The sequence below is a fragment of the Adiantum capillus-veneris genome, chromosome 27 (genome assembly GCF_014529385.1).
Source record: "Adiantum capillus-veneris isolate H3 chromosome 27, ASM1452938v2, whole genome shotgun sequence".
Lineage (NCBI taxonomy): Eukaryota > Viridiplantae > Streptophyta > Polypodiopsida > Polypodiales > Pteridaceae > Adiantum > Adiantum capillus-veneris.
Window position 1 is genome coordinate 105,647,586 of NC_140957.1, and position 144,179 is coordinate 105,791,764.

Here is a 144,179-nt window from a genome sequence, read left to right on the forward strand (position 1 = left end):
AAATTACCATAGATGGTCGTACTAGGCCTTGAGTGTTCAGTTTCTATACTTGGTTCACTCGATGTTTCTTCAGGTTCTGAATCCATTTCTCCCTGAGATTCCGTTTCTGATGTGTATTGGCCTGAAGCCTTTGAGGAATCATCGGTTTCACTCTCAGGTAGGTGTGCCTCTTTCCTATCATCGGATGTTACATGCACTACACCTAACATGTTTACTGGTGCAATGTGTGGTATCTCTTCCCCATATGGTGTTACCCAAGTTGTTCCTCTAGCTCCCCATGTATCTATAGTTGCCGCTAGGTGCACCCAGTCGACATTGTCTGACTCAGCCATTCCAGGTAGGATATCCATATGTGTAACAATACTGTAATGGAACTGAGTGAATTGTTGTGTCTGATCGATTATCAATGATGAATTTATTTCCTAGAGGATGCGTTCGACCACTTAAAAGATCAAATCGAATGACAAAGTCTTGGAACTGTAAGTAGACGTGGTTTTTGGACCAGTCATGGACCATTTTTGCTTCCCTCATGAATGGACGCCCTAAGATCATCTCAAATGACATAGGATGCTTGGAAAAATCCATAACAATGAAAGTCTTCCTTACCTTGTGTCCCAAGACCTTGATTCTGAGATCCTTTAGCATTCCAATAGGCGTAACAATAGATCCATTAGCCATTTTTACCACTACGCTTGTGGCTTTAAGGTGAGGTCGCCCCATAGACTCCCAACAACTCTTTGTCACCATGCTGACTCCCGCACCATCGTCAAGGACCCCCTTTACAGTTAATCCTTTAGTAGTGATTGGTAGAGTAGCATTAGATTCATCACCTTCAAAGTATTGCCCCAACTTGTTAACGGGTACTTCAATTACAGATTCATGTCCTGCTAGGTCAGATGGTGGTGCTAAATGTTACTCATCATTCATTACCGAGTCAGGTTTGTTCATATGTGCAAACTGTGGTAATCGGGCCTGTAATTCTCCATTGAGGAAGGCTCAAAGAGCTGAGACTAGCTCGGGGTCTTTATATAGTTTGGACATGATGGTGGTTCTAACTTCTGAAGACATGAAATCCATCAATTTGGCAACATTTAATGGCATCTTGTGGGGCGTAGGACCTTGACAAGAGAATGGTGAAGATGGAATCTCCACTTCCTCAAGGGGGTCGGGCATTCCCTCACCAAACATTCTCTCTAGTAGGAAAGGTGTGTGTCCACTTTCAGATGTCCTACCCTCACTCTCTTCCCGAATGATACTGGGTATAGCTAACGGCCTATAGTTCTTGTGAGGTTGAACTTGTGTGGGAAACACTGTGTCCGACATCTGGATATGTTTGGGTTCAGGTTCTAATGTTCGTTGAGTTTCTTCCACCAAACCCCTCAGTTGTTGGACTCGTTCAATTTCCACTGTTGGGTTTGGATAGGTTCCAATCTTTCTCTTGCAATCCTCATTTTTTGTCTCTCGTGGCTTATCTTGGGGGTTCGCAACTGGGTGGTTTACCTTTGAATACTCTTTTGGTGTTCGTCGTAATTCCCTCTCGTGATCCTCCTCACTGGCTTTTTCCTTTGTAGTAATAGTTTTGGTCTCCATGGTCTCTATCGAATCTGAGTCATCCTCAGGGTCATTCATATACACGGGATCCTCTCTTGTCCCTATGTTAGTCTTTGAACTAGGTTTTGAGCTAGAAGCATTAAGGGATTTCTTTCTTCGTGTTTTCTTCTTTCTCGCTCGACCAATGGATGCAGCATCTCTCTCTTCGAGGATAAAATTTTGATTTTGGAGCATCGACCGTGTGAGTGCATTCACTGGTGCTATGTTTATAGTTGGTGGTGTCCCATCAACAATCTCTATTATGTTCAATGGTGTGATTTTCGGTGCGTTTGGATTGTTAGGACACTGTGCGATCAAATGATCTATGCCACAACGATTGCAAGTGAGTATTGGCATTGCCAATGCACTCCCTTGACTTGTTTGCATTAGTGCAGCATTCTTTTACATTCTAATGGGGCACTCAGCTACTCGATGTGGTCCACCACATTCGTAGCACTGAAGAGGTGGTCTCCTGGCAAAACTATTAATGTTTTGGCCTCTTGCTGCTAGCGCAGTAGCTTGATATACCGGTTTGATTTGTCCCCAATGGTCTTCCATATAGTACATGGGACACTCCTCAAGCATGTCGACTCCATAGGTGATACTAGAGTCTATGTCCTCTTCGCAATCTACATAAGTACTAGATGACTCGCAACCTATTTGGTTCGTAGGTGTAACTCTTGGATGAGGGGGTTGCGGTCCTAGCACTGGAGGTGGCAACGGTGTGGTTTGGACCATATTTTGGATTCTAGGGACCATGTGTTGTAATGGCAACTGTTGCTCCATGGGTGGGGTAGGCATCAATGCAGGAACTCGAGGTGAGTCTGCCCAAGCTATAGGCGGTCTATTTTCCATGATGCTTTTAAGCATTAGGCAATCCTTCGCTTGATGGCCATACCTACCACACGCGTTACCGTTAAACTTTACTCTAAAAGTAGGGCATTCACTTGTAGTATGTGGGCCCAAGAAAATTGAGCACCATTGTTGCTCCCTTCTTGGATACATATGAGTGTTTTGTGGAGCACGATTACCCCTAAGGCTTTCTTGGATGGCCTTGGTGAGATCTGCCAAAGTCATCTCAGATATCGTTTGCTCTTTCACGATTGGCTTTATCTTCATTGGCTCATGCCCTGACGCTTGCGAGCTACTAGACTTCGGCTCGGTGGACACTCTTTCTCCTGCAATCATTAAATTATCCTCCAATTGGATTGCATTCATGGTGACTGCTTCCCAAGTAGTGATACCTCTAATGACTAGGCCATTATAGATACTTTCATGTCGTAGTCCCCTAATGAATCTATCGAGCAATTGGTTGTTGTTGAATCGCTCGTTTGGATTGCATCGAGAATTCAAATTCTTTAGGCGACTAATGAAGTCTCTCACGGATTCACCTTCTTCTCGTTGGGATTTCTAGAGCTGAGAGGCTACACCCCAAAGTACTCCCTCTCGTATGTATTCTTTTAAGAACAGTCTCCTAAGAGTAGAGTAGATCGTTTTCTCTTCTACTCTTAAGGTTCTATACCAATCTGCAGCCTTTCCGCTTAGGGTCAAACTCAAAGCCTTACACTTATGTAGCTCATTGTGCTCTTCCAAGGAATCGCACACATGTTCAAAGACTTCCATACGCTTTCTAGCATCTCCGTCTCCACTGAATTTCTGTGTGAGCTTAGCTACTTGAACTGCCTTGCTCCTAGGCTCTCTACCAGGTGCACTACGCATGTTTTCCGCAATAGAGCGACCGATAGTTTGAGCAAATGCTGCCAAATCTCCTATTTGAGCAGGTATAATGGGTGTATGTGCTCCTGGAACCACATGTGAGATGGGAGTTGGCCTTGGCTTTGGCATACGCGCGGCTCTTGGGTCCCATATTTCGTATGGTGGTGTACCAGACGGTGGTCCAAAGTTTACAGGCGTGGCCCTAGGCATAGGAAGTGCCTGATATGGCATGTTATTATTAAATGGCATGGCTCCACTTGTATAAGAGCTTGGATAATGCCATTGTGGATTGTAAGCTCTTGGAATAATCGGAGGTGTAGGAGCTATATGAGGCTGAGGTACGACAGGTGCACATGATTGATACATACATGTAGGTATAGTTGGGGGCACTGTGCTACCAGGCATCGGCGCAGTGTTAACAAATGAACTCCATGGTGTACTTCTTGTCATGCTCACCACTGGGATATGCATGGTAGCCGTAGTGTCATTAAGAGAAAGATGAGCTAGATCTGGGAAGGTAAAGCTGCCACTTGTGGTTTCAGATTGTACCGAGGCTCTTGGCGAAACAACATATGGAGGATCAAGGGGGCTCACTGAGGGAGTCTCCATTTGTGATAGGGTTGGTTGGTTGGCCTTTCCCGTATCCAAGAATCTCATTAGGCCTGTTGAAGGCATGTTGATCCCTGTGCTCTGTCTTTCTAACTCGACAATCCTATGGAGGACATCACAGACTTTCTGTTGTTGCTCATCTATGCTAGTAGCACCCGATGTGGATTGTAGAACATCTAACCAACCCACATGATAGGTGTGTCCTGTGTACCGATCAGTTAAAGCTTCTGCTTGTAGGTCATACTCCCAATTTTCGTTTAGGAATATCCCATCTAGGCATGGCGTGCTGGAGGTTTCCCTCGAAGTGGAAGCATTATTGCTCCCCATCGCTTGCCCCTCCGTGATTGCTACCTTGGGAGCACTCGGTTGCTCGGTTGGCATGATTGTTGTCATAGGAGCCTTTGCTTTCAGGGCTCGACTTTGTTCTAGCCTTCGTAGGTTCTCAATTTCCCTCTCCCTTGTTGCTTGCATATAGCGTTCGATCTCTTGTACTTTGGCAAGACTCCTACCATCGGGTAGTAAAACCTCAGAGGGAGATAGTCCTAAAGGATCAGGAGGTGCAGTGGATGGAACATTCACATGCACACTCTCAAGAAGCATAGGGTCTATTTTAGGCATGAATGACGAATTGACTTCCCCACTCCCTTCATTTATTTCATTAATCGCATGTTCAGAGCGAGTAGCTCTACTAAGGGTCTCTTTTAAGTGGCTAAACACGCTGGACCCAGGCCGTGGGCCCATGGCATGCATGTCTTGACTTTAACTATCAGGGTTTGGTGTAGGATACCCCTCCATGACTTCGTAGTCAGAGGAAGAATCACTAGACGCGATATGAGGATCTTGGGTCGCGCTACCTTGAGTCCCGGCCGAAGGTCGAGAACCTAGGGTGGAGGAATAATGGGTGCCCGTGTAAATGGAGGCACTACCAATATGCTCATGCTCTAACACTCGTCCAGAGCGTAGGTTCATATGACTTGGATCCCCTAGAAGTGTCAGTGAGTGCCCGTGAAGGCTGCTCACCTAGTATTTTTGGGTGTTTTGCAACCCAAGTCTTTTCTTTTTTTTTTTTTTTTTGATTTTTTGGTCCTTTTTTTTCTGACCCAGCTATAGAATAGAACGTATGATAGCTCAAAACGAGCGTCTCGGTCAAAGGGACGTGCCGTGCTTTACAACCCTCCGTTTGGTCACTTTATGCCCTCGGAATCCCTAAAACCGTCAATTTCTAGTAGGGAACTAGGCCCAAATTAGAAAGTCTAAGGGTGCAAGTGGGAAGAGAAGGGAGGAGAGTGGAGGACTTGCCCCACGTGCTCTCATTCCCTCTTGAGGGGTAGGGTATATATATAAGAGTGAGTCTAGTATATATCATAAGATTGAGGACTGAGGCCTGGGCCTGGGCTTGGGGAAATGATCCCGATCAAAATTTTAGTGTAGCCCCCCAGTCCCTCACGCTTAAATATTTTCGGTTTTTTTTTTAATTTTTTTTATTTTATTTTTTTGAGGCGAAGACCGCGCGCGGTTTAGGTGACCCTTTCTTGGCCACTCACACTGTCAACACCTACCTAACCTCTCTGTCAACAGCTCATAGCTCACAGATAGCTCACTACCTTATCTACTTACTAACAGTGCTGCTAACCACTAACTAATCTACTAACTAATCTGTTAACTGCTTACTGACAGTGAGCTAACTGTCCACCTACTTCCTCTCTCACTACCTTACTGTGCAAAGACTGTGTGCAGGCAAACCTTGACAGAAAACTCTGTTAGGAAATAAGACGTAGCTAAATAGATAATTGAGTAGATTACTTAATGGAGAGAGACAGATTTACATACACGAGATTATAGAGTAGAGAGAGAGAGAGAGAGTACACACGATATACGTGGTTCACCCAATGTGGGCTACGTCCACGGGAAAGCAGCCACTCAATGGCTTTAGTACTTCAAAACAAGAAGTAATTTACAAAGGGATTATACCCTTAATGGAGCTCCCGCCTTGCTTCACTCTCACCACCTCACACTCACCTTGTTGCATCAACTTCACACTATTAAAATGTATGTAGAAATGGCCTCCTTTTATAGGCCAAAAGGGTTGCCCTCTCTTATGAGAGACAGCCATGTGTAGCCGCCCTTGTGCGAATAAGTCCAAATCGGACCCTCCAATCCGCCCATGTGTGGCCGCCCTTGAGAAGACAAGTCCGCTTTTGAATTCGGCCACCGACCATTGACTTCCGACCACCGGCCAACCGATCGGTTGTTTTTCGACCACTTTCCGGCCGCCGTCCGGCCATAATATTCCGGCGAAAAAGAATATTCCGGCGGAAAAAAAAGTCTCGGGGGCCTCCGCCCCCGAGGCCTTTAAAGTTGCCCCTGATTCTTGTCCGTGAAAATTTTGGTTTCCGGTGAGTGATTTTCCTTCACGCACAATGGCTTCTCCTCATAGTGGGGGCTATACAAATGTGCGCTTTTACCACAAAAAATTACAAGGGTAAATCAGGCTCCATACTTAACAATCTCCCACTTGGAGACTGATCTCCAAACCAAACCTGTGACTGCTTTCCATTCTGGCTTCTTATCCTTGAATGCCGATTGAAGATGAACAAAAGCTCAACTTCTCCTTGTTGACCACCTTTGTAAACATGTCTGCAGGATTTTCACTTGTATGCACCTTTCCTAGCTTTAGTTGTCCCTCTTCCAAAAGAGTGCGTATGAAGTGATATCTCACCTCAATGTGCTTTGTCCTTGAATGAAAGGCTGAGTTCTTTGCAAGATGGATAGCGCTTTGGCTATCACTGTACAAGACACAATTGTCTTGTTTGAATCCAAGCTCTTCTAAGAATCTGTGAAGCCACAGAATTTCTTTGCTTGCCTCCGTCATTGCTACATACTCTGCTTCCGTGGTAGAAAGTGAAACCACTTTCTGCAGCTTTGAAGCCCAGCTTACTGCTGTGCCTCCAACCGTGAACACATAGCCAGTAGTGCTCCTTCGAGTATCTTTGTCACCTGCCATATCTGCATCAGCATACCCTTCTAGAAAAATATCAGTTCCTCCAAAATACAAAGCATTTGTTGTTGTCCCTTTTAGATACCTAAGTATCCACTTCACAGCTTGCCAGTGCTCTTTACCTGGGTTGTCCATGAACCTACTCACAACTCCCACTGCATGTGCAATGTCTGGCCTTGTCCAGACCATAGCATACATTAGAGAACCTACCGCTGCAGCATATGGAACTTTAGACATATAGGCTATCTCCTCTTGTGTCTTTGGACACATATCCTTTGTTAGTTTAAAATGACCAGCCAAAGGTGTAGAAATTGGTTTTGCATTTTGCATTGCAAACCTTTCTAGTACCTTCTTGATGTAATCTTCTTGAGATAGCTTTATTGTTTTCTTCGTCCTGTCCCTTGATATTTTCATACCAAGTATCCTCTTTGAAGCACCTAAATCTTTCATTGAAAAAGATTTGGACAGCTCCTCTTTTAGGTCTTTGATGTCCTGCATGTTAGCACTTGCAATCAACATGTCATCAACATACAACATTAGGATGATGAATTTCCCATCTCCCAAATTCTTCGTGTAGACGCAGTGATCCGAGTTGCATCTTGTGAATCCATGATCCAACATCCATCGATCAAACTTCAAGTACCATTGTCTTGATGCTTGCTTTAAACCATACAAGCTCTTCTTTAATCTGCAAACCATTTTCTCCTTACCTTTTACTTCATACCCCTTTGGTTGAAGCATGTAGATTTCCTCCTCTAAGTCACCGTGAGGGAATGCCGTATTTACATCCATTTGCTCGAGATTTAGATCATGAGCAGCCACAAGGCTTAAGACAAGCCTAATTGAGTTCATTTTTACAACAGGAGAAAATATTTCATTGAAGTCAATACCTTTCTTTTGAGAAAAACCTTTTACCACAAGCCTAGACTTGTACCTTTTCTTCCCACCTTCTTCTTCCTTTATCTTGTACACCCATTTGTTTTGAAGTGCCCGCTTACCTTTAGGCAACTCAACCAACTCCCATGTTTGGTTGTGATATAGTGAGTCCATCTCCACTTGCATGCTCTTCGTCCATTCTTCTTTGGATTCATGTTGCATAGCTTCTTCATATGATTCCGGCTCTCCAGAATCTGAGATCAAGAGATGGTTGAAGGAAGGAACAAACCTTTGTGGAGGTCTACTTGCTCTTGTAGATCTTCGGGGAATAGGTTGAGGCTCCTCATTTGGTTGACGTTGTTGCACATTGTTACCGTTTGCAGTCCTTGAGTCTTCACCGTCCTCAAGCTCCATGTACTCATCACCTGTTTCTTTTGTTTGTTTTCTTTCCAAGTAATCTTTGTACATATTTTGTTCGTTAAAAATTACATCCCTACTCCTTAAGATTTTACCATCTTCAGGATTCCATAGGCGATACCCAAAGTCTCCTTCTCCATATCCAATGAAGAAACACTTTTTGGACTTTGCATCTAACTTTGATCTTAGGCTTCTATCTATGTGCATGAAAGCCTCACACCCAAACACTTTGAGAAATGCATAATTCACCGGTTTACCTGTCCATGCCTCTTCTGGAACTCCCCCATCCAATGCCGTTGAGGGTGACCGATTGATTAAGTACACAGACGTACTTACAGCTTCTGCCCAAAGCTCAAGCGGTAGGCCTGCATGTAGCCGCATGCTTCGTGCTCGTTCCATGATTGTCCTGTTCATCCTTTCCGAAATCCCATTTTGTTGAGGTGTCCTTGGGGTTGTCCTTTGCCTCCGAATGCCATTGCTAGCACAAAAGCTTTCAAAAGCTTGGCTGCAATATTCGCCTCCATTGTCGGATCTGAGGCATTTAACCTTGGTACCTGTTTCATTCTCCACAAAGGCTTTCCACCTTTGAAATATGGAAAATACATCGGATTTATTCTTCATGACATAAACCCATGTTTTTCTAGTCGCATCGTCTATGAATGTTACATAGTACAATGAGCCACCAAGTGATGGTGTACTTGCAGGACCCCAAACATCAGAATGAACCAACTCAAGTTTTTTATTTTTTCTTTCATTTCCTGATTTTTGAAATTTTACCCTCTTTTGTTTACCATAAACACAAGCTTCACAGAACTCTAAGTCCACTTCTTTCAAACCTGGTAGAAGCTTCTTTGTTTGAAGGATTTGCATTCCTTTGGCACTCATATGCCCAAGTCGGTAGTGCCACACCGCACTGTCAACTTCTATAGTTGCTGCACAAGCTGAAGGTTGCGTGCTAACAGCACACAAGTAAAGTGTACCGACTTTTTCACCCTTGGCAACCACCAAAGATCCCTTTGAGATCTTCCACCGTTTGTTTCCGAATGCAATTTTGTGACCTTCATCGTCCAATTGTCCTGTAGAGATTAAATTTTTGCAAAGAGAAGGAACATGCCTAACATCTTTAAGCTTCCATTCATTTCCGTTAGCAGTTTTGACAGAAACTGTACCTTTGCCGACAATCTCACAAGCTTCATCATCTCCCAAGTATACATACCCAAAATTACCTTTAGTGTAGTCTTGGAAATGTTGCTTGTGTGGTGTCGCATGGAATGAAGCCCCGGAATCTACTATCCAGGAATTAGACACATTGTCTAATGAGAGAATTAGAGCATCTTGCTCTACTTTACCTGCCACATTGGCCTCCGATGTTGGCTTGTTGTCTTGAGACTCTATCTCCTTCTTCTTCTTGGACCAGCAATCCTTCTTGACGTGGCCTTTCTTGCCGCAGTTCCAACATTCAAGAACTGACTTTGTGCGTGACTTGCTCCGCCTTGAGCGATCACGACCCTTTTGGTTTTTGAACCTCTCCTTAGGCCTTCCTCTTGTTTCCACTGATAGTGCAGCACTTGATGATTCTCCTGTGCTTCTCCTTCGCATTTCCTCGCTTAGGAGAACACCCACAACATCATCAAACTTAAGAGTATTTGTGCCAGAGATAGAATTACTTACAGCCATCACAAGGCTGTCCCAACTATCCGGTAGAGATGATAGTATAAGGAGAGCTCGTACTTCGTCATCGAAATTGATTTTCACTGATCGAAGTTGACTTATGTTTGTGTTAAAGTCATTTAGGTGTTCTGCAACTGAACCATTCTCTGCCATCTTTAGATTGAACAAGCGCTTCATAAGAAATACCTTATTGGATGCCGATGGTTTCTCGTAGAAGTCGTCAAGTGACTTCATCAAGTCCTCCGTGGTCTTCATCTCCGAAACATTGAAGGCCACCGTTGACGCCAAGCTTAACCGGATTGTTCCTAGTGCCTTTCGATCAAGGACAATCCATGCTTCATCTGCCATTGTTGCGGGCTTCTTCGCAAGACCGCCTAGTGGCAAATAGAGGTCCTTCTGGTAGAGATAGTCTTCAATCTGCATCTTCCAATGTTGGTAGTTTTTGCCGTTGAACTTCTCAATCTTGAGCTTCCCTTCCTCCGCCATAACTCCCACTCAATTCAAGGAATCCTTTCCTTGAGATAATTTAGCTACGAGCAAACCTTGCTCTGATACCAGTTGTTAGGAAATAAGACGTAGCTAAATAGATAATTGAGTAGATTACTTAATGGAGAGAGACAGATTTACATACACGAGATTATAGAGTAGAGAGAGAGAGAGAGTACACACGATATACGTGGTTCACCCAATGTGGGCTACGTCCACGGGAAAGCAGCCACTCAATGGCTTTAGTACTTCAAAACAAGAAGTAATTTACAAAGGGATTATACCCTTAATGGAGCTCCCGCCTTGCTTCACTCTCACCACCTCACACTCACCTTGTTGCATCAACTTCACACTATAAAATGTGTGTAGAAATGGCCTCCTTTTATAGGCCAAAAGGGCTGCCCTCTCTTATGAGAGACAGCCATGTGTAGCCGCCCTTGTGCGAATAAGTCCAAATCGGACCCTCCAATCCGCCCATGTGTGGCCGCCCTTGAGAAGACAAGTCCGCTTTTGAATTCGGCCACCGACCATTGACTTCCGACCACCGGCCATTGACTACCGGCCACCGGCCAACCGATCGGTTGTTTTTCGACCACTTTCCGGCCGCCGTCCGGCCATAATATTCCGGCGAAAAAGAATATTCCGGCGGAAAAAAAAGTCTCGGGGGCCTCCGCCCCCGAGGCCTTTAAAGTTGCCCCTGATTCTTGTCCGTGAAAATTTTGGTTTCCGGTGAGTGATTTTCCTTCACGCACAATGGCTTCTCCTCATAGTGGGGGCTTTACAAATGTGCGCTTTTACCACAAAAAATTACAAGGGTAAATCAGGCTCCATACTTAACAAACTCTGTACAGACTGTGTGCAAACAGAAATTGCTAGCTGCCTTCCTACTTATTCATTCACTGCAAACAAGCTAACGACTACTAATTGTGCAAAGACTGTGTGCAAACAGAAAACACAACATTATGCAGAAATCACAGAACTTGCAGACAATACAGAAATTAACAACTTGCAGAAAAACAGCTCATTCCTCTTTCTCTTCCTCTTCTTTCCTACTACAAACAACTCATAGGAGAAGCACAAAGTGCCTCTTGGGCTTAGTGCAGGGCGATTTCCCGGCAGCGGCGACAAAATTGTGCGCTCCTTGCCGCACTCTCGAAGCAAGGGCCTTGCCTAACACTGTGTGCGAGCCATAGACGGCTCCAAGCACACAACTAGCTTAACTAGTAAGATCAAAAGAGGGCAATGGTGTGTCACTCACCGCTCTATTCTCTTGCCGTGGAGGATTCCTCGCCGCGAAGAAGAAGGAGACGCCGCTACGTCGTGCTCAACCGCTTCACCGCCGTCGTGCCGCCGCAATGCTCGATCGCACTCTCTCTCTCTCTCACACACACACACACATACACACACACACAAGGAGGTGAAGAAGAAGAAGATGGAGATGGAGATGGAGCAAGAGCACTCTTCTATTGCACAAATGAGAGAATGAGTGAATTTTAGGTTTAGTTGGCTTTTATATGAGCTCACCCCATTCACACTTGGGCGCCCATGCTTAGCCAGCTAATCCCTTGAATGTCCCAGTTAGAGTGCGCCTCTCATCGATGATCACTCTTACCCTTTTCCTATTGGTCCGACAAGCCCGGTACCTGACTCTACCAAATACATAATACATGTCCGTCGTAGGTGATGGGGTGTCCGTGAGCCGTGAGGGTTAATAGGATTCTATCTGTATGGCGTAATGGTACCATGGCTCGATTTGAGCATGCAAGTGTTCTGATTTTTCCTCACGATCTGTGAGTTTTGCAAAAAATAAAAATAAAAATAAAAATACTAGTGTCACTTTCTATTTTTCTCACTGACCAAAAAAGCCTCTTATTATGAAATTTTTCTCAATAGTCAATAGCCTTAAAAGAAGCCTTAGAGGAGAGTTGAGTCAGACATACTTTCAATGTTTTCGGTGATGATTGAGGCTCACCTTAAATGTTATTTTGGTTTTAAAATATTAAGTGGATCTTTTTATTTCACCTCCTTTCATTGCACATCCTCACATGGCTTGACTTCTCTTGCATTCTATTATTTTAGAATGCTAAAGTGCAGCTTCATCTTGCATGATTCTAGTAAATTATGTACACACACAAAACACACACACACATTTATATATATACATGCACATCGTGCGCACACACACACACACAAACACACACATATATATTAATGAGTTCTTTATATATATATATATATATATATATATATATATATATATATATATATATATATATATATATATATATATATATATATATATATATATATATATATATATATATATATATGTGAGAGCAAACCATAGAAAGGGGAAGAAAAATCGATGAAATATGTGAGAACTTAGTTCAAAAATCCACAAATTTTAATATTTATGCTAGTATTTCCGGTTTGCTTCTTTGCAAGGAGGAAACTTGATCGCTTAACAAAAGAGACATTCGTGAACAATGTTTCACCTTATATAATTGTAGTTAAACTTAACAAAATGATTTTATCACTTCTTTATTGTTTTGGAAAGCCATCGTGACCCTTTCACTTGTTTTTTTCAAAAGTCACAATAGTGAGTGGAATTAAAGTAAGGGAAAAAAAAATTAACATTGGAAGCCCTGCTCGCAAGCAGAGCTAGGGCATCATCAAAAGCAACCAATTCACGATATTCAACAAACATAGTTGAACAGGGGCAACCGTCCTTGGCCAGAATAAATTAACAATCGCCAAACCATACAGTAAGCAGGACCATACATACCCAATAGATCAAAAGATATTATGTAAGCAAAACCATACAACTTACTGCCATTGGGTAAAGCCCCCCCCCCCCCCCCCCCCCCCCCCAGCCGGGGCTAGATCCGAAAGAAACTAACATACCGCAAGATGAAATGAGCCAAGATCTCCATCACCGGCTGCTTGGGAGTCTCCACTAAAAAGAAACACAAGCCGAAACTGACGCAATCCAGCAAGAAGTCACCAAGAAGATAGACTTTTAGGGAGAGCCACACACCCTCTAAAGGAAAGGCGGAGCCTCCAAAGGGCGCCACCAGACAGACCAAGCTGCCGCCACATGCCTGCCCACCCTACGGCAGTTGACCGAGAGCACCAAGTATCTCGAACTTTGTAGGCTGCCATTTCAACGGAAAACTACCTTGGAGGAGCGGCCTCCAGCAGACCCAAAAAGAAGGGGATGGCATGAGAAGCGTAGACAAAGCTAGACCAAAGTTGCAGGGCCCTCCTCTAGAGAGACACCTAACTTCGCGTGGGTAGCGGCCACCGAGCACGTCCATGTCTCCAACATTACATAACTCCCTCCTGCCCTGCCGTAGGTCGAGCTCTGGCCTCCCTTCCCCTCGCACCTCGCATGCTGTAATAGTGAGCCAGCGAGCTCTCTCAACCATTTTATTAGAGGGTGTCTTATAAGCATCATACACAAATCACAAAACATGTTCTACTCACATGGAAAAGGATAGGCCACTAAGTCGTCTAAGTGGCCTAAAATATCAAAAGGAACGTGTATCCATCGTTGTCCTTCACATGCATTTCAAAAGACTTCAAAGGTCGTTTGAGAAAAAGATTTGAATAATAAGTTGGAAAGGGAGAACCAACTTGCATGATTCTTTGGCCTACCTCAGGTCTTCAAGACCCTTGGATTAAGCTTGTTGTGAGCCAATATGGACCGCTGAATAAAGTTGCAAAAATTAAAAAAAATTCTCTCTCTTTATGGAGTGTTCGAGATAGCATCGATTAGGAGGCCACACGCTCTCTCTACTCATCCTAGGTGGTGGTCATGAGAGGCTTAATTAGCAGTTATTTGAAGTGATAACTAAGCCTCATTCTTAGTCATGCGCAAAAAGGAGCATTAAATGAATAATCGTGCCTACCCTTTGTAACTATGCGGATTTTGGCATAGTTGCAAAGTTCAAAGCATAGTTGGGAGGTTGAATGAATAATGAAGCCTTGTGTGACCATGCAACACGCTTAGTTATTCATTTAATGATCTGTTTGGGCATAGTTGGCATAGCTATCTATAAGTGATAACTTAGCCTGATGTGATCATATTTTATCTTATTTGGGGATGAAGAGGGCAAATTAACTTGGGGTTTGCGCCGTCTTAAGTTTTTGTTCTGGATTCAAAGTTGGAAGAAAGGGTTAGATTGCGAGATGGTTTGGAAAAATCTAGGAGGAAGCATGGTGAGAATGCATGTGTGTGTGCATGTGTCGCCTCCATGGACTAAGCAAAAAGAACAAACAATTCAGTAACAAGGCAAAGACTCACTGTGCATTCTAAACAAAGTGAAACTCACATTGCCCATCGAACACTAAAAGGAAGTTTTGCAAGCTAAAATTATATGCATAAAAACAGGTAAGCCTATCTCTCTTCTACTCTAAGGATGGATTCAGACGAAGGTGGAGGAAATCAACCTCTCCCTCAAAGTCCTCCATCCCCTCGTTCACAAGAGGCGGTACCTAATTTGTATGTGCATGTAAAAGCAACCAATTGAGTTAAAGCTCATCACTTCCCGATCTGTCATCATCTCTCCCGTCTACACTTCAAGCTAACCACAAGGTGCCCAAACTGTTCTCCGAGGGGAGTCACCCATTTTGAGGGTGGGTCTGAAGAAAGAAGCTCTTCACTTCGCAATGCTTGCATGCCACATGAGTGGCACACCTTTGCTCCTTTTTCTGATGCAATTCCATTTGAACCCAGCGTAAGGCATGTTTTAGCATGCCAACAAAGTGAATAATCACAATGGGATTTATAAGCATTTCGATTATTCTCACAGGACATTAAAAAAATAACACCTCTCTCTCTCTCTCTCTCTCTCTCTCTCTCTCTCTCTCTCTCGCGCGCGCGCGTTCATCTCTCGTCAGTGTAAGAACAAGCACTCACATCCATACTCACTCAGAAAATTTGCATGAACCAATGTAAAAGGGGGGTTTGTTTTCCATCTATTCTACTTCTTTATGCAGCTTGGAAAAATAACGAGTAGGGAGTTGCACCACGTGCTGTGCAGTTTCCCCCCAAACTCGATCCTGCATGCACATGCTCTTTGGTTGAGCATGATGACACTTTGGCACCATGCATGCAAAGATGCAGCAAAGATAGATAACATAACTCTCTTTTTAACCCGTGGAAGCATGCTTGTAGGTTAGGTTGTGTTGATATGCACATCTAATGTATCTTGTAGACAAGAGTTATGGCAAGACATAAGTAGAGATGTATCATGTAAGTGAGGAAGCATCAAGCTACAAGGGACAAACACATTCCCATTGTCACAACAACTCCCATTTGTGAGACTTGAACCTCCATGAGCTCAACTCTCCTTGAAAAAAGTTTTTAAAGTTCTATTGATTGTTGGCAATGCAATAGTTGATGCAATCTAAATATGTGCATCTCTTTCCCCTTGCTAATGTGCACAATGTGTGTTATCAGTATTGGTGACATTCCTAACCAAAGGTAGACCTAAGGAAGAACAACCGAATCTACTATTGTAACCTAGGCGATGATGACCACAGCTATTGTATCTTGATCACAAGTTAGAGACAAAGATGCTATGTAGCTAGAAGGACCAATCACATTTACATCGTTGAAGCCAACGTCAAAGAAAACTCCACCTCATGCACTCACATTATGGACAACTCCTGTCTCACTCAGAGAAAGCTCTATTATTACATCGGTGCTTATGGGCCCTGATCTTTTGACACCTTGCTGATGTGCTAGGTTGTACCACCAAGATTGGTAGCATTGTAAGCCCAAGGTAGACCAAGGAGAGGACAACCTCTTTATATGAATTAGGTGGTGGTGTGCATTGCTACAATATCTTGCTCACATGAAAGAGACACAACTACATGGAATGAATAGAGACTAGCAACGATGTTGTGAACAATTCCATTCTCAGTGTGAATCCCCTGTCATAGCATCTCCACTTTAAAGCAAAATTCTATTGGTTACATTGATGTTTATCAACCTTTATCTTTTCACATCATGTGGTGAATTAATCCGATGAATCTTTTTATCAAAGATTATGTGATGTTTTGCATTGTCTCATGCATATTTATCAAAGATTATGTGATGTTTTGCATTGTCTCATGCATAATATTGCTTCTTGCTCACCACATAGAGCTAGAAATGTAAGTAGGATAGAGTAATGGAGATGTTAATGCCAATTGCAATCCTGAAGCTTATGTCAAAGCCAAAGTCAAGAATCTAGAAGCATGGAGAGAGAGAGAGAGTCTTCTATTAAGTGATCGAGTTTCATTCTTGCAAAGAAGCAAACCAGAAATACTATCAATAAACTTGAAATTTGCAAGATTTTTGAACTAAGTTCTCACATATTTCACAGGTTTTTCTTTCCTTTACCATGGTTTGCTCATTAATGCAAATAAATAAATAAATAAAAAAATATATACATACATACACACACATATTTTATTTATTTATATTTTATACACACATACATAATAAATCTCTCTCTCTCTTATATATATATATATATATATATATATAAGAGAGAGAGAGAGAGAGAGAGAGAGAACTAACTAGAATTATGCAAGGTGAAGCTTCACTCTTATCATTCTAAAAGAATAAAATGCAGGATGTGAAATGAAAGGTGAAATAAAAAGATCCATTTAGTATTTTAAAACGAAAATAACATTGAAGGCAAGTATGGGTCATCACTCAAAACATTGAAAGTATAACTAACTCAACTCTCCTCTAAGGCTTCTTTTAGAAAGCCAAAGATGGATCCATTGGTTTCTTTGGAAAGTATGGCTAACTCAACTGTCCTCTAAGGCTTCTTTTAAAAAGCCAAAAATGGATGCGTTGCTTTTTTTTATCACAATAACAAGGGGGGCCATGTTTCACCAATCAAAACTCGAAACTACTCCTCATAACCATTCCACCTCCCGAACCTTGTTGTCCTAGATTCCAAACCTTGGCAACTTACTTTTATGAGCAAGTGCATCTCATTAAAGGGGGCCATCCCATTATTGGTCCCCCTACCCTACCAATTTTTGCACTAAAATGTGTCAAATTTTCGAGTTCCCTCAAGGTTTGAATTGTCAAGCCTTGTTTGTTTTTCATGAACATCACCGATTCAACCCACACAAGGTAGTTTTCTCTCTATCTCTCTCTCCAACCCCCCAAAAAACAAGTGAAAGAGTCACGGTGGCTTTCTAAAACAATAAGAAAATGATAAAATCATTATGTTGAGTTTAACTAGAATTATATAAGGTAAAGCATTGTTATGAATATCTCTTTTATTAAGGGACTGAGTTTCCTCCTTAGAAAGAAGCAAACTACAAATAATAGTCGAATTTTGAATTTGCAAGATTTTTGAAGTAAGTTCTCACATATTTCACCATTTTTCTTCCCTTTACCATGGTTTGCTTATTTAGTATATGTATGTATGTGTGTGTGTATGTGTAAAATAAATAAATATATATATGTATATGTATCAAATTTACTAGAATTTGCTTATTTAGTATATGTATGTATGTGTGTGTGTATGTGTAAAATAAATAAATATATGTATGTATATGTATCAAATTTACTAGAATTACTGCAAGGTGAAGCTTCACTTTAGCATTCTAAAAGAATAGAATGGAAGTGATGTCAAGCTGTGTGTAAGGATGTTAAATGAAATATGAAATAAAAAGATTCATTTAATATTTTAAAATAGAAATAACATTTAAAATAAGTCTCCATCATGGCACTGAAAACAATGAAAATATGCTTAACCAACTTAACAGTAAGGCCCATGTCACATTGGGGCAGACAAATGTTAGCCATGTTGAGGTGTCGAGCTGTCATTGGCGAAGGGAAAAGAAAAAGTTGGCCAGCAACTTTTGCCAAAGGGACGGGCAACGGAGGCCGGCCAACTTGTGAGTGAAGCCGCCATCTCCAAAAAGTGAGCGCGCGAAAGAAGAGCATAAGTCTTGAACTTTGTCCGTCAGCATGGAACATGATCGTTCGACCACTTGGCTAAATGCAATTCGTTATCATATGTGGGCATTGTATAAGTAATGGCCCAGTGTGACTGCAATTGCCTGGCCACCTTCAAAAAAGTGATGTGGCCGCCTGTCCCAGTGTGACAGGGGTCTAAAGCTTCTAAAAACTAAGGCTTCTTTTAGAAAGCCAACAACACAAAAAGGACCAATCGAGAGTCTCTTTCAACTTTTTGAAATTTTAACAGGCAAATTCAAACACAGACTCGCTCACATTTCGATCACATGCACAAATGTTTGGTCTCTCTCTCTCTCTCACTCACTCACACACACACACACACACACACACAGGCGCGTCAACTCATTTTATCTACAGTCTGAAAGCTGAATCGAACATGCACTTCTGAAGAGAACATGCGCATCAAGTATTTGCTGCTCTTGCCATTGTTCCTTGAAGCAGCTGTGAGGTATATTGGTGCTGCCCAAGGACAGTGCCCCGCCGCCCTTGATGTCAACTGTGATGATGAAGCTCCTCGCTCTGTGAAGCAGCTCAGCGCAGCCGCACACAAACAGGGCTTCCTTGACTGGCTCAAGGTGATACGCCACACGATTCATGAGAACCCAGAACTGAAATATGAAGAGTTCGAGACAAGCAAGCTCATTCGCAGGGAGCTTCAAGCCCTTGGCATCTCTTTCAAATGGCCCTTAGCCACGACAGGCGTCCTTGCAACAATTGGCACCGGATTGCCTCCCTTTGTAGCCCTTCGTGCAGACATGGATGCCTTGCCCATCAATGTAATGCTTCTTACTTGGTCTCCGCTCAATTCAATGTTTCCATCATGCACTTGCACGTGTATGTGTGTGTGTGTGTGTGAGAGAGAGAGAGAGAGAGAGAGAGAGAGAGAGAGAGAGAGAGCATGCCCTCAGCCTTGCCGAGAGTGGGTGGCCGTCACAATTGTGCCCAGCCTTGCCCCTTTGCGCTGGGGATTTGTGTTGCAACTGCACCTCCCCCTCTTGATGTTGCTGCCCAACCGTCTATGGTTCTCATAGATAGCAATATGGTGCCATTGCAGTGCTCAGGGGAACACCCCGACCCCTACCTCCCTCTCTCCCTCCCTACCCTTGTCCTTGCCCTATTTAGAGTTTCGCCCTTCTCCTTGCCCTTTTTAGATTTCTCAGAACTAGTGAGAGAGCTCTTTTGGCTGTGCGTAGCCTTCTAGGCATTTGTGGGATTATTTTGGCTGTGCGCCTTATTTATTTTGTAATGACTCTTGATATTGCCACATTTTTGGGTCGTGGGTGTTTGGGGGAGTCGGGCATATTGTTTCTACCTCTATATAGGAGAGAGAGGACGCCGCCATTTCAGAAACATATATGGAGAGGTTGCCCTGCTGGAGTTGTCCCTTAGGACTAAGTAACACACAAATTTAATGAGGGGTGGTGAGGGGATCCACGACTCACAAGTTGACACACGACTACTGAGGCTGCCGTGCGAGGTGTCTCCAGGACAGTCCCAATCGCTCGGCCTATCCTGGACAAAAGTGGTAGGTACTCCCTCCTCAAACCAGGAAAGCAGACGGAGATGGGTAGGTTTGCCTCCTCTACCAGAACATCTGAAGCTGGGTCAAAACCGTGTCTCCATTGTCGAAAGTCGGCTCGAACTGCTCGGATGGTCAAGGGACTCATGGATATGACCTTGGACGCCATCTCGGAGGTCTCAAACTCGATCTGATAGTAGCCTCGTCTGAGGAACTGAATGTCAAGATCTTGCTCACCTCTGCGAGAAGGCGGGCCTGGAGAAGATCACGCAGCTCTCCTCTGCTAGGTCTGGTGCCGAGAATCTTGCAGATGACGGAATTCACTTGCAAGGCGTTCTACCTCTGCGGCTAGGCTCGCTTGCTCTGTCGGTGAGAGAGCAAGTTGAATGGTGGGCTCAACGGGGCCGGGCGAGGGGGCTTCATTGGAGTCCCTCTGCGGTGGAGCATGAGCCTCCATCTGTGTCTGCTGCTGTGGAGAAGCGAAGTAGCGTTGATGAAAGGGAGACTCTTGCTAGACCGAGCACGTCGATGGTGCTGGCGAAGCCCGTCAAGCAAGAAGGGAGAGGGAGAGGGCTAAAGGCAGAGTGTAGGCGCGGGGTGGACAGCGGAGAGGGCGACGGACGAGGATGGACAGCGGGCAGCTGGCTGTGGGTTGGCTGGGAAGAAGGCAGCGGCGGGGGCAGTGGCGGGGGGGCTGATGCGGGCTGGGTAGTGAGAGTGGAAGCGGGCGAGGCTGAGCGCACTGGAGGCGGGCAAGGTGGGCTGCGCGAGGAGGAGAGGGCGAGGGAGCAGCACGAGGGGAGGGTGGCCCGGGGGGAGGGAGCGATGGCGAAAGGGGGTAGAGGGGGGGGGGTGCGGGCAGCAGCAGTGAGCACGCTAGTGTCAGCTATGCATGTTTATCTCGTTCGTATTCTTGTGTGAGCCATGAAGAAATGCAGTCTTAAGGCTTACACGCGATTGCGCTTACAAAAATGGAGAGGTTGCGGCGTGGATCTTGAAACTTGAGCCTTGAGCAAAAGAGGGAGAGTGAGGGAGAAATGCCAAATGGAGCTTGAACTTTGAATCTTGAGACCTTAGCCTTGAGGCTTGGGGCCCAAGAGAGAGAAAGAGACTCGAGAGAGATGGAGAGAGGGAGAACGAGGGGAAAAGACTCCAGAAAGCTCCGAGCCTCAAGCTTCAAGCTTGAGCCTTGAGGCCCAAGGGAGAAGGAGAGACGCGAGAGAGCCTTGAGGCTTGAGGGAGAGGCTAGAGCATGTGAGAGGTTGAGAGCTTGAGGGAGGGATGAGCTTTCAAGGAGGCATAGTGGTATTATATAGGGGAGAGCACCCCCCCCCTCCCCCCCCTCCAAAACATTCACAAGCACTGTCCCTAAACAGCCAGGTTTTTAAAAAAACGTTGGGTTCTTTAAAAAAACGTTTTAAAAAAGCGTTCAGTTTTTTTAAATTTTGAATTTGCCGTTCCGTCCGGTCGTTCCGCGATCTGAACTGCGTTCCGGTTACACATCGGGACGGAACGTGTTTCCGTTCCTGTTTCCGTTCCGGCTGCCTGACTGTGCTGGAAACACATTCCGGGAACGGGAGGGGGCTGTTCCACCCGTTCCTTGTTACTCTGACTTGGGATCAAGAAGAATCTTTTGTTTGTATCTGCACTTGCTAGACTTGGCCTTGTAGTCAAATTTGTGGATGACAGATGTACCTTACATGATCTCAGTTTTGGTGATGAAATTGTTGCATCTAGCATTCTATGCCGTGCGCTGTTTATGCTCACTTTGTATGACAAGTGCGGACAGAATTTTGCAAATGCAATTGTGGATTCTAAGGCTATTTTAGATGAAAAACTTCGGCATGCACATTTTGGGCATCTCAATTTTGCTAGTTTTTTGCGTTTGCAGAAATATGATATGGTTGCTTCTTTGCCGCCTCTTGAAGCACCTGTCAATTACGTTTGCGAAGGCTGTATTTTGGGTAAGATGTAGCGTTCGAAGTTTCCAAAGGATGGTTCAATAAAGGCTATATGCAGGTTACAGCTTCTGCATAGTGATGTTTGTGGACCCATGCAAACTCCGTCCTTGCGCAATTACCTTGACTTCGTGACTTTCATTGATGATTACTGTAACAAACTACTGACGTGTCAAAGCCTAAAGAATGGAGCCAACTTACAGATGCTGGCTTAGGGGCCTAAACCCTAAGAAGAACAAGTAACAGAAGAAGTGTCACAAAGTGATGACGTGGTTGCCTGAGAGCAGAAAACCGTAACCCTAATTTTTGCCAGAAATCCTAACTGCTGAAACCCTAATTTTGGAAACCCTAACCCTAAAACCTGCAAACCCTAATTATGGAAACCCTAACCCTAAAACTTGCAAACCCTAATTCTGGAAATCCTAACCTTGAAACTGCAGAAACCTAACCCTAATCCTAGCCCTAAGGGCAGTGTGGTAGATTTTTGAAAATTACGCTGTCATGATGACGTGACAGACTGGATTTTCGCGTTTTGTGCTGACTGATGACGTGGCAGGCTGTACGGATTTCCGTGATTTACGTTGACAACTTTTTGGCTTTGCTTTTGGACCAGAAGCTTTTGAGTTTTAGAGGCTTTTTACTTCAACTGCTTTTCAGGCCAAGGGCCTTTAAATATGAGGCTAGGGCTCATTCTCTGGCATGCTTCCTAGCAAAGGTGCAGAGTTTGGAGTACCGGCTTGTACTGTGTTGATGCAATATAAAGAAATACCGAAAGGGGCGCCAAGGTTTGGGGCCAATACTCTCTGGGGTGGAATTCCGCTACTCCGTGTCACATGTCGTCTCTCTTTCAGTTCAATTGTTATTGAAGTGTTAAAAGTCTGTTCAGTCTGTTCATTTCTATTGGCACGTGGTGCCCGTCTTGTGACAGTGGTATTAGAGCATCAGGCGTGTGTTTTTCTGAAAGCATACCGGTCCTACAAAAGAGCAGACAAAGCTATTGGAATTTTATTTGAGGGATCTTCGCCCTCCAACCCGGACTTATTAGCCACTCCCACCCTTACTTCATCGTGCATCGGGCGCGCTCCCGTCTTCACCGCTCATGTCTTACAGGGCATAAGCCAACTAAGATCACTTGCAAGAGAAGGATCCAGAATTGTTTCAAGTCACTGTTTTTCTCAGAAGCAGTGCCATGCAGATGTTGATGTCTACAGCTACCAAGCAACATACTCCAAGTACTTGGCAATCTTTCAAGAAAAAAAAAAATTGCCCGAAGTTATATGGGTTCTGACATCTTCCTTCGGAGTGCAACTTCTGGCAGAGTGCGGTATCCTGAAATGCTTGCCATGGAAACCCTAGCAGATTATATCCTGAAATTTCTCGACATCTCTCAGTAGATGTCTCTTCTCGAGTTGATAACCTTGGAGGTTCGGTGTGATTGCTATCTCTTGGGACTACCATCGTCGCCAAAGAAACACTGTCTGTCCAAGAGCTGATGGACCATGCTGTGCTCGGCTACGACCTTATGGAATGAACCTAACCCTGATTTTGGTGCAGGTTTAAGGATGGAAAGTAAGTCGATTTTTCGAGCTCGATTGATGTCGAGATTGCTTTTTAAGTTTGAATCTGTTTGAGAACTTGTTTAGTGATCCTGTTTGGAATTTATTTGAAATGGATGCTATCTGTTTTGAACCTGTTTTGGTGCCGATTTGAATTGTTTGACTCTGGTTTGATACTAGTTTCAATGATTGGTGATTTTACTCTCGGGTGGAGAAGTGAGAAATACAGTTTTGGTATTGTTTGAACCTTGAAACGACGTAGGTTGATGCTTGGGGAGCGTTTCGTTGTATGTTTGAAAACCTCCGAACGACGCAGGCCGATGCCTGGGGAGCGTTTGGTTGTATGCTTGTAAAATAATTGTTGTTGTGACTCCCGGCCCGGACTTGGATGGTTATGCGGGAGGAGTATTAAGAAGTCTGAGCAGTGGTTACTCTCAACACCTCCAAATGACGCAGGCTGCGGTCTGGTGGGCGTTTGGTTGTAAAAGGCCTCTATATCTCCCGGTCCGGACCTTTTTAGGTTATGCGGGAGGAGTGATGAGGGAGTCGTTGAATCTCCCGGCCCGGACCTTGTTAGGTTATGCGGGAGGAGTGTTCATCGGCGGCTTTATGTTTCTATGTCTTGTAACATGCATATGTGAGCATTTGTGTTGTATTGTGATGTGCCAACCACTGGATATTCCTAATTGGATGAGATTGCCTGGGTATGTAATTTTAGTGTATCAATACACACGTGGAAGATCAGTACGGTCCGGGTGTGATGGCTAATTTTACTACGCCCGAATATCAAGAGTTCCGATCTGGACTAAAGGAGAAGCTAACTCCTTGATCAAAACAGCCGAAAGGAGAAGCTAACTCCTTAATAAAAAGAGCAAATTGATTGTCCCTCGGAATGTCCCTCGGAATGACCCTCGGAAATTTTTGAGCTAACTTGAGTTGTTTTGCAGATATGCTGTAATCGCGGACGATTACTCTCTTTCAAGAAGGGGAGATGTAACAAACTGTTGACGTGTCAAAGCCTAAAGAATGGAGCCAACTTACAGATGCCGACCGAGGGGCCTAAACCCTAAGAAGAACAAGTAACAGAAGAAGTGTCACAAAGTGATGACGTGGTTGCCCGAGAACAGAAAACCCTAACTGCTGAAACCCTAATTCTGGAAACCCTAACCCTAAAATCTTGCAAACCCTAATTTTGGAAATCCTAACCCCAAAACTTGCAAACCCTAAGTTTGGAAACCCTACCCTAAAACTGCAAAAACCCTAACCCTAACCCTAAGGGCAGCGTGGCAGATTTCCGAGAATTATGCTGGCATGATGACGTGGCAGGCTGGATTTCCGCGTTTTGCGTTGGCTGATGACGTGGCAGACTGTACGGATTTCCGTTATTTACGCTGACAGCTTTTTGGCTTTGCTTTTGAACCAGAAGCTTTCGAGTTTTAAAGGCTTTTTACTTTAACTGCTGTATAGAAGCAGGAAGAAATCCCCTCTACAGGAGTTCACCAACCTTCATCATCAACACCATTTGCTTCTCCAACCAGAACAAAGCTCTCCTCTGTGTCTAGCGAACTCCCTTCACGAAGCTTCCTTAAGACGGGATACAACAAAAACAATAATACTGTTCTCTGGTCGGCCAATATTACTGTGAAGGGGGCAGGTTGAGTAGGCTGTAGGCCTAAAGCCATCATAGTGAACTCATGCATCATATTGATGCCAGATCCACCATCCACAATTACTCTTGAAAATTGCTGCCCCAAGACGGACACTTTCAGGCGAGGGCTTCTATAATACGTGAGGGGAGCAGCGGGATTGGATATCATATAGGACTGATGGTCGCACTGGGAGGTGCCCGCCACTAGGACTTGCTCCGGGGTAAAGTGATTGAATAACAGCAAGGGTGTGTCACAAATGGGAGCGCATAACAATATAAAATACATTCGGATAAATAGGATTTATCACTTATTACTGAAGCCAAAGGATACAGAGAGAAATAGAGAGAGAGAGAGAAGATAAAGTGAGAAGATGGACACAGTACTGGGGACCAGAAGATGGGCTGGTCCCCCCCCCCCCCCCCGTAATAGTATCTTTATTACTGAGGAGAAGTCTATACAAGCACTTGAACCGAACGTATTACCACGTTCGTTCTAGAATAAGACTTGATGGTTCCCGGAAGCCTCAGCTTCCGATTCCTAGGGCAAAACCCTATTCCAAGGAACTTCCGTTCCTTATTCCAATTCCTCGAGAATCAAGGTTCTCGCCTCTGGATCTCACCTTCCAGACTCAGGGCATGGCATCCCTGCAACTCTTTTCCAACTCTCTTTCCAGAGTCCTCTTCCCGCAGAACAACTCTGCTTTCCCGGACACGAAGTCCTTACTTGGGAATCCCAACTTCCGGATCACAACTTGAGAGACTACCTCTCTCCGATCCGTGGATCTAATTCCCAAACTCGGGTACAAAACCCTTGGGCTGATCTGGCTCTAGTTCCTCAGAGCGCTTTTCTCCTGCAGAGGCTCATACCTTCCTCTGCTCCTACTCCCTCACGGAGAGGAAGTACACCTGCAATCAAATACTCAAAGATCATAACATGAAAATCGCTACCTTCAAAGTCTCGACGCTCGAAACGCAACTCGATTCTCGAAAAGCAATTCCCCGGAAGAGATCTCTACATAGAAAATTTCCTCTCTTCCAATCCTACACACAAAAGAGGTGTGTTCTCGGGTTCCTTCTCGTAAATTAGACCCGTCTACGACGTTTATGGGCTGAAAACAGAGAAAAACAGCAGCTTGTCGCGATGGAAACATGCTCCGTAGGCACTTCTTCGCGAGGGAACTCGCGCACTGGGTCTTGGCGACATCGGGTACACTTGGAACAGCCATGGGCATCACCGGCAAACGTCTTCTTTGCGGGTGAACTCTGCAGCAGCATCTCCTTCTTGCAAAGATTGGTCCTCCTCTCTGAGTGAGGACATGTGATGCTTTTATAGCTCCTAGCCACGGGCACGAATAGCTGCTCGCGTAGAGATTGCGGCCGTTTTTTTTTTTTTTGCTATTCTGCCAGAAAAAGAGAGAGAGAAAACGCTGGCTGATCTGTTGCCTTATTTATCAGAGGGCAGCCGGCGTATTTTAAAAATAGTCTGAACCTGCCCAAAAACTCAATAAAACCTTATAAGTTAAAAACAATGCTTTCACAGCACTTTCCAGGCGTCCCTGGATGCAATCACATGCACAGTTGCAATGCAGACATAGACTTCCTTGCGGGAAAGCATCTGCTTTCCCGAAAAGCATCTATTTTTCCTCAAAGTTTTCTCTAAACCCATCTTCATTCAAGTGCTTGTTTTTTCCTTGTGCACAATTCTAACACAGTTCGGAATTTCCTCCCGACTGTGGATATTCCCTTTCCGATGCACCCATCGCCCACCTTGTGACGCATTAGGAATACCCATCACCTAGTCTATTCCTACCGAACTTACGGTACAATCTTCTTCACGATGCTCTATGTCACCCATCCTATGACGCATCAGAGATGTCCGTTCTCGGATGGTCGGATACTTCTTTCCGATGCGGAAATAGCCAGAACCAACGGTTTCCGAGACAAAGCATCTGCCACCACATTCTTCTGTCCCTGCACATGGACAATCTCGAAGTGGAACTGTGACAAGATGTTCACCCACCGCATCTGCTTTTCCGAAAGGTGCTTCTGTGATAAGAAGTAGCGCAAACTCTGATGGTCTGTAAAGACAGTAAAATCCGCTTCGAGTAGGTAATGTTGCCACTGAGTAAGAGCATGGATAACCGCCAATAGCTCTTTCTCATAAATCTGTGCTGTCATCTCCGGCTTAGAGAACAAACGGCTCTCGTAAGCTATGACATGACCTTCTTGCATCAAGACCGTACCCAGACTACGACCACAAGCATCACAATACACTTCAAATGACTTCTGTAAGTCCGGCAAAGTCAACATAGGTCCTGTAGTCGATTTCTCTTTCAATGTCCGAAAGGCAATCACCTCTGTGGGTCTCCACGAGAAAGGTACTCCTTTCTGTGTCAAGGTATGCAAAGGGGAAGCAACCTCTGCAAACTTTCGTACGAACCGCCTGTAGTACGAACACAGTCCCAACAAGCTTCTAACTTCATGGACATTCCTCAAATCGGGCCAGTCACGTATAGTCTCTATCTTGGCCGAGTCCATTTGCACTCCTGCTGCTGACACAATGTGTCCCAAAAAGTGTATCTCTGGTAGGAAAAATTCACTTTTCTTTGCATTAATTACTAACGTGTGATCTCGTAATGCTTGAAAGACTTGAAGCAGATGATCTCTGTGTTCTGCCTCATTCTTGGAGAAACAATGATGTCGTCAAAGAAAGTGCCAACAAATAGCTTGTACTCTCGAAAAATCCAATCCATCATCCGGTTAAAAGTCGCAGGAGCATTGGTTAAGCCAAAAGGCATCACCAAAAACTCAAATAACCCAAAAGTCGTCCGAAAAGCTGTCTTGTAGACATCTCCTGGTGCTATCCTGATATGATGATATCCACTCTTCAAGTCAATCCTGCTAAAGCACGAGGATCCCTGTAACTTGTCGAGTATATCATCGATCCTAGGAATCGGAAATCTGTTCTTGATGGTGATTTCGTTGAGAGTGCTATAATCGATGCACATTCTCCAAGATCCGTCTTTCTTCAAAAACCAACAACACTGGAGAGCAATACGGTGAAGTACTAGGCTGGACAAGACCCTTTTCCAAGAGGTCTTTCACTGGGTTCATAATCTTTTCATTCTGTACTCGGCTCACACGGTAAGGTGGCCGATTCGGTGGCGTGCTTCCAGGTATCAGATCAATGGTCTGACCTTCAGGCCCTCTGGAAAGCAATTGGCATGAGTGTGGAGAAAAATCTTGGCGTTCTTTTGATCAGGTCAAAACATATTCAACCTTTATCCATCGTTCAATTCTCTCCCAAAAGAATGAGTAAGAAACTGAAGTTCATCGAGTAAAATCTCTAAGCCCTTCATTTATCAAAGTCGCTTTCTCGGCCCGGTAGTCAACCACGGCGTAGTTCTTGTGGTACCAAGGGATCCTGAGTAGAACGTCACTCGCGTGCCCTGAACACCCCTGTCATTGCAAACGAAGTTTGCCAATGCTCGGTGTAATGGCAACATCCATCCGGGTGCCAGTCGAACTACCTCCGCCTGTGGCGTCAGTTGGGCGTAGTTCCAAATCGAGCCGCCAATTCCAAGTGAAAAGAAGTTGGCCTTGGCTCCTTCAAAAGAGCTTCCTGATCCTTCACTTTGCCCCAAAAGCGGCAAAGTTTGTACTTTCATTTATTAGATTCGGTGTAGGTCCCACGCCATGTGGTACCAGTTCTGCTTTTCTATCTGCCTTTTCTGCCACATTCCTCAGCTGCTCTCGAACTCTCAGACCTGTCGTCGTCTTTATCATTCTGTTCTTTCTGTGCCTTATTAGGGCACTTCGCGGAGATATGTCCATGTTCCCCGCATCCAAAGCACTTCCCCTCTCTGATGAAGCGAGCTCTCTCCTCAGGAGTAAGCTTGGGTTGTGCATCCTTTTTCTCTGGGTTGCTCTTTTTCTTTCTACTTTCATTCCCAGAAGTCTGTTCGGCTCGTTGTGTCATGGCCTCATCTGTGGGGTAGGTCAGACTGCCAGAGTGAATGGCAAAGCCCCGCTTCGCATGACTCATCAACTCCTGAATTGAAGTTGACTTTTGTTCCAAGCAGTGATCTCGGATCTCTGTAGGTAGACCCAATTTAAACCGCTCAATCTATTCTCTGAACAGGATCTTCTTGAATGAAGAGGCGGGTAGAAAAGAGCTCCAGAATCTTTCACAATAAGCATTGATTGTATCTTTCTTGGTCATCCGAAGATGGTTCCAAGCAGCTCGTACATCTCGTTCATATTCTTGCGTCAACCAAGAAGAAATAAAAAGCTTCTTAAATTTCAGCCATTTAACTGGCGTATTCTTGTTAAAAGAAGCGTGGACCACCAAGTACGAGCATTCCCCTTAAGGTAAGAGGTAGCTCTCTGAATCTTGGAGTGCTTTGAATAGCGTCCTCCCACGAAAGCGATGTCAAGCTGCTGTATAAAAGACAAAGCCTTCGAAGCATCTGATTTTTTTCTGAAAAGTATCAAACTTGATCGAGTGGCCACCTTCCTTAAACTCTCGGACTTTCTTGCTTTTATCTTCGAGAAAGTCATACTGGTTGGCTTTGTAAAAATTCTTCTTGTTCGCATAAAACTTTCCGTCATCGGAATCTGAGCTGTCTGTAGACGAGTCCTCAGTAGAACTGTCAGTCTCTGGGCGAGATGTAGCCTTCTTTGCCTTTTTCTTGCCCTTTCCGAAGCTTTGTTTCTTGCTTCGCTTTTTACCTTTTCTGTCTTCTTCGCTCGAATCCGAGGAGCTAGAAGAACTATCAGAAGAAGAAGAAGAAGAACTGGGTACTCCTTCAAATCGAACACGCTTCTTCTGTTTCTTTGCCTTGTCAAAAGTCGAATGACGACCCAATAAACTGGAAAGTCAGTGCTTTTCTTTTGCTTTTTGCCGTGCTTTTTGGCTTTCTTTTGCGCGTCAAAAAGTTGAGCAATCCGTGCATCAACCACGTTCTCCAGCTCCTTCTCCGTATATTTCTTGGAGGCAGAAGGTTTCTTGAGAGCGGGTTTCGGGAGTGGTGTTGTGGTTCTTTGCCACTCCATCTGTACCTCTTCCAAAGAGGTCTGGTTCATATATTTTGCCATCTTCGGGTCCTTGGCAAAATTGAGCATCATCTTTGTTGCATCGCCGATCAACTAGCGACGCTCCATCTCTCGCCGTTCCGCCTAAGTAGGCCAAGGCGGGCCATACTCTTTGCCGGAATCTTCGTTGTGATCCCTGCACGCATCTCCAGATGCAGAGGGAGTCAACTGATCATTGCCTGAACCCATAGGTGCCGCGGAAAAAAATTTCGGGGATCCGATTTCCCGTAGAAGAGAAATCGGCCGTGCTCTGATACCACTGTAACAGACTTGGACACTCCAAGTCAAGAATCAACCGCGACAGCACCAAATAACCACTTCAAAACAATTCACAGATCACAATAAATTTGCACTGGCCCGGCAGAGTTCCGTGCCTAGAGATATTGGCCCCAAAGACTGGCGCCCCTTTCGGTATTTCTTTTTGTATTAATCAATCATCAAAGTACAAGAGAGCGGTTAGGGTTTCACTCTCAGACTCTGCGTCCAGATGCTCTGAGAAGTGAAGCCCTCACCACTTATTTAAAGATACAAGGGATGCCCAAAAGTAGAGCCCCAAAAGCTCTTAAAATAAAAAGCATCAGTTCTCTCTCTCTCTTAGAGAGTCTTCTCTCTTTTTTTATAAAAAAAAGCAAAATTCGCGTCGCTCATCATTTTTCATTTTTTTTAAAAAATTAATTAATTTATTTTTAATAGCCTCCGCGGTTTCCGGAAATTAGGGTTTCTGGCAGAAATTAGGGTTTGCAGAAATTTTAGGGTTTCTGGCAGAAATTAGGGTTTTTGCTGTCCGCCACGTCATCACTTTGTGACACCCACCCTTACTTCATCGCGCATCGGGTGCGCTCCCCTCTTCACCGCTCATGTCTTACAGGGCATAAGCCATTAAGAACCCAAGACTTGGAATTCATGGATTCAACAGAATATTTGCAGTTTTTGCTCAACGAACTCCACGACATTCTTTCGCGGCATCCTCAGCAGAATCTTCCGATGCTGCGAAGTTTTCAACAATTTTTGAACTACATGTTACCCCCTCTGATGCCCCAAGTGGTACCTCCTTCTCCGGCACCAGAAAGTACGAGAGCTTCCAACCGGCAACCTTCTCAGCCGCCTGTTCCGATCGGGGGAGTCTTCACGAATATGGTGCAGCTATCTGACCCTGATCCAGTGCAACCGCCTTTTCCACCGCCATTGCTCCCACCTCCACCACCACTGCCACCAGGCTACAAGGGTTGGAGCCCATATGGATATCCTTATTATCCATACCTGGGATATGCGCCTAACCAACCCAAAGATTTCAAAGGTGGTGGCACGACAGTCAAATTTTTTACTTTTTCCGGGATGAAAGATCGCAAGAAAGCAATGCAGTTTCTACAGCAATTCGACAACATCTATGCTTTACGGAACTATACAGAAGAATCCAAGATTTCTTGAGCAGTGGGATTTCTTAAAGATAATGCTATGCAATGGTGGAGTTCAATCGCGACACAACCGCATGCTCCAAGGACTTGGCAAGCTTTCAAGATAGTTTTTACACGTAGTTACATGACTTCTATGTTTGAAGTTTGGATTTTGGCAGAGTGGGGCAACTTGAAAATGCTTGCCATTGAAACCATGGACAAATATAGCCAAAGGTTTCTCGATGTGTACCTTCCGGTGTCCTTTAGATCTGTTCCCTTGGAGGCCCAATGCGAGCGATACACCATTGGACTACCATCACCATTGCAGGAATATTGTCTATCCAAGCAAGTCTCTACCATGCAAGAACTTATGGACCATGCCGCGGTCGGCTACAAACTGATGAAGGGAAAGCTAGAGTTTACCACAGAAGAATCTCCGGCCACTAACCACAACTCTCGGCAACAACGAACAAATTCTCGAGAGTCTCGTGAAAATCAACCGCAAAGGCCTTGTTTGATGCCTCAACAACGAGGCACCTCACTACAAGAAGGCCGATGCTTTGGATGCTTTCAAACAGAGCATAATCATTCTAATTGTCCCAAGCGCACTGATAGACCAAAGGAGCCGACGCCCGCACCAACGGTCGACAGAATCCCATCACCACCTCCTGCTAAGAGAGCTAGACCCGCTATTGGACTAGTTCCTGATATTTATGGCATACGCCTTGAGAGTACAAATGAATTGTGTCGAGCATATGGCAAAGTCAATGGCTTCAAAGCCCTTATTTTCTTTGACCTCGGAGCTACAGAGAACTTCATCCATCCAAAATCCTTAAAGCAGATGCACTTTGATTATGATGCAGAGGGTTGAGAAATTGAAGCTGAGCTAGCCACAGGGCAAACTCAGAAAGTAGTACCGCTCATTGGTGCTCTTCCAGTGACTATTCAAGATTATCATGGAAAAGCTGATTTCCACATCATGAAGTTGGGCAATTGTGACGTTCTATTAAGCATGCCTTGGCATGACAAGAATGATGCGACTCTCCAGGTCCGGAACCGAACCATCACCGTGATGCAGAAGGGCAAGCCAGTCGTCCTCAAAGTTCAGTTGTCCGAACAAAACCCTGAATGAACTCTCTAGTTGTTTTATAGTTAGATACTTTTGAACTTTGTTTGAGAAAGTACTGTTTGAAATTTGTTTGAAATGGATAATATCTGTTTTGAACCTGTCTTGGTGCCAATTTGAAATGTTTGACTCTGGTTTCAATGATTGGTGATTTTACTCCCGAGTGGAGTAGTGAGAAATGATGTTTGAGAATGCTTGTTCACCCTTAAAAATAGAGAAAATAAGCTTCGGAACTTTAAAAAACAGCAAAACACATATTTAAAACCCTAAAAAACAGCAAAAAACAGTGGCAAAACCCTAAAAAACGGCAAAAAACAGTTTCAAAACCCTGAAAAACAATAAAAGAACAATAAAAAACAATGACGAAACTCTAAAAAATAGTGGCAAAACCCTAAAAAGCAGTAAAAGAACAGTTTCGAAACCCTAAAAACAGCAAAAAAACAATGACGAAACCCTAAAAACTGCAAAAAAGAGGTGACGAGACCCTAAAAACAGAGAGAGAGAGAGAGAGAGAGAGAGAGAGAGAGAGAGAGAGAGAGAGAGTGATTATGCAAGATTTCTGTTTTGCATTGTTGTTTAGGAACTAGTTGATTGGGAGCACAAAAGCAAGCACCCAGGAAAGATGCATGCATGTGGGCATGATGCTCATGTTACAATGCTATTAGGAGCAGCAAGACTCTTGCAGGAGAGACGAGATCAGTTTCAGGTTTGCCGTTCTTCTAGCTACAAAGATAATTTGTCTCAAAACACATCTGTCCATTAACATTTTTTGTTCTCGTTAGTTCTCTAATATTAATTATCTCTTGTATGTAGTCTTTGGTGGCATTCCCTGCTATTTATACTTAAAAGAGTATTTCTGAACACGTTGCTGTTACTTTCTCCCCAAAATTCCTCAGCGGAGAGACTAACAAGGGATTTTGGGTGCATTGTCTTCATTTTCAAAGTCCTAACCTCCCCACAAAGAGGTTTTGGTACTCTCTGCTACACATAAGCGCATTTATCGATTTCCCTAAACTTTTTATAGAAGGGGTGGTTCAAGGGGTTTTGGTCTCATTCTTTACTGGTTTCCCTAAACTTTTTATAGAAGGGATGGGTCAAGGGGTTTTGGTCTCATTCTCTTCATTTTGACCTTTAGAGCAATACAAAATACATATGATTAACATCTTTTGTTGTTAATGGTTATCCTACCATGCTCATACATAAAACTTGCAGTATCTGTTTCTTGTTGTTTGTGTCGAAAACAAAAAATATTGTTCGTCTGATGTTACCTTTTACGACTTGGTCATGGAGTGCATTGATTATTTAGGAAATTTTTCTTTTGGAGCATGTTTTTATGGGCAATAAACTTCTCTGTTAAGTTCTTGCTGATCAAGTCAATGAGTGGGCTATTCAAGAGGACTTTCTAATTGAAAATCAAAAGATGGATTTTGGAGGTTTGTATCCTGCACCGGGCCAACACCTTTATCATTTGATAAGGGAAGATGGACCGCGTGTCATGTATTGATATTAAATGGAGCCTTTAGTGTCAGACCTCAGTTGCAAAAGGATCTGACAGACTGGAAAGGCGTGAGCATAACAAGCCTGCTGAATAATGAGGTTATCAGCCTGCCTATCAATGCTCATAATTTGATTGTTTTTGTATGTGATTTGAGGCTGGCACCTTTAAGGTTTGCTATCTTTTGGCTGGCATGAGTAGTATAACTAGCTTACGTCCAGTAGCAAGGCTACATTGTCAGTGTCAGTTGCAGGACACTCGACTCATGACCGATGGACCAGGACTGTGTTGGTGGTCTAGTGGACTAGAAGCGTGTGGTGGGGCACTGAGGAGTAGTAGTCGAGTGGACACCGTGGCCAGCTTACCATCACCACCACTATTACCCCACAGATATGTGCAGCTGTCTTTTCAGAGATATTTGCTAGAGTTATGGGTGATGGTTAGTCTTTGAAAATGAAGACAATGCACCCAAAATCTTTGATATATGATGAGTTGGGCATGAGTTTGATACAAGTCTTTGGTCTGAAGTCTAGTCTATGCACTCAGCACTCTCCCTGCAGAGTTTGAGCCTGGACACCCTCATTGTACTTTGTGAGCACTTGGTCTAGCGCTGTGTGTTGTTAGCGAGAGTCTGTAGCCGATACATTTAGATTTCATTGAGCTTGGAGTATATCTTGTCTTGCTATTTTTTTAGTACATTTCTGTTTTTTTATGTTTCATTGTGGTTGTATAGTTTCTGCCAATGAGTGAGATTTCTTGCGCACCGCACTGAGGAGCACCCACACTAGAGAGCACAAAATTATTTTCCTACCACTGTCCACAGGCGCTCTCATTTTTTGCACACCCAGTGGGACCTCATTTGAAGTCTCACTCAATTGCTCATTGCAGCTAATGGAACAGCTAGCCATGGTGGAAAAGCTGGGTTGGCTTGGGCTAGTTGGGCGAGAGATCTAGCAGTCGACTTGGTCTAGCTAGTCGACTTGGGCTAGTTGGGCGAGTGGTCTAGTAGTCGACTTGGTCGACTTGGAGCAGTGTTAAGAGTTATGGCATCTCTCTCTATTCGTCGAGTCGGTCCTGGTTTCATCCAGGGGCACCGATATTAGGGAGTGAGGGCTGTTTTGTTGGCTGTGCCTGACCAGAGTGAGGATGTTTTCTTATGTCAGGATGTGTCTAGCCATGTTTAGCTCAGGGTTTTGGCTTGGTTCCATGGCCTTGTTGTCTCCTCTAGGCCTTGTATTTTTTCCCCCTACCTCTTGGGCGTGCCATTTGTTGGTTTCCTTCCCTTGTTTTCATTTAATTTTTGGGACCCTCTTTTTGAAATCACAAATGCCCGGATATTGCCTGGCCAGTGTGAAACCACCATTGGCTCAGAGTTTCACCTGCAAGAGTCAAGGACAAGCGACCGAGAGATGGTTGGGCCTATCGGCACTAAAATCTGACAATAAAGAAGTGGCTATACCGAGTTAAAGTCTCTTAAACACCTCGACAATACTTTTTAAGTTGGAGGGGGTTAGGAATTAAACGAGCAATCCCAATCTCCGAGCGATCATATCGGAGCAAGAACTAAACCGAGCAAACTAGTTCAAATAAAATGAAAACAAACAATTGTTGATCTTCAATAGTTTACGAAAAATATTGTCAACCGTATATTGAATACTTCGTAAGTTAATGTGTTGCTTATGAGGCAAAGCCAAAAGAATCAAGACTCCGTCCTATATAGTCCTAGGATGGAAGTTTCATCAAATCTAAATAAAGGAAAATATACTCAACCATATCATAAATACTTTGCAAATTAATGTGTTTCTTACAAGACAAAGCCAAAAGATTCAAAACTCCATCGTACAAAGTCCTTGAATAAAAGTTTCTTATAAATCTAATTGATAAATGGTTGCAGTGGTGTCTAGCACATAATCCGAACATTGTTTGCTTCTTTGATTCTCTTTTTTGGAAGTCTTCACATATCCACTGTGGGGAATCTAAGATTGTGATCAAGTATGTGATCCCCTTTGTCATCAACCCCTTTGTGCTGATATAGAAAACATGGGTTGCGCACATAAAAATCAACTCTTTCATCAATTGTGCTGCAAGGTTGCTCTGCAAATTGATCCTTGTTTGAAAATCTTGGTAAGCTTTGATCTCAATTTAACAAGCTTCCCATCCCTATACTTAGACCAAAGGGCACTAGAAACTCTATTTCCTGCTCTCAAACCATCACTCAAATTTTCAGCTTGGGACCCTAATTGAAAGACAAATCCATTTTTCTGCAAGTGTTCTCCCTCACTTGCCAATAGTTGTGATCCTTGCGTTGTAGCCCAAACCCCTATAGCTTGCGGACCAAGTGGACCCACAATCATGTCATGTATTTGTTGCCATGTATGCATGTTATGAGCATGCTACTCAAGTTGTAAAAGCACATAAAACCCTCAACCAAACCACCTAGATTTGTAGTGGATGTAGGACACAATCCATGTCCCCAAAAGCATGGATCTGCAACCCCACATGTTACATCAACATTCCCCTCATTGATGATTCTACCACATCTAACACTCTGGTCAGCAGCCATCCCAAAACAAGTCATCTAGGCTACAAGGCTCAGTTTTTGCTCAAACCGTCTCTTGAACATTCTCCCCATGCCAAAACTCACCAACCCCAAAAGGGACGTCACCTGCACTCGTGAGTGCAATGTGTATTCTCTAGTCTCGGTTTGAGCTCTAGTAGCATGGCACTGCAGCCTCCACTAGTTACCCCCAACACACTAGCACGATAGGCCTCTCTCAGTACTCTTCTAGGGGTGTTGGTGTGGCCTTGCCCGGACATCTGCTCCGTTTTGCATTCATCTAGACAAGTTTCATCTTGTTTCCAAGTCCCAGCCACGCTACAATGTGTATGGACCAAGAAAAAGTGCACACTTTCCTAGAGTGGTGCTGAAACATTCAACATAGACATCGTTTGCTACCCTTGAAGAAGTGGAAATTGCAGGTTGAAGTGATGTTTTGAGAAAATCATTTCCTACTGAAGCCTAAAAAAATGAACTGCTGGCTGTGATTGACTAGCATCTGATAATGAAGCACCTTCTTTACCGGAATCAATTGTAATTAAAGGTTTGTTTGAAGTTCTGCATATAAATAAGGCATGCTTTAGAGGTTCCAATGTACATGAGGTGTTCTGAGGATCAAGAACTACCTCAACTATGGGCAAAAGCAGGCTGATTAACTCGCAAGGCCCATGGCAATGCTAAGACATCTTCACTTGCCTTTCAAAGTGGCAGACACAAAAATGGGCACCGAGGGCGATACATCATCATTCTGGACATTGAAGGAGCATCCCTGATCACCACTCACTGCACGAGGCAGGCCATCGCTTTGTACAACTCCGCTCGGCCATGCACTACTCTCTCTATCTCTCTCTCACACACACACACACATACTGTTGAGTGTCACGCACACTCTCAATCTCAAAACTTAAAAGGCAGCTCAAATCGGTCCACCGTCTGCCACGATGGTCCATCCTTTGAGCCCCTGTGAGTGACAAGCGCCACTCTTGCACCATTTCCTACAGCTAGGCTATATAGTGTACACCATTCCCGAAAGTTCCTCGGGCACATTCATTATATGTGTGCACACAGCAATGTCCATGGGACGCATCAAGTCTACCCATATATGTAACATGCAAGCATTGGCATGTCATGGGGCCGAGAGAGGGCCATGGATACTAGTGCTGTATAAATGCATTGTCATTGCCCATCTTGGCCGCACCCAAACAAAATTAGCCTTCAAATTAATTCCAGGAATCTTCGCTGGGAAACGAAACGTATGAAACACGAATCACGGTCCATGCATAACGAACTGTAGCAATTAAGATGTGTGTGCTAAAAGCGAACATTTTGTGTGCTGAAGAGACAATGACCGCTGCTGCCTGTAGCAATTGCTACTAGTGCTGCTTCTGAGAGTTCTACTCAAGAGTCCCCGAACTCGATCTGTAACGGATGACCAGTGTTCGGTACAAATTCGGAACGTAAGGTACGTAGTACAGAATGAATTGAGTTTTTAGGTACGTAAAAAATCGTCCTTTTTTTCAAAAAGCCTGAAACTGAGCGTACTTCATACCTTTCATACCTTTACTTATGCATTCACCAAGACTTCAAATAAAGATTAGAGTCCACGATCTAACCGAACAGTAAAAACACAAAGCTGATCAATGTCTATAGCCAAACAGTTTCAAATGTCTCTTGTCATGGTCATATAAAACTAAGAGCATAAAAAAAAATACATAATAATAATCCAAGACTGGAGTATGAAGTCCCGACTCTAATAAGTTCTGCAAACCTCACAATGCACGATTTTATTTCTTTGAAAAAAAAACATCTGTACGGATCCCTATCCATACGTACATATCTGTACTGCACAGCTATATTGTACAAACCTATCAGTACGTTGTACGGATGCAACCTTGTCGTTCACGGATTTCCTAAACGCAGATGAATCTTAAGAGACTAAGTCTGCTATTCTAAAGGGATTTACAAATCTGCGGCTATGCTAGCTGGCTGCCAACACCATGAACAGAGTATAAAGAGATCCTGATCTTCATCGCGAGGTTATTCAGGGATGAAGGCAACTTTAACATTCTTGTTACTCAAACAAACAAACTGTAGCTTGACTGAGTATGAGAAGATCCTCACATCTCAGCAGTAGAGTCTGGTGTCCAACGATGCAAGAGAAGGCAGCAAAGAATAGATATGTTTGCATTGGCCCACTCAAAGTGCTCTATGCTCCTGCAGTTGATGAAAGCCACGCTCTTCAGTATATTCACATGGCCTCTGGTCCTTGAAAAGAAAGTGAAAGACCTTAATTATAAGGGTTTCTCTGCTGTCCTGCAAACCTGCAAGCCTTGACAGAAACCACAATATCAATGCTTCCACCAATAGCAGATAACTCGCGAAGGTTTGTTGTCTGTTTCATAGCAGCAGCACCAATTATGCGCTCATAATTCTCCCAACATGATGAACAACAAGTGCAGCTACGAGCGCCTTGGGAATCACTGCACGTCGGCGTGCGGTATGCAGGACCTCTGATTTGTGACGCAGGAGCTGAACGTGAACCTTTGAATGAGCGCACGCCGGCGTGTGGTAGTTGAAGAGGCAACGGGCGGGGTATGAACCTCTAGAATGAGCGCATGAAATGCTAATTAAAGGGATAATCTCATGATCGGTTTTTGGACAGTTTTTAAGAGGCGCTCGGCAGAAGCTCTAGTCTCTAGCAACCTCGTTGATCCTAATCAATCGACCATCAACTATGGATAGTGCAACGACTAGAACTTAGTAGCTTCCTCGGAACCATGGAAGCCCTCAAGGAAGATGTGGATCCATTTGTCTTATGACTAAAATACCAAAGGCAAAAAAGATGTTATATAATGGCCATCTCGCAAGGGATTGCACTAGGGAATGATGAGAAAAGATAGACTAGTCATAATAGATCCATTGCTTCTCATCTACGGTAGAGATGTTGTACTTGCAAAGGATTGTGGTTACGAGCAGACCAAACCAGTGGCTTAGGTGTCATATGATGAAGGGATTTCCCTGGAGGATGACAATAGAGACACAGTGGAACATAGGAGAGCAAGTTCTTCTCAGCCACAATAGACCAAGCAAATTTTTTCCAAGTAGTAGGATGCTTTCAAACATCGTTATAAATATTAGAGAAGTCTGAGTCAACAAAGGAAAGTAGCCAGAGTGAGCAATACTAGAGGTAGAGGCAGATAGGTTTTGGTCAACGTGTCTTTGTTGACACTTCTATAGTGAGACAAAGGGTTGATCAATGAGGCAAAGGAGCCTCCAGATAGACCTTTTGATGAGATGACGATAGAGAGGTTCATTTAGACTAGTTAGACATGCAAGTAGAGCACAAAGATCAATAGTCAGAGGCATTTGAGGATGAGCTTGAGGTGATGGAGGAGAAGTTAGTTCAGCAATTGGTCGATTCTTTGATGATGCGGTCACATGTGCTCTCACAATAGGCACTACTATGAGACTCCACTCCTCTTATGACTTTGGCATTTTTTTCATGTTTTTTGTCCTCCTTTTTTGTGCCACATATATATATATATATATATATATATAGCACAGCCGTGTGGCAAAATACGCACACCATATAGTTGCAAGCGGAAGCTGTGTAGTATGAAGCGAAAAGATTACAAAGGTAACAAAGAAAATACACTATGTGTGCATGGGATCGATATACAAGGCTAAGCTCGACTAAGGAGAGGAAACTACTAAGGGTTATGTGCTTTGTAAGAGCTAGGCTCAACCGAAGATGATTACAATGAGGCGTGGCTTCCTTTTTATAGGAAAGGCTTGGTTTGAAGTTGAAGGTAACGCCTTGGTGGGGAAGGTAGTGGATGTCACTTTACATGAGTGGATATCACTTTACACTAGTGGGTGTCACTGTCCAAGGTGGTTTATTGCTTTACAAAGTGGACAAGTCGAAAGGTAGAGAGAGGTGGGGGATAAGGAGTGGTAAGTAGAGAATTTTATCGCACACGCTTTTTTCTAGACACTAAGTGCTAGCACAGCCGTGTGGATTATGACATAAGTGATTATGTCATCGGTAAGATTCCTTTTGCTTGGGTAAGCGATGATGTTATCCTGGTGAGTGACATCATCACTAGAGGCGGGATGGGATGACATCATCGCTTACCCAAGCAAAAGGAATCTTACATATGATATAATCACTTATGTCATAATCCACACGGCTGTGCTAGCACTCAGTGCTTAGAAAAAAGCGTGTACGAAAAGATTCTCCACTTACCACTCCTTATCCTTCACCTCTCTCCACCTTTTGACTTGTCCACTTTGTAAAGCAATAAACCACCTTGGACAGTGACACCCACTAGTGCAAAGTGATATCCACTCATGTAAAGTGACATCCACTACCTTACCCACCAAAGCGTTACCTTCATCGTCAAGCCAAGCCTTTCCTATAAAAAGGAGGCCATGCCTCATTGTAAATCATCTTCGGTTGAGCCTAGCTCTTACAGAGCACATAACCCTTAGTAGTCTCCTCTCCTTAGTCGAGCTTAGCCTTGTATATTGAACCCCTGCACACAAAGTGTATTTTCTTTGTAATCTTTTCGCTTCATAATACACAGCTTCTGCCTGCAACTATATGGTGTGCATATTTTGATATTAGAGCCATAGCCATATCAATTTGTGTTTCACATTTGCGAATTAAGTTAGCTTATAACTTACACTCTCACTCTGTGAGTATCGCTTTTGTCTGTGTATCACCATTGTGTGAAAATACCACTTTTGATTTTCATCTTAATGCTCAAAGTCTTTAAGACTCTTTATAAGAGTGATTACCAGAAACCGTTCTCTTTCAACACTGTCTGCTCCAAGAAACAATTGCCGTTTTTTCTAGTACTGTGTCGGAAGACAAGGTTGCATGGTCGCGTCGTCCGATAGTCGCCACAGGCATTTGGGTTATAGCCACAGGCAACAAATCCTCGATAAACTCCCATAGTAAAATTCCCGCAGAAATTCTTGCAGTAAACTCCTACCGGTCGACCCATTACCAGGTAAAATTTCAATGGCATTCTTGAACAGATCATTGTCAAAAGTGATCCAGTCTCTTGCATATCTCTCCATACCTGTAGAAGAAGCAGAACCTTCTGCCCAATGGCAAATACCAGACTTAAAGCCTGATCAAGTATATAAACATAGAAATCTATTTAAATTTAAAGCCTCTACAGTTTATTTAGATAATAGATTATTAGCATCTATCCCAACAGATAATCAAATGCATTTCATAAAGCTCACTAAGATCGTGCAACATGATAAAGGTGAAGCCATTAAAAAAGGCTATCACTTTGTTCATGTTGGCTGTGTACAGATAGGAGTAAACTCTCTAGTCAGTAGAGTTTTGAGTATTGATAATATAGATTCATCTAATTATGTTATTAGTTCCCAAAGACCTATTTCCTCTCCTATTATGCATAAAGCCCCTGCTAAGTCTCGAGCAATGAGAATTAAAGATTGTCAAACATTCTGAAACTTTTGAGAATGAGGACAAAACCTTTTGCAGACATTGCTTAAGATTAATGAGTCATACTGCCTCATCATCCTCTATACAGTTTTGTATGATCGAAGTGCTGCAAAGTAATTATCAGACTGTGAAGTTGCATATGCTTGAGAAACAGTTACAGGAGTTACATAAGCTTGTTTTTGAGTCAAGCAAGAACCTTACTCAATTGCATACTCAACTTCAAAGCATGCATACAACATCTTTCCCCTCATGGCATATTGATTTAATTGTACCATTCTCTAAAGAGTTGCCATACTTCTTATTCACTAAACCCTCCCTGCATCGTCCGGGTCACCTAGACAAGCGTCTGCTCTTAAATGTCTTGAAGTTTGAAGAAGAACAGAGTTATTCTTTCGACATTGAACCGGGGAGAGAAGATTGGGAAGCTGCAGAGCGGCTTTTCTACAAGTTGCAAAGCAGCTTGTCGGAGAATGAAAGAGATCTATACACTATTGCTTGTTGTCATAAAAGTTGCAACAAATTAATTGACAACACAGGTAAGCCTCCATCACAAAACTTTAAAGGAGTAGTCATTGAATCAATCGACTACAGTTGGGAAGAAGATCAGATTGAACCAATCTAAGATATGTCCAATGCAGAACACAGGTCAGGAATCAAAAATTATGGAGATGTATTCTTCCAAGGAGATTGGGATCTTTTATGAGGAAACTTTCTACAATGGTCTTCAAGCAGAAATCATTCCAGATAGTCTTCCATCTCCTCCCAATACATATAAAAGTCCTTTCGACCTTGAAGAAGAATAAAAAATTGATGATTCTCAAACAGAGACTTCTCTGGTTCCATTATATGTGGAAAAGGACGAGCCAATGGAAGAAGCATCTACTAGTGTTGCCCAAACTTAGAAGACTCCCCAATTTGTGCAAGGTATAAAAAAGCTATGAGATGTTACCTTCTACAACATTGATAATCTAGAACATGATGATATCATCTTAGTTCTAAAATACATGCTTAATTGGATCTATCAATAAATGCTATTTGGGCACATGAGACAGCAAACTGCAGTAGAAGCTGCAGTAAATGATTTTACAGGCATCCTCAAGCGATGGTGGGAAATGCTTCCCCCGAAAGTAAAAAGTTCTATTATGCGACCTGAAGGAAATGCCTCTCCTCTCCTGCTCTTAATTGAAAGTATTTACAAAGAATTTATTGGGCATCGAGAAGATCAAGCATCTTTGGCATTACAGGCTTTTCATGAAGCTCAAATCTGTAATCTCTTCTCCATTTGGGATTTCTGTATCTATTGCAGAAATTTAATATATAAAGAAGGAAAATATTATTCTGAAGAAATCAAAGCAGGGTTTGTGCACAAACTGTCAGAAGCCATTACCAAGCTGCTTATTGAGAAATTGGACAACCAAAATCTAGATCTCCAATCTGCAGTAATTGGAGATATAATCCAAGCATTACAGGTAGTAATACAAGAACTATGTATTCAAAAGCAGACACAAAAAGAATTGAAGGACTCAAAACCTTCAAACAAGCTCTGCAAGAAAAATTACTACTCTAGAGATTTTGGACGTGTCAACAAAAAGAAGTAATGCTCATGCAAGCATCCCAAGAAGGGCAAAAAGGAGAAGAAGATCAAACAAAGACCCAAGCATCAATTCTTTCGAAAGCGTAAGTCCATACCTTTAAAGAATGATAATAAATGTTTTATCTGTGGCAAAACAAGTCATTGGGCTTCTGAATGTCCCAAAAAGAAAAAATAAGTGGCGTTCAAAAGTATAATCCTTGAAGATGGGTATAGCTACTTAGAGCTATCCTCTTCGGATCTCTCAGAGTTCGAATTCAGTATTGCTCAGTTTGCAAGCAAAAGTTCTTCATCAACAAACAACAACTACAATTCTGACGCAAGTTTTGAGGACTGCCCCATAGCTCTTAATATAATGAGCCTGGAAAGACTTCATGCTTATTCCTTTTAATCCTCAACGATGAAAAAAGTCCTCTAAAGGAAAACAACCATACAGGTCTGAAGACTCAGAGTCTAACAATTCCGAATTCTCCATCGACTCTGAAAAATTAGGTAAGAAGACCTTTTCAAAGAAAAGTTACGATGAAGTAACTACATTTCAGAAGCAACTAAAAGCTGCTATGAAAGAAGTTGATAAACCTAAGCCACCAGCTATAGAAAGAATGCTTATTCTAGCTTTAGCAAAGAAAATAAAAATGAACCAAATTCAGGAGAATAGGTCTCTCTCTTTGATCATCACTTTATCAACAATCTAGTCTTTGGCAAAATTAAAGCTCGGACCAACCCATTAGCTACCACCAGGAAGAGCTACCACCAGGAAGAGAACCCTCACCTCCTTCCAGTTCTCATGATGAAACCATAGAATATCCAAGGATTTTTCCTCGACATCTCATAAACTCCCTCGTCTATCCTACAAAGAGTTTCTCCAAAAGAAAACAACATTACGACAAAGGGAAGAGTTGCTTGAAAATATAAATCTTGAAGATAGGTATAGCTATTCAGAGCTATCCTCCTCGGATCTCTCAGAGTTTGAGTATTGCTTAGTTTGCAAGCAAAAGCTTTTCATCAGCAAACAACAACTACAATTCAGACTCAAGCTTTGAGGAATGTCCCATAGCTCTTAATGTAATGAGCTTGGAAGACTTCATGCCTATTCTTTTAAATCCTCAACGATGGAAAAAGTCCTCTAAAGCAAAACAACCATATAGATTTGAAGATTTAGAGTCCAACAATTCAGATTTCTCTCTCAACTCTGAAAAATCAGGTAAGAAGACCTTTTCAAAGAAAAGTTACGATGAAGTAACTACATTTCAGAAGGTATAAAAAAGGTAGGATATATTACCTTCTACAACATTGATAATTTAGAGCATGATGATATCATCTTAGTTCTAGAATATATGAATAATTGGATCTATCAACAAATGCTATTTGGACGCATGAGACAACAAACTGCAATAGAAGCTACAGTAAATGGTTTTACATGTATCCTCAAGAGATGGTGGGAAATGCTTCCACCTGAAGTAAAAAATTCTATTATGCGACCTGAAGGAAATGCCTCTCCTAACCTGCTCTTAATTGAAAGTATCTACAATTGGGCATTGAGAAGATCAAGCATCATTGGCATTACAAGCTTTTCATGAAGCTCAAATCTGTAATTTCTCCTCCATTTGGGATTTCTGTATTTATTGCAGAAATTTAATATATAAATAAGGAAAATACCATTCTGAAGAAATCAAAGCAGAATTTGTGCACAAACTGCCTAAAGCCATTACCAAACTGCTTATTAAAAAATTGGACAACCAAAATCTGGATCTCTAATCTACAACACTTGGAGATATAATCCAAGCCTTATAGGTAGTAATATAGGAACTATGTATTCAAAAGCAGGCACAAAAAGAATTGAAGGACTCAAAACCTTCAAACAAGTTCTGCAAGAAAAATTACTACTCCAAAGATTTTGGGTGCGCCAACAAAAAGAAGGAATGCTCATGCAAGCATCCCAAGAAGGGCAAAAAGGAGAAGAAGTTTAAACGAAGACCTAAGCATCGATTCTTTCGAAAGCGTAAGTCCACATCTTGAAAGAATGATAATAAATGTTTTATCTGTGGTAAAACAGGTCATTGGGCCTTTGAATGTCCCAAAAAGAAAAAATTAGTGGCATTCAAAAATATAAATCTTGACATAGCTATTCAGAGCTATCCTCCTCAGATCTCTCAGAGTTTGAATTCGGTATTGCTCAATTTGCAAGCAAAAGTTCTTCATCAGCAAACAACAACTAGCAAACAACAACTACCATTGAAACTCAAGCTTTGAGGATTGTCCCATAGCTCTTAATGTATTGAGCCTTGAAGACTTCATGCCTATTTCTTTAAATCCTCAATGATGGAAAAAGTCCTCTAAAGCAAAACAATCATACAGGTCTGAAGATTTAGAGTCCAACAATTCAGATTTCTCTCTCAACTCTGAAAAATCAAGTAAGAAGACCTTTTCAAAGAAAAGTTATGATGAAGTAACTACATTTCAGAAGCAACTAAAAGCTGCTCTGAAAGAAGCTAATAAACCTAAGCCACCAGCTATAGAAAGAATGCTTATTCCAGCTGTAGCAAAGAAAATAAAAATGAAACAAATTCAGGAGAATAAGCCTCTCTTTGATCATCACTTTATCAACAATCTAGTCTTTGGAAAAATTAAAGCTCAGACCACTACCACCAGGAAGAGAATCCCCATCTCCTTCCAGTTCTGATGATGAAACCATAGAATATCCCAGGATTTTCCCTCGACATCTCATAAACTCCCTGGTCTATCCTACAAAGAGTTTCTTCAAAAGAAAACAGCATTATGACAAAGGGAAGAGTTGCTTGAAAAGCAACAAGCTCTACTTCAATGGGAAACCGATCTGAGAGAACGGGAGAAAACTCTTCTCTGGAGGGCGGGGTAAGAAATATCCATCATATCCACACCTCACCAATTCCAGCAACAACCTCTCCAGTTCCATTTTATGGTCATATCCACAAACCTCACCAATTCCATAACCAACCTCTCTAGCTCCAGCTCCATGGAATATTTTGCTCCCAAAAGATCAATCACCAAAAACAGCTGAAGAACCAGCACCAAAAGGTAATCTACTCTCCAAAGAAGGTATACAAAATCTTGAGGAGTTGATAACCTCATTCAAGCAGCAAAAAACTCAGCCACATATAGAAGAATCTACAGATATGAATATGGCTGATGAAACAAAAATTGGTAATAAAGATATCCTACCACTAAAAGAAGATATCATGATAATTAGCAAAGCCCCTTTCAAAAGAAAATTACCCCCAGCTTCCTCATCTAGAGAGACATGATCAAGCTCTTCATCAACTAAAGGTAAAGAGTCTACAACTAAAGACGATGTCTCTATTACAGTTAAAAAAATTAATGAAGCATAGAGACAAGATATCTTGGAATCTCCAGCAATCAGTATTGATGGTATTCCGGCAAAGATCTACCATTTCTAACTCATGCCAAGAAGGTAGACTCATTCATCTTTTATTCCCATAAGAAAAAAGAAACTATTCTAGATCCAGAATACCCTCTCGGCCCTCACACTGATAAAGATAAGGCCATATGTATCAATACCAAGGTGTCAATACTCAGATCATCATGGTACAGAGACTGGAGAAAGTTTTATGTTGACTATACAGACTCTGATTCAAAACCAGAAATCTCTGAAGAAGCTGACCCTCCGAAGCAATTGGATGCTGAACAAATCAAGCCAATTAACCTTGAAGCCATAAAGAAAGCATGAATCAATTCAATCAACGGATAGATTCAGCAATGGATTGATGATCCTACAGCGCTTCATGTATTTTATCAAATAATAGATGATAAGCATACCCATGAAAAGATCTCCAAAGAATCATCTATACAAGGCAATGGAAAAGATAAGCAACCACTAGAAGAAGGGTTCTACCCAACAAACGCCCAATCAAAAACCTCTAGCCACTCAAGTCTAGTTCTCTCTAAACTTGACAAACTTCTAGAAGACATTGATGACATCCGAACCAGCATATGTCGCAATACAAGGTTGATTATCAATAATCATCAATGCCTTACAAAGATCGTGAAACATGTAAAGGAGTTCATCTTCTCATAGCAAGAGGAAATTCAGGAACCATTAAATGGAGATAACAATCTTTCATCCCTAAAAGAAGTCTCCATTACAATAATTCTGAATACAAAATTGCAGAATTCTCTCAATGCTATAGTAGATATAGGAGCTAGCATGACTCTTCTAAACGAAAGGTTTATTCCTGGAAACTATTGGGAGAAACTAGATGAACCATTTCTAATTAATGTGCTAACAAATTGAAATAGCCAATAAAAACTCGGCAAATTATGGTTATTGCTTGGAAAAGCCAGAATACCTATCTTTGCCTATCTCTGTTCGTAGCCAAGTTATGATATGATCATTGGCAATGATATTCTAGATAGATTGCAGTCTATCACCTTCAGCAACAAGTATTTCGAATTTTGATAGAAAGAAAAGGGTCATCATACAACTATCTTGCATCACATTCAGTATACCAATCCTTTACACGAATGGCCAAATGTATATCTAAATGAGTAACATAACTAAAGCGGCCATCCAAACTAAAGTTGCAACTTTAACACAAGCAGCTCTCTATCTGGCTAAAGGATACACATTCTTCCAAACAACGACAAATAGGTGTTTCGACAGGTCGTTGGGTTTGCTCAATAGGACTATAAGTATGAACACGTCAAAGGTTCTAAAAATGTCTTTGCTGACATCTTAAGTCTACTCATTCCATAGGCAGGGTGGAGTGACATCATCACTAGACGTGGGGTGGGATGACATCATCGCTTATCCAAGCAAAAGGGATCTTACCAATGACATAATCGCTTATGTAAGAGTCCACATGACTGTGCTAGCACTCAGTATTTAGAAAAAAACGTGTGCGATAAGATTCTCCACTTACCACTTCTTATCCTCCACCTCTCTCTACCTTTTGATTTGTCCACTTTGTAAAGCAATAAACCACCTTGGATTGTGACACCCACTAGTGTAAAGTGATACCCACTCATGTAAAGTGACATCCACTACCTTACCCACCAAGGCGTTACCTTCAGCCTCAAGTCAACAGCCTCAAGCCAAGGATTTCCTTTAAAAAGGAGGCCACGTCTTATTGTAAATCATCTTCGATTGAGCTTAGCTCTTACAGAGCACATTACCCTTAGTAATCTCCTCTCCTTATTCGAGCTTAGCCTTGTATATCGATCCTCTGCACACAGTGTTTTTTCTTTGCTACTTTTGTAATCTTTTCGCTTCATAATACATAGCCTCCGTCTGCAACTATACACGCACACCATATAGTTGCAGGCGGAAGTTGTGTGGTATGAAATGAAAAGATTACGAAGGTAACAAAGAAAATACACTATGTGTGCAGGCGATCGATATACAAAGCTAAGCTCGACGAAGAAGAGGGGACTACTAAGGGTTATGTGCTCTGTAAGAGCTAGGCTCAACCGAAGATGATTAACAATGAGGGTGGCCTCCTTTTTATAGGAAAGGCTTGGCATGAGGCTGAAGTTAACGCCTTGATGGGTAAGGTAGTGGATGTCACTTTACATGAGTGGGTATTACTTTACACTAGTGGGTGTCACTGTCCAAGGTGGTTTATTGCTGTACAAAGTGGACAGGTCAAAAGGGAGAGGGAGGTGGAGGATAAGGAGTGGTAAGCGGAGAATCTTATCGCACACGCTTTTTTCTAAACATTGAGTGCTAGCATAATCGTGTGGATTATGACATAAGTGATTATGTTATTGATAAGATTCCTTTTGCTTGGATAAGCGATGATGTCATCCCATCCCGCCTCTAGTGATGATGTCACTCCATCTTGCCTATGGAATGAGTCGACTTAAGATGTTAGCAAGGAAATTTTTAGAACCTTTGACGTGTTCATACTTGTAGTCCTAGTGAGCAAACCCGGAGGCCTGTCAGAACAGCCGTTTGTCATTGTTGGGAAGAATGTGCATCCTTTAGCTAGATAGAGAGCTGCTTGTGTTAAAGTTGCAACTTTAGTTTGAATGGCCGTTTGAGTTATGTTAAATTCATTTAGATATACATTTGGCCATTCGTATGCAGGATTGGTATACTGAATCTGATGCAGGATAGTTGTATGATGACTCTTTTTCTTCTATCGAAATTTGAAATACTTTTTGCTGAAGGTGATAGGCTGCAATCTATCCAGAATATCATTGCCAATGATCATATTATAACTTGGCTGCGAACACAGATATGCAAAGATAGGTATTCTGGCTTTTTCAAGCAGTAGTTTTCAGGAACAAACCTTTCGTTCAGGAGGGTCAATCTGACTCCTGTATCTGACTCCACCTCTCGACGCTCCGCCTGAGTAGGCCGAGGCGAGCCATACTCCTTGCCAGAATCTTCGTTGTGATCCCTTCCCTCATCTCCGGATGCAGAGGGAGTCGACTGATGTTTGCCTAAAGCCATAGGTGTCGTAGAAAAAAATAATTGGGATCGGATTTCCCGTAGAAGAGAAATCGGCCGTGCTCTGATACCACTGTAACAGACTTTGGACACTCCAAGTCAAGAATCTACCACGACAACACCAAATAACCACTTCAAAACAATTCACAGTTCACAATTTTATTCGACACTGGCCCGGCGGAGTTCCGTGCCTAGAGATATTGGCCCCAAAGATTAGCACCCCTTTCGATATTTATTTTTTTATTAATTTGTGTTCAAAGTACAAGAGTGCGGGCAGGCGCTCACACTCAGACTCTGCGTCCAGATGCTCTGAGTTCTGAGAGGCCTGCTCACATATTTAAAGTTACAAGGGTTGCTAAAAAGCAGAGCCCCAAAAGCTGAAATCAAAAGCTTCAAGTAAACGCTTTGAAAATAAAGAAAAAGTTCTTCCTCTCTCTTTCTTTTAATAAATAAAGCAGAGAGGCTTTCTCTTTCTCTCTCTCTTGCTAAAATAAAGCAAAGAGGGTTCTCTCTCTCTTTCTCAACAATTTGCGTAAAACAGACAATGCCAAAAAGCTGCCCAGCTTTCCGTAAATCACGCTGATGTCCGTACAACAGGCCACGTGTCAGCCTGCCACGTCAGCAAATCAGGGTTAGGTTAGGGTTAGGGCAGAATTAGGGTTTTTGATTTTAGGGTTAGGCTTTCAGCAGAATTAGGGTTTTTGGCAACCACGTCATCACTTTGTGACAACCGCTCTCGCCATAGAGAGTGGAGCCTTGGGAGGAGGGTTTGACAACATTTTGGTGTCGTATTCTTCTCTCTCTATCTCTCAGTCTCAGCACCTTCATTCACAGTGTTTACCACTTGTTTGTGATCATTTGCACTCTCTCACTAAAGGAATGGAAGGCTCTCCCTTCCGTAAGTAAAAGGAACCCCTGAGCACAGTTCGGAGCACTCATCTTGAGCAAAGTTCAAAGTTCACTTCCGCTGCACCTTACAATTTCTTTAAGACATGCGGTACATTTTCAGAGCATGTATTGTTTTGGTCTCACAAGCCACGTTGGTGGCTGGCCTCTATGAGCGTAAATATAGTTTTTCATTATCTTTTCTCTTTGTTGCTATCCTTATGCTCTCTTACACCCTAGTTTCAAATTGGCCAAACTAGGTGCTCATTTTCTACTTTGATTAGGGTTACTCTGATTTGAACCAAGATGAGACAGGTGAGACCAGGTCGAGGTCTCATAGTGGCAGTTTGGGCACTAGATCTTTTGTGGAGTGATGAGGAATTGCTTGCTTCCTGCTTCTTTGAGGGGATTGTCTAGAGTCTTGGGTAGGAAATCCTTTTTATGATTTGGCGGCTCGTCTTTAATGATATTTTGCAATTGGTGAATCATAAGTAAACACTGAAAGTGGTGACGCGTTCCAATTTTATGTGCCAATTTTTTTTCCGAGAAAAAGATCCTTCTATTAGTTACTGAAACTGCCCATAGGGCTACAACCACCTCTTCAAGAGAGGGCTACAACAAACATGATGGGAGACTCTCCCAATGAAAAAACCAGCATATGTACAATGGGGCTAAATCAAGAAATGGGGGGTGGGAAAAAGCCACACAGGTGGTCGGTACTGCCATCGGAGTACACCGTGGACCATGGTGTAAAAAGGCCCAGGACGCCAGAGTCGAAGGAAGGCCTCTCTGTGCTCCCGCATGCGGTCGGAGCTGCCCTGTAGTCCCTCAAGCTGTCCTCTGAGGGTATGGATCAGCTCTAGCCAAAGATCGCGAACAGTCTCTGCCGGTGGTACACGGCGAGCCTCAAAGATGCGGAAGCAATGGGCCCGCCAGATGCACCAGAGTGTCAAGCCACTGATGAGCTCCCAACACTGTTTTCTCTCACTGCGCCACTCTTGTGGAGTAAGCTCTGTAGCGGGCTGGAGTGTAGGTCGCCCCTCCTGCATCACTATTATCCTGCTGGTGGAAGATAGCTCAAATTGAAGTGTCGGGCCTGTGAGGGTGGACCAAGCCGCTGCTCCCCTAGTGTACTGTCGAGCTGTGGAGAGAGCAGGCATCAGCCGAAGAACTTGTAGCCACACCTGCTGGGCCGAGGGACAGTCCTAGAGACAGTGACGCTTACTCTCCACAAGATGGTCACAAGCTGCACATGCGGCCGAGAGACCACTATGCACTAGCCAGCTCCCAATTGCTGTAGTTCTGTGTGCGACCAGCCACTGAAACAAGGTGACTCGCCTCGGCTGTCTGGAGTCCCACAACCTCTCCCAGAAGGCTGCCAAGAACTCAACTGTGAGACCCTCCTCCTGCCAATGAGGTGCTGCAGCGGGGTGGGCCTCTCTTTGTGCTGCTAGTATATGACGTCCCAGTCGAACAGTGTACTGAAAGAACGGGACTCTTGGGTGGTTTGCAGAAGAGAAAGGGTCTCTCCAGAGCCACTCAGCAGGATCCCACTGTACTCGTGCCAATGGACAACACTCCCAAGCCCACAGCCTCCAATGTTGAGTCTCAAGAGCTGTTGGGTCAGGATCTATGACACAAGTCCTCCCATAGATGCCCACTACTCGGATCCTCTGAAAACAACACTTTGCCACCTGTGGGGCCTCTACTGCAACTCGCTATAGGCGTCCCCCATCCTGAAGCTCGAAGAAGAGGGATGGAACAGTCTCTGAGCAGGCTCTGACTGAGATGAGGACCTCCAGTCGTGTGAAGGCTCCCATCCACCCGGGTGCTACTTGCTCAAGAGGCGTGAGCCACTCAGCTGGAACTCCTCTGAGATGTCTTGGCACATGCTCTGCACCCCTCTCATGCCTTGCAGCTGGAAACCCTGCACCTCCTCAGACAAGCCTGTGACTCTAACCTGTCATCTAAAGAGCGCGCTGGACCCGCTGCCATGGGACCCCAGGAAACATGAGGCCGACTACCAACCAAGTGGCCTCTCTGAGTGCTAACCATGGGGTTCCAGACAAGGGGCTTCGTAGGCGCTCCTCCGTGCAAGTAGGCTGTCTTTGCTCCAGGCCTCGCCGCAAGAGCTCCCAAGAGCGAAGCAAACTTACAGCGAAGCGGTCCTCCAATCTCCTGCTCAAACCTACTCTGCACATCTCTGTGAAGATCCATCTGGTCGAAGGTTGCCAGGGGCCTCCTGCCTGAGGCACCCTAGCACGAAGCCGCTGTAGCAAGAACTCCTTCCAGGGCTCCTCACCTGGGAGAAGTCCTCTGACGATGAACTTCCCAAGAAGGGATCTGCTCTGCTGTGCTGGGTCAATGATCGCAAGCCCTTCCTGTGAACAAGGAAGAGTGATGGCCTGCCAAGCCACTTTGGCTCGAGCTATCTAAGTGTCACGTCCTGACCAAAGGAAGTTCCTGATCAGCCTCTCTACCTGGCTGATACAAGAACTCGAGAAGATCCAGCAAGAAGTGATGTACCACATAGTCGCCAACAACACCTGGTTGGCCACTACTACTCTGCCAGCCTCCAATGTAACAACTTTCTCTTGATAGACAGGAGGAGGGGAGCAATCTGCTGCTCGGGAGACAAGTCCAAACCAACCTGACAACCCAAGTACCGAACTGCAGTCCCTGGGGGAATCCACCTAAAGCCCTCTCCTGGCATCCAATCGGGTAGAGGAGCACTACCAACCAAGAAAGCCACTTTCTTTCTCCAGTTGATTAGTGCGTCCAATGCACAACAGAAGGTCTCTAGAGCCTGCTCACACCTATGAAGGTTGGCCTCCTAGCCATCTAAGTACAAGGCTGAGTCGGCAAACTTAGTGTCCAGTAGCTCATCTCCCCGAATAGGGAGTGCTAACCTCCGTAGATCAACCTGCTGCGACACCAAAAACCTTCTCATCGCCTCCGCATAGAACAGAAAGAGGAAAGGGGGCAAGAGGAAAGCCCTGTCTGACCAAACGTGTGAGCATGAAGCGATCACCTCTACCTCCTGCCAAAAGTACCTGACTGTGAGCCTGTCTGTACAAAGCTGACACCCCTCTGATCCAAGCATCTGAGAAGCCCATCCTGCGTAGAGTGCCCTCTAGAAAGTCCCAGTCAACTCTGTCGTATGCCTTCTCAAAATCGAGAAGAAGAATCACTAAGTCCTCACCACGAAGCCGTGCCAGGGTAGAAGCCTTCCAAAAAGTAAAGATGTTGTCAAGGATACTGCGTTCCTTGACAAAACCTGTCTGAGTCACATGTATAAGGCTATCTAGAAGTGGCTGAATCCTCAAACTCAGAGCCTTGGCAAGAATTTTGTAGGCTGAGTTGAGGATGGTGGTGGGCGCCACTGTCGAATCTCATCCAAGGAGCCACCCTCCATGCTGTCAGGCATCACTCCTGTGTGCAAAATATACTGAAAAGCACTGTAGAGATCTGGGCCAAGCAGGTCCCAGTACTCCAAGAAGAAACTGGGAGTCAACCCATCCTCACCTAGACAGCTACCACGGGGGAGGGCCCTAAGAGCCGTGTGCAGCTCCTCAAGGTGAAGTGGCAGCTCAAGCCTCTGATGTATCTCCTCAGTCACAAGACAAAGCATGTGTGCCCAAACCTCCTCCCTGCATGCATCTTGACGCTCTGACTGGGACTGTGCAGACAGTAACTCACGGTAGAAGTCAGTAGCAACTGACCCGTCGGGCCTCCTCAACTGACTGACCTTGGCATGCGAATGCCAAGGTCCCACTGTCTCAAAGAAAGCACCATTCACTCTGTCGCCCACCTGGGTCCACTGAGCTGCCTGTCAGTGGAAAGCAAACTCATGGTCGCCTCTCCTCTGTGCTAACAAGCTCTTGTAGAGCCTGCTGTAGCTGCTCCTCCAACCAAGGACTGTCTAGATGCTGCTCCTGCATCCTCTGTAACGAAGCAATGCCCCGTTTGAGACGTTGCTCCTCCTCTCTCGCTATAGCCCGGCGAGCCAGGGACTCCTGGAGAAAAAAATGGCTAATCTGAGCAAGGCCTGAGGCCACTCTGTCAGCAGGAGGATCCTGCCTGTCCAAGCTCTTTGTCCAAAGAGCGTCTACCCGCTCGCTGAGTGCTGAGTCCAACAAGACCCTCTCTGGGATGCGAAGCATCGTGCTCCCACTCCTCTGCCTATCTGCCACTGTGAGGATCACTGGTGCATGGTCCGAGAAGGAGGTCCCTGCCAGAATGCCCACTGTCCCTCCCAAGTCACTGAAATGGTCACTAGTGTAGAAACGATCTATCCGCGATAGATTCATTCCTCCCACTCTGTGGTCCGAACGAGAGAAGGCAAGGCTGTCTGGGGGCCTCACAAAACCAGAGTGCTGCCAAACATCCGAGACCCTCAGAGTCATACAAAACCTCTCCCAAGCTGCCAACTCAACTCCATGCACAGTAGCATGGTTACCACCAATCCTGTCAGAAGGGTCCTCCAACATGTTGAAGTTCCCTCTTATGCACCAGTGTTCTGCCTGCGGCAGAGACTCAACTATCTGTGACCAAAACTCTGCTCGAGCACTCGCCACATTGGACGCATAGATGTTCAGGAAGCCCACCATGCAACCTTGAACCTGCATAGTAATCCACTGAGCCCTGCCTGGCACAATAATCCCTCTGCCCACAATGTCCTGCTGCAAAGAGTCCGCAATAGTCATACATACCCCACCCTGGATGCCTCCAGGTCCAAAAGCAGCTGACCAAAAAGTATCATATCGTCCACGCAAGAGCTGACCACAACGTCTAATGCGGCTCTCACACAGATGGTGCTCTTGAAGCATGAGGAGATCAATCTCTCCTCCCACAAGGCAGGGCTGAAGCTCCTGACGCAGTCGGCCCCGCTGACGTTGAAACTGGGGCCCACCTAGTCCCTGCACGTTCCATGAGATGATCCTCATGGGGAGCGAGAGAGAACAGATGCTGCCGCAGCAGCTAGACGGGCTATCTTCGAGGCTGGCTTGGATGGGAAGTAATCCGCATCCGAGCGTCCTCTAGATAGGCGTGACTGCAACGAGTGCCTGGCCCAAGCCCAAGCAGAGCGAGCCGTGCGTAAAGCAACCTCCTCTGTCCAAGAATCCTCATGAATGAATACATAGCATGGCAAGCACTGTGTATCGGCAAAGAAGTAAACCACAATGTGTCTACATCCTGCTGAATCCGGAGGTGTCACCAGAAACTTGGCCAATGGCCACAAAGTCTGAAGCATGTCTGTAACTCCTAGTTCTCCCATGTGGTGAGAGAACTCTAGGACCTGTGTGTGCAACCATCCCAACATTGAGTCGAGAGTCCACTCTGTCTGGTCCCCGCCCGCAGAGGGGAAAGGAGAAGCCAACTGGCAAGTCCAAGGCCTCTGTCCCCCTAGTTGCAAGGAACAGAACATGGACCCTAAAGCAGGTTGCCTCGTGGTCTGCTGAGGGGTCGCCGAGAAAACGAGTGAAGTCATAGTCGAAGAAGTCCCATCGGCGCTGGATGTCAATGCTCGTCTCTACCTGTAGAGGGGGCCGCAAGAAAGGCTATCCCTCTCTCGCCAAGCGACTCGTGGCAAAGGCGTTGCCAAGAGATCTCCTAGGAGCCGGAGAAGGCCCTGCCCCTTGGGACGACTGTGGAACTGAAACGAGAGGGGGAGGAGGAGGAGTATGGGGTAGCGGTGGAGAAGAGGGGCGGGGGGAAGAGGCGGCAGGAGCAGGAGGCGGGGGGGAGGATGAGGAGGAGGGGGGGAACTCTGGGGGGGGGGGAGGGGCTATCGAGGGTGAAGCTGGGGTGGGGATTGGAGCAGGGACCTCATCCTGCTCAAGAGGACCAAACAGGTTCCCCGTGGGAACCCACTGCTACTGAGTAGGCGCTTGAGGACCACTCTGAGTGCCAGGCTGTCGTTGTGGCCCCTATCGTCGTCAACCACGGACCTGCTGCCATTCCTCCTCCGCTGGAGCCCCAAGCTCAGAGGGTGGCTCTGCATGTGTGCGCTGTGTCTCTGTCTGTGTCTGCTGGCCAGTCCTTGTAGGCTGGGGCTGAGGCTGTGGTGTAGATCGAGGCCTCCTCCGTGGACAGGCCTTCGCTAGATGGCCCATCTGTCGACAAATGAAGCACTGTTTCGGGAGGCCTGAATACTCCACACTCTGTCTAAACCAACCCCCACTCACCCGAGGCAGAAGAATAACCTTCGGGAGCGTGTGAGTATCTCTGACCAAAACGTGAACTGAGGGAATGCCAGCCGCCTTGGCAGCTACTGAGGTTGCCGTGCGAGGTGTCTCCAGGACAGTCCCAATGGCTGAGCCGATCCTGGACAAAAGTGGTAAGTACTCCCTCCGCAAACCCGGAAAGCAGACGGAGATGGGAATGTCTGCCTCCTCTACTAGAACATCCGAAGCAGGGTCAAAACCATGTCTCCACTGTCGAAAGTGGGCTCGTGCTGCTCGGACGGTCAATGGACTCATGGAGATGACCTTGGACGCCATCTCGGAGGTCTCAAACTCGATTTGATAGTAACCTCGTCCGAGTATCTGTACGTCCAAGATCTTGCCCACCTCTGCGAGAAGGTGGGCCTGGAGAAGGTCACGCAGCTCTCCTCTGCTAGGTCGGGTGTCGAGAATCTTGTAGATGACAGAAGTCGCCTGCAAGCGCTCTATCTCTGCGGCTAGGCTCGCTTGCTCTGTCGGCGAAAGAGCAAGTCGAATGGCGGGCTCGGCGGGGTCGGGCGAGGGGGACTTCGGATGAGTCCCTCTGTGGCGGAGCTGGAGCCTCCATTTGTGTCTATTGTTGTGGCGAAGAAGCGGACGGTGAAGAGACTCTGCAACCGAGCACGCCGAGCAATGTCCGAAGAAACAGCACTGCAGAGCCAAGTGCAGGAACCTTCGGGAATGACGAAGACGGGGGGGGGGGGGGGGGGGGAATGGGGGCGCAAGAAGGGGGCAGATGACGGGTTGGGGGGCAGCGTGAGGTGAGGGCAGCGGGCTGATGCGCGCAAGGGGGGCGGGCGGCCTGGGCTGGGCGGATGCGCGCAAGGGCAGGCGGGGCGGGCTGGGCTGATGCGCGCAAGGGCAGGCGGGGGCGGGAGGCAGCGCGAGGGAGGGAGGGAGGGAGGGGGGGGGGGCAGCAGTAGCGAGCAGCGGGTCTTCAAATGTCTAAAATGCTGGTCTTTATGTGCCAAACTTGTGTTGGTTTCTCTATGGAGGAGCATTCTTAGCTCCCTTTTCCTCTAGGGCCATTATAACATTAATCTGCAAGGGAATGCAATAATATGTTTCATGTTTTACCGTTCTTTGGTGGTCCCTCAGGCCGGTTTCGCATGCCCGCACTCAAAAGTAGTCAAATCGCCTTGAAGGGAAACATGGCAATATGTCAAATGTGCTCCCCATTTTTGCAAGTACTACGGTGCATCAACAACCTCAAGAGGTTCCTTATTCGTCCAAAGTTTGGTAGTGTCTCATGCCTTCAAATTTTGTTAAAATTGGTGTATGATTATCATAAGGGAAAACAGGTTAAACTCTTGCTAAATCTTTTGAAACACAAGGCGTTGTAGTATACGTGCTGTTCTCAGACAATCACATGGCCTTGTTAAGTTGTTGTCCACAAGTACCATGACCGCAAATATAATTTGGGGCATTTACCTTTCTAAAATACTCTACATCAGCATCTAATGAGGAGATAATGAGCTGATGAGTTGTGCATATATTGCCACACTTTTCTATTAACCTACTTTTTGTTTTGTAGTATAGGGGTTTTACTGTTGTTGTATTCCATGTAAGACACATACCACAGTTGTCTTATGTTCTGGGTGTCAGATATGATTGTATGGTAGGACGGTCAGTCCACTTATTCTCTTGTTTTGCATGATTGTAGGGTACAGTCAAGCTACTTTTCCAACCAGCTGAAGAAGGCGGTGCAGGTGCCCAGAGAATGATGAGAGATGGTGCCCTCAAGGATGTTGAAGCTATTTTTGGGCTACATGTCCACCCAATGGTTCCATCTGGAAGTATTGCTTCAAAGTCTGGTGCTCTTTGTGCGGCAACAGGTTTTTTCCACGCGACAATAAAAGGTAAAGGTGGGCATGCTGCCTCACCTCATCTTGTTGCAGATCCCATTGTGGCAACAGCATCAATTATTTCAAGCCTACAGCAGCTGATTTCCCGTGAAACAAACCCCCTTGAAAGCCAGGTTAGCATCAGAGCCATTCTGTTTGAAAAATGTATTGATTTGCTAAGTAGATTAAGTGTACTGTGGAAATTTCAGAGAAAAACTACAAAAGCCATGATTTGGACACCCTTACGTCTGCATTTGGTGATCCAACCTAACCTTGCTGTGCCATCTAAGTCAATGACTACGTCTTGGTTGCACTCCTCACTTGCCATAAAAGAGAAGATGCAATGTATAGGGGCCACTTGAAACATACAAGAAGTTTCAAGAAACTGTTCCAACTGATCTCATGTTTTTCTAGGATTCTGAGGCCCTAGAAAATGCGAGACTGTAGAACCCAAGGTTGCAAAAAACTTCAATATTGAAACTTTTTGGAGAAAAGCTCAAGAGATCTTGAAACATGCTATGTGTATGATTGCAACGATGCTATGTTAGATGGCTGACACATTGTTAGTGGTTATCACAAGCTAGGGCAAAGACTAGGACTCTTTGCTGAAGGCTTCGAAAAGTAGTGAAGATAACCTTGTTGATACTGGGAGAATGCAAGGAGTTATACAAGCTGGTCATCTTCTTTAAGCCATGTTATGGAAAGCTGCTGGAGGATTGTCCATGCTTTTCAGCCTAAATCATCAATACTGCAGTTTCAACAGGTTCACTTAAAGAGTTTAATCTATTCTTTGCCAAAATTGGCACCCAGCATTTGGTCCCAAAGTTTCGTTTTGAACACATTCAAAATAAATAAAAAAATGTCTTCCAAAAAAGACTTTTTGAAGTGTTTTTTGGTTGACAGTATTTCTTTTTCATGTTTCTACTGTCATTTTAATGTTTTTTTTTTCTATTTTATTTTTTTGGCCATGTAGTGTTTTTTGTATGGAAGATGATGGATTGCATGGTTGTAAAGTCACATGCGCTTCATCTACATGAACAGAAGTAACCACCTAGAAATTTATACCTCTCCTTTTTTAAACGTTGATTATAAAAAGCTCTATGATCCAAACATTGGTGTTGACCCCAGGTGCAACCATTTTCATGGTGGCACACAAGTGCTATTGCAGTTTTGAAACATTGGTGTTGACCCCAGGTGCAACCATTTTCACGGTGGCACACAAGTGCGATTGCAGTTTTGAAACCATGAAAGTGAAGTAGAATATATGTTTGGGAGTTATTGATTTTGATAATTGTACTCTATAGAGAAGAGACGGTAAAAAAGAAAAGAACAAAAAGGCTAAAACGTTTCCTATGTTCAGCCACCAGCTTCCCTTTTAGATCAGCATAAAGGGCTGTATGTGTTGAAACGTAGCTGTTACTGATGCGGTAAAATTGAGCCAGAGGCCATGTGAAACCGTGGTACCTGTGAATGTCCCTCCGATGACTGAGTGAGAGCCTGTTCTGCATCCATGATCTGCTTGAAGTGTATATACATATATATGTACACACACACACACACACACACACACACACACACACACATATTTTTTTAATAGTAAGTGCATTTGATTAATTTACAAGTGGGAAACCTCCAAAGAGGGAAAACCCACAACAAGAAGTCAATACATCAGGGTGAACACCAATGTGTTCAAGTATGAAAAGGCTCTAAAAGCAAACATAAGAAAGCTGATAAAGGTCAGGCGATATATCCCCAGCAGCGAGGGCAAAGCGCAAGGATTGCCGAAGAGACATCTTGAAGTAGGGGAAAGGGTCCAGGTCAATGCGGTCAAACATGCAGGAGTTGCGTTGGCGCCAAATACTCCGGAAGGTCCAATATCTGACCCATGTGAAGAAAGTAGCAAAAGGCTTTAACGCCGGTGACATGAATCCAAAAAGCCAGAATTTCTTCTGAAAGACCGCGGCGGGAAAACGGAGACGCATGAGTGTAGAAACCCGAGCAATAAAGACTCTAGTACATCGACAATCCCACATCAAGTGTTGAACAGATTCTTCGGAAGCAGAGCAACGAACGCAGCGTAAGGAGCTGATCCGACGCTTTTGCAAAAAAGAACCAACCGGCAGCACACCCATCAAGCAAGGCCTCAGAAATAGACGTTCCTTAAGAGGCAAATGGCTCTTCCAAATGGCAGTAAGGGGTTTCTGCCACCACCGGGTGGAACGCGGTAGTGACCATAGGGCATTGCAGTGGTCTGCAAGCCACGAATCGGGCAACAAAATGTTCTAAACCTGGCGAGCAGAAACTATATTGAAGTTGAATTGACGTAGTCGCCAATCCATGATACGGCCTCCAGCAGCCAGAGGTGGAATGGGGAGTAGGTCAGCCAGCATGAGGTGCAATTGCCGCCAGAGAGGTCGATAATGCATGCCTAAACCAAAATTGCGTGCCATCTCGTCAAAACGAAGCACATTCCCTTCCGCATTCACGACATCAGCAACCATACGCAGCCCACGACGAGAAAGAAAGTAAGCCTGGCGTGGGGAGCTGTCCACAAAGTCAGCGGGAATGCCCTGCTCCAATGAATGCTTTTCAACCTCAAAGAGTTACCTTCATGCTCGGTGCGACCAGCCCATGTCAAATGTAAGGTGAGCTTTTTCCAATCCGATATGAAAGCAGAGATGAGAGGACAGCCAGGAATATGTCCATCAAGTTTCCCAAACACAAACTCCCAAAGAGATGAATGCCAATGGCCAAATGAGGAGGTAACCACATGCTCACATAAGAAAGCAACCATCACTGTCCATGGTTGACGTTGCTCAACAAGCGTGGGCAAAAGTGATGCTTTTCGAGCAAGAGCATGTCTGTGCAAATCCAAGATGTTAAGGCCACCAAAGCGCTTTGAACTGCAAATCTTGCCCATGGACATCAAGCGCAAACCATATTTGTTAGACTTTGTATGCCATAAATGCGACAATATAGACGATTGAAGAGAGGTAAGACGGTGTTGCGGCCAAGGCAACAAGGGCAAATAGAACTAAACATATGCCATCATGATGCTATGTACAATGCGGAGCCTGACATGTAGTGGCCAAGTAGACAATTTCCAATATTGGAGTTTAATATTGAGACGATGCATAACCCATTCAATCTGCTGAGTGCCAGTAACATGCCAGCCAATAGGATATCCCAAATGTCGGGTAATTTCATGTGGAGGCACAATCTTTCTAGGCCAGAAAAGCTAATGCCAAGCTTGTGCGTGAAGAGGCAAGAGATTTGACTTGAAGAAGTTAACTTTAAGACCAGCAGCAAGACCAAACAAGTCCAGCGCATGCATAATTTCGCGCATGTCCTCTAGAGTATTCTTGGGCGTGAAAAAGGAGTCATCCGCATAGGCCTGCCCAATGAAATTCTGGCCTGAAGGCAAATGTAATCCATGAAGGCGGCCTTGGGAGATCAAGTGATCCAAGTGTAAAAGCAGGGGGTGGGTAGCAATGGCAAATAACAAGGTACTAAGCGGGCAGCCTTGTCGAACCGAGCATCCAAGAGACCAAGAATCTGTCACTTCGCTTGCAAGGATCCCTGAGGTCATACTGCGAGCGTATAAAAAATACACAATATGCGCTAACTTTGGGCCAAATCCGAGACATTGCATGACATCCGCAGTATAATCTCAGTGGACAGTGTCAAAAGCCTTATCTATGTCAACTTGCATCACAAGAACATCTTGTCGTGTATACTTAGCAAATTCCATACCCACTAGGATATTGGCCAAATTGTCCATTATTTGGCGACGAGGGATAAATCCGTACTGTGCCTGATGAAGACCTGTAAAAAGATAATCTTTGATGTGAAGTACTATCATTTTGGCCAAAATCTTATAAATGACGGGCATAAGGGTAATAGACCGCCAGTGGGAAAAATGCTCGCAGAGTTTGCGTTTAGGTAGCAATACAAGAAGACCCTCTTTCCAAGATTCTACAGATGCTGAGTGTCCCATGCAGCATTCATCATGAGAAGCAGAGGCTCTTTGAGAGAATCCCAGAACGAGATGAAGAATTCAACTGTGAGACCATCCCAGCGAGGTGAACGCCATCTACCAAGAGTAAGCAAGGCCAAGTGTAACTCATCTAGTGTAAATTCTGCCTCAAGGCAATTAGCAGCCTCTAGTGAAAGGATTGGCTGCACTCGAGATAACAATAATTGCCGCGCTCGATGAGCCTTAGTAGAGGCGGAGGGAGGAGCAACAAACACAGAACTGTAGTGAGAAACCATAGCAGCAATAAGCTCTTTTTTTGTAGAAGTCCAAGAGCCTGAGGAGAGCATAACCCGCTTAATACTTTGGGTTTTTCTAGTATGATGCAGGTGTTTGAAGGATTGTTCAGAGGCACACCCTTTATCCATGAGAGCCCATTTGCGAACACGAGTTTTCCATTTATCAATTTTGTGCTGATCATTCTGACGTAGGCACAGACGAACTTGACAAAGAGCGGCCTCTTGTGAAGCTGATAAGGGTCTAGAGTCAGCCAACTCTTGAAGACTTTGACAAACCAACTTTGCCTCATGAACATCCCCGCGCAGGTGGCGCATGTACTGCTTACCATAATCCCGGATAACGCATTGGATACGTATGACAAAATGATACCATGCAGTATCCGGGTCATACTGCATGTGATCACAGAGTGGAGGAATGACCTCATTAACCATATCCCGAAAGCGGTCATGAGAAAGATAAGCATTAATCATATGCAGTAGACGCTTCCGAGGAAGAGGTTGATCACACGCCGGTGGGCCGAAATGCAAGGTCAAAATAATTGGAGCATGATCAGATAACGTCAATGTATGATCAATGCTCATCTCATAGACAAAGTCATCATATTGTTGCGAATTCATTAAATACTAGCGGTCCAATCGTGCACGGTAAGAAGTGCGCGCATTATGCTGAAAAGTGAAGCCCGAAACATCAGGATGTAAACACGTCCAGAGATCTTGCATGTACATAGAAGCACTAAGATTATCCCAAGCTTGCCTCTCAGCTTGTAGCATATGAGAATGACCAGTAGTATTGTCAGAGATATTCGGTGCATTATTGAAATCCCCACAAAGCAATGCATTCGAAGTCCATGAGTAAGAGCTAATATCTTGCAACAAGACAGCCGTGTGCCCAGATGCCGTATGTGCATAAACGCCACCACCTCATACACTTGATCATGCAACATACATTGTATCACCATCCATCGCCAGCATAAGCTATCCAATAACCCGCAAAATAAGAGCATTGTCCGGCAAAATCGTGCTGATTATGTTCCTGTAAAACCACTACATCTGCCTTACATGGATGTATAAAGTGCCAAGTTAGCCTCCACTTGTCGGGGTTGCATAAGCCTTGCACATTATATGAGATGCATACTATACTGCTATTCATCACACCACATATGTACAAAGGGCAAAGAAAGTATCGGCTAGGTCGACATGCCCATGGACACGTCTTCATCCAATCTGTGCAAAGGGGAAGTTAATGGCTGACTTGTCCCAGGATGCGGGTCCGAGCCAGAAGCTTCACCTGTAACCACATCCTTATAGGAGCGAACTACTTTATCCCATGCTGCTACCAAAGATTTGTTGTCATTACAAGGGAGTTTGTGTTGACCCACAGTCTTTGGCTGCGGTACATAATTACGTGAAGAAACCGGAGTTCAAAGCTTAACAGGTTTCTTAGGGACCGTCCATGCATCTATGTTTATAGCTTTCCCTTTATCTTTTTCTTTTGATATAGTGGCGATAGTGGTAGATTGCTTCCCCTTCCCTTTATCTGCCGATGAAGGTGATGTAGAAACCGCTGTTTCAAGAGATCTATGCACATGCAGCAACTTTGCAAGCGGGATGGATTGCGAGGTTGGAACCGCTGAAGAAGGAGGCTGTAAATTCGGCTTAGGGCATTCGGATTGCATATGTCCGAACTTACCACAACGAAAGCATGAATTGGCAAATTTACCCCATTTCAGTTTAAAAGGTCGTTTGCCCACCAAAGGATCCCCTGAATTTACATAAATACAAGTAGGCGTGGGAATATCTGTATCTCATAGGATGCAGAAACGATTTGTATTTGCATCTAATTTCGGGGGAGAAATGACCTTTCCCAGCTGCGAGGCTAACAACGGGAGAAAATGGCGCCATGTTCGAGGGAAATCCTCCACCTCAACCCACACCGGGCATTTATGATGAATCAAACTCTGATAATCTCTGGTGAGGGCCCAAGGCAAAACATGAGTCATCTGGGTATTAAAAAACAAAGGGGACATTTCAAGAAGTGTATCTCTAGCTTTAGAGTCGATCAACAAAATTTTGTAGAATCTGCGCGCTCCAAAGTAAACACCTCTGGTTGCTTCACGTTTGAGAAGAAAATCCACCCACTATCCCACATCTTGAGCAGTGGGCATCTTGCCGGGAAAAAAAAGGATTAGTGCATTAAGAGCATATTGGGCGACAGGATCCATCAGCTCCTGTACGGGAATAAGCACTTCTTTATCAGGAGTCTGACCATCCCAAGCTTTGGGAGCATAGTCAAAATCCTCACTCAAACATTCTTTGATGATGGACATGGCATCCCCCGTAGATGTCTCCATCTCTTTCCGACGCTTGTAAGTGTAGATGTCTGCTGTCATGAGGCCGAACACACACACACACACACACACACACACACACACACACACACACACACACACACACACACACACACACACACACACACACACACACACACACACACACGGATAATCTAAGCCGGCTGCTGAAAGTGTTGGACGTGAGGACTTCAGAGAGTCTGCACTGGCGTCGAAAATGAAGGTCTGATCAAGGACTGCACATGGGCAGCTCGTCGCTTTGCACAGGGAGCAATTTCTGAGCACGTTGGACAGCCCACCAGATTGCACAGGTGCAGGTTGTCACTTTGCACCAAAGCAGCAGATGGGTTGTAGCGCGGATAATGTGTCGTGCTCTCTACAGTGGGTGGTCCTCAGTGCAATGTGCGTGACAATCTCACTCAAACAAAGTGAACAGAAAGGAAACAATAGACATCAACAGAGCTCACAAAGACAACAGCAGACCAGAACATATGACTCGACTATCTCCAAGACTGATACATACTCTAGCGTGGCAGCACACTCAGCTCCAGCCCAGGACTCACAGGTACAATGGGGGTGTCGAGGCTCAGATGTGCAGGGATGGTGAAGAAGTGCTCTGTGCATAGACTCACTCTAGATGACTACGTACAAGATAATGTCACTGGCCCAAAACGACTACTCATATCTACAATCATCAAGAGCCACCAACGGCTCATAGAGAACATCACCTAAGTCTATCCCCACTGGGTGGCGGTGGTGACCTGGCCACGATGTCTACTAGACCACCCTGCCACGTGTCTCTGCCCAACGAGTCCGTCTAGTGTGAACCGCCCAGACCAAAGACCAACTGACCAAAGCCCAACTGTAAACTAACTGTCCTGTGAAAGTAAAAGTGACACTGTAGCAGGCTACAGGTTGCCCGCCACAAGACCGCTGCCTGTCCCGGAGAGCGGAACTGAAGAACTGAAATATTGGCGGTCTACTATTGGTGGTCGGATGATGGAGGAGGAGGAGGAGGTTGACAGTAAGGTGGGTAAGGAGATGGAGGCCAAGTGTATGGTGAGGGGTAGTGGCCATGAGGAGGGTACATCGGGTATGGAGTAGCCACCCCATGAGCAGCAGGCTGCGTCGGGTGAGACGGGTGAGGGTGAGTAGGTGGAGCTGGTGGAAACCCAGGAAAAGATTGGGCAGGCTGCGAGGGTGGAACAGGTTGTTGGAATCCAGGGAAGCCGTAGAAGTGCTGAGGAAAGGATGGGGACTGGGAGGGGGAGGCCATAGAGGGACCATGAAATTGTGATGAGACCGATCCTGCTGCCTTAGACTCCATATTGGTAGGATTTGCTTTCTCTACTGTTTGAGAATCCCTTGAATGTGCTTTGGAAACATCTGTCTGGGTCTGTATCTGCGTTGCCATAGCAGGAACTTGCGGAGAAACCGGGGTTGTAGTTGTAGTTGTAGCTGTAGCTGTAGCTGGAGCTGCCTGTGAAATGGCTACAGCTTGGTATTTTGCACAAGAGGGACACAGTGTATGTACCACATGAGAGAGGTCCTGAACTGCTGCGGTCATATCATTTGCCTCTTTTAACTGTTTTTGCTGAGTGTGGACAATATGTTTGAGGTCCACTATCTGTTGAGTTAAGATGCTTATGCGATCTTGAGCTGTAGCAATGAAATTGTCCCTATCCATCTCTCGTTGAAGATGAGCCTGCACTTCCCTTGTCATACCGTCATAGCAAGCGTGATGCAGACCGTTGGTACCTTGCAATGAGAGGGCTACATTGATAATCGTCGAAATGGCCCTTCTGTCCGCCTCTAAAAGTCTGTCGGCCTGAGGCACAAAAGTATCATATATGTCATGCTTGTCAGATGTAGGTGTCCCAGAGCTAGATGCCCCTTCAGTATCCTTCGGTGCCCCTGCATTATCCCTAGGTGCCCCTGCACTAAGAGTAGTACGTGGTGCTGGCGACACAACTGGAGTTTGTGTTTTAGTGGCTGCAACACTACTCACAAGAGGTGGTGTGAAAGTTGAGGTGGCCACAAAAGTAGACATACGCACTGTTGGTGTTGTAGTATGGACGTCAGAGATTTTGACCTATGTTTCTGAGAAGGGTAGTGTTGCTAGCTGCTCATATGAATCTTTTTGTACCTTTGCCCTCTTGCGCAAGATGCCTTTCCCTTTGGCCATTTTGGAACGGTCTTGCTCTTTTGGATCATCTTGAAGGGTGAGAACTGCTTTTGCATCTGTCTTTTGCTGCATAATCTGCACTACCCAATACATGATAGGGGTTGCATAGCAATTGAACCTTTCCGCTGAGTCCGAAAACGCTTTGCCCTGTCCGGTAGCGCTTTAGACAGCAGATGGTGAAATGGATACGGCAGGCAGTGGTAGAGACAAAAAAAAGCATCGCATATTGCTGGAGAACCCGGAGAAGATGGAACCCCGTTCTTTCCGGTGCGCGCAGTAAAAAATAATTCTGTAACACTAAATACAGCTGCTGACTCCTGTGATAGTCTGGATGGAGTCCAACAAAAGTTCCTGACAAGCATTTGCAGTTTCTTCTGGTGAGAGACTAGAGAAGGTTAGGGCGAGGCTAGGGGCGAGGGCGAATGGGAAGGGGAGGGTTAGGGCGAGGGGCGAGGGGGAAGGGGAGGGTTAGGGCGAGGGGCGAGGGGGTGGGAAAGGGCGAGGGCGAGGGGGAAGGGGAGGCTAGGGCGAGGGCGAGGGGTGAGGGGATGGGAGGGTTAGGGCGAGGGCGAGGGAAAGGGGGAAGGGGAGGCTTAGGGCGAGGCTAGGGGCGAGGGCGAGGGATGGGTAAGGGCGAGGAAGGGTATGGCTAGGGTGAGCATTAGGGCTAGGGGAGGGGGTTGAGAGGAGAGACAAAGCGGAGGGTAGGGAAAAAAAAAAACAAAACAGGTAGTTTAACAAGTAGGAAACTATTCCAGAGACCTTAAAGATTTAGCTACGACCAAAATAATAGAAAGCATTGATAAATCCGAGGTACTCAGAAAGAATAAATTCGAGGTACTCAGAAAGAATCAGCAATTTCAGATAAAACACGAAGTATCATCATACATAAATACCCCACTCAAAGATACAAAGGCATTTATGCATATCCAAGAACTGAGTTTCACTTGAGAGGCAAAAGCTAAGAAAAAGACTTGAATCGAGATTGAGGAGATCGGTTATGTTCAAGGAAGACAGAGATTGAAGGCAGAGAGTGAAGGATAGAGGTGATCCAATTCCAGATTCAAACTTATTGAGCTTATCAGTGTGCAGAATGAGAGCTGTCTAAGGAGAGGGTCTAAGAGATAAGATAAAACAGAAAGAGAGATGTCTAAGAGATAAGATAAACGGAACAGCAAGATGCCGAAGATAGTGATTCCGAAGTTATTTAAAGGTTCAGGAGTCGGCGAAGCTCAACACTTGATTGTCGCGCATTAGACCCTTGAGCGACAGCTTAAGCATGATAGCATTTGATCCGAGATCCATTGACTAAAGGCAGCGGAACTCCTTCGAGAGTGGCTAATTGTACAGCGCCGTGGGGTAGAATCTCCATCACCTTATACGGTCCTTGCCATGCTGGGACCAACTTCTTTGCTTTTTTCAGAAATTTGACCGGATAAAGTAGCACCAGTGCTCCTTGCTTTATTTGCGGCTTTCTGAGATGGCGATCATGCCAGGCTTTACGACGAAGCTGCTCTGCCCCTAGAGCCAGTGAAGCCAAACCTCGGCTTTCCTCCAAAAGGAAAAGACGAGATACAGATGCTGACCCCAAATTTTCATTAGCACGAAGACTGCCCACTCGCGGGGATCTTGAGTTGAATTCGAAAGGTGCTATCGCTTCCAAACCGAAAGCCAATTGAAATGGGGTGTGATTGGTTGTGGCTTTGAAAGAAGTTCGATATGCCCAAAGTATACCGTGGACAGCTTGAGCCCAAGTCGAGGGATGAAGATGACATGCTTTCCGCAGGAGTGCTATCAGAACCTTATTAATGCTCTCTGCCTGCTCGTTTGCTCTAGGGTAATAGGAACAAGATTTTCGGTGAAAAATCTTGTAGTTGGCCAGCAAGGTAGAAATTGTTTCATTCACAAAGTGACTACCCCTGTCACTGGTGATTTCCAAGGGACATCCAAACCTGCACAAAATATTTTCGTATAGAAACTTGGCTACTGTAGTGCCAGTGCAGTCCGTTGTTGCAAGAACCTGTGCCCACTTTGTTGCGTAGTCTGTAGCCACCAAAAGATACTTTCGATTGCCGGGTTCGGCAGAGGGAGTAATTGGACCTACAAAATCTATGCCCCATCTCTCAAAGGGTTGCCATGCCATAGAGACCTGCAGAGGATGGTTTGACTGTTTGCTTGGTTTAGGGCCACAGAGCTGACATACATCGCATACCTTTACATAGGCAATTGCATCGCGAAAAATATAGGGCCACCATAAGCCACACTGGAGAATCTTCTGTGCAGTAATATGACCAGGGTAATGGCCACCAGTGGGACCACTATGGGCATCCTCTAAAATATACTCGACTTCATGAGGGGAGACACACCGTCTCATAACAACATCCTGCCCTGATTTATATAGCTGGCCCCCAATCAGAGTGAAAGGCCTAGACTTCAGCAACAGGCGTCTCTTCTGCAGGGGAGAAGCATTCTTTGGGTAGAGGCCAGTAGAAAGCAGATGCAAAACATCGCCGTACCATTCCGGAGTGGTATCCACCTTAAAGAGACTGTTATCAGGAAATTCGTCAGCAACCCCTGTTGCTTCTTCACCAGTGTGAACGCAAGAAAGGTGGTCGGCAAGGACATGATGTTTGCCGGACCTGAGTACCACTTCGAAATCGAACTCTTGAAATAAGAGTAGCCATCGCCATACTCTACCTGCAACCTGCGGCTTGTTGAGCAGATATCGCAGGGCATGGTGATCAGTAATAACTGTGAAGTGGACCCCTAATAAGTAGTGCCGAAATTTTTGCAGAGCATACACAATAGCTAAACCTTCCCTTTCTGTGGTGCTGTAGTTGCACTCTACCTTGGTGAGTAAGCGACTCGCATAGTGAACAGGGCGATCTAGGTTGTACTCCTTACTAGGTTGAGTCAGCACCGCACCCACAACCAGTTGACTGGCATCTGTATGCACATGAAAGGTGAGAGACCAATCGGGAGCTACTAAGATAGGCGCTTCAGTGAGGCGTTTTTTAAGGTATGCAAAAGCTTCAGCCTCTGCCTTTAACCATTGAAAAGGAACAGCAGCATTGGTTAGGCGGGTTAGGGGTTGAGCCACCTGTGCATACATGCGTATAAACCTGTGTGGCCTACAAAGCTTTGTACCCCTTTTGGGTTGATGGGAGGTGGTAACTTTAAGATTGCCACAATCTTCTCTGGGTCAGGCGCTAAACCTTTAGCAAACACCACATGGTCTAGAAGTGTGCCTTCAGTAACCAAAAAATGACATTTGTTAGGATTTAACTTTAGGCGTGCCTCTCTTCACCTGAGGAAGACAGCAGAGAGCTGAGCAAGGTGTTCCTCTAGGTTTTTGTTAGGAAATACGACGTAGCTAAATAGATAATTGAGTAGATTACTTAATGGAGAGAAACAGATTTACATACACGAGATTATAGAGTAGAGAGAGAGAGAGAGAGTACACACGATATACGTGGTTCACCCAATGTGGGCTACGTCCACGGGAAAGCAGCCACTCAATGGCTTTAGTACTTCAAAACAAGAAGTAATTTACAAAGGGATTATACCCTTAATGGAGCTCCCGCCTTGCTTCACTCTCACCACCTCACACTCACCTTGTTGCATCAACTTCACAGTATGAAATGTGTGTAGAAATGGCCTCCTTTTATAGGCCAAAAGGGCTGCCCTCTCTTATGAGAGACAGCCATGTGTAGCCGCCCTTGTGCGAATAAGTCCAAATCGGACCCTCCAATCCGCCCATGTGTGGCCGCCCTTGAGAAGACAAGTCCGCTTTTGAATTCGGCCACCGGCCATCGGCCATTGACTTCCGACCACCGGCCACCGGCCATTGACTTCCGACCACCGGCCACCGACCATTGACTTCCGACCACCGACCATTGACTACCGGCCACCGGCCAACCGACCGGTTGTTTTCCGACCACTTTCCGGCCGCCGTCCGGCCATAATATTCCGGCGAAAAAAAAGTCTCAGGGGCCTCCGCCCCCGAGGCCTTTAAAGTTGCCCCTGATTCTTGTCCGTGAAAATTTTGGTTTCCGGTGAGTGATTTTCCTTCACGCACGATGGCTTCTCCTCATAATGGGGGCCTTACAAATGTGCGCTTTTACCACAGAAAATTACAAGGGTAAATCAGGCTCCATACTTAACAATCTCCCACTTGGAGACTGATCTCCAAACCAAACCTGTGACTGCTTTCCATTCTGGCTTCTTATCCTTGAATGCCGATTGAAGATGAGCAAAAGCTCAACTTCTCCTTGTTGACCACCTTTGTAAACATGTCTGCAGGATTTTCACTTGTATGCACCTTTCCTAGCTTTAGTTGTCCCTCTTCCAAAAGAGTGCGTATGAAGTGATATCTCACCTCAATGTGCTTTGTCCTTGAATGAAAGGCTGAGTTCCTTGCAAGATGGATAGCGCTTTGGCTATCACTGTACAAGACACAATTGTCTTGTTTGAATCCAAGCTCTTCTAAGAATCTGTGAAGCCACAGAATTTCTTTGCTTGCCTCCGTCATTGCTACATACTCTGCTTCCGTGGTAGAAAGTGAAACCACTTTCTGCAGCTTTGAAGCCCAGCTTACTGCTGTGCCTCCAACCGTGAACACATAGCCAGTAGTGCTCCTTCGAGTATCTTTGTCACCTGCCATATCTGCATCAGCATACCCTTCTAGAAAAATATCAGTTCCTCCAAAATACAAAGCATTTGTTGTTGTCCCTTTTAGATACCTAAGTATCCACTTCACAGCTTGCCAATGCTCTTTACCTGGGTTGTCCATGAACCTACTCACAACTCCCACTGCATGTGCAATGTCTGGCCTTGTCCAGACCATAGCATACATTAGAGAACCTACCGCTGCAGCATATGGAACTTTAGACATATAGGCTATCTCCTCTGGTGTCTTTGGACACATATCCTTCGTTAGTTTAAAATGACCAGCCAAAGGTGTAGAAACTGGTTTTGCATTTTGCATTGCAAACCTTTCTAGTACCTTCTTGATGTAATCTTCTTGAGATAGCTTTATTGTTTTCTTCGTCTTGTCCCTTGATATTTTCATACCAAGTATCCTCTTTGCAGCACCTAAATCTTTTTCAATACCTAAATCTTTCATTGAAAAAGATTTGGACAGCTCCTCTTTTAGGTCTTTGATGTCCTGCATGTTAGCACTTGCAATCAACATGTCATCAACATACAACATTAGGATGATGAATTTCCCATCTCCCAAATTCTTCGTGTAGACGCAGTGATCCGAGTTGCATCTTGTGAATCCATGATCCAACATCCATCGATCAAACTTCAAGTACCATTGTCTTGATGCTTGCTTTAAACCATACAAGCTCTTCTTTAATCTGCAAACCATTTTCTCCTTACCTTTTACTTCATACCCCTTTGGTTGAAGCATGTAGATTTCCTCCTCTACGTCACCGTGAGGGAATGCCGTATTTACATCCATTTGCTCGAGATTTAGATCATGAGCAGCCACAAAGCTTAAGACAAGCCTAATTGAGTTCATTTTTACAACAGGAGAAAATATTTCATTGAAGTCAATACCTTTCTTTTGAGAAAAACCTTTTACCACAAGCCTAGACTTGTATCTTTTCTTCCCACCTTCTTCTTCCTTTATCTTGTACACCCATTTGTTTTGAAGTGCCCGCTTACCTTTAGGCAACTCAACCAACACCCATGTTTGGTTGTGATATAGTGAGTCCATCTCTACTTGCATGCTCTTCGTCCATTCTTCTTTGGATTCATGTTGCATAGCTTCTTCATATGATTCCGGCTCTCCAGAATCTGAGATCAAGAGATGGTTGAAGGAAGGAACAAATCTTTCTGGAGGTCTACTTGCTCTTGTAGATCTTCGGAGAATAGGTTGAGGCTCCTCATTTGGTTGACGTTGTTGTACATTGTCACCGTTTGCAGTCCTTGAGTCTTCACCGTCCTCAAGCTCCATGTACTCATCACCTGTTTCTTTTGTTTGTTTTCTTTCCAAGTAATCTTTGTACATATTTTGTTCGTTAAAAATTACATCCCTACTCCTTAAGATTTTACCATCTTCAGGATTCCATAGGCGATACCCAAAGTCTCCTTCTCCATAGCCAATGAAGAAACACTTTTTGGACTTTGCATCTAACTTTGATCTTAGGCTTCTATCTATGTGCATGAAAGCCTCACACCCAAACACTTTGAGAAATGCATAATTCACCGGTTTACTTGTCCATGCCTCTTCTGGAACTCCCCCATCCAATGCCGTTGAGGGTGACCGATTGATTAAGTACACAGACGTACTTACAGCTTCTGCCCAAAGCTCAAGCGGTAGGCCTGCATGTAGCCGCATGCTTCGTGCTCGTTCCATGATTGTTCTGTTCATCCTTTCCGAAATCCCATTTTGTTGAGGTGTCCTTGGGGTTGTCCTTTGCCTCCGAATGCCATTGCTAGCACAAAAGATTTCAAAAGCTTGGCTGCAATATTCGCCTCCATTGTCGGATCTGAGGCATTTAACCTTGGTACCTGTTTCATTCTCCACAAAGGCTTTCCACCTTTGAAATATGGAAAATACATCGGATTTATTCTTCATGACATAAACCCATGTTTTTCTAGTCGTATCGTCTATGAATGTTACATAGTACAATGAGCCACCAAGTGATGGTGTACTTGCAGGACCCCAAACATCAGAATGAACCAACTCAAGTTTTTTATTTTTTCTTTCATTTCCTGATTTTTGAAATTTTACCCTCTTTTGTTTACCATAAACACAATCTTCACAGAATTCTAAGTCCACTTCTTTCAAACCTGGTAGAAGCTTCTTTGTTTGAAGGATTTGCATTCCTTTGGCACTCATATGCCCAAGTCGGTAGTGCCACACCGCACTGTAAACTTCTGTAGTTGCTGCACAAGCTGAAGGTTGCATGCTAACAGCACACAAGTAAAGTGTACCGACTTTTTCACCCTTGGCAACCACCAAAGATCCCTTTGAGATCTTCCACCGTTTGTTTCCGAATGCAATGTTGTGACCTTCATCGTCCAATTGTCCTGTAGAGATCAAATTTTTGCGAAGAGAAGGAACATGCCTAACATCTTTAAGCTTCCATTCATTTCCGTTAGCAGTTTTGACAGAAACTGTACCTTTGCCGACAATTTCACAAGCTTCATCATCTCCCAAGTATACATACCCAAAATTACCTTTAATGTAGTCTTGGAAATGTTGCTTGTGTGGTGTCGCATGGAATGAAGCCCTGGAATCTACTATCCAGGAATTAGACACATTGTCTAATGAGAGAATTAGAGCATCTTGCTCTACTTTACCTGCCACATTGGCCTCCGATGTTGGCTTGTTGTCTTGAGACTCTGTCTCCTTCTTCTTCTTGGACCAGCAATCCTTCTTGACGTGGCCTTTCTTGCGGCAGTTCCAACATTCAAGAACTGACTTTGTGCGTGACTTGCTCCGCCTTGAGCGATCACGACCCTTTTGGTTTTTGAACCTCTCCTTAGGCCTTCCTCTTGTTTCCACCGATAGTGCAGCACTTGATGATTCTCCTGTGCTTCTCCTTCGCATTTCCTCGCTTAGGAGAACACCCACAACATCATCAAACTTAAGAGTATTTGTGCCAGAGATAGAATTACTTACAGCCATCACAAGGCTGTCCCAACTATCCGGTAGAGATGATAGTATAAGGAGAGCTCGTACTTCGTCATCGAAATTGATTTTCACTGATCGAAGTTGATTTATGTTTGTGTTAAAGTCATTTAGGTGTTCTGCAACTAAACCATTCTCTGCCATCTTTAGATTGAACAAGCGCTTCATAAGAAATACCTTATTGGATGCCGATGGTTTCTCGTAGAAGTCATCAAGTGACTTCATCAAGTCCTCCGTGGTCTTCATCTCCGAAACATTGAAGGCCACCGTTGACGCCAAGCTTAACCGGATTGTTCCCAGTGCCTTTCGATCAAGGACAATCCATGCTTCATCTGCCATTGTTGCGGGCTTCTTCGCAAGACCGCCTAGTGGCAAATAGAGGTCCTTCTGGTAGAGATAGTCTTCAATCTGCATCTTCCAATGTTGGTAGTTTTTGCCGTTGAACTTCTCAATCTTGAGCTTCCCTTCCTCTGCCATAACTCCCACTCAATTCAAGGAATCCTTTCCTTGAGATAATTTAGCTACGAGCAAACCTTGCTCTGATACCAGTTGTTAGGAAATACGACGTAGCTAAATAGATAATTGAGTAGATTACTTAATGGAGAGAGACAGATTTACATACACGAGATTATAGAGTAGAGAGAGAGAGAGAGAGAGAGAGAGAGAGAGAGAGAGAGAGAGAGAGTACACACGATATACGTGGTTCACCCAATGTGGGCTACGTCCACGGGAAAGCAGCCACTCAATGGCTTTAGTACTTCAAAACAAGAAGTAATTTACAAAGGGATTATACCCTTAATGGAGCTCCCGCCTTGCTTCACTCTCACCACCTCACACTCACCTTGTTGCATCAACTTCACAGTATGAAATGTGTGTAGAAATGGCCTCCTTTTATAGGCCAAAAGGGCTGCCCTCTCTTATGAGAGACAGCCATGTGTAGCCGCCCTTGTGCGAATAAGTCCAAATCGGACCCTCCAATCCGCCCATGTGTGGCCGCCCTTGAGAAGACAAGTCCGCTTTTGAATTCGGCCACCGGCCACCGGCCATTGACTTCCGACCACCGGCCACCGACCATTGACTTCCGACCACCGACCATTGACTACCGGCCACCGGCCAACCGACCGGTTGTTTTCCGACCACTTTCTGGCCGCCGTCCGGCCATAATATTCCGGCGAAAAAAAAGTCTCGGGGGCCTCCGCCCCCGAGGCCTTTAAAGTTGCCCCTGATTCTTGTCCGTGAAAATTTTGGTTTCCGGTGAGTGATTTTCCTTCACGCACGATGGCTTCTCCTCATAATGGGGGCCTTACAAATGTGCGCTTTTACCACAGAAAATTACAAGGGTAAATCAGGCTCCATACTTAACAGTTTTCCACTGGGGTTGAGCATTGAGCACCTGAGAAGGTCGAAAAATTGTCCATGAAGATGCGAAGATGATCCGTAAGCAGAGGACAAAAAATGAGATATACCGCCCTATTGAAAGAAGGTGGGGCATTTTTCAACCCAAAAGACATTCGAGTGTATATAAAAATACCCCAGGGAGTCACAAAGGCCGTTTTCAGCTGATCACCTGGATGGATGCCCAACTGATTGTATCCACTAAACCCATCCATGAAACTATACAATACATGCCCTGCTACATCTTCGAGCACACGCTCAGTGAAAGGTGTTGGGAAACCATCTGGGATAGTTACCTTATTCAGAGCACGGTAATCTACGCACACACGGATTTTGTTGGACTGCTTCTTAGGCGCTATCACCATGGATGATAACCACTCAGAGTGCTCCACAGGTACAATGATCCCTGCCTCTTGCATTTTTTCTAACTCTGCCTTGACCGCCTCAGCATACTTCGGGTTGAGCTTGTATGCTCGGCCTCTTGCAGGCTTAGCCCCTTCAACCAGAGGTATAGTGTGGACACCCAATTCTGGTGGAATCCCCTCTAAATCCTTGTAGGACCAAGCAAAAACATCTTTAAAAGAGTGTATGAAAGAGACTACCTGATTGAGTAATGCGGGATGCTCCCATAACCAAGCTGCTAACAGTACATGTTGAGGGTTGTCAGGATTTCCCAGGTTGACTTCTCTGACCGGGTCCGGGGGTGTAGCTGGAGAGGGTGCTTCTGAAGATGAGAGGTGAGCTACCTCTTGGAGCTTCAAGACATCATGGGCAAGTGTTTGATCGATTGGAAACTCTGCCTACTCTTCTTGTAACCATCCCTGTGGGAGCTCCTCGAAGGGTAAATCTTCAGATGTACACATGACAGAGTGCTTTTGTAGGGGGTCCAACTTGGGAGATGCTCCAGGAAGGGGGAAATCTTTGGCGAGTGCATGCAGAGGAGATTTCTTCCCCCTTCGGTGATGTGTTATAGGTTCCCCAAGACCGAGGGCTTCCATCGGCGGGTCATTCGAAGCATGAGAATTTGGGGCTGACACACTTACTTCTTCGACTGTTGTACTGTCTGCTGTAGGACTTTGGACATCTGTGTCCTCTTGAGGAGTTTGAAGAGAGAGTGTTACTGGCGGCACATGTAAGTTTTGAATAGAGACCATGTAGCATGGCATTGCTGTGGTAGCTTCCAACCACTGTAGCAGGTCCTCGTCAGACCCGTCAGGTGGGATGGGCTGCTTAGGGTCGGGGTTGGACTGTACTGACAATGAGCTGTGATGGGCCACTGGATCCATCCCTCCTTCAAGCCGGATTGGTTGCATTTGGGAGCCGGGAGTGTGTATCCACATGGCGTCGTTTCCCCAATCATGAAGTGCCTTAGTATGCCGCAACCATGGTCTACCAATCAGCAAAGGGAATCCTCCTTCCACCTGAGGAAGACTGACCACCACAAAATCCAAGCTAAAGGTGAAGTCTTGTACCTTCAAAGGCACCCTCTCTACTATGCCCACAGGGTAGACTGTCCTCTGGTCTACCAATGTAACAGTGAATGGAGCAGGGCGAGTAGGCTGCAGACCTAAGGCTGACATGGTAAATTTGGGCATTAGATTGATTCCAGACCCACCATCCACTATGACGCCTGAGAATGGATGTCTAAGAATAGATACAGTAAGACGTGGACTTTTATAGTCGGTGAGGGGAGCAGCTGGATATGAAATCATGTAGGACTCCAAGGGCTACACAGGTAGGTGCCCGCCACTAGGCCTTGTACCAGGGTACAAAGACTGAATTATTGAGAGGGTGTCACTTCTAAGGGTTGCATCTAGCCGGAGCATCTCATAAAGAGACACTTGCTGAAAGGTGTTCTTCAAGATTGCTTCCGTTGTGGGCCTAGCTCCTACAACCTGGGCCTCCTCGGAAACTTTGACCTGTTGCAAGTCAGCTACTGCTGCCAGGAAGGCTCCATCAATGTCCGAAAGCATAGAGATTGGCCTATTCTTTGCACCACTTACGGGTGCAACATTTTGAACAGGTTGCAGAAGGGTTGGACAGGATGGTCCCGTTGGCAAACTTAAACCCAGGGCTGCTCTTTGTGCTCGAGTGAGCACCCCAGTAGGCTCTTCTGCTTGTTGTGGCTGAACTGTATGTGTAGCAGGTGCTGGCTGAGGGGTGGTGTTCACTGTGATTAGATTGATTTTCGGGAATGTAAACTCTTGTTGATTTTGATTTGGGCCTGAAGATGAGGATGCCCTTTGTTTGGGACAATCTTTACTGTAGTGGTCCTTAGACTCCGGACAATGTCTGCAAGGAGGAGACCCTTCAAGTAAAGGACACTTACTTTGGTAATGCCCATATTCACCGCATCTGTAGCATAAGATTGACCGATTAGACGGACGAAACGGGGGATGAGGTGGTCGTTGCTCTTGTTGTTGCATGGTGCTGGAGGCTGAGGTGTAGAAGCTTTGGGGAACTGAGGGAGTACTGGCATGATAAAAGCTGTGAGGTGCAAAGTTGTTGTGCATACCTTGCTGCATAGGGGGTGTTGTCAGTAGAGGAGGCAACGGGTTTTGATGGCCGTAGGGTGAGACCATGTTGGATGCAGGTGCTAGCCCTTGTTGGAGAGGACCTAGATTTTGTTGTATTTGCTGCAATCCTTTGATATAGTAACAATCCTTATCTTCGTGCCCAGATTTTTCGCAGAAGTGGCAATAAGCCAGAAGGGGACAGTCCTGTGGAGGATGTCCAGGAGAGCGACAAGAGCTGCACCATACCATAGCTTTAGTCTCCTGTTGAGACCCAAGCTCTTCTAGTTCCCTCTTGATTTGATCCAAAGCCTCAAGGTGCGATGGTTTCTCTTGTCTCAGAGAGATTGATTTTTCTTCTTGGAGGGCGCGTTGTAGTTTGAGGGCTTCGAGTTCCCTGTGCAAGGAAGTCAAAGGATCAGCAGGACTACCTTTCGAGAACACAGAGGGAGTATCTATGTGAGGAGAGTTGTTGAACAGCTTCCTAGCCCCCTCTATTCTAGTAGCAGCTGCGATGAATTCCTCCAGAGTGGCGTCAGGTCGGAGGCTCTCCCGGAGTTTTTGTTGAGAGGTTTTTGGAAGCGCCTTCTCCACCCACTTCTTAACCATGAATTCATTGGGTTGCTGGGGAAGCTTGGCAACCAGAGACTTGGTTTTGGTCATAAGCTCTGCAAAAGTCTCCTCTGGCTGGAGCACCATGTTGGCCAACTCATCCAACACTTTCTCTTGGTAGTCGCCCGGCCTAAACAGAACTGTTGTCTTAAGTCTGCCCAAGTTGCAAAATGATTCTCTGCAAACTGGTTGTACCATTTGTTTGCTAAGCCGTCCAAGGTGGATGGAAAAAGTACCAGATAAGCATCTTCCCTGTTAAGACCACGTCCTCTACAGAGAGATACGAACCTCCATGCATGGTCGTCCGCATCTTCCGAGGAGAGTCCTTTGGTGGGGAACTTGATGTTTACCTTGGCCAACACACTAGCCAACGCCTCCATGGCCCCTTGTTGAGCCTGTTGCTCAATAGCCTGCTGTAGCAGAATAGGAGAGAGCTTTACTGGAGAAGGTGATCTGGAAGATGTGGAACCGGATGAAGGAATGGGGATTGAAGGAATGGGGGATGTCGTATGTGGAGGTATGGTTGATGAGGTTAAAGGACTTCTACTAGATACCACAGGGCGTCTTCTGTTATAGTGCTTCAGAGGGCTCAGTAGTGCGCTTTGACGCTCAACTGACCGCCTTGTATGTGTCATGTAGTGAACAACACAGGTCTAACACAGAACAAGTGAGGATGGTGACTAGACCACCTTGTCGAGGACCAGTGACTAGACCACCTAGCTGGCAGGACGAGGAGGGCTGGACCAGGACCAAAGACCAAGGACCAGGGACGAGGACTAAGACTTGGACCAGGGCGAGAGAGGACCAGACTTGCAGACTATCTCCACAGTGTAAGCAAGTGTGTGGAGCTAGGTAACAACCGATTAGCTTCACGATTTTATCTCCACAAGAGTGAGACTTCCTTTGAGGTCCCACCGTGATCGCCAAAATGAGAGCACCTTTAGCGCGGATAATGTGTCGTGCTCTCTACTGTGGGTGGTCCTCAGTGCAATGTGCGTGACAATCTCACTCAAACAAAGTGAACAGAAAGGAAACAATAGACATCAACAGAGCTCACAAAGACACAACAGTAGACCAGAACATATGACTTGACTATCTCCAAGACTGATACAGACTCTGGCGTGGCAACACACTCAGCTCCAGCCCAGGACTCACAGGTACAATGGGGGTGTCGAGGCTCAGATGTGCAGGGATGGTGAAGAAGTGCTCTGTGCATAGACTCACTCTAGACGACTACGTACAAGATAATGCCACTGGCCCAAAACGACTACTCATATCTACAATCATCAAGAGCCACCAACGGCTCATAAAGAGCATCACCTAAGTCTATCCCCACTGGGTGGTGGTGGTGAACTGGCCACGATGTGCACTAGACCACCCTGCCACGTGTCTCTGCCCAACAAGTCCGTCTAGTGTGAACCGCCCAGACCAAAGACCAACTGGCCAAAGCCCAACTGTAAACTAACTGTCCTGTGAAAGTGAAAGTGACACTGTAGCAGGCTACATGGGTCTTCGCAATTAGGGTTCGCGTCAGCCAGATCCCACACACACACACACACACACACACACACACACACACACACACACACACACACATATATATAGCAAATGATTTGATGCAATGATCCAAAACCTTCATGCATCACATAAAGACTCGCTTGAGGGACGGGGGAGGAGTTGGCCCCGTGCTGCCAACATAGAGAATCCTCACAGACTTTTTATGCCAATTATACTGCACCAGCAGCCTCTACTTTCTCATCCACCTGATCTACCCTACCATAGATGCCACTCTAAGGGCATTACATTGGAAAGGGTCATTGCCGTTCGTAGAATGAGGCGTCCACGACCAACAGGACCTCTCTTAGCTTCCTCACATCAGCACAGATTTGAGCCATAATTGCTTGCCATAGGAGTAATACCAGAAGCTGTGAAGCAGACCTTTGTAAATTCAATTTGAGATCGTGCTTATTAGGGGGCCATTGGATGAAATTATCCTTTCCACTAGTGGAAATGAAATGAAATGAAATGTTATATTAAACGTTTTCAAAAGGCCAAAATGACCTATGAGACTAAACTGATACAATCTTGGTGGATCTAATACAATGTCTGGGTACAAAATAAAAATGAAGAATTGAAAAACTAAAATCAATGATCATCATCAATGTCCGAGGATGCTCGGCATCAGGCATTGTCCAAGAAAGTATTTTATTGGTCGCTGAAGAGCATCGTCAATGTCCACCTTTATAAATAGTCATACTGGACATCTCCCATGTCGTGCTAGGATAGTCCCGATCCTCTGTTGGAGCCTCTGTCGATGTCGTGGTCGCCCTCCTAGACGTGGGCGTCTAGCTCTTCCAGGATCAATGGCTCTGTCAACTAATATACCTCTGGTATAGGTGGGCTCTGAAGTTTGCTCTGAAACTTGCTCATCTGATTGCTGGGTCTGTGCTCTAAAGAAGTAAGTGATCTCCATCTCTGAATGTCTCCCACTGCCTGATCTCCTTAAGAGACTCTCCCTGTGTCTCTTGATATCTCATGACTCTAGCTAGCGGTCCAGATCCCTCTCTGAATAGACAATGAAAGCGGTCTCGTATGGTCCATTCTTGATCACAAAGAAAAATTGGCCAAGTTGCCTATAAACTGGTTCTTCCTTCGGATGTTAGCGTGCATCCAGTGTTCCATGTCAGCCGCCTTAAAGAAAAATTAGGCAAAAACGACGTTGTTGTGCCTATCGAGGAAAATGTATGGCAAGATATGCGAATTGAATATATTCCTCAAGAACCAGAGGTTGTTCTAGATCATCGTACCTGTCATTCGCGTCAAAAAACTTATGACGAGTATTTAATTAATGAAAGTGTCAATCTGAAAAGTTTGCTACTTGGGGAATCAATTAGAGCTTTGAAAGCTCATTATCCCCACTTCATTGATGAGGACATCAATGGTTCTTAAAGGGAGAAGTATGTTATGTCCCACTCACAGGAGAGGGGATCCGGTCTAGGACATTGTCGGGAGGGGCGTCTGGTGTCCAAGCGGCCGTAGTGTTAACCCGGCGAGTGTGTCCAGCCACTATTATAAAAGGGAGGCCAAGTCCTCATTTGTAGTTATCGACCCCCACTAGCAGAGTGCAAGTGGTTAGCCCGTGAAGCTAGGAGTGTGCGAGGTCACCTCGAGGAGGTGAGGCCGGGTGGTATGGGACGCTCCGTCTTATAGGTGCACGCCTACGTCCTTGGACGTTGACCCCAATGCGGGGGTGCTACTGGATGGTGGCTACGGTCGGGTTGTTCGTCCGACGCGTGTCTATAGGCGGTCCGTGTAGCCGGGAAATCCGCTCCGCATGTTCGTTTCAATGAGACCCGTTCTTTCCCTGTCTATTCTTCACAGTAACTCCACCGCAGTAGCTTGGATCACTGCCAAGTCAGTAGCCAAAAAATTTGCAGGCGTCAGCAGCCATCAATAATGATGGCGACAACAGAGCTTCTTTTATGGCTGACAAGTCAGCATCCGGAATGAAAGAATTACCCTAGTGTACACCCTACAAGTCAGCATCAGAGTAATTTTTTGCCTCCCTCCATGGACGCTCTTCAGGGACCTTTCCCCCGATATATGTGCTCCCACAATGACTCCTAGTCTGTGCCGGTCGCCATGTGATCCCACATGTCACAGGAATGGGGACCATTCCCTCACCCTAACTTCGACTGAACGTAGTGTCTCATCAATGTTCTCAATGGCTACAAAATCCATGACCACCATGGCTTCTTGGCCATACTAATAATGCCGTATCTATTGATATAGGTGTTTACATAGAATGCTCTATTCACAATTGAAACTTTTTATAGTTTCCCTAAAAAATAGCATACCTGTTTTGAACTTCTTCAGGAGTTCAAAGTGTGTAAACTCTGAAAAAAGGTTGGAATTAAAGTGTGTAAGCTCTGTTTGGGTGGTTTTTAAAATCATTTCTGGAAGTTTTAGCAGTTTGTGCAAGCGAGCAGCTACTGATCTAATCTGCATTCAAAACTCATACCTACCTGAAAATCTCATTGTAGAGCCATTTTTTTGCAAATACTTTTAAGGAAAAATAATAATTTCACCGTGAAAAATGAACTGAGCTCTCCACAGGTGGTTTCCGTGACATCGGTGAAAGGCGGGGAAGCAGTGAATGTTATTCCAGATGAAGTGACCATTAAAGGAACCTTTCGCAGCACTGCACAGGAGGGAAGGAAGAAGCTTAAGGAAAGGATACAGGAGGTCAGTAGTTGGTCACACCCCTCTTATCTCATTCCACTATTTTGGAAAAATAAAAAATCCTTTCAAAACATCTAAAATGCGGAAGTGAAGGGAAATGAAAAGCCTCATGAAAGTGGAATGTCAAAAGATTTTGTGCACGTCTATATAAAGAGGTTGTTAAGCGTGCATGGAATGTGTGTCATTTTACATTTGTGTTTTCTTTATCTTTATCTTTTTTTTTAATAGCATTTTTTATCTCTTTAAGGTCCCTTGCACTATGTATGTACTGATTTGAGCCAGTAGTAGATACTCCTCAGGAAAGTGGAAAGTCAAAAGATTTTGCATGTCTGTATAAAGAGGTGGTCAAGTGCACATAGAATGTGTGTCCTATCTTTTTCCTTACCTTTTTTCTAGCGTTTTTCTGCTTTTTAAGTTTCCTTGCAACTATGTATTACTGATTTTTTTTCCTTTGTTTATTATCTTTATTTTATAGCCATTAGGAGATGTTCAAAAAATCATTAATTAAGATTAATATACTTTGATGCTTGTAATTTGAGCAAGCTCTAGGTCCTATGCAGGTGATTGAGAAACAAGCTGCCGTCTTGGGTTGTGAAGCATTTGTGGACTTTGATGGTGATACTTTTTATCCGGCTTTAATAAATGACCATAAAATGTATGAACACATTCAGAAGGTGGGAAGTTTGATGCTGGGCAAAGAGAATATCCTATCCACACAGCCAACAATGGGGGGAGAGGACTTTGCTTTCTATTTAGAGGAAATACCAGGTGCAATGTTCTTCTTGGGAGTGGGAAGAGAGAATTCTACTGTAAAGCAAATGTTTCACTCGCCGCACTTCTCATTAAATGAAGACACACTGTCAATAGGGGCTGCAATGAATGCAGCAATTGCGGAGCTATACATAAAGTCGAGCTCATCTTTGGTATGGAGACAAGTTGCAGAGCATGTGCAGTAATGTCTAGTAGCCAAGCAATGCCTTAGCACATTTTTAAAAGTAATATTTTTTGTTCTAAATCAAGAAAAGCCATGTTTTCAGTTCATTGTTAAATACAAATTACAGAGCCGAATATTCAAAGATCCTTATATTCGACCCGGGGAATAGGGATGTAAACATAATCAACCTGGATGCAAAGGGAAAGACAAAGGATGGATGTTGGAGCCTCCAGCTACTCCTTTGACATACGTTCCCATGCAATATTCAAAGATGCAGCATTCAAAGGGCTCATCTTAATATTGTTCAAAGGATGCCCAATTTCAAATTTCAATTAACTTATCTCCATATGATAATTTTACAAGATTTTTAAATTCTTTGTGATTATGTTACTAAATCTGAAGCTTTCCTTTTCTTCTTTTAATCAAGTCAAGAAAGTATGTATTGGCAAACACCCAACTTATTACTAGACCATCATGAAAGAATATTCGATTGAAGTAAGGAAATCCAAGATGCACTAAATCTTTGATAACAAATGTTGAGACCATAGGCGCTATGAATAGTATATTGCAAGGTAGGATCCGTACGTACGTACGGATCTGTACTGTACCGTACGTTCGTACAGTACGGTACGGTACCGTACGGATCCGTACTGTAGCCAAAAAAAAAGAATTTCCCCTTCGCGTTTTCGGATTTAATTTCGCCTCTGTTTTGGGGGTTTGGCCGCTTGGTTATTGAGGCAGAGTGAGTTTGGGCGCCTGTTTATTGCAAACTATTGACTACAGAGTACTACAGAGAGAGTTTGGGCGCTTGTTTATTGCAGACAAAGCTCTGCAAACTCACCTGCAGAGCAACCTTGTGCGCGGTAAAGGTAAGTGCTCGTCCTCGTGAGTCTCTCCCGTCTCCCTCGCGCATACCTTGTGTGTTTCTCATGATAGCATCAATGTTTTCGTTCACCAATCTGTAGGTACACCATGCCTCGCAAACCCAACCCAGTCTGGAGCGCACTCTGTTTCAACTCTCGTTCGTCGAATACTATACAGTGTGCAAATCATGATGAATATGAAGTTCTCTGTAGTTTGAAGTTTGAAGTTTGTTGAAGTATATTTGAGAGAGAACTGAAGCTTTGAATTGTATTTGTTTGTGAATATTGAATGTCGAGAAAGTGGTCATGACTCGCCTTGGATTGTCTATTTATGACAGCCTTGGATAGTAGAACAGTGAGCTAATATCCTAGAAGTGATACTTATGACTTTATTATCAAGTACGGACCGTATTGTAGGTTTTTGACGTTTTCGAAAAAAACCTTACGAATTTTACGTACCTTACCACTCAATCCATTCGGTACTACGTACAGTACCTACCGAACACGTACCGTACCTTACGTACCTTTCCAGCTTGGTATATTGCTGAAGTGAGTTTTTTTTTCTTACCTCGAGTATTTCTATTGATTTTGGCATAATTAATTATGTAAGATAATTCAGTACAAGGCAATACCCTTGTTAATGTCATGTATGTAAGATAATTCAATACCAGGCAATACCCTTGTTAAGGGAATAATTCAATACAAGGCAATATCCTAATGGAATCTCTCTCTCTCTCTCTCTCTCTCTCTCTCTCTCTTACCTACACGACCTTACCCATTGGTTCGTTGTGCGAACTTGCACCCTCTATTCCTTGCCTGACTTGGCTCTCTACTGCAGAGATTGTAGACATGTGTGGAATGAATATGTATGCACGATGTGGGAACACCTATATACTTAGCATGGTTCATAATTGGAGAGATTGTTAACACACACTGTAATTCAATCTGGTGCAACTCGAACTTCCAAAGTTCGACTACGTTGCTTGGATGTGTGCAACAAGCAAGTATGCATAATGTGGAAACACCTCTTTCCATAGTGTGGATTTCTCTCTCAAGAACTTTCTCCCTCTCCCTTTCTAATTGCAGTTCTCAAACATGAAAAAGCAAATGGCAATGACTACCCTTTGGAAGATGCCATTCAAAAATCCAAAAGAAGAAATGTGAGATTCCATTAACAAGATTAATCGTAACCTCCTAGGCACAATAAGGCACTTGAAGTATGCATGGCGGTCAAAGAAAGCATGATTTATACACTTGAAGATCGTGTGACTCCCAAGATGAGGAGATCGCATTACTCAAGGAGCTTGCAAAGTAGCGATCACGACACACACTCGAAGAGCGAGAGCTTCAACCCTCAATAGTTGATGAACTCAACACGATTGAAAAACAAGTACGAGCTATCAAAAAAGGGGAGGAGCAACACAAAGAAATGACGATTTTGTGGCTGGATGTTATTACAAAGACCCAATTGAAAACAAATGAGGCTGAGAAATGGATCGAGATCACCAAGAAAGAAAAATTCAAGGAAACGACCATCACACCCACCATCATTAACTTGACATTAGGAGAGGAGTAAAGGAAGCATGTGCATGCCTTACACTTCACGATTTGTGGCCTTAAAGACCAAGATAATGTTGATGAAGCGATAAAGAACTCATGACTATGATGGAGATTGTAGCAGGGAAAGTGTGTTGTGCTCTCTACAATTGGTGCTCCTCAATGCAGTATGCAAGAAACTTCACTCCAACAAAAAGAAATCACACTGAAATGGAACAACAACTCAAAGCACAACAGACTCGGAATTCAATGGAGCTCGACAAAGTCATAGAACCATATACTTTGGCTGGTAGCACTCTCATCTCCAAGCGTGTGACTCAAGGGTACAATGGGGGTGTTGAGGCTCCAATGTACATGGACGGTGTAGATATGCGGTGCATGAACTCGAGACTCAAGACTCAAGACATTCTACCATACAAAGTGGATGATGTAATGATACCAAGAGTTGAACCAACTACGGATATATACAAACATACTTTAGGAGGTCATATTACATAGAAGCTTTTAAAGTTTGGAATATGCTAATAGCATACAACCTTGGAGACACTTTGCAATATGTATGCTTGATTTTTCACTGGAGGTCAGTCTGAACCAAGCCAGGAGGGCATGCAGGGTACATCTGCCAGCTCAAAAATTTATCAGCATATATGGCTATGAGCTAGGTTCACTTCTCCAAGAGGGGGACTAATGTCAGGCATAGGGTAAGACGGGCTAAGCCAATGGCTCACAAAATATCCCGTCCAGCTAAGTCTATCTCCAAATTGTGGTGGTGGTGATCTCGCCTTGCGTCGGCTAGACTACCACCTATATCCGTGCCACGTATCACTACCAGGCGAGAGTCCGTCTAGTGTGAACTCCAGCCCAATTGTAACTAACTATCCGCCCTGTGCTAGTGACACTGTAGCCTTGCTACAGGTTACTCTCCAGGAATACTAAAACTGCAAGAAGACACTGGAACTGGAACAAGAACCTACTACGTTGCACTATTGCATCGAAAGTGTCAGCCTTTGGAGGCGGAACCATCAAATCGATGGTGGGAGTCTGTTGGACTATAGGCTACTAGACTCTACTCTCAACAAATTGGCTCTTTGTGAAAAGAGCAGCCACCTGCTACTCAGCAAATGGAAGCACTTGTGCTGAAGTTCATTGAGGCCGCCGACTGACACAACCATGGTGATGTGCGCTAGCAAAGCCATCGCAACTAACTCTTTGTATCGTCTGCATGTGTGTCATGGGTGCGGGCGGATGAAACCTCTAAGGATAGTATGGGAATTGCTGAGGCTGAGCATACCCAACAGGAGTTTGTGTAGAAGGTCCCATGAACTGTGTAGAAAAACTTGGTTGTGCATACCCAACCAACCGGAGGCTGTACCTGTGTCCCTGCCCAGTCCATCCATACCCCATATCCACAGGAGCTTGGACCCCCATATCTCTGTGTAGTAGCATCTCTTGGAATTCTTGCACACCTGAGCCGGAGGTCGTCAATGATTGGAGACTTCACCTTCAATGCTTGTCGCAGTGCAAAAATAGTAGCATCTCTATTCGCGATTGCACTCTCTGCGACATGCAGAGACCCTTCCACGATCGCATATGTGGCTGAGTGGCACTGGTGAGTAGCAGCGAACCGCTTTGCTTCGAGCTCAATGGTAGCAATAGCATTCCTGGACTCTTGCAATATCTCCTCAAAGATCCAATTGTGAAGATAAGAGGTGGCTAATTATACCTTCTGGCCGTAAGAAACCTAGAGAGGGAACATGGCAAGATGGTTTTTTACACTGAGAGGGGGAGAGTGAACATTGCATTCTAGCTTTTCACACTGAGAGTTTCACAATGGAGAGTAGCCCGATAGAAACCGAATTCAGCACTCTAGATGGAAACCGAGACATGTGGAAAATAAAACACATGATCATGAGTTTTAATATGAGGAATATACACTACCTAACCTATGGATAGTATCACAAGATAGTAAAATTGAATAAATACAATGACCCAAATGCAAGAACTTTTAGGACAGAACACAAAACACTGGGTTGCAGTTGGCAAGAGATGAGTCCAAGGGGAGAAATTTTTGGGATTCAAATGATAGGCTGATTGGTTTGCAGAGGGCCAAATGCTTAGGCTGAGTTCAAATTGAATTGAGAGAATGGGGATGCTAGAACTTGAACGCTTAGAGAATAGCTACATATCTCTTACTGTGGGGATAATATCATTTTACTATGGAGCCATTTTGCAAGCTGCAAGGGAACACCGTCCAAGGTGGCTAATTGTATTGCTCCTTGTGGTAAAATCTCATATACTCTGTATGGCCCTTGCCAGACTGGCTTTAATTTGGTCTAGTCGAGCTTCACCTTGCCTTGGTTTAATCTTTCCTTGTCCCTATCTAGCAGGAGTGGTCTAGCTCGTCTAGTCCCTCTCGTCCCTATCTAGCAGGAATGGTCTACCCTAGTCTAGCTTGGTCTAGTCGGGTGTGGTCCAGTGGGTTTAGACTATCCCGCAAGTTCAAGGATCTCGATGCCTAGAACTTGGGTAGGTTGCTGCTACTGCACGACACATACCAGGTAGTCTAAAGATCGACAAAGCCCACTATTGAGCCCTCTGAAGTACTATCACAGAAAGCGTCAACATTTAGTGCCAAGTAGAAGTCCACCATCCCCATTACCCCTACCTCCCCGTGTGTTTATCTCCATTCACTCAACTAGTTCTTCACCTCCCAAGTTGCCCTCCCTAGTATAGTTTTCACCCACTGTGTTACAACAAGAGCAATAGGCTCTTGAGCAGGAAACCATGGAAGGACACTTGTAGGCAAACATGGAGGAACTCACAAGCGTTGTGAGCGGGATGGAAACACACAGAACGCCTCTATAACGACCCGACACACACTCTTGGAAAGATACACACACACACACACACTATGGGGCACCACTCGGCTTATACAACCCTCCTGGCCGAGACAAGAAACACACCCATGGAGTGAGAGGAGAGAGACTATCCACTTACCCACTCCACACAGAGACACACACACACACACGCACACCCAAAAAACTCAGCTCAAAAGAGGAGAACTTCTGATGTGTAGATACAAATGAGCTTGGGCCAACACCAAGGGGAAAATAGCTTACACAAAATGGGTAAAATATACCAGATACAATCACAAATTGGAGAAGAAGCTTCGCTCATACGAGAAACTTACACAGCCAAAACAACAGAAAAACAGTGAGGAATTTGGCAAAACGGACAGCGCCATCGCGTCCGGAACGGCCCAAAACCCCAGTCTACAATGTCAAAGTGCTCAAATCCGACCTCGGATGAGCAGTTTACGGCCAAAACAGGCTCCAAAAACCCCAAAAACACACCTACGGCTGTTCCTCCTCTCTTCTCCACGTTTTTTCTGGTCTTCTCTCTGGTTTTTCAGTTTCCACACTTAGCTTTATTACTTGGGCACCCTTGGCCTTTTAGATGATCTCAAACGGACCTCGAACAAGCCAAAAACTGACCTCACAGTGCATAGTTGTCACCCTACTGCATCCATCCGCACACCTGTCACTCAGCTTTTTTCAATAATGCGTCTCGCCACCACGTGAAGTAGCCCCAAAAAGTGGTCCTCATGATGAACTTTCCGCATAATTATCACAAGAAAACATCCATGTTGTGTCCGTACTCATCCACGTGCAAATATTGACCCCGTTCGACGTCCTGACGCCACTAGATGCCATCTGACGCACCTGCTTACCTCATGTCGTCGGCCCGCGGATAGATTCCTCGAGAAGTTTTACGCGCTACCAACTCCTCATTATTGTAGAAAAAACACAATGGTACTGGTAATGATGAAAATCGATGCACTATGTACATGCTGTCCTACCTGTACACATGTGGGCCCCACGTAACCACCTAGCTCTGGAAAATAGGCAATTCTTTATTTGATGCACCATGCATGTGTATGTACATATGCGCAATCCCTTGCTCCAAAAAACTCCTGACATAATTTGCCCATCCCCTAGCCTGCTAGATCATTCATGATCAGAAGCAGCAAAAAGCGATATGAGACTCGCAGCGTCACAGGTCTCCTCATCCTTCACCAACAATGCTTCCTCCACAGACAGCTCATCCTGCTCTACCATCATCAATCTAGCATGATACAATTTAAGACGCAATCCATTTACCCTGGACTTATGTAGAACCCCATCCAGGTTAGCCATCTGATATGTGCCATTTGGAAAACACTCCACTATCTTGAAAGGGCCTTCCCACTTAACCCGAAACTTCTTTTGGAAGGTGTTGTCCAACTTACTGTTGTAGCGCAAAACCAAGTCATGCTTCTTGATACCCTTACTCTTGACCTTTTCATTTATCTTTGCCAAAGCCCTATCTTGCATCTGCCCATAATGTTCCAATGCGCTCATCCTATCCAACTGAACCTCTTGTAACTGTAAGAGCCTCTCTTTGAATGCATCACTAGGCGGCCCAAGCAACTTCTCTAACATCTTTACTGCAGGCAACTCTACTTCTACAGGCAATAGTGCTTCCTTTCCATACACCAAATGAAATGGAGTAAACCCTGTACCTGTCTTCACTGAAGTACGGTAAGCCCATAATGCACTAGGCAATTCCAAATCCCAATTCTTTCCTTGGTGCTCTGTCACTTTCGAAAGGATTTGTACCAACTCACCATTGAATCTTTCATTCAAGCCATTACATTGTGGGTAATAAGGAGTGGTATGCTGATGCCTAATCTTCATCTTCGCGCATAAAAAGTCTAGCAGTTTAGCTCTAAATCCTGGCCCCTTATCTAAAAGTAGCTCCAATGGCACCCCAAACTTGCAACATATTTCATCATACACAAATTTTGCCACATCCTTTGCAGTGATCTGTTTTACTGCTATAGCCTCTGCCCATCTAGAGAGATAGTCCACTGCATTCAAAATATAGCTTTTGCCCCTTCTTGTGATAGGTAATGGGCCGATTGCATCAACCCCCCACTTTTCAAACACATCAAACGCCATAATCATTTTTCGTAGCTCTGGCTTCAACACTCTCTTCCCAAATGCTTGACACCTAATGCAAGACCTACACCAATGGTGAACATCCTTGTGCAAACTAGGCCAGACATACCCCTCTTGCAAGATCTTATGCAAAGTGATCTTTAGAGCAAAATGGCTGCCACATGCGCCTTCATGATTCTCTTCCAACACTCTGTAAAGCTCCTCCCGCCAAGGTACACGTCTCAACACGAGATCAGCCCCTTTCATGTATAAGACATCACCAATCAATTTGTACCCGTATGCTCTACGCACAAAACCATACTTCTTAGACTTCTGAATCTCCTTTGGAATGATTCTTGTTAGCAAAAACTCCTCTTCTTGAGCCAAACTTTCCCGGTCATGATAAAGAGGTAAAGTGGTCCTCAACACAAATAGCTCCCCAATCATGCTTTGAGCTGCTTCATGTGCCTCTCCATTTAGAGCACGTTCAATGTGTCTGATGCTCCATGCCTCAAACTTTTTTAACAGGCCCTTAATTTTGAAACACATTTCCTTCAATGAGCTGTTCTTGCTCTTCCACACACCCAACACTTGCTTCACCACTAACAAGGCATCACCTTTTATGCTCAACCTTCGAACCCCATGCTTCAAACAAATGTGTAATCCGGATTCCAAAGTAGCATATTTAGCCTCATTGTTACTATGCGCATCCAATTTGAACCCTCTCTTGCATACTAGCTTCCCCTTTGGATCATAAAGTGCTATACCCCCTGAAGCGGCATCATGGCTCTTTCTGTATGAGCCATCAAAGAACAAAACATGTGCATTGTTGACCTGTGGCACTTCTTCAACTACCTTTCTCACCACCTCTTCCTTAACAAGGAGGGGATTCTCCTTGTAAGTGAGCAAATCAGCTAGCGTAGCCCTTGTACTGTCTTCCACTAAAAAAGAGAACTCAAACTCTTGCAGCTCAATTACCCATTTCTTGACCACATTTGACATGTTAGTGCCATTAATTAACTGTGGCAAAAAGGCATAACTCGTCAAGAAAACAAAAGGTCGTGGTAGCAAGTAATGACGAAATCCTCGACAAGCAAATATCACACCGGCAATCACTAACTCTACTTCCGAGAACTTTCTCTCTGCTACCAACTTCACTCGACTTGCACAATACACTGGCCTCATATAATGGACGCCCTTCCCCTTTTGCAATAGCATGGCTCCAATGGCATCATCCCCTACTGATGGATTTACATAAAAAACTTTCTCCCAATCAGGAGCCTACATGGCTGACAACCCCCCTAACACCTCTTTCACCTCTTGAAACACTTCTTCACACTTGTCATCCCATTGCAATGGATCATGCTTTGCCACTTGCTGTAATGGATAAAGAAGCTGCGAAGACAATGGAATAAACCGTGCCATGTATTTCACTTTGTGTATAAAGGTTGTCAATTGCTTCGTACTCGTAGGTGATGGAAGAAGAATAATAGACTTAACCTTATCTGGATCAGCCTCAATGGCATTTTCTGACACCATATGGCCCAATAACTTCACCCTTGGCTGTGCAAGATGACACTTCTTTGGATTTAGTTGTCCTTCACATTCATCATATCGAGCCAATACCATTTGCAGCTTCTCATGATGTTCAGCCCTACTGCTGTATACACAGAAGTCATCCATAAAAGCCTTAACACAACTACCAATGAATGGTTCCAGCACCCAATTTGCTCTCTCTTGATAGAAAGATGGTCCATTTGACAACCCAAACGGCAACACTGTGTAGCAATAGCAACCCCATGGCGTAATAAAAGTTGTCTTTGTTCGGTCTTTAAGAGCAATCTTCAACTGAAAATAGCCTGAAAAACCATCACACACATTGTACCTCTCATAACCTGCCAGTGAATCCAAGATCTGATCGATGAATGGAAGAGGATATGGGTTCTTCTTAGTGGCTGCATTTAAGGGTTTAAAATCTACACAAATCCTCCACTTCCCATCCTTCTTTGGACTGACTACTACTGGACTCACCCATTCTGTGGTCTCCACAGGGACTATGAACCCTGCCTTCAATAACTTGTCCACCTCTTCCCGCAAGGCTGCCATCTGCTCTTGACCCATCCTTCTTAGTCTTTGCCGCACTGGCTTAGCACCTTCTTTCAGCTCTATATGCATCTCTTCGCCCTTGAACTCTCTGATCTCTTCATATGAAGTAATGAACAAATCAAGAAAACTAGCCAGCATGTGCAAATATATCTCCTTCTCCATAGTTGAGAGGTCTCCACTGATCATTTGTGTCATCAATTCTTGCTTCTTTGACAACTCAACCTTGGTTTGCATCAGCCCTTCAACCACTTCATAAGGCCCTTCACTTTCATCTTCAACCTCATTTGCAAATGCGACTACACCAGACTCCTGGATTCCTTTGTCCATCAAAAGAAATGCAACATCAGCATCCTCATCACTGCTGGTAGTGCCATCATTGTCCTCATCTGTCACTGTAGAATAGTCTTCATCACTAGACTCACCCTCATCTTCATAAAGCTCTTCCAATCGTTTCCTTGTATCCATATTATATAGCTTCTTGGCACCTGTCTTTCCATAGAGGCTAATAGTACCATGTCGCCAATCTTGAACAGCTCCCACTGCACGTAACCATGGTCTGCCCAATATAATAGGATATGCTCCCAACCCAGCTGGAATCACATGAAAATCAACCACTGCCTTTGCATCATATGCCTCCACCTCTAAGCTCTTTACAACACCCAAAAATTTTACTTTCTGATGATTTGCCAATCTGATCCGGAAACCTGACACTCCAGTCATTGGGAGACCCATCTTCTCCACGCATGAGTGTGTTATGACGCATATTTGGGCTCCACCATCCACATAACCTTGTCCCAAATTTTTTCTTTTGTGCCACACATCTACTATTGGGCAAATGTCGGGTAGCTCATCCATTGCCAATACCTTCACTGAACCCCTCTCTGGCTCTTTCTCCATTGGGTTAACCATCCTCTTCCACTGTCTCTTTAGCTTAGGCACCATCTCTATAAGCTGCCCAAAAGTAACATCTGCCTTTCTGCTTGTCAGATCCTCCTTCAAGTCATAACTTAATTGCCCATCCCCTAGTGGAAAATCTGAAACATGAAACTTGCGACGAGCCCTTCTTTTTCTCTTGGCCTTGACATCCTCGCCTTCATGACTCTTGCCCTTCTTCTTACTAGGACCTGGGACACTTCTTCCTTGTCCTCTGTAGTCCTCTTCCCAATAGGCATCACTAATGTATCCTCTAGCTTTGATGCCTTCTCTAAGGTAACCACACTTAACACTTTTGTCTTTCCCTTTTCCTCCTGGGTTAATCCACTGGTTCCTTCATCTCCCCTAATTTTGATGCCATAATCATGCGACCTAGTTAGCACCTGTTTTGGCAATGGATACATGTCTCCACCCATCCTTGGTGGCTTATCACATTGCGGGCTGATGTGGCCCAACTCTCCGCAATTATAACATGTGGGCGTCTGCCTCCAGAACCTACCATTACTTTGTCCAGCACCATTCCTAGGTCTTTCTTCACCTCCTGGCTGATTTGCATACCTCCCTCGACCTCGATTATTTCCCACTTGACCTAGCATGTTTAGGCTGAGATTCTTCATCAAATCTACCACTTGCCTCATGTCTTGCCTTAGGCCATCATCTTGCACTGCTGTAGTGACCACTGTTAGCATAACTTGAGGAGTAACAGCAGCCACTGGTTCATGATGAACCCCTTGCATGCGACCTTGTAAAGAGTCCATAGGCTGAAATTCAGACCTCATGGGCAAAGACTCCACCCCTAATTGGCTCATTTTCCTCAGCTTCCACTCTTTGTTCCTTGCCACCTCCAATGCATCTTCATATGTCATAGGCTTCTTTAGCTCCACTCTCCAACGTATATTCTCCCAAAGACCAGTCAAGAACCTGTCCTTCTTCATCATGTCAGGCGGGGGTACCTGTGGTGCTAAGGCCTTGCACATCCTCTCCCATGCCAATGAAAACTTACGTATGTACGCATCTACTGGCTCACCTTCCTTTTGCACCAAACCCTGTACTTCTTTCCACACTTTGTTAGGATCTTCTATCTTCACAAACTCCACTTCCAATCCATGCCTTAGATTGTCCCAACTCAATCTTACAGGTGGATCAGCCACACGCAACTCCTCTTCAAATGCTTTGGACCAAGCTCGTGCATCACTCTTCAAACAAATTTGGAGAAGACGTAATATTTGTGCCGGGTCATGAATCTGGTTGCTAATGCAGGCAACCTCCATCTTTTCCAAAAAGTCCTCCACATCTTCATCACTTCTTCCATGAAACTCCGGATAAGAGAAAGCCATGGCTACCCAAGATACGATGCTTTGAGAATCCCTTTGAACACACGTACAAGAACCTAAAACTTTTGACTGACTCAATTCCCAGAAACTTCAATGGAGCTCAACTTTAGATAAGGACAAACACATGCACATCAAATGAGTTTTCGTAGTTAATCATTGGAATTACAACAGGCAAAGGACATTCCAGGATCTCTCTTAATCTTCTTGGCCCGAACATAAAGACTATGCGCTGCTGGAAAAAGATCTTCCTGGACACATGAACATTAATCTGGATTCTTTGAGTTAAATGAAAAGGAGTGAACTGAGGGCCATTTTGATCATCCATTGAAGCCAACCATGAAGCTCCCAAGAAGGCACACCTTACCTATCCTCTGATTTTGCCAAAATTTCAGCAGCATAACAGCATAAATGGCTCACAAGACCAAAAAACGAGCCGTCATAACTTGGAAAAATTTTGGCAGAGTTTCCCCAGAAGTAGAGCAGTGTGAACCCAAAATATAGACTGTCTATCTATGCATAAACTGTCAACAATAGAACTTGAGCATCAAATAGGACTCACTAGTACATAGCCTATGGCGAGGTCACGAAAAGGGTGCTCCAACTACCTGTATCACCGAAAGGATCTCCACATTTGAGAATCTCCCAGCTCAATAAAACCTCACGCTATCGACCCTCACACGAAGGCTAATGCAAATCGCGTATAGTCAAGTCTCAAAAATGACTATCTTCTAGACCAAGTCTCAGAAATGGCTGGGACTGCCAAATAAAACCATATATGGCTCCACAAAGGCGTACAATGGCATTTTCCACAAGTAAGGTACAATACCAACAGACAATGCGCTCAAACAGGCTCCAAATGATGCATACCCACAACCACTGCAAGTGACACCACTGCTAGTATATCATTGTACTCCAGCTACCTTTACCTGTGTGAATCACCTATACCTGTACATGTCCCTGTAACCTGTAACCTGTAATCTGCAACCTGCAACTTGTAATCTCGAATCTCGAAGCTTGAAGCTCGAAGCAAAAGGTACTCGAAGAAGATCCTCCGTGGGGGCGCCAAAAGAATGTGAGCGGGATGGAAACACACAGAACGCCTCTATAACGACCCGACACACACTCTTGGAAAGATACACACACACACACACACACTATGGGGCACCACTCGGCTTATACAACCCTCTTGGCTGAGACAGGAAACACACCCATGGAGTGAGAGGAGAGAGACTATCCACTTACCCACTCCACACAGACACACACACACATGCACACCCAAAAAACTCAGCTCAAAAGAGGAGAACTTCTGATGTGTAGATACAAATGAGCTTGGGCCAACACCAAGGGGCAAATAGCTTACACAAAATGGGTAAAATATACCAGATACAATCACAAATTGGAGAAGAAGCTTCGCTCATAGGAGAAACTTACACAGCCAAAATAGCAAAAAAATAGTGATGAATTTGGCAAAATGGAAAGCTTCATCGCGTCCGGAACGGCCCAAAACCCTAGTCTACATTGTCAAAGTGCTCAAATCCGACCTCGGATGAGCAGTTTACGGTCAAAACAGGCTCCAAAAACCCCAAAAACACACCTGCGGCTGTTCCTCCTCTCTTCTCCACGTTTTTTCTGGTCTTCTCTCTGGTTTTTCAGTTCCCACACTTAGCTTTATTACTTGGGCACCCTTGGCCTTTTAGATGACCTCAAACAGACCCCGAACAGGCCAAAAACTGACCTCACAGTGCATAGTTGTCACCCTACTGCATCCATCCGCACACCTGTCACTCAGCTTTTTCCAATAATGCGTCTCACCACCACGTGAAGTGGCCCCAAAAAGTGGTCCTCATGATGAACTTTCTGCATAATTATCACAAGAAAACATCCACGTTGTGTTCGTACTCATCCACGTGCAAATATTGACCCCGTTCGACGTCCTGACGCCACTAGATGCCATCTGACGTACCTGCTTACCTCATGTCGTCGGTCTGCGGATAGCTTCCTCGAGAAGTTTTACGCGCTACCAACTCCTCATTATTGTAGAAAAAACACATTGGTACTGGTAACGATGAAAATCGATGCACTATGTACATGTTGTCCTACCTGTACACATGTGGGCCCCACGTAACCACCTGGCTCTGGAAAGTAGGCAATTCTTTATTTGATGCACCATGCATGTGTATGTACATATGCGCAATCCCTTGCTCCAAAAAACTCCTGACAGCGTCTTGGCTAAGGTGAACATAAAGTTTCCAACTTTCAAAGGACTCTCCAGAAAGGATGCGGACGATCATGGTAGGAGATTTGCATCCCTCTGCAAGGATTGTGGCCTCAACTGAGAAGATGCCTACATGGTGCTCTTCCCATCAACCTTGGATGGCTTATCAGATAAATGGTATAATCAATTTGCTGAGAACCACTTTACTACTTGGGCATCATTAAGGCAACAGTTCTGTGAAACTTTTAGACCAAGAGTGACTTCCAAGAGGAGGTTCTGGATGACTTGACCAACCTCATGCTCCAACCAAATGAGACTTTTGTAGAATCATGACCAGAACAAAGTCTCTGGTCACGAGGCTTCCTCAACAACTATGCAAATTTATGGTTAAGAAGTGGGTAGAGAAGGCTCTTCCTAAGACTTCTCAGCAAAAACTCCGAGAGAGTCTCCGACATGAAGCCACTCTGGAGGAGTTTGTTGCTGCTACTACTAGGATAGAGGGGGCATGGAAGCTATTCAACAACTCTCCTCAGGTAGAGAATGCCTCTGTACTCTTGGAAAGCCCATCTAACCCCTTGACTTCTTTGCTCAAGGAATTAGAAGCCCTGAAGTTACAACAAGCTCTTCAGGAGAGGAGAGGTCCTTCTCTCTTTGACAGGAGAAGACTCCACATCAAGAGGCTCTTGAATAGATCAAGAAGGAGCTAGAAGAGCTCAAGGCTCAACATGAGTGTAAGGCTGTGGTCCGGTGTAGCTTATGCCGCTCTCCAGGACACCCTCCACATAAATGCCCCCTTCGGGCTTATTGCCACTTCAAGTCTAGCCATGAGGACAATGATTGCTACTACCTAAAGGGATTGCGACAAATACAACAAAGTCTTGGTCCTCCTCTTCAATAGGGGTTAGCACCTGCATCCAACATGGTTTCCCTCTATGGCCATCCAAACCACATGTCACCTTTGTTGACAAACTTTCCTATGCAAGGTCTACCGAGCGCTTTCCCATCTCAAAGTTTTTATCATGCTAATGCTCCCTCAACCCTTAGAGCTTCTACACTTTAGCCTCCACCTCCATGCAGCATGAGCAGAAACCACCTCATCCCTGGACTTTCCCATCCAATCAACCCATTTTATGCTACAGATGCAGGGAATATGGGCATTACCAAAGAAAATGTCCTTTGCCTGAAGGGTCTCCTCGTCATTTCTCTAAGGCTAAGGATCACCACAGTAAGGATTGTCCCAAGCAGCGTGCATCCACGTCTTCAAGCCCGAGCCCAAACCAACAAGAGTTCACATTTTTGAAAGATCAATCTGATAGCGGTGAGCACCATTCCTCAGCCATCACCTACTACTCATATGGTTACTCCTCATGATGAGAAGCAACTAATAGAGGAGGCCACTGGTGTCCTCACTCGGGCACAAAGAGAAGCCCTCACTCTCAACGTTCCAGAAGGTCCAACTTTTTCGTCCTCACTCCCTCAACATAGTGGACTTTGTAACTATTGACAATCCATTCACTAATACCAATGGTCGGACGACCTCTGTGCTATTTGATATTGATGGGGCTTTCTTGGAAGCAATGGATGACTTACAGTAGATCAAGCATTAAGAGAAAGCATTGACCAAAGGAGAAAAGCAAACAACAAAGACCATCTTAAAGAACACCTTTCAAGAAGTGTCACTTTATGATATGCTCCAACTAAATCCAAATCTTTGAAGCGACACACTTACAATCATTCAATCCATGTATCCCAACGCAGGGTCCAGTGGCGGGCACCTCCCCGTGTAGCTGTTTGAGTCCTACATGATCTCTTATCCCGCCGCTCCTCTCACTAATTAAAGAAGCCCTCATCTCACTTTGTCTATTCTGGGGCAACAATTTTCAGGTATCAGAGTGGATGGTGGATCTGGCATCAACTTGATGCCCGAAATCACTATGCATGCATTAGGTCTCGGACCTACTAGGCCTGTTCCATGACTTTTTTGATACCATATACATGTGGTAGGAATGTGTGTGAACACACTAGGACCGTCGGGGCATTTTTTCCCTCTTTAGGAGGTTTTTTCCCCTGTGCATTGTATATACGCCCATTCATTCTAGGGCTATTGATCTTTCCATTGCACACTAAGTAAAACACTCTCACTTGTGTGCCTTGAGCTTCCTTTGTCTTCTCCAAGCTGTCTGTTTTTTCCCGCAACCATAATTCCAATAATTGGTATCAGAGCAGGGTTGCGTCCTCCCGGGCTTAGTCACCAGCAGCTCCAGCACACGTATGCTTACTTTCTTCGATTTTAATGAGGTTTGGCGAGCGTTCGCAGGTCGACTAATATTTCGGGCTCATTTCGGCCTTCGTTTTCACTACAGACAGGTCTGCATAGGCAATTTTGTCATTTTGTGCAAAATTTCTGTCAGTGTTGTTTTCTGCATAGTAGGTACTTTACAGTCTTCTACGGTTTGGGCTATATAGAACGTGTGGTTCCCACTCTGTTTTGTCTCTTTTGGGTAGTTTTCACATCAGGTGCAACATTTACCATGGCTGACAACAACATAGATGTGTTCAAGATGTTTGTTGTTGAGGATAGGTTGGATGGGGACAATTACCCTATGTTGGCTTATATGATGCAGCACGTTCTTGTGTCAAAGGGCGTCTAGAATATTGTGCAGGACATTGATGTATGTCCTGGTTCTGAGGATGTAGGCGATGTTGAGGATGTTGCAGGTCTTGCTGCAAGGATTGCTGCTATTAGAGTTGTTTTGCCTACGACAGAACAAGCTTGTTGGGATGTAAAGGATGCTCAAGCTCATGCGTTGATTGCATTGTCTATGAAGCACACTATTACTCCTCACATTCATTCAACGAAATCTGCTAAACAGTGTTGGGATATTTTGGCTGGTCTTTATGCAAGCCGTAATGAGGCAAAAATTGCTTTGCTGTGTAAAGATCTGGAATCGAGGATTATGCATGAGGAAGATGATATGGACACTTTCCTTGCTGGTGTCAAGGATATCAATGAGCAACTTATTTTTGCAGGTAAGTCATTTCAGACAGTTCCCTTGTGCAGACTGTTCTTGATGCCTTACCAGACTTTTGCAAGTACTTGGAGACTTATGACCCAAGGAAATACTGAAGTTCTCAAGTTTGATGCATTGTGCACATTACTGTTGCAAGAGGCACTTTCCAGAAAAAACAAGACTAGTCAACGTGCAGTTGAACATACTTTTATTGCTTCTCAAAGAAAGGGTGGTAATAGCAATGCAACCACTTCTTATGGTTTTGCTACTAGTGGAAAAAATTCTGTTCCTAATGCTTCCGATGGCAGCAATTCGTCTGGAAATTCTGGTGATAAGGGCAAAAAGAAGATGCACTGCCATTATTGTAAAGCTAATGATCACTTGATCAAGCAGTGTCCTAAGTTGAAGGACAAAGAGGCTAAGAAGAAAGAGGGTGGTTCCACTACAAATGTTGGTTCCACTACAAATGCAACCATTGTTGTGTCTTCTGTGAAAGGAGACTGTGATGCTGATGTTGATGCAGAATGGGCTTTTAGTGCAAAGTGCACTTACAATCCTGCTGTTCATGATGCATGCATGTCAGTTGTTGCAGATTCACATGTGTGGTATTTTGACAGTGGTGCTACAAAGCACATTACCTCACATCATGAATTGTTCACCCCTCTCAAGTTTGTCCCTCATGGGAATTTTGTCACTTGTGCCAACAATACCTCTTATCCATTACAGGGAGTTGGAAAGATTGTGCTTACTACTGCAAATGGCAGTTCTTTCATACTTGTTGATGCACTTTATGTACGTGGGATCAAGAAGAATCTTTTGTCTATATCGGCACTTGCTAGACTTGGACTTGTAGTCAAATTCGTGGATGACAGATGTACAGTTTATGATCTCAGTTTTTGCGATGAAATTGTTGCATTTGGTATATTATTCCACGGGCTTTATAAGCTCACTTTGTATGACAAGTATGGGTAGAATTTTGCAAATGCAGTTGTGGATTCAAAGGCTATTTCAGATGCAAAAATTTGGCATGCACGTTTTGGTCATCTTAGATTTGTCAGTTTGCTACGTTTGCAGAAATCTGATATAGTTGCTTCTTTGCCGCCTCTTGAAGCACCTGTCAAACATGTTTGTGAAGGTTGTATTTTGGGTAAGATGTAGTGTTAGAAGTTTCCAAAGGATGGTTCAGTTAGGGCCACATGCAGGCTGTAGCTTGTGCATAGTGATGTTTGTGGACCCATGCAAACACCATCGCTTGCCATCAAATCTACCTCTTTCTCTTCTCCTGTTGCGCAAACTGCCCTGCACTTTCTCTTCTCCTGCTGTGCAAACTGTCGTGCACTCGATAGGACTCACGACGGCTACACAAAAATCACCTTCTCCTAACCACTGTGCACAAGGGGGGGACTCCATCCTTGGGGAATTACCTTTACTTTGTGACTTTCATTGATGATTACTCTAGGCATGCATGGTATTTCCGCTTAAAGCAAAATCCAAAGTTTTTATGTGCTTAAAAAAATTTCTGGCTATGGCTGAAAATGTCTCAAAATGTACAATGGGCACCGTCCGTTCCGATTGAGGGGAGAGTATATGTCTCATGAATTTAATGTATTTCTGGCTAGTCGTGGGATAAAAAACCAATGTACAGTGCCTTATACACCTAAGCAAAATGGTGTTGATGAGAGGAAAAACAGGTCACTTACAAAAATGGCACGATGTATGGTCAAAATTCAAGCTTTGCCACATTCTTTTTGGCTTGAGGCCATTATGTGTGCCACTTATGTACTTAACAGGTGTCCTACAAAATCTTTGCAGTCTATTACTTCATATGAAGCATGGCATGATAGAAAGCCTTCTATTGAGTACATGTGTGTTTTTGGCTGTTTGGAATATGCTTTGGTGCCACAAACACATTGAAAAATTGGATGATAAGGCTGTCAAATGTATTTTTGTTGATTATAGTGCTGAAAGCAAAGGTTACAGGTTGTATCATCCGCAAACAAAGTGTATTCTAGTTTCACGAGATGAAGTGTTTGTGGAAGATTCTGTTCGTCCCTTACTGTCATGTACTAGAGACAGTAATGTAAGCTCACAGGACATTCATGACACTTTGTTGCCTCTTTTGAGTGGTGGAAATACAAATGTGAATTCCAATAAGACAAATGTACAGCCCACAGGGGGTTTTTGAAAATGTTATAGATCAGCCTATTACTGATGTTGATGTGCATGATGTACTTGATGAGGAAAGGGCTGAAAATGAGCAGGCTAGAGGTATGCCAAAATGGCTAGTGCATACATTGCATGACAACAAATTGGATGCACCTTTGTCTAGTCAAACTTTTTCAGGCTCTCGCCATGCATCTTATTGTTATGCTTGGACTGTGTCTAGCTCACATGATGTTGAGGAACGTCTCTCTTTTGATGAAGCACAAAACACGGAAAATTGGATGGCTGCCATGCAATCAGTAAATGACACATGGACTTTACGTGATTTGCCTCCTGGAAAAAAGGCCATTGGTACAAAGTGGGTTTACAAGTTGAAATGCAAGTTGGATGGTGAGATCGATCGCCATAAGGCTCGACTTGTTGCAAAGGGTTATGCACAACAAAAAGGCATAGATTATGAAGAAGCGTTTGCTCCCACTTGTTGTATGACTACTATTCGTTTTCTATGTGCATTGGCAACTCATTTTGGTTGGGATGTACATCAATCAGACATTGTTACTGCTTTCTTGAATTGTGACATATTTGAGAAAGTTTATGTAACACAGCCTCGCGGTTTTGTCAAGAAAGGACCATTAGGAAGAGAATGGGCTGTAGGAGGGCCTCTTTATTTGACATGAGCTTATGGAGGTGATTAACATTTTGATGAATAGGTGTGCACCATGTGTGCAAGAATGGTGGGTGTGTAAGAGATGTGTAAGAGTGGTCAAAGGATGCACTTTTCCCCCCAAAAAGAAAGTGGAAAGTTTTATGATTTTTGGCCTTCCATAACTCCCACATATGATCTCCTATTTGAGCGGAGATCGTAGATTTGAAATCCATGCATCGAGCTCTTTCCATAGATATGCTACATGATATGGTTTTACCTGCTAGATTTTAAATTCCATTTTGGGGGGAAACTTTGAATTCAAATAAAGTATTTGTTTTGCCTATTTGAATTCAAAAGCTTTATTTTGATTAGTTTGTTAATACTAAAGGTTTAACTTCCTTAAAGTGCCAAATAAAGAGGCCCTCTTAGACCCCATTCTCTTCCTAATGCAAGAGGACAAAGTGTGTAGATGTAAGAAGGCTTTGTATGGGTTGAAGCAATCTCCTCTTCCTTGGTATGAGAAAGCTGACACTCATTTGGTCAAATGAGGCTTTCCAACAAACCAACAAAAAGAACATTGTATGTAAAGTGTGAGGGTGATGCACTTCTCATTGTTGTTCTTTATGTGGATGATTTGTTGATCATTGGTCCCAATGAGGCACATATTGCTGAATTTAAGGCTGATTTGAATGCTACTTTCAAGATGAAAGATTTGGGGATGTTGCATCATTACTTGGGCATACAATTTAAATAGTGTGATGGTGGTATTGCCTTGTGTCACAAAAGTTACATAGAGACATTGCTATGTAAGTTTGGACTTGAGGATTGTAAACCTATTGCCACTCCTATGGAAACAAGTTTGAAGTTAAGTCTACATGATGCTGGTGACCCTGCTGATGTCATTCTTTATCAAATTTCTATTATCTGCCTCATTTATGTATGCAACACGAGGCCAGATATTCAGTTTGTAGTCTCACAGGTCAGCAGATTTATGCATAGCCTAGGGTCTAAACATTGGCACGAAGTGAAGAGGATTTTCTGCTACCTTAGTGGCACTTTACATCTTGGCTTGATTTATACCAAGGGGGGATCATTGCCGCCAGACTTACATGCTTTTTCGGACTCAGATTGGGTTGGTTGTTTTGACACGCAAGTGTCCACAAATGGTTTTTGTTTCATGCTTGGAAGCTCATTTAAATCATGGTTGAGCAAGAAGCAACCTACTGTGGCCACTTCGAGTTGTGAGGTTGAGTACAGGGCAGTCTTCACAGCTACGATTGAGTGTGTATGGCTCAGACGCCTTATGGATGATTTGGGTGTTGGACAGGACACTGCCAACACTATCTACACTGACAGTCAGAGCACATTGGCAATTGCGAGGAACCAGTTTTTCATGCTCACACAAAGAACACTGAGGTGAATTACCACTATGTTAGGGAGAGGCTCTCAATAGGAGAGATCAGCTTGGCTTATGTGCCAACACATGCCAACTTTGCAGATATTTTCACAAAGGCATTGTCTTGTGAGAAGTTTGAAGCTCTCCGCAAATCTTTCGCTTACTCCCCTTTGTGGACTGATCATGTCCTCAGGGCATGGCACTTCCCTTTACTCATGTGCCATCTCTCGTTCACCGCATCACTCCAGGGGGGATTTGTTACCATATACATGTGGTAGTGATGTGTGTGAACACACTAGGACTGCCGAGGCATTTTTCCCCTCTTTAGGAGGTTTTTTTCCCCGTGCATTGTATGTACGCCCATTCATTCTAGGGCTATCAATCTTTCCTTTGCACCTAAGTAAAACACTCTCAAAGCTGTGTGTGTTTTCCCACAACCCTAATTCCAACATTTTTCCAACCAGAAAATTGTTTACCCCTTGGGCATAGTCAACCAAGTGCCTCTGCAGGTGCACGACTTTACATTTAGCTTGGATTTTTTTGTGGTGCATCTTCCTCTGGTTGAGGGCGTCTTTTCCTTGCTCATTGGCAGTCCATGGTTGCGGCACACCAAAGAACTTTATGATTGGAGAAGTGATTCAATGTGGATACATACTCTTGGCTCACGAATGTAACCCATTTGATTTGAAGGAGGTATGGATCCAGTAGTGCATCATAGTTCTTTGTCAGTAGAGTCCATCCTTGACATGGAATAGCCTACCTCACCAGGTGGATCATCAGACAAGACCTACTAGAGTGGTTGGAGGCGACCAAGTCTATGCCATATTATGTGGTCTCTATTAATTCCTTCCTGAGGATAAACCCCTCTTCCACAGTTCCTTCAGTAGGTGAGCCCAATGAGTCACATCATCTAGAAGCAAATGTGGTGGTCAACTCAGATCCCTCCTTGGTGGAAGCCATCGGCCTTGTTGTGCCTATCACCATAGAAGGGGTAAGTGGATCATTGTACCTCTGGAGCACTATGAGTGGCAATCACCCATAGACATTGCACCTAAGAAGCAATCAAACAAAATCCAAGTGTGCGTCGACTACTGTGCTTTGAAAAAGATAACAATTCCAGATGGTTTTCCAACACCCTTCACCGGAACATGTGCTTGAAGATGTAGTTGGGCACATACTTTACAGTTTCATGGAAGGGTTTAGTGGTGGCTATAATTAATTCGACATTCATCCTTTTTGTTGATGTGCCGCATCTATCAAATGTACTAGATTTCACTTTTGATTTGAGTCAAGAGATGTTGTTAGCTCTTGATAACTACTATACACAGAATTGGATTATTGACTCATGTGCTAGTTTTCATATTACTCCAGGAGTGGTTCTTCAGTTATACCACTACACATGGTTCAATTAAGATGGGTAATTATCATTAGCTTTGGGTATGTGGCATTGGAGATGTGAAGTTGCACGTGCACAATGGTATTGAGTACATGCTATGTACAAGGTGTTAGACATGTGCAAAAACTAATTAAAAGCTTGGTTTTGGTAGGACAACTTGATGTTCTTGAATACACTAAAATGTTTGGCAATGCTTCTTAGATTATAAAAAAGTTTTTTTGGTCATGCTCAAAGACCAAAAGTTTGGCTCATATTCTTTGTATGTCTCTTTTGTGAAAGACAACTCTATCTATGTAGCCGAGCTTCCTTCTTCTGAGTTGTGGCATAGCTGGCTTGATCATGTGAGTCAGAAGGGAATGAAGAAATTGTAGCGTATTTGTGTTAAACTATACTGGTTTTAGTTTGTGTGAGCACTGCATATATGAGGAACGGAGTAGACTCACCTCATCACCATGAAATAAAAAGTTAGGGAATCCTGCAAACTTGGTTCATAGTGATTATATGGGCCTATGCCGCATAGGTCTCTAGGGGGTGCATTATATTTCTTGACTTTAATAGATGACTCCACTCAAAAGTGATGGGTCTACCTCTTGAAGAGGGAAGATGAAGCATTTAGTGTCTTCCAAAAGTTCCTAGCTATGGTCAAGAACCAGTTAGGCAATAATTTGAAGACTTTGTGTACTAAAACTAGGGGACAGTACATCTCCACTTAGTTTAAGGAATTTTGTAGCAAGCATGGCATTAGAAGGTAGTTTACTACATCGTATACACCTGCTCAAAATGGAGTATAAATATGACTATTTATGAGAGGGTCACTTATATGGTATCTATGGAAAATTTACCTCCCAAGTTTTGGGGAGAGGCTGTCATACAATAGTGCATATAATCAATAGATCACCTAGTACATCGTTGAAGGCGATGCAAGTCACTTTCTTCCAATATGCATATCAAGAGGATGGAAAATGTGGAATACTAGAGTTGCCTTAGGAAATGTATATCCACAAAGTCTTGCAATGTTTAAATATGCAGGGGGGAAAGATTCATCCAATATCCAAATGCATGCATATGAAAAATTTAGCAAGCATGATGCTCCTAGATATGATGCTAAGAAAGAAAAAATGGCCAAGGTTCTATATTCTTGAGCAGTTGGTAGTGGAAAAGAGAAGAATCTTACGAGTGCTACAAGATGCAACCAAAGGAGAAGCTTGACAAGAAACTGAAGGACAAAGGCATCAATGAAGGAGATCTTGTCCTAAGGTATGACAATTGACTCAAAAATAATTTTGATGTCAAGTTTGAAACTAGATGGCAGGGGCCATACATAGTCAATAAGGCTTTCAATTCAAGTTATTATCAGCTTATGGACTTGAATGGCAAAGAGAATCCAAGAAGGTATACGGGTATCACCTAAAACCCTACCCGAGTCTCACTCTATAAAAGGACCTACAAGAGCATCACCAAGAAGCTCGGGGGGTGCACTATATAATCATGTTAATGTATAACGTGAGTTCGAAAGGAGGGGTTTTAAAATGCAAAAAATTTAGGCAATTTAACAGAGATACATTAAAATAAGGGGTTTTTATATTCAATTTTGGAAACATTTCCTAAAATAATGGGTCATTTTATTCATTCAGACATGTTAAAAGAGGGGTTTTTTAAATATCCCACGAACGCACGTTATATAGGTGGGTATTGAATGGTGAACCCCCCGAGCCAAGAATCCATATCATGATGTAAGTCTTGTAGTTTGGTTTGTGTTAGTAGTTCAAGACAAGGTGAAGAAGAACTACAAAAGGAATACTTGTTTGAGGCACAAAACAACACAAATAGCTCGAAACCAATTGTCAGGCCAATGGTAGGACCGGGCAGCAAGCCAAGGGCCAGGGACTGAATGGATCAGTACAGCTAGGAGCCGAGGGTGAGGCATGCGTTAAAGGGACCTACTTTTGCAAGGGCCAAGGGCTATAAGTAGGGAGGTTGAGAGGAGAACCACATGCCAATCTACCCTTTGGCCTTACACTGGAAGGTACGAGGTACATCACTAGCAAGTTTTTTTAATACACATTGTTTCATTCGATAAGGTCAATTATCTGTGAAAGATTGACACGGTCGACTTTCTTTTGCTATGACACCTGTTTGTTAGCATAAATATTCTTTGACTATGAGCTCTCAAGAACTCCGTAAGTTGTTAAGGAAAGCAAGGCTTCCAATTTGGCATCTTGCATTGAGATTTTCCTGTCTGACTTATGCTATGAGCATAAAAACTTGGAGGAATTTGTCAGTTTGTCAACGTGTTATTTCATTACATGCAAAGAGGGTGTAAATGATATACACAACAACTCTCTCTTACGCAGCACCTATAGCTATGAGCCATCTTCCAACGAGTTTGTCCTTCAAAATTTCATGACAACTGGTTACAGCAAGATGACCAGGTGTTAGACAATTTTAAGTTTTGCTTGTTTTCACATTTATTTTGGATAATATTGTATGTTGTGCAAAGCAAAGTGCTTTGACAGTTTCACATGAAGCAAGGCTTCTAACGTGTACACCAATACAACCCATTGACTTCAAATCAAGGGCATTAGTATATACGTTTGCAAAAGTGGTAAAAAATGGATATCTGCTCCCATTTTATGTGTGGCAACATCAAGTTAGAATGTCTCCCTAGCAGTACAGGCGACTGTGCAAGGCACTTTTGTTTTGGCTCTTACATTTGAGGCCATCACTCTCGGCAAGGGCTTACAATTCTGCATACACAGCATGCTAGTTAGGTCTACCGCCTTACACTTCCACTATCACACTAGCAACTCTGTCAAGGACAAGATAAGTGATGGATTGTTTAACATGATTTTTGGTTGTTGTCAACACACAAAAAGCACTAAATGGAACCTAAATCTAGGACTTATTTCATAGGCAAAGTGCACTATTTAAGTCACCCTCGTACAATCATGACTGTTATAGAAATGATATTTTATGATTTATTGCAGTTGACAGGTGGAAAAGACTAGACCAAGCTAGGCCTATGCGAATGGAAATATATATTGTATGTTTTATTATTCAAGTGCTCTTTATGAGCTTTGGTCATTTATGACCGGTCAGCCAGTTTGTACTCACATTGACCATTGAAGAAATCTATAAATGAAATACGTGCAAGAGGGAAATGGTCACTCTTGCACGGGGGGAGATTGCACCCAATGTCTGTGTACTTCTTCTCCCCTCTCCCCTCTTCTCTCTCACCGTGCCGGCGTAGCACTCTGCTCTAGGAGGTGCGCTACACGTGCTCTCTCGTTCTATCACGCTCTCTTTCTCTCTCTGCTCGTGTACAACATGGATTATGCATTGTGTGATTCGAGGTATGCAGATTTGTTCGTTTCATGGCTTGTAGTATATTGTTTTTGCTATTTTGCAGGGCCCACGATGTCTCCGTTTGTAGCAGTGGTATCAGAGCGAAGGAAACGCTCCTCTCAATGCACACTTGATGAATAAACATATATACAAAGATAAGTGCAAGTTATGACATGAATTTGCATAATTTTTCTTGAGAAGTTCTTTCATGTTTTGCTTAATTACCCATCACATTTACTAATTATGCTTTAATTGTACATCTTGCCGCAAAAGAATATAGGTGTAAGATCAGTAGGTCAAATATGTGCATGTAATTAAAAACTCCTTGGGTTGCTTAGAGATCTTGCATGTTAGTCTTAGAGGCGCATTCAATGCTAATAGTGTTATCAGGAAGCTACTTATAGTAAGCTAGATTGTAGCAAGTGAGGCAAGTTTTACCAAGACCAAGATGGATTAGAGAGAATCAGCAGGGTTAATAGTAAAATACTCATTGTTGATAATGGGAAACCCCCCCAATAGATACAAATTGAATCATTCAAAAATAAAATAAAATAAAATTACGTTACATAATTTATATATATATATATATATATATATATATATATATATATATATATATATAACACCCATATGACTAGAGCTCTTCATCATCATTAGGGGCGCCATCAATGCGACTGACACCCCAAGTCGCCACCTCTGCTCCTCCGTGGTGCTTCCTATCGAAGTATCAAGCATACCTTCCTTCATCAGCAGGCGGGTAGCTCGAGAAATGCGCATGCTTGCACTTGGAAAATCCGCCTTGTCTCTCCTTGTGCTGTCTCCGACTCTACGTACGATAAACTCTACCTTGACCCAGCTGCAGGATCGTTTCGCTACAGGGGTTGGCAACTGCACGGCTGCCCAACAGTAGCCGACAACGATCGAGCACCTCGATCGTTCACTCATAGTTCTTGAATGAACGGTAGCACAAGAGTATCAGTTTCGTATTTCGATTTGACTTATCGGCGGTTGGTTATGCTGCACTGCATGCACAACCAATCAATTCCCCCGGGGCTACAGTAACTAACGTCTGCCAATCATCACACACCACACTTACTCCCATGCATCACTAGGCTGCGCGGCCAATCCCTCACCAACCTTTGCGGCTCCAGTTTTCCCACCAACCACTTCATCTCTATCTCTCTCTCTGATCAACTATCGACTCTCTCTCTCTTTCTCTAGCAGTTTCCTAGCCATCACCTCTTCAACCGCCATGCAGTCCTAACCAACTTTGCGGCATGCACTCTCTCTCAGCTAGCTATTCCCACAGACTGCGCATGCATATCGCTTTCTATTTTTAGGTACACACACAGTCACCCACTCCCACAACCTGGGCACCGCATGCCGATGGCAACCCATAGAATAACTCTCTTGCTCTCTTTCTCTCAGTTCTCACCGAACGCCATGCAACCAGTTGTTGCAGAGCAATCAGCTCTCTCTCTTCCCCTCGTCGACAGCTAATGACGTCCAAATTTTTTTATTTTTTTTGCATGCACGTCTCGTACCCAATCGCTTGCTTCACCTACTCATGCTCACCCCTTCTTTGGCATGTTTACTCGCGGGTACCACTGCACGTGCAGCCCAATACTCATGCAATACACCTTCCACTCATGTGGCTATCACCCGCTGCAGCCCCCTTCGTGATCACGAGCTTCAGTACACTTTCAGCCCTCCAACTGTCCCCTCCCTCCCTTGCGCATGGAGAACAATATAAGCCTCGCTCTCTCCCTCCCCACAGCCGTCGACTGTGTGCCATAAATAAAAAACTCCCTCTCTTTTTCTCTCTCTCTCTCTCTCTCTCTCTCTCTCTCTCTCTCTCTCTCTCTCTCTCTCTCTCTCTCTCTCTCTCTCTCTCTCTCTCTCTCTCGGCGCAGCCACCATGCACGATTGGAGCGTAAAGCCACCAGTGGCATCCACCTCTTCAAGCTCTCACTACATGGTAGAGTGTTCTCCCCTGGATGCACTGGTTTTGCAAAAACGCCCCACAAAACTCAGAACCTCGTCATCCTCCCTCTGTCTCGTGCTGAGACGAACCCCCCCAAACTCTCTCTCTCCCCCTTCCCAGCAATACTACTTCTTCAACGACTGATCTCTCTCGCCCAATACTACTACCTACAGAGGCGGAGACTCGCGAAGCTCTTCAATGGCTGATATCGGCCCCCTCCCCCATGGACGACTACTTGCAGCGGCGACAAGCATTGAAGAAGCTCCTCCGTGAGACTGACGCCATACTTTCTACAATGACGCCTGCAGAGGATTCTCGGGCATGGACAACGATGCTGATGATGATTCCTTTTAATTTTGTACCCACGCATTGTATTAAATCATAAAAATTGTAAGAGTTTGATCCCATACCCCTTTTTGGAAAAAAAAAAAAGAAATTCATGGAGAGGATGATCAGATGAGGGTTCTCATCAATAAGACCAAGAGTACATATATCGAGTGGGATACATCAAATGTGCTCTTTAATACCCCAATCAAAATAATAAGCAGAGAAAATGTGCTCTTTAATACCCCAATCAAAATAGTAAGCGGAGAGAATGTCGCTGAGGTGCTAAATAATGAAGTGAAGGGTATGTCAACCCACTTGTCTCTGGATTCAAAAAGTCCCTACTTGCCACCTTTTACTTTACTTCATTTTAGTTTGTACCCAAACATTGTATCACATCCAGCAAGATTGTTTCATTTCGATCTCTGATGTAACTTTAGCCTTTTAAGGTGTTTAATATAATATTTCATTTCATTTGTCCCTCCCTCTCTCTAGCTCACTACTCTCAGCTTACTTTGTTCCAACCAGCCTATCGACCTACACATTGATGCCCTGGTTGCATCCATCAAAGCCTCTCTTGCAGGCGCTACATATAATAATGCGAGACATGCTTCAATAGTGTTGTCTCTCGCTGCTATCGTTGAGGGCGAGCTTTTTGAAATGGGGCCTCTAAACCCAAACCAATGGGCCTACCCTCACAAAATGTTCGTAAAGAGGTACTCACACTACTTGGGGCACCACCTTCTTTTGGGAGTGGAGAAGGAAACCAATCAAAATAACACTTGCACTCACCCACTCAAGCAACACACTTTGAAAACCCCCTTACTCTATATACACTTTGGACACTTGAACACCACCAATGATTATGCAACCCAATGCCGTGCATCAAAATGAAATATGCAATTTGTGGAATAGCATTCACCTTCTCCCCATAAGAATACCCATAATACATCCAAACTCTTCCTCTCTCAAGCACTCATCAAAAAATCATGCGCACAAGACTTGCCTCTCAAACACACAAGAGAATCACTTACATCAAACTAACACACTTTGCATAGAGAGCTCATCTCCATCTATGCAATGCCGTGACACAAATAAAATCACCATGAAAAGTAGCCACATGCATATGTAATGAAGCAAAAGAGAGTTGGAGTGAGAAATTTCTTTAGACCAATTGAATAAGTGTGGAGAAACAAACCAATGGAATGGAGAATAGAACACTTACTTGATTTCTCGCACACCTTTTAAGGGGAGGACAAACGCTGGCTAACCATCATGAATTGCGACACTTGAAAGTTTTTGAAGATGATTTCATGATCATTGACATAACCATGAGAGATATCATGATGTATTTACAAGTTATTGAGGTGCTACAAATGATTGATTGGGTTGATGGAGTAAGAGATTGTAGAATGGAAAGAGTGGAGAATAGAGTTGCACTTCCTCCAAAGAGGAGGGTTAGGAGGGAGGATGTGAAAGAGGGAGAGTTGGGGTTTTCTCTACTATTTATCAAGAAAAAACATGAAGTTGAAAATATAGGTGTGTGTCCTTGAGTCTCTCCAAGGGGGGCTATTTATAGTTGTGTAGGAGTGGGATTATGCTACACTTAATTAGAGTAAGTGATTAGACCTAATTAAGTGTCCTTTGACCACTCATTGAATATTGGACATAAAAGGGACTATTCATTCACCAAAAATATCATTTTAGACCGTGAAGGCTCCATAGGGGTGCATAATGTAGGTGAGCCCCACCATGAGGCCCTACGGGTGGCTCCTGCGGGGTATCTCAACTTGTCTGTCTTGGCATTTAGAAAGCATCTTTAGGTTGGTCCCATCACATGCAAGTGACCTTGAACACTCATTGCTCTTCTAGAAGATGAGTAGGGGAAAAATAAGATCTCACCCTCTTGATTTATTTGATTTACAGTTCCCTTTTGCTGCGAATCTGACAGATTTACACTATTTTGACCATAACTTTTTACATGTAGCTCGGAATGACATGCTTCAAAAGGCAAAATTGACCTTCTCAACATGTTTGATATGAATTTGGACTATTCTTCATGCTCATGCACCAAGGAATTCGGTTTGGAAGGTCCACACTAGGCTAGGGAACCTTTTGCTTCCAAGTCTTCTTGTATGGGCCCTTTGCTTGTATGCATCCAAGGGGAATCATGCTTTTTCAAAAGGCTATGATGATTAAACAAATAGAGGAGGGCCCAATATTATTTGCTTGTGAAAAGAATATACAATTGGAGTCTTTTTGAAAGGAGAGAAACTATATGTATATTCTTAAGAGATATTGGGCCACCTATGTTGGGGGCATAGAAGACTTGTAGAGAGGGACCATAATCTTTGGTAAAGACAAGTGGAGAGTTGATTTCCATGGGAATTTATCTATATGGGGTGGAAGATGGATATATTATTTTTCTACTACTAATTCACAAGAGGTAAGAAAGTTTGGGGGTATATAGTTGGTTATTGTATGCTTATTCTATTTACAAAGCAAAAAAGAAAAGGGTGGTAATATAAATATATGACTAAGGTGACATTTTTGGGAAGAGTATAATGTATGTGTCGCCACAAAGGTTAAATGAAGAGGGGGAATTTACTCTAGATAACTTAATAGCGTAGAAAAATATATACACATATGAGGAAGAGGACGTTGAGTAGGCTGACAAATGTTGCAAAAAGATGGTTACCATTTTATGCCACTCACCGTACCTGAGGCCATAAATTTATTCATGATTGCACCCATTCTATTGTTTGATTCAATAATCAATGTGTACAATAACGTCACAATGAAAATCTAGTTAGCCTGTGACCTAAAACTTATACTCTAGGCACCTCGTTATAGACCAATCAATATCTTAACTTATATGAATAGAAATCTTCAACAAGACTTCAAAATTAAACACTATAAATGTATATTGAGAATGGAAAAAATATTTGTGATGGTTCTCAACACGTATAGAATGCGTTATTACAAAAATCTTTTACTTCTTTTTGCAACTTTGCCAAATTGATGTTGATCTTCATTACATAAGTTTTGCATGATTTCTCACAAGTGGATCTTATAACATGTTGTAGGATGTAAAATGCACACTACCATGTCGTAAAATTTCTCTTCTCATCCTGATGATATCTGATACATTGTACCCGTCTTTTTTTTAAAAAATTACAACTCATGCGTGCCCTCAACAGACATGTTTTTATGTATCTTGACTCCCTTTTTAGATTGTACCGTGTACAACTTTAAGAAAGGAAAGTCCTCGATGTTCAATCAAATTCAATGTTTATATTGAACTTCGTATGCAACGGCATTATTTGAGTTGTTCGTGATGCTTGTTATTAATGCTCCTTTACTTCTTTGGAGAGTTGGGAGTTAGGACGAAGGCTCCATATGCATGTCTTAACGTAATTAAAATAAAAATAAAAATAAAAAATAAAAAATTGAAGCTTGCTATTTAAATGTAGTAATCCTTGGTGACAAGCCCAAAGTCGAGTCCAAAAGTCTGTTAGGAACTCCTCCATAAGCCTTTGTTATCATGTTGTGATGCTGCTGGAATGGCTAGTCGCTTGGCCATCACACATGTCTGTCAAGCTGGGCTGTATACTAGAAGAAAATAATCCAAGGGTGGCAAAGGGGATCAAAAGCTAAGTATTCTTTTTTAATATTTTTTCTATTTTGCCTGCACAATTCTCTAATTGATTAAGCTTGTAGAAATTAGCGTTAATTGTATTCAATAGCTAGAGGCTTTTTGTAGCTAGTCCCTCAACATTAGTGCAATTGTTTTAATTTTGAATTTGTTAACTATACTTTGGTGTAAGTTTGATAGTTTTAGCTTTCTCCTACTTGTACCTCTCTTCCCACGCACAAACTAGTATATATCTCAAATCAGTACATCATCCAGAGTCTAATGATTTATAGAGAGCAAACAAGTAAATTCTCTTTGCATTTTTTCAATTTTGATTTTGAAAAATCTTCTCAGAAACACAAGTAATTATACACTGATAATACTCTCTCAGATACTCATAGTCCTACACATATTTCTTAATACCATTCCACAGAGAACAACAACGTTACATAAATTCAACACATCTAGCTTACTATCAGCTTGATTACCATTTATTTCTTGAAAAAGAAGACATGGCTCTTTTAATTACCTGCATTCTCTAACATTATGACAATACTAGTATTAAAAAAAATTGCTATTGCGACCATTTCACATTGAGATATGTAGCTACTCACGTGAGTCGCGGTGCGTTCAGTTAAATACCAATTTGTTAGTACTTTGTTACTCAATCTTACTCCAATGTGGTGTGAAACAGGTAGTACATTTTTTTTGTGTTTTTTATGCCCTACCTAGTCCATTGGTCACATGCACACAGAACCGCCGATTTAGGCAGTTTATAAATGCTCGTCTTGGTGTAGATTCTCCGATTTAGGCAACACCAATTATCTGTGCCGATCTGCCGATTTAGGCAGCACATCTTCTTGGTGTAGATTCATCTGTTGAGGCAACATCAATCACAAAATCATGTTGCAGTGGCTGGCCACCACTGCAACTGGTATGGTTTTGTTACCCGGGGATTTCGGATTTGGATATTTGAATTTTGGATTTGAAATGGATATATATTGCCAGATATTTGCACTTGCATTTTTTGTGAGTTGTCGCAACACTATTTATGAAATTGGATTTGAGATTGATGAGAATTGATTATGATGATGATGAGTGTGACCAATGATATCCTGATTCATCAGGATATGACATATACTGCTTATTCTAGTGGTATGGGACACTAGAATAGGTAGTATGTGGATGCCGGGAGGCATAAGCAATGTTGTTTAATTTTATAGATTTTTTTCATATACTATTTGATACAGATTTCTAATCATTTTTTTAACAAGTATTGTTTGCAGATTTTTATCTTCGCAACTGAGGACAGTTGCTTTCCAACGGAGAGGTATATTATAGAAATGATATTTTATGATTTATTGCAGTTGACAGGTGGAAAAGACTAGACCAAGCTAGGCCTATGCAAATGGAAATATATATTGTATATTTTATTATTCAAGTGCTCTTTATGAGCTTTGGCCATTTATGACCGGCCGGCCAGTTTGTACTCACATTGACCATTGAAGAAATCTATAAATGAAATACGTGCAAGAGGGAAATGGTCACTCTTGCACAGGGGGAGATTGCACCCAGTGTCTGTGTACTTCTTCTCCCCTCTCCCCTCTTCTCTCTCGCCGTGCCGACGTAGCACTCCGCTCTAGGAGGTGCGTTGCACGTGCTTTCGTTCTATCACGCTCTCTTTCTCTCTCTGCTCGTGTACAACATGGATTATGCGTTGTGTGATTCGAGGTATGCAGATTTGTTCGTTCATGGCTTGTAGTATATTGTTTTTGCTATTTTGCACGGCCCGCGACGTCTCCGTTTGTAGCAATGACCCTACAAGATCGATGGGTCAAGATATGACTCGTGTTCTCTGTTACCTCTCTCGATGAGAGCATCATACATGAAGATTGTTGCATACTTATAAGATAAGCTGCAAGCCAGGCATAAGATGCGTAAGAGCACGCAGATTGGGTACATGCTCCAACAACTTCAGGAAAGTTCCTTAGCCCAGCATTCTCTCTTTCTTCTTTCTCTCGAAGAATAATGAAAACTTTCTAAGAATCTTTTGATACATTTTTTGGTCGTGTGTCAGTTGAGCCAAGGTGCTCTACCTCAGCTAGCAAGTGGCCAAGACGTCAACCAAATTAGTCTTCATCGCCTCGCCGATTGAACACTAATTTGTTATTGGTATAAGGACTATGATCTATAAAGGCTAAGAGCCATTGTCAGACCTGGGAAGACCGAAATGGTAGCATTTCCTGGGTGATTGTTCTCCAGCTTGAACAGATCTACCTAGTGGCGTCCCCATCTATGTTAATGGACAAGCAAGAGTTTTTCCATTACAGATGTTTTGGATGTTCTGTTAGCACTACATGTCTTTTAGTTCCAAAATCAAGTTGAGTGTCTGATCCTCTTAAGCTCACATCGGCTGATCTATGCACGGAGTATAGATGCAGCAAAAATTTCAAACAGCATGGATGTCCATAAGATTTAGGAGTCTCGCTCTGCGTGGATCTCCTGCTCTCTCTATAGCACTACGAGTGTCTATGGAAGCACAGTATTAGGGTAAGACCCTGCGGGTGATTACTAAATCACTCCATAGGCATTGAGGATCACAGCTTGATCTATCACAATTCTATTTTCAAGGAAAAAAGTCTGCAATCTACCACGGGGTAGTGGACAAATTCAACTTTTCCAGTTGATTCCAACAGGATGTTTCAACTAGAAGGCTTTCATCCAGCTTGCTCTTTAGCCACGTGACAAGGTCATGTAAGAGTCTAGCATTCTGAGCAAGTGTGGTCACTTTCTCCTTTCATTGTTCATCAGGATACCATGCTAGGTTTGATTCTTGTTGAAATAGTTATTGACCTACATGTTAGGTTTCAGTTTGGCACATGCTGTCGCATGGGACACAACATGGTCCAGAACTCAAGGAGTTTGGTCTAGCCAGTGTAGAGCATGGATAATGAGGATCGCTCTCACGCACATCGCATGCGTGTTTACAGTTACCTCCTCACCCAAGTACATATTGTACTTGCAGGATGTTCTTTTTTCAGACATCCTTACATGAGACATATTCCACATGTGGAGAATATGAGTCTCTGGGACTGACACTGGCGCTGCTACTTCAATTACATGTCGCAACAATGTCCCTCGGTGCTAGTCGAATCCGTTTGCTAGACCATTTTTTGCACATCGTATAAGGAACAATTTTAGTGGCCAGAAATTGTCGAGTACTTAGAACGACTTGCTAAGGTTAGAAGTGTTACTCAAAAACATTAACGGATGGTTGTTTAGGTATATAGCAAGGCTATGTGTTGTTTATGAAACAGTTTCATTGTTTGTAACTAGAAGTGATTAATATTTCACCTTCTATTATGGTTCAAATGTTTCAGCATGGCTTGCAAATGATTGTAGCAAAAAGTATTTAGTTTCTTCTCTGAACTATTTACATTCTTTTTCAATGTGTGCTCGGAGTATCACATTCGCCATCAGTATTGGCAAGGATGATAATGGATACAGGTTCCGATCTGTTTTTTTGCTAAATGCATGCACACTAAGTGTTATGGGACCTAGTGTTTAGCAAAGGCTGATTTGAAACAGCATGCATATTCTTCACATTAGTTGCTTATGAAGCATTTTGCACTCTATGTGCAGTATCTCTTTGAGATTACTTTTTGGGTCTACCAATCACCAATAGAGGTCATGGATCGGTTTGGGTGCTTGTGGATCTTTCACGTTAACCAAGATGGTTCTTCAGGACATTGTTGATGTATCTGCAATCTTGTATGATATGTGACCCCCATTTACCAGTCATGTGTGAAGACGGTTTGTAAACCGTGGGAAAACACACCTCAGTATTGTCAGTTATCCAAGGGGATAGGCAGATTACAAAGTGTAATCTGGTGTTAAAGGACATGCAAAGTGTCTACATTAGCACCAAGAAATCCAATCAATAAGCATTTATTGCTCTACTTGAAGTTTTCTTACTATAAGTTAAAGCATGTTTGCGACTAGGTTTAGTCTCTTCATGTATAAGTCAGATTCTCAACCTTAAACACTAGTTATGGTGGGGTTGTTTACTGATGAAATTTGAGAACAATTCAAGGACTCACACTTGGCTGATGAGTTGTGTCAGCAAGTCACTTTCATGGAAAGTGACAAGAGGTACTCTTTTCGGTACATCTTTGTTGTGATAAACTCGTTTAGCATGCTCAGGTGCATTCTAAATAGAGTCTACACACTATGCTTGGATAGGAACTGGTAGCATCAGATGGTTGCAAATGGACAACAATGTAGAAAATCAAGATGTTACTCTTGATTTCATTGAAACTCCTCCTAAATCGGGTTTCGCTCAAACAAACCGTTGGATCCATGAGGGATGCCACGGTGGAAAACATTAGTGTTCTTATAAGATACCATAAAGTGTGTTTTCAAGGACGCAAACGCTTCTCCAAGGGGGGAGTAATGTCAGGCCAATGGTAGGACCCGGCAGGAAGCCAAGGGCCAGGGACTGAATGGCTCAGTACGGCTAGGAGCCGAGGGCCAGGCATGCATTAAGGGGACCTACTTGCAAGGGACAAGGGCTATAAGTAGGGAGGGTTATAAGTAGGGAGGTTGGGAGGAGAACCATATGCCAGTCTATCCTTTGGCCTTTTCACCAATATCATTGAAAAATATGCCTTTTGATGGTACATGAATATACCATCATCCTCGGGGAGGGCTAATGATAGCCGTTTTTTGGCTCTCCGTAATTGCCGTAGTGAGCTACCTCACCCTACCAAAATCACATAAACATTGTAGCTATCTTCACCCTTTCACTGTACATAGGCGTATGTAAGTTAGGAGACTTTTCATATATCTCCTAAAAAAACCCTCACTTAGCTCGTCTGGGTTAGTTGAGCCAAAAAAATAAATAAAAATAAAAGCCAAAATATATTATGGCCCTTTCGTATATAAGTATTTCATTGTATATAGAATCTAAATATAAGGATTTTTTTATTATAATTATTTTTAATATTTATTTAAATATGTATGCGTAGGTGTGTGTTATTTATCTAAGTATGCTATGCACATTTATTGACCATTACCATGATCCTTCTTACCATGTATTCTATAAAAAATCATTTTATGCAAGCTTCTCTTATTTTTGATGTGAATCCACTCCAAGAAAAAACATCAACAAAAAATACCTTTCACCATCAATCATTGTCTTTCACTAAATTTTTATTTTCTACATGTATTTTTTCATATCTCTTGTAAATAGATATACATCAATAAAAACAAATGAGGATCCCGTCATTAGATTTTATATATTTAGATTCGATGAATTATATATATATATATATATATATATATATATATATATATATATATATAACCTTATTTTTTCATCATATCTATATAATATATTTATGCATAATCTACAACCATGTATATTTTCAAAACCCTAACAATCTATTAGGTCATGCTCTTATACAAGGAGGGGCTTACCTTTGGAACCTTATGCTAATTCAACAAAAGGGAGGGCACTGAAGACTTTTTTTGAAGAAAAATAGACACTTTGGTGAAAGTTTTTATATTCCAACTCCACTCCGAAGTTGAAGCGGTAGTTTAAAGAAAAAATATGGACCAAGAGCTAAATAATCACCTCAAACATTTTGATTATTTTTGAAGCTACCACCGGTGAGATAGGATTTTTTTGGTGGACCCGAGTCTGTCCACTTTTCTCACAAGTAGCCCATAGTCTTCTCTCACCTCCTTTGCTACTTACACACACACACACACACTCATTTCTCTCTATTCCTTACTCAAACCTGCAACTTCCATGGTTTTCTCTCACCCTCTTCACCACCATTAGCCTCCCCTCTCACATCCATAGCTCTCTTTTGAAGCTCTATTTACATCCACATCTCCATATCTCTCTCTATTACTCCCATATTACATTTTATTCTACCCTTTCAAGAATTATGCATAAAAAATCAGCAACCTAGCCATACTTAATCTTTGCAAAATGGGGGTTTTTAATCAACAAAACCCTCTTTGCCTTTGTGGTGATTCAACTATGGCGATGGCGTAAGAAGAAGAAGAAGAAGAACGGCGGTCACTTTTGACGATCTACGCATGGGGGAGTCCAAGATTCCTCAAGGATTCACCATCTCAAGGGTACACTTATCTCATTCACCCCTCTTTTCTCATCCTTCAAGTCATTTTACCCATTGTAAATATATTACTAATTTTTTCTAATAATTGCTAACACTAACTACTACCTACTAACACAAACACCCATTAACCCAACTCTGAAAATCACCTTCCCTCAAGACACGTACATATAATAAAACTCTCTCTCTCTCTCTCTCTCTCTCTCTCTCTCTCTCTCTCTCTCTCTCTCTCTCTCTCTCTCTCTCCCCTTAAAAATTTACTTCCATCTTATTCACCATCAATAATGCGCTCTCTTGAGCCCACATCCATGACTCAAGCAGACAAAGAAGGCCCGCAATGTTTTGATATTCAAAAAAAATCATAATCCTGATTTGTTAGCTTGTAAATTATGATTATTAATAATCTTAATGAGGGTCCTCCATCTATATATAGGCTCCTCTCCTTCTTGTAAAAGTATCTCCAAGCTCTCACATAGCAGCCCAATACTATAGGAGTGAGGAGAGACGTAGGTGTAGCAACCAATTTGTGAGCTTCACACTTGTGTGAGAGAAGCTTTGATGTTACACATTGCAAAGTCTCCCTCTCTTCCCTTTTCTCTAGCTCTCTCTTGCTCCACTTGGTGTGTTTCTTTGTGTGAGATTTCTTGTGTGCGTTTTGTTGCACCTCCTCTTGGTTGTGACAAAATCTTTCTTACGTCCTAGTTCATATCCCATAACTAGGTGGTACCCCTATCTTGTTTGGGTTTGACTGTGGGTTTGTTGTTGTGTTGTGCTTGTGGTTGCCCCAGTCCCAATTGAGCAGTACAGGAGCCTTGAGGAGTGTTTAAAGGTCACTTCTCTTTTTGCCCATCCCAGACCGCCTCAGTAGAAATATTTAAATAAAAATCAAAATAATTATAATAAAAATATCTATATTTAGACCCTATATACAATGAAGTATTTACACACAAATGGGTTATAATATATTTTTGTTTTTGTTTTTATTTATTTTTTTGGCTCAACTAGCCCAATGATTAGGTAGCTGAGAGTTTTAAGTAGTTATGAAAAAGTCCCCTAACTCATACATGCCTATGTATAGTGAAAGGGTGAAGATAGCCACAATGTTTGAGTGATTTTGATAGGGTGAAGTAGCTCACTATGGCAATTCCGGATAGCTAAAAACGGCTATCAAGGTGTGTGCTAGTTACCTCAATCAATATGCTAGTTAGCATGGAATAAATGCTACCAAGCTTACATATGTATGCAAGGAAGCATGGCCCATATGCTAGTTAACATGGACATTTGGATACCAAGCATGAGAACTATGCTAGTTAGCCTAGAGTGTATGCTACCAAGCATGGTATGTACACTACAAAGCATGGCCAATATGCTACTTAGCATGTCGTATAGGCTATCGGTATGTAAGCTACTAAGCATAGTGTATATGCTACTTAGCAAGGTGTGCATTCTTGTTCGCATAGCCCATGTGCTACTGACCATGGAATTTATGCTACCATTTATGATATGTAAGCTAGTAAGCATGGCACGTATGCTACTTAGTATGGCCCATATGCTATCTAGTATGGCATGTACTAAGGTACCAAGTATAGTGTATATGTTAGTTACCATGGCCGGTATGCAACTAATCATGGCATGTATTCTACCAAGCATGGTGTGTGTGCTACTACACATGTAATGTAAACTAGTCAAGATGTCGTGTATGCAAGGAATCATGGCCCATCTACTACATAGCATGGTGTATATGCTACTAGGTATGGCATGTGTGATATTGGACATATAGTATATGCTAAGAATTAAAAGAATGTGGTAGAAGTAATGAAAACAAGATAGTTAGAATATATCGTACATGATTAGTAGCAACAACTGTGCTAAATAGCATCTCCTCTATGGTCCTTCGCATAGCACAAATGGTATACCTATAACTCATTGAGTAGATGAACAAGGTGTTTGATGTTGTTGTTCCTCCTTATTCATTTTCTACACGCATCCTTCTAATTGGAAGAAACACGTGACTTAGATTGCCAAAATGAGAGAACTAGTTTTTTGAATTCCTCACATATGGAACTTTCACATTGTTGCTTCAAAAGAGAATAAGATATAACCATGATGTGAGGTAGCTTTGACACTAGACATTGCCCTATACAAGAATGGCTTTGACGCTTGCATAATCTTTGCCACCTTATAGCCATGGTCAAGTCTTCAAATGAGTTCATCAGCATTACCAAAGGACTTTTCTTAAGTGCATCTTTGTTTGAGGGCTACTTAACATTTGCCAATGTGTTGCGGACATTGGCTAGGAGAGATTTTTGTCAAAGTCCCTAAAAGATCCTAATGTTTTATCAAATGTAAATCGTAGGAATCAAGAAGAGTTAGACTTGTCTAATTTTCTAAAAGGACTCCACAATGTGTTCATCAAATATCCCTCCTATGATCTTACCTCCAAAATGAGGGGATGATGACCATCGAATTGAGCTCCAACCAGGAAGCTCACTGCCTAATAAGCCTCCTTATCGAGTTTCCCAAGCTCAACAAGAGGAGATCATGAGGCTAGTACAAGAATTTGTAGACAAAGGGATGGTCATGCCTAGCTCCTCTCCCTTTTGTTCTCAAGTCCTTTAGTTGCAAAGTTGTTGTCACTTCCTGCTCCTCCCTCGAGGTTCTATCAAGTAGTTCAAGAATTGTTGGATGCTCCAAAATTCGTTTAAGGATCTCACACTTAATTGTCTTCTCCATGTTTTGGGTTATATCACTAAAGTACTTCACTATCTAATAGACAATTGTGTTCTTTGATTCTTCTTTGACATCCAGCAACCATTCATAACTCTTGCACTTGCTACGTTCCTGAAATTTTCTCTTCTTCAAGGTCTTGTACTCCATGATGACGGCACGTGATTCAAGTTGCTTCTCCCAATAGGCATAGTAATGGGTTACAACATCAAGTCTTACAAGACCTTCTTCCATCAATTTTGTGAATGCACCCTCATTGTCTTTAATAAAACCTATAGCTTCTCCTCAACTGTCCATGCTAAATCACACACACTAGAGAGAGAGAGAGAGAGAGAGAGAGAGAGAGTCTTGCCTAGAGTAGTAAACATAAGGTATCAACACACACACACACACACACACACACACACACACACACACAGAGCTCAAGTTTTGAGCTAAAGACGTGGGAGGGAGTCGTGGATAGTCACTATTTGTTTTCTTTGGAAATTAATTAAAACATAAGTGAACTTTAATACAATTAATTAGGTAGAGATTGAGTAGGCGGGTGCATAAATAGTATATTCAAAGATAGATACACACGATGCATGTGGATAGAGATGTGATATGCTTGCTAATTTTGGACTAGAACACTTACTCCTATGAATTTGCAAATTAACCCTAATTGTCGAAAGGCCTCACACTGCCCTCGATTCTAGCGTACCCATAAATAATGGCCTCTCACTTTCACTTAGCACTTCCTTGACCTTAGCATCCCACCTTCAAAATGTTAGCAACTGTGATTCTTCACTCCATATATCAACACCCCATGATTTGACATGCAAGTGCCTTTGTACCCTCGCTATTTTGGTTACACCCCAATAGACAACCAATCTCTTTGTCCTTGCACGTCATGTAACTGATGTTGCTTCTTAGAGAAAACCTCGATCCACCATAGCTACGAGATTGGGTTGATTTTCAGAGGCCACCTATTCAAGGAAGGGAAAAAATGAACTTCTGGTACACTTTGATTGTGGCTATCTCTTATCTAGTCTCTCCTTTGCTATCTCTCAATAGTTGTAAATCAACATTGAAGGAGATAAAGTGGGACAGACCAACTAGTAGTCTGAACTCTAGACCACTAGTGCATCTACTAACATAATATGGCGGAAGGGGGAGCCCTTTACACATATCGCAATCTGCAACCTGAAGGCTAGAGTCCAAAACTAAACAAAGCTCCTTTGCATGCGATAAAGAGGGAGAGAGGAGGGAGAGAGAGAGAGAGGCCGTCGAAGGCGGCCGGCCGTACTAGTGTAGTAATGATAGAATGCTTTCAAGTAAATCACTAGATCACTTACAACACACCTAGAAAAATTGAAGTGTGCATATCATATGCATGCAACTTAAAGTCTAAAAAATCGACTTCATCTATTCTATATCGTGTGTTTGTGTGTTCGTGTGTGTGTGTGTGTGTGTGTGTGTGTGTGTGTGTGTGTGTGTGTGTGTGTGTGTGTGTGTGAGAGAGAGAGAGAGAGAGAGAGAGGTGTTTCCTACAAATGAAATTCATGGAGTTACATAGGCACCACCAACAATATATTGCAAAAGATATTTTAAAATCCTTGCACTCTTGAAATCGAGTAAAATGGTCCTTGTGTGTAAGATTGCCTTCAGTTCAGATGGAATGAATCATCAAAGAGGGAAAATCAATGTTTTGTATAGTGGATGAAGGAACGTGTTGAGATGAATGAAGCATGGTCCACATAACTTGTACATCTTCATAGCCACAAGACTGCACATGGTAGTATAGCTTTGAGAAACTCTCACCTGGCAGGGAAAAAGATAACACGAACATGGCATTTTAAAGCACTACCTCGTTAGTCATCATCCTGATTTGTGCACAAGAAATTAGAGATAATGTATAGCTTGGGTTGAGTGAAAGTAACCAATGGGTCATCAAAACAACATACACGTAATGCTCGAGGGTCGGGGTAATACCAAGGGGATGTCACGCGCACATCTAACCCTATGTGCATATGGACAAGCTGCTTGCTCCAATGTCGATGGCATATCTGTATTTAGTGACTCTATCTCTAGGTGAAAAATCTTGATTTCATACTAAAGTAAGTCTAAAAAACATTGTGGCAAGATAACTTATATATTAAGACAAGCATTTCGAATATTGAAGAAATTTAAACTAGATGATTCTACATCGAAAAAAAGTTTGATAGGTGAGACTCGCTATAGTAATAAGAATAAGAAATGGTAAGCAATTTTAAATGGCCCCTCCAAAAATAAAAAATCTTATACTTATATTAAAAAGAGAGGAGTGAGCTGCCACGTGACTGCAAATCCTTGCAGCCATGGGTTTCCATCCCTTCTCAAAGCCTAATTATGGCCACGTTGGCGTGCTCTCGCTCTCTCTCTCTCTCTCTCTCTCTCTCTCTCTCTCTCTCTCTCTCTCCCCTCCTCGAGTTGCGGGGAGTCTCGCTGCCAATGTGAATCAACGAAATTTCTCTCTCTCTCTCTCTCTCTCTCTCTCTCTCTCTCTCTCTCTCTCTCTCCTCGAGCTGCGGGGAGTCTCGCTTCCAATCTGAATCAACCGAGGTTAAAACTCTCTTCTTCTTCTTCTTCTCCTCGACCTGAGGGAATTCTCTTTGAATTAGCGCCAACATGAGCACTCTCTCTCCTCGAGCTGCAGGACTCACTACCCCTCCATCTTCTCTTGGCCTGCCCCTCGAGTTGCGCGGGGGTCACTACCCCTCCATATTCTTTTGGTCCCAAGAGCTAGCCACATAAGCCATTGGCATCGCCATGGCAGGTTGAGAGAGAGAGAGAGAGAGAGAGAGAGAGAGAGCCACTTCTGTCACCTCCTCTCTTACGTCCTACTCTTCTGCCCGCCCTTATCTGCTGCCTACCGTCACTTACTCTGTGCCCATCCTCCTCCAAATTAACAAGTTAATGCACATTCCAGCTCTAGCCTCCTCAAGCAGTTCAGTCACAACCTGCACTTTTAGAGTAAGGATTGAAGGAGGGGAGGCGATGCTGTAGACTGCTAACAAAGGAGAATGAAGGAGGGTTCATGAATTTGAGGAGTTGGAGAGAGAAAAAGAGAGAGAGAGCGGCTTCCTGTGTGCTATCGACAGAAAAAACCGAGCAGGCACTTATCATGATTTTTGATTATATTTATCTCATAGGTTTTCGTTTATATTTATCTCACAGGTATTTGTTGCTCTTTCCCTCTCTATAGAACTATGCACCTGCAAGCAGCTGATTAATCCCAATCATTGTAGGAAGTAGGAAATAGGAAATTACGAGTAAAGGTAGCTTCTACACTTGCAGGCAATGCTCTACATTGGAAATCTTGAGTTTTCTCTCGGTGGAGTCTCTCTCCAACTCATAAGTTTAGTCTCATCAATATAGAGATCTGGCAGCAAGAGCTACCCAATTATGGTAGCATGTATACGTATTGCAAAAGGAAATCTAATGAAGACATAAAGCATGCACCAAATTTGGGTCTTGCTGCTGATCAGACACAATACGAATCTTAATACACACAATTATACGATTGCAACACACACACACACACACACACACACACACACAAGATGTATAGTTTGGATCTCTCTCTCTCTCTCTCTCTCTCTCTCTCTCTCTCTCTCAAACAAAGACTACCAGACACGTGGGAGTAGCTCCTTCAACCGCCATTGTCTCCTGCAACTCCAACGACACAAGGACTAAGCGTGCAACGAGAGAGAGAGAGAGAGAGAGAGAGGTGGCCGAAGGCCGCTGGCCATACTAGTTGTATTGTTAAGGATGTACATGTGAATGTGAGTGTGTGAGAGAGAGAAAGAGATGAAAGGGGAGGGGGATTCAAGAAATGATTGTGAAATAAAAAAGAATCGTCTTGTTTTTTTAAATCTCAAAATTGGCATTAAACAACAAACAACGATTTGAAGGCATCGGCTCCCTCGTCACTATATGGCACGGCTCTGAGGTCGCACGGGATCTAGGGCCCAAATTTGGGGGCGAGGCGGCTTTAATCTCAGTTGTCGGATCACGCAGTGAACTAGGGGTGAACTAGAGGAGGGTGAACTAGAGGAGGGTGAACTGGGGTGAACTAGGGGCGTCTAAACTAGGGTATGATCATGTGACATGCCAACATGGACAGCGCCGCGCGCTAGCATGGTGGTAGAACATTCGTCTGGCAACCGTAACATCCCAAGTTCGACCTACACCCCGCGAGACGGGTGAACTAGGGGTTAACTAGGGGGTGAAGTAAGAGTGAACTCATGGCACCATTTTTGCCCCAAGTTCACCCCTAGTTCACTGCATGATCCGACGGCTGAGATTAAAGCCACCTCGCACCCTCAATTTTGGGCTCTAGATCCCCCCTAATCAGAGCCGTGCCATATAGTGACGAAGATCGGCTTGGAACCATCATTGTCTTATCTCCAAAAGTTAAAAGAAAAAATCAACCAAACACTAAGACCTTTGCCATCAGTAGGTCACTAAACCGCCATTCCTATCCTCATGTATGCATTTATACTTCAGAAGTAAGCCAAAATGCAATGTAGCATAATTCGAGGTACATATACCAAAACCTACATAAACACCTCTAACGATCACGTAAGGGCTACCACCTCATATAGCTACCCCACATTAGAGGATTGAAGTCTTTTATGAGCCTCTTTCACGTACTTCCACTTTGACAAGCTGAAAGGCTCATGTTGGCATTCTCAAACAAGGAAACCCGGAGGGACCTCTAACAAACTAAAAAAAGACTTTAATGCCTTTTATATGCAAAATATATAAAAAAACATTTATTTAGAATATACGCCTAGCTCTCTTCTTCTTTAAGCTTGTTTAGTAAGCGGAAAAGAAAATGGGGAGAGGGAACACATGGTCACAAACGTAGGTGGAGGGATCTATAATGAGGAACAATGTGTGGGAAACAGTGTTCGGGAAAAATCATTTTCACAAGCATACAAAATCCTTCCAAGACAAATCTAAACCGGAAATTTTACAATACTAGCCAGTATTTTTTACAAAATTACACTATTTTCTATGTATTTTAAGGGGGGTTTTCTCCTTCTTGCCCTCCCCTCAACCGGCTATTTTGATATTGCAACCGGCTCAAGGCTAAGTTGAGGCACACTCTTCCCGAACTACTTTTGGCTAGGAGAGTTCAAATACGAGGTGTTGTTTTGATCATTGGGGAGTTGTTGACTCAAGACCCGAGGATGCAGAAGGGCTTGCTTTTTTTCCCAACAATCCGCATGTCTTGAAATTTGTATGCTCCCTCTCTAACATCTACTCAACCGCTTGGGGGTCATGACAATTGGGGTGGGAGGGAACATGTCCTATCAGATGCAATGAGCCCATGGCCAAGTTTGATTTTTGTATCCTAGAGTATTTTTTCATGAGAGAGTGCAAATACTAAGCTTTGTTTTGCCCATTGTGAAGTCATTGATTCAAGACTCCAAAAATGTGGAGGGCTTGCTTTTTTTTCATAACCATCCACCTACCCTCGACACTAAAGCCCACGGGGTCTTTAATGAAGACTCCATCATGGGATCAACGGTAGAGAACTAAGCGTTCAAATCTCGAAGGGGGTGGAGGGTGGACAAAATGCACACATGGGTAGAACGCTGGAGATTGGAACCCATCACCTAGGCTTTGGTAGCACGGTGGCATAAACATGCAAGTGTGTGCTTGTTCGTGCTCCCTATATCCATTTTTAGTTTTATAATGTGAACGTTGTCAGGCATAAGTAAACTAAGACAAAACAGGTAAACTTGGACATGCCTAGGTAAAATTGGATGGTCAAGCCTACCTCGCATCGCATGCACCTAGTTCTCCACCCTAGATCCTGTGACGGGGTCTTCGTTATTCTCCCCTCTCCAACATCTACCTAACCTCTTGGGGTTATAAAGATGGCAGGTGGGTAAGCTCAAAAAAGTTAATCCCATCTTGAGTAGGTGCCCTCTTAGAACATTTCTGCATGGAGCTACTACCCTTGCCCTATGTTCATCAACCCGAATCCCAGCCTCTTAGGGTTATAAAGACTTGCGGTGGGAAAACGCAAAGTAGTAGTCCTCTTAGAACACTATATGTGGAGCTACTATCCTTGCCCTAAGTCCGTCGACCCAAAACCAGTTTCATTCCCAACTCTACCAATTTTGGCTGAATTGAGAATTCCGCTTCTCAAACCCTCGTGAGGCGGAACCACCCATTAGGCTTCCAACTCAGGCTTTGATTATGAGGAAAAGACAAGGCTAACTTAGCTTGCTGACCTTTTTGAAGTAATACAATCCAAGACACACAAGGAAATTTCACCCATGCTCACCTCACATGCAAAATTGCTTAAGAGTTGCAACCATACTCGGACTTGTAGGAATACGAGACTAGCGATCTATGCGCTATGAAAACAGGATTTGTTGATATTGAAAGATAGGATGTGTCAACTTGTGAAGCACAAGAAGTATCCAAAGTGTAACAACGGCTACAAAGCAAGATTAAGGCTTCACAACCCCTACAATAGCTTGTATGAGTTATGAGGAGTTTTGAGCCTGTCAAGCCCCAAAGGTGCTCAATGATATGGTAAGAATCGACGAGCATGCCAACCTACTTTATTATGAGTTAGGATGCTCTAAACAAGCTCACGAAAGATGTTAAAAGTGGCAGACCCTCGAGCCTAACCCACACTAATGCAAAGCATTTCGACGGCAATAAAGGACAGGGCCTAGGATGAAGAAAGATCAAGATGATTGGGGGGGGGGGGGGGGGGGGGGGGGAAGTAGAGAAGAAGTGGAAGAGCTCAATGCAAAAAGAAAGCAAAATGGCCGTGCTTCAAAGGAGGAGCAGAGTTGGTGGCTTGAAGTCAAAGAAAGAGGTAAACAAGACCACGTTGTTGGCCAAAGTGATCAAGCTTCATACTACCAACCAAGCTCATTCTCTCAGAGCTTTAAATTCAAAAGGAGGGATTCAATAGCAACAAGTGGCTTGAAGTCAAAGAGGTCACGTTGTTGGCCAAAGAGCTCAAGCTTCATACTACCAACCAAGCTCATTTTCTCAGAGCTTTGAAATTCAAAAGGAGGAGGGATTCAACCGCAACAATGACCGACGAGAAAGACAATGCTCAACCACCTTAGCTAAATTATAGGTCAACTAGAACTCTGCTTGCAAGCGGTCAAGGATGCAAGAGCATTGCTACTTAGCAATGTTAAGAGCAATGTGAAGTGGAAGACTTGGAAACACCGTTATTAGATTACGAGAGTTGGGTTTCCTTGAAAGCTTTGGGGAAAGAAAAGTCCCCTAGTTGGGATGGACTAGCATCAAAGAGTTTTGGGAGGATCTTAAATTTCCCGATAACTTCAAATGGCAAACAAGGCCTTGTTCCAAGGACAACTGCATGCTGCTATTAAGGTGCGAACTAGAGGGCTCGGCTCTGACACATGCTCTGGATGTAGGTCAGTCTTCGAAGACCCCCTTCATCTTTTCATCATGTGCCCTACTTCACGGGGGCTGGCTGTTAAGGTGTGCAAATGGGCACGGAGAACTTGGAAGACAAAATTATTTACTAACAACTTGATCTTGGGGGAGGGACATGGATTCCAAATCCACGCCATTTTGGTGGGCACCCAATTTTGGTGTGCACCCAGATTACTAGATTTTGCTACCTGAATCAGGTCTGGAAGTCTAGGAATCTTCGGGTGAGGCCAAGCTGGCGGTAGCTTGTTTTGATGATATTGTCTGCATGAGCTCTGAGCTCATCCATAGTGTTGGAGCTAGAAGAGTGTCAATGGATAAGGATAAAGATTGGACTCATGCATTAAAGTACTTGGAACACGCAAGAGGGTAGGTTTATAACCGTTTTATCTTTTCTTGTGCACAAGCCTGTGTTGGAACCCTAGTCCCCCAAGCACATATAGTGCTTGTGGGAAATTGTATTCTTTTTTAGTTAATATGAATTCTAGCAACTCACAATTGTGAGTATGGGCAAAAAAAAAAAAAAAAAAAAAGGGGGACAATTGCATGCTAGCATGAAAAAGGGATGATCAAACTAATTCTCAACTTAGTTTGCTCCTCTCTCTTAAAACATTGATGGCCTATCTCTAGGATGACAGTAACATATAAGATTATGTCAAGGTCATAGCATAAGGCGAGTCGAATCCTAGAAAAAATGATCACCCCCCATCAAGAGTTTCATGAAAGGAAGATCAATTTATGACCACATTCTAGCAACAATGATTCACATAGAGTATGCAAATTTCACCAAGTAAGAATGCATCCTCCTAAAACTCAATCTAAACAAGGCATGTGACACAATCTCATGGTCATACATTGAAGTTGTCATGAAGATGTTGGGCTTTGGACCCAAAATGTGCACAATAGTGCACACCCTAAGGGAGCGTAGTTGCTATGAGCTCCTCTTCAAAACAGGTCTGTAGGAATGTTTAAAGTGAAGATATTAATCAAGCAAGAATTCCCACTTGCCCCACTACTCCTTGCAATCCGCTCACATCCTCTTGTGGGTGAGAAATACACCTTAGGATCGTGCTACAAAAGGAGAGATTAAGGACTCTCACTACCAGGGAAGCAGATAATTGCAAGCGAAACTACTTGTAGACTCTCTCTACTTTTCCTAGAAGCCAACTCCTAGATGCTTAAAACAAAACTCGAGATTATTCAATTATTAGCAATTTCATCAGGCTCTAGGTGCAACATCAAAAAATCAAGATTGATTTCACTCATTGAGAATGACTCATTTGACCCCGTCGAGTGATCGGGGCCAACTGTTTCAAAAGAAAAGTATTCAAACACCTCGATGCTCCACTAGGGGTGGACACTTCTTACAAGCAACCATTTAACTAGGTCATGAACAAAATTAACATTAAGATGAGAAGGTGGGAGTACACACTCCTCCCCTTCCATAAGAGAGTGAATGTGATTGACTCATTCATCATTCCCTACACATCCTTTGTCTAGTCTATTCTGAAATTGGCCAAATGCAATTGGAAAGAATCTATGAAACTCATCAAACAATTCCTATGGCAAATAACACAAAAACATGACTCCATGATTCCCTACACATCCTTTGACTTGCCTATTTTGAAAATGGTCATATGCAATTGGAAAGAATTTCCAAAACTCATCAAACAATTCCTATGGAAAGATAAACACAAAAACATGACTCCATGGTAGTGCGGGAAGTCGGAATGGGTTGTGAAACCCAAGGACCAAGGTGGCATTGGTATCCTTGATCCACTATTGCACTTAGAAACCATGTGTACAAAGCTTGTAGTCTCATTAATGGATCAAAGGCAAGATTGGGCAATCATGTCTTAGGATATGATTGGACAAAGTAGACTTTATCTTGCAAGGAGGCCCTTAGAAAAAGCTTGAATTGCGCAACCAAATTCTAGCTCCAAGTTGAGCTTTTCTAACGTTAGGGGGTTGCATGAAAGAGATACTAAGAAACTGCAATAAAGCGTCATCGCCACTAGAATAGAGAGAGACATTCAGATACTTCACCTACTCCTTATTCAACCGGTTCCCTTGGCTCTCGAAGCTGGGAGGAGGATCTTTGAATACATTTTGAAGAGAAGTTGCCAAAAAGGTAAATAACAAACAGATTGCCAAGCTGACACAATTCTGGGACGATGAAAACTTCTGCTGGAAGGATGTGGACCAACTAGTGGTGCAATGTAGATCCACTCTAAATGAGAGGCTTTCAATTAGTAGAGTCTCTGAATTTTTGTGCAATAGCCTCATACATAATGTTGGGGTAGAGCTTGATTGGAAAGCTTGGCATTGGCCAACAGATAGAATACATGTACTTCCCAAAACATTAAGAGCATACAAAAAGCTACTCTATAAAGCAGATTATTTCACTCCACTGAACAAATTGTGGCATACAAATTTGCTAAAAGAGAAGTCACTAAACAATATTAACACCATTTGGAAGGTAAAACAAAAAATTCACTTGGAAGGGATTATGGGGGGCTATCCCAACTCGGAATCAGATCTTTGCTAGAGGGCTTGGCATAGACACTTGCTCTAGGTGCAACAGCATCAGAGGATCCCTTACATCTGTTTAAGGATTTCCCTTCATCACAGGGTCTAGGTGCAGAAGGTGTGGAAGGTGCTCTTCGTTAGGAATGACTAGGTTCTGTAAGGGAGAAGATTTCAATACCAAGCAATCAAGGTGCACATGCACATAACCAAATTTTGCTATCTAAAGCACATTTGGAAAGACCAAAACCTTTAAGAGAAAGTTGGTGGTAGCTCAATTGATGATATCGTGCGTGAAAGCATTGAGATTATATATTTAATAGGGTTAAGGATCGGTTCAATTGCGTGAGGCAAAGAATGGAAACATGTGCTAAGTTGCATTGGCGGATGCTAGTGTAGTCCCCTCTATAGGAGAGCTAGATGGATATGCAAAAAACAGATCTATGTATGAGTTGTAGACCACCTTTTTGGGAAGAGTTGTCCCCTCAAGGCACATGTAGTGCTCGAGGTTCATAGTACATTCGTTGCTGAGTTAATAAAACATCTCCACTCACAATTGTGAGTATAGCAAAAAAAAAAATGCATTTTTAAATATACGTAAGTACTTAGAAGAATATTCATTAATTATAATATATATAAGTATTTAGAAGAACCATGAATCAAAACTTATGCATTGAAGGGAAGAAAATTGTTGTATGTGGAGAATCTAGGAGGAAGACATGGTCTAGAACTACGATAAAATATAATGATATGTTTCCATAGTTTGTCTGCACGATAAAGAGAGCCTTCGGTACTAGGAGAGCTAGGCATGAACTATTGCTTAAATAAAAATGGTTGAGTGGGCCTCAAACAAGTTGTGGGAGGCTCCGTAGTGTGTCAATAGGTGATACAATTTTTGAAAAAGAAAAGAAGAGGAGAATCAACACAGATTCTCCTCATGCAATCCGTAAGGAGGTCGTCCCGATTGCAACACGCGGGGAGGGGGGATGTAGAAAGCACAAAAAGTGCTTTAGGAACTCCATGACTAGGGCGTTATCTCTTGGAGTGTACGGCAACGCAGCAGGCAGAGGACAAGGGGTGCAATCGAAGTGGAGGGTGGGCCAGAGGTTGCGGGTTGCAACGCAATTCCTTTTCCTATGCAACGGGTTGAAGTGGAGTAGCCGCTCCAGTGGTTAGATGAGGACACGAAACGTCGATGCTACTTCCTTGGTGTGGGTTTGAGTTCTCTCCTCTGTAGGAGATCACCTTGTGATGTAAGGTAGAGAATCAAAAGGAATCTGCCAGAGAAATGAATATAATAGAAGAGGAGCGAGAGGTAGTGGCTTTGAATTTCTCTACTTACATCTTCTCTAGGGATGCCCTCCCCTCCCCTTAAAAAAAAAGAAAAATGAGAATGGATCTCTTCACATGTTTGGCGGAATAAGCACGACCATTGCCATAGCTTCTACGTGTGAGCTAGGTGGATTTTGTGTGCTACCTAGTTAGGTACATTGTGTGTGACCTATTGTTGAGAATCCTCTCATTTGCATCAGTCACCTTGGGAGTGTCTATGGGGAGGATAAAGAGAGTGAATTTATCCACCCTTGCCATAGATTCTATGTGTGATCTAGGTGGATTTTATGTGCTACCTAGTGTGTGTGTGACCTAGCCTATTGTTGAGAATTTTTTCATTCGCATCAATCACCTTGGAGGAGTCCTCCTACAAGTAAAGGGACGCCTACATTGAAGTGTCTATGGGGAGGATACAATCAAAGTAAGGGAGTGAATCCCTCCAATTTTTCTTTCCCTAAATTGGCTTCAACAATTTGATGGTCTTTCACAATTGACTCCTTCAAAGGAACCAACTTGAGGACGTTTAAAATGTAGGAGCCATTAGAGGGAAATTCATATTGAAACGACAAAATCCCTCGCTGCAATTAAAAATGAAGTTTTTAAAAAAGCTCATGTCAAGCTATGGTCACAAAAAAAGCTATCCCCATCATGAATCCCTAAGATTTGCATGATAGATTATATCCCACTAAATGTTGCCACTGTTTTGAACCGCGGCTCGTTATTCACTCCTTTAGCCTAGAAGAACAAACTAGGAAGAATCCCATGAGATTTGAACAAAAAAATTTGGTTAAAATTGTGAAAAGAAAACATACAATAGGTAGACCCTTACATATATACACAAAAAGATTTAGAAATTTTCTAATGTAGGAAAACAGAGTCTTTTCCATTGTTTTTCATACAATGAATAACATCATGAGCTTTTGCTCTAGAGGCACTGCATGTCTAGCTAGGTACGACTGGGGACACGAGAAACCCCAACCCCCGGGGGGGGGGGGGGGGGGGGGGGGGGGGGGGGGGGGGGGGGGGGGCCGGGATCGATGGTCCTCTGCCACCAATCGTACCTATGTGGTGCCTCCCTCAGAGAAGCTCATGATGCTGATGTAAGTCACAATGTGGGAATTATTGTGAGAATTTGTCACAAACTTCTTGTGATATAGACACTAGAGAGCCTCCACTTCCCTTCAGGACCTATTAATCGAGACAATGTGAGAACCAATTTGTTGTGGAGTTGGCCCGTTTATTAATCAAGACGATAATCTCACGTTGTAGATCTTAAATAAAGAAAATTACCACGCTGCTGAGGACGAGTGCGCAGGCGGTGAAGTGGTGTTGAGCTCCAGGCGCGGCGAAGGGGCAGCATAATGAGGCGACGCAGCCAAGCCATGTGTGTGTATAGAGAAGAGAGAGCGCACGCCTTACACAGCTGTGTGTGTGTGTGTGTGTGTGTGTGTGTGTGTGTGTGTGAGAGAGAGAGAGAGAGAGAGAGAGAGAGAGAGAGAGAGCGCCTCACTCAACTGCTGAAGACGAAGAAGAAGAGGAAGAGGCAGGAGGAGAGAGAGAGAGAGAGAGAGAGAGAGACGATGCGTAGAGATATCTGGTGGCCATATCTTGTGAGCAACGAGATGAAAAAGAGAGCAGAAAAGCTGTTCACTCTCCACGTGTCGCCCACGTCCGTCCAGTCGTGCCCAATTGGCTGCCTCCACCTCGGCTGTCCCACCTGCAATGTCGCTTTCACCGGTGAAAACACACACTACCATTTTTCAACTACCCCGCTTATCATTCATTTATTCCCTCCAAGCGTCCCTTATTCTCACACAAAGTTTCTCTTTTGTGCCCACTTTGGAGGTTCCTTTAGAGGGCTCCCCCATAGGCGAGGTAGAGGTGCAAATGGAGGGCCATTGATAATGTAATTGTTAGCTCCATACATAGTGTGGCCGATTTGCTAGGGGATGCCCCAACCACCCCCCACACTAAAAATTCGTCACTTGCCATTTTCCTTTCTATTTTCATTTGTTGTAACAAAAATCTGGCCAAAAACTTCACAGCTACCGCTAACCCATGCAAAGAGAATGTCTCGGCTTGCAATTGAAGCTAACTCATATGGGGTTCACACTCTTTTTGAGAGGGTGCTTCTTCTAGTAAATGGCCCTCTAGCATGGAGGGCCTATGGGGGAGGCCTCTCAGAGGGCTTCACCATAGGCCCGAGGCCCTCATAAACAGCATCAAGCAACCCCATAGTGCTGTAGGGTCAAACTTGTGCCATGCTACAAAGTGTCAATGGAGGCTTCAATAGGGGGCGCTTCAACTATGCCCCATAATTGCATCATCACATCTTTACATGTAGAAGTGCCAGGTAGACTAGTCGCTAGCCCAACCCATTTTTGGCATACCATTGCATGCAGTTTTAGCAAACCTTTGAGTTGACTAGTTGTGAGCACAGTGTATAGGGTAGGGTAGCATTGCTATGTGGACAACCCTTGAAGCGTAAATAGCTCCCGAGTCCAACGACCTTTTTCAAAGGGTCTTTAAAAGGGAAAGGGGGGGGGGGGGGGGGGGGGGCTCCTATAGAACCGTACGTATAGCATGTCACAAGCCAAGAGACCCTCTTAAACTAGATGCCCAATATTTGCAATCTATAGCTCCATACATCACCTCCTTGAACCTCCATTTTCTCCATATATTTGCAATATGTAACCCCATTTATTACCTCCTTTAGCCTCCATTTCCCGCTCCAAAGCTCATGTTCCAATTGTAGTTTGGTACTTTGCAGACACCCAATTAAGAAGGCCTCATAGTAGTGTACAGATGGTGGTTTGAATAACCTCCAGCTCATACCTTTCTCCAAAAAAATTGATGCCATTTCCACGCTATACTTCAGGGAGATCCTTTGTAATTATATGGTCCCCCAAAAACTACCTTTAGTAGCCCCTCTTTTTGTTTGGGATGGGGGTCTTACCGCATATGGAATCGATCTTGCCTCACGATTTACATCTCACCTTTTCCCTGGCTCCTCATTTCCCAAATATTTCAATTTTGCAAGGTACTTTGTTCACTCCAATCTTCATGAACATCCATCACCTATTTCTCATGCGAAAATCACACTAACAACAATATAGCTTAGCTCAGTCACAACCCTGCTAGTCATCTCTCTCTCTCTCTCTCTCTCTCTCTCTCTCTCTCTCTCTCTCTCTCTCTCTCTCTCTCTCTCTCTTTGTGTGATGAAAGTATGCATCATATTGTTACATTTTATACAATATGTCCAGCATGAGTTGTCTTCAATTATTCTATCTTTGAGAGGAATGGAAGAATTAAAGACCCTATAGTACTCACTCTCTCTCTCTCTCTCTCTCTCTCTCTCTCTCTCTCTCTCTCTCAAGATTATCTCTTAGAATTTAAGATGAAAGAGCACTATGTTTGTCAATGCCTAACATGCTATTAAATAAGAGGGAGATATGATTGCATGCTCTATCTTAGATTTGGACCTTTTTAGAAGGGCATCATACAATGGGCATCCATGAACACTACCATGGTTGCTTGGCCGCACTCGAACCCATGACCTGAGTCACAGAGGATGAGTACTCAACCAACCAAGCTAGATCCTTTGTATCACCACGCAAGGAAAAGTGCATTTTGCTACAAAAAAGAAAGGGCAACATAACATGACATTTGGTGGAGATATGGAGACATAGGGAAATCCTTTACTTACACTTCATTAGTGAATGAGAAAGGGGTCAAGGCCAACCTACAGGCTACCGTGGACCTTGAGATATAGGTAGAGATTAGTACTATGGGAATACATGATTGGGTAGGAAGGGATACATTAGAGGGACAATGATCAGAGCTAGAGCTGTGTGACACCCAAGATTATCTAGAAAGAAAAATCCTCCTTGGACTTAAGAGAGATTGAGGAGATATTTCCCTCATATATAGGGAGATAATGAAGGTGGACCATAGTCATGTATCCTTGGCAATGGATCTAAGAAAGGGCATCCCATTACCACCTAGGCAATTTTTTTTAAAAAAAAGCTCATTTGAGCTTGAATTGCATTGACTCAACAAAATACATCAAACCCTGGTATATACTCTGCATAAGGGTCGTCCAACGTATACAAAAAGTTCAATGCAATGGACGCAAAGCCCCAAGGTATTTGAAACCTACACTTCCCCTTACTCCATGTTACAGAACTTCCTACAACATACCCATGGATGTCATATCTTCTTCTTTTGGACAAGTAGTTTCCTCCTACTTGATAACCATTACCACCTAGGCATTTTATTATGCACCCATGATCCCTATACTGCGTGGATAGGATGTTACTGTATATGTTTGTTGTATCCACATGGGGTTGTGAGGTTTGCCATATATATATATATATATATAGACCAATAAGGTGACACTCCTAAGCTATCCTCTCAATGAGGAGTTCCTCTCACTATATATGTGTACTTCTCTATTCTTTGGATGGCACAAAAAGGCATGGATTATTTTATGCAAATTTTCCCCATAGGTCGGTGGCCTTGTGTGTGTGTGTGTGTTTTTTTTTTTTGACTAAAGCTATTGTATCAAATATCACATGTAACCTGTGAGGTCATATCTTCTTCCCTTCTTTAAGCTTATCTATGTGAGGTCATATCTTCTCCCCTTTTTACGCTTGTCTCCAAGGCATGTGCAAAAATCTCATTGCAAATAATGCCTATGCACAGTCTTCCAAAAGTTCTAGTTTTACAAACCTACAACTTGCCGAAGGACTCATCATTGCTTGGGCTTTCTCTCTGTAGCCTTAGCTGCTACATGCCAAGGAAGACCGACAAACACTTTTGAACTTGCTTACAAAAATAATCACTACTCTATAGAGCTTGCCCTTATCTTTTTGCAAGCAATCAAAGTAAAGGCCTAAAGGGTTCCTTTATTCTTTCTCTTTCAACAGCCTTTGTCCTGTTGAATTGTCTTTTCACAATAGAAAATTCCAACATGTTGGTGAACTAGCTAGTTCACTCACACCAATCGCGTAAGCCCACTATTTTGGTTCGCTTTTGCAAACTTGTCCTCTACCATACATGCAACATACTCCATACTCCACAAGAAATCAATTTCCTTTTTCTTTTTTACTACATAAGGAGTCCTTAGTAAAAGGTGGATTTTTCGGTGCAAAAGCTTGCCGGTTAATGCCACAGGGCAAGTTAATGATAATAAACTTTATTTTAAATTATTTTTTTTAATCACTTGTGAGAGGGTGTTGACATTTGTGTACCTCTCTTTAAAGAGGGGCATGGAGTATTTGTCAAACATTATTTTCTATGTTTTTGTAATATATTGTGAACTAAATAGTTGATTGTTCTTACACTTTTTTTTCAAAAAAAAGGCAATATTTTATTGTGATAGCACATGTTTTCACATACTAGTGTCACTTTCTTTTTTTTCTTTTTTTTTAGCAAAACTCACCAATAGGTGAGTGAGAAGTATATTATAAATCACAAAAAATTTACAAAATCTCCCCATGCACATATCGTGCCATGAGAGCAGACCATAGCCAGACTCACAATAACAACCATACCAACCCAAAACATCCACTACAACAGTGTCAACTAATCACAAAGCTACATTGGCTATCATAGGGGAGCCACCCCACTCGAGATGACACCGCACACTAAACCGAAGAGGAACAGAGCAAGCCGAACGGGTGGGGCCCATAGTCCCCATCACCATCAGAACCTTCTGGAGTTGCCACCAAGACTTAACTGCTGCCACCAGCAACTTCTTGCCTCGGGAAAGCCTGCATTTAAATCCGCCAACTAAAGACCAAAGCGATCCAGATCTGAACAGATATGCCACCCAAAAAAAAGAGTTCCAAGCAGAAGCACCACACCGAACCACCACCACCATGGAAGAACCACCAAACCAGCTCTTGCCACCATCAGGTCCTCCAAGTCCACCCCAAAAGCAAAGGGTTCCACACACTAGACATGCCAGGCGAACTTTCGCTCCTGCCGAAGCAGGACCAGGCTGCCGCCAAGCCTTGATGTCCCAAAAATAGAGGGGAGCATGAGAGGAAAGGAGCAGACAGCCGAGTCGCCAGCCAGGTCCTCCATCCCCAAAAAAAACCCTGCTGCGAGGGCAACACCACACATCTGCAGTCGGCACCGTCAAAGACGAGGCCTAGAGTGTCTTCATCCTCCTTTGCAACAGCCTCCAAAGGGGCCCCCACCCACAAGCACCGGACAGGGCTGAGAACGCAGAAACCCTAGAACCCCTTTCCTCTCGACTCACCGCATTCTGGAACTCTTCTCAATAGCCTTATGTAGGCTATAGTGAATTTTCACCTTATTTTTCCTTACTTACAATTCCGAGTGGGTGTACTAAATTATAAAGAAGTGTACAAAGCAACCTCAAGCTCGTGTCGAGCTTTGAAGGATCCTATGATACATCAATTATCTGCTTGGCCCAAGATAGTGGCGAACCATTCCCCTTGATTCCTTACACACCATTTGTTGGAATTAGGGTTGCAGAGAAACACACACACTTTGGAGAAGATGAAGGAAGCTCAAGGCACACAATAGAGAGTGTGTTACTTAGTGTGCGATGGAAAGATAGATAGCCCTAGAGTTATGGGCGTATATACAATGCACGGGGGAAACAAAACCTCCTAAAGAGGGAAAAAAAAGCCCCGGCGGTCCTAGTGTGTCACACACATCACTACCACATGTATATGGTAACCAATCCCCCCTGGAGTGATGCGGTGAACGAGAACTGGCACATGAGTAAAGG

General features: G+C 43.6%; 2 protein-coding genes across 2 annotated transcripts; one reads left to right on the forward strand and one right to left on the reverse strand.

Annotated features, from left to right (window-relative positions):
• The first annotated feature begins 18,649 nt into the window (after window positions 1-18,649).
• On the forward strand, window positions 18,650-85,704 carry LOC147422500 (IAA-amino acid hydrolase ILR1-like 1). The gene is made up of 5 exons (XM_086503661.1): window positions 18,650-19,135; window positions 33,235-33,360; window positions 59,003-59,317; window positions 84,273-84,401; window positions 84,959-85,704. Exons 1-5 carry the CDS (start codon window positions 18,755-18,757, stop codon window positions 85,352-85,354), a joined length of 1,347 nt encoding a protein of 448 aa, XP_086359787.1. The 5' UTR covers window positions 18,650-18,754; the 3' UTR covers window positions 85,355-85,704.
• A 42,020-nt stretch (window positions 85,705-127,724) lies between these two features.
• On the reverse strand, window positions 127,725-139,010 carry LOC147422501 (uncharacterized). The gene is made up of 2 exons (XM_086502453.1): window positions 138,704-139,010; window positions 127,725-127,891 (listed from the first exon to the last, which is right to left on the reverse strand). Exons 1-2 carry the CDS (start codon window positions 138,795-138,797, stop codon window positions 127,740-127,742), a joined length of 246 nt encoding a protein of 81 aa, XP_086358579.1. The 5' UTR covers window positions 138,798-139,010; the 3' UTR covers window positions 127,725-127,739.
• Window positions 139,011-144,179: the final 5,169 nt, after the last annotated feature.

Coding starts and splice junctions, on each gene's coding strand:
- LOC147422500 (XM_086503661.1), top strand. CDS start 18,755: ATGCGCATCAAGTATTTGCTGCTCTTGCCATTGTTCCTTGAAGCAGCT. Junction 33,361..59,002: donor AGAGACGAGATCAGTTTCAG/GTTTGCCGTTCT, acceptor GCATGATTGTAG/GGTACAGTCAAGCTACTTTT. Junction 59,318..84,272: donor CAAACCCCCTTGAAAGCCAG/GTTAGCATCAGA, acceptor AGCTCTCCACAG/GTGGTTTCCGTGACATCGGT.
- LOC147422501 (XM_086502453.1), bottom strand. CDS start 138,797: ATGGCTTGGCTGCGTCGCCTCATTATGCTGCCCCTTCGCCGCGCCTGG. Junction 127,892..138,703: donor CACTCGTCCTCAGCAGCGTG/GTAATTTTCTTT, acceptor TTTCCCTGCCAG/GTGAGAGTTTCTCAAAGCTA.